The sequence below is a fragment of the Thamnophis sirtalis genome, unplaced genomic scaffold (genome assembly GCF_051295495.1).
Source record: "Thamnophis sirtalis isolate CommonGarterSnake01/CBP01778 unplaced genomic scaffold, rThaSir2_p1.2 scaffold_6, whole genome shotgun sequence".
NCBI lineage: Eukaryota > Metazoa > Chordata > Lepidosauria > Squamata > Natricidae > Thamnophis > Thamnophis sirtalis.
This window is the reverse complement of record NW_028261386.1, coordinates 49,661,222-49,782,938: the sequence shown is the minus strand read 5'-3', so window position 1 is coordinate 49,782,938 and position 121,717 is coordinate 49,661,222. Positions and strand designations below refer to the sequence as shown.

The 121,717-nt window shown below is 38.1% G+C and overlaps 3 protein-coding genes and 1 non-coding gene across 6 annotated transcripts; 2 read left to right on the top strand and 2 right to left on the bottom strand.

Moving 5' to 3' along the window:
* Positions 1-6,912: 6,912 nt before the first annotated feature.
* Positions 6,913-40,945, bottom strand: MIA3 (MIA SH3 domain ER export factor 3). 3 transcript variants are annotated; one of them, XM_014052278.2, is made up of 29 exons: positions 40,736-40,945; positions 38,608-38,741; positions 35,792-35,878; positions 32,223-35,046; positions 30,338-30,592; positions 28,445-28,584; positions 25,663-25,794; positions 24,707-24,728; positions 23,788-23,876; positions 23,461-23,541; positions 23,285-23,374; positions 22,065-22,136; positions 21,801-21,905; positions 21,065-21,187; positions 20,861-20,963; positions 19,928-19,983; positions 19,749-19,839; positions 18,733-18,871; positions 17,762-17,863; positions 17,617-17,677; positions 17,492-17,527; positions 17,256-17,323; positions 17,057-17,154; positions 16,830-16,961; positions 13,289-13,357; positions 13,116-13,195; positions 12,884-12,955; positions 12,177-12,321; positions 6,913-11,696 (listed from the first exon to the last, which is right to left on the bottom strand). In XM_014052278.2, the coding sequence occupies exons 1-29, from the start codon at positions 40,878-40,880 to the stop codon at positions 11,380-11,382; spliced, it is 5,868 nt and encodes a 1,955-aa protein (XP_013907753.2). In that variant the 5' UTR covers positions 40,881-40,945; the 3' UTR covers positions 6,913-11,379. The 3 variants fall into 3 exon arrangements, with proteins under 3 accessions (XP_013907753.2, XP_013907754.2, XP_013907755.2); XM_014052279.2 differs by having other exon boundaries at positions 16,839-16,961; XM_014052280.2 differs by lacking the exon at positions 12,884-12,955.
* Positions 40,946-44,529: 3,584 nt separating this feature from the next.
* Positions 44,530-60,345, top strand: TAF1A (TATA-box binding protein associated factor, RNA polymerase I subunit A). The gene is made up of 11 exons (XM_087717826.1): positions 44,530-44,672; positions 46,719-46,862; positions 48,244-48,413; positions 49,268-49,381; positions 50,118-50,316; positions 51,803-51,933; positions 53,585-53,743; positions 55,498-55,564; positions 56,451-56,574; positions 56,917-57,077; positions 58,718-60,345. Exons 2-11 carry the CDS (start codon positions 46,727-46,729, stop codon positions 58,837-58,839), a joined length of 1,383 nt encoding a protein of 460 aa, XP_087573952.1. The 5' UTR covers positions 44,530-44,672; positions 46,719-46,726; the 3' UTR covers positions 58,840-60,345.
* A 5,304-nt stretch (positions 60,346-65,649) lies between these two features.
* Positions 65,650-82,835, top strand: HHIPL2 (HHIP like 2). The gene is made up of 9 exons (XM_014053226.2): positions 65,650-66,170; positions 70,086-70,738; positions 71,971-72,114; positions 72,943-73,274; positions 74,719-74,845; positions 75,971-76,116; positions 77,413-77,494; positions 80,644-80,726; positions 82,315-82,835. Exons 1-9 carry the CDS (start codon positions 65,799-65,801, stop codon positions 82,719-82,721), a joined length of 2,346 nt encoding a protein of 781 aa, XP_013908701.2. The 5' UTR covers positions 65,650-65,798; the 3' UTR covers positions 82,722-82,835.
* Positions 82,836-85,919: 3,084 nt separating this feature from the next.
* Positions 85,920-85,992, bottom strand: TRNAT-UGU (transfer RNA threonine (anticodon UGU)). The gene has a single exon. It is a non-coding gene; the product is annotated as a tRNA-Thr (tRNA).
* Between the last annotated feature and the right edge of the window lie 35,725 nt (positions 85,993-121,717).

The window sequence follows — 121,717 nt, the reverse complement described above, 5'->3', positions numbered from 1 at the left end:
ACCTCAGGTGACCTTGACTTCCAACTTCCTGCCAGCTTTTCCATTGACTTTGCTTGTGGGAGGTCAGCAAGAAACTTCAGAAATTATGACCCTAGCTCAGTGACTTGCAGTCAGCTTTAGCCCTGGTGAGGCACTTTTTAGACTTGTGGACTTCAACTCCCAGAATTCCACAGCCAGGCATGCTCAGTTCCGATTTAAAGCGACAGCATTTTTCCCCCTTGCAAAATAAGTTTTCCCATTCTTTTTCTTCTCCCTCCCCCTCCTTCCTCCCTCCCTCCCCCCTCTCTCAAACAGACACACACACACAGAGAACTTCGATCCCTCTCTCATTCACTCACTCTCAAACACAAACAGAAGTTGGATTGGATATATTTTCCAAAGGCTTGAAAGCAGCTCCTCTGCCATACCCCACCCTTCCCCTGCTGCCTTCCGATCAAACTTTTTGAATTCCTCCCCCTCCCCACACGCACCTTTTCCAGCTGTTTCAGAGACGATTTCAACGCTGCTTCTCCCTGCCCTGCCCTGCCCTCCCCTCTTGAAAAGCCAGAGCTCTGTCAGACTGAGCTAGTTGCTCCCAGAGAACTCTAAAAAGCCTTTAAAAATGCCCTCTACAGGAGGCGAGAGAATACGTGCCTCATTTGCATAAGGAATTCTTTGCTTGTTAACCCTTGCTTAACTCTTAAAAGGCGAAAAATTCCTTATGCAAAAGAGGCCCCTAGTTCTCTGGCCTCCTAGTTAATACTGAGAGCAGACACCAAGCCACTGTGACTTGAAATCTGATAGCAACTACCCTGGCTTTAATTATTTTTAAAAAATTATTTAAAATTCCTTCCTTTCCCTGAGGAGACTGGTGAGGCCCTGCCTTCCTTGCCTCTAGTGACTGCACGTCCCTGCCATAGCTCACTGTAACATAATCATGAGCAAGAACCTCGATCACAATCATGTGACCAGGGGGGCAATGCAATGGACAGAATACCAAGGATCCATCATATAGTAAGTTTCATTTATTCAGTTCTATCATAATTTTGAACAGTAGCTGAATGAATGGTCATAACCCAAGGACTATCTTTAGACTAGTTCTAGATAATTTCAACTACTATAGAGTTTTATTATTGGGAATAGGCTAAAACTCACGGTTTAATTTTTTTAAGAAAAACTGAGTGATTATAAAAGAAATGAATCCATCCTAAATTGCTCTTAAGAAAAAATGCTGAACTAAGTTCAAGTTTCTAAGTTTATACTGCATTATGTGCATAGAAATGCTATCTACATGAAGGGAATGTACAAATGTCATGAATTATGTATATTACTTCTGGATATTAATATCTGACAAATACATCTTAAACAAGGCTGTACCTTTCATTGTTATAATTAATTCTGTATTGGAATAGAAGACACTGATTATTCTTAATAGTAATATATCATTTACTACAAACCAATGTTTCCTAACATTGGCAAGTTTAATAAGCATAGACTTCACCTCCCAGAATTCCTGAGTCAGCATGCTTGGCAGCAATATTGGAACGTTTAAGATATTCACACATCTTAAACTTGCTGAGGTTGGGAAACACTGATTTAAACTACCAATTTCAAATCTCTATTCCATGCAAGAATTCAAATTAAGGCATCCACAAGTTACACTGCTGATACTTGAACTTACCTACTGAAACCCATCATGTCAGTACCTGATTCTGCCATCAAACAGCTCTATTTGAATTTTTTTTAAACATCCACCAGAAATCAATATTCCCATAAGTTAAATTCATTACTTTTCAAACTTTACAAACTCTGCTCTAGAATATAGAACAGGATATCTATAGAGATTCTCAGTCATCCAGGTCATGGTTGTCCCAAAGGTGCTTTTTTTTCAAGAGGCAACAACTTTCTGGTTTCTCTTTGAAGACATTTCATTTCTCATCCTAGAAGCTTCTTCAGCTCTGATTGGATGACGGATTCTCCTTTGTTTTCATAAAGCTAATCTTTCTCAAAATGAAATAAATGATTCCAAACTCTTTCCTGGAGTACAGATACTAGCTAAGTGTCCTCCATCCTAATGTCTCCATCTGACTGCTTTTTCTCTACTAAACTTTGGTTATTTTCATTTCTTACTGTATCAGGATAATTTTGAATTTTTCCTACAGTCATAGCTATTCCATCCAAATTTGTACTCGTGTACAAATGTGATGAAGATTCTCATCCTGTTCTCATCCAAGTAATTGAAAACATGTTTAAGATTAAAGACTCTGAGTCTGAACCTTGCAAACATCAGAATAATTGTATCTACAAAATGTCCTCATTGTATTAAGGAAGTGAGCTCATTTTTTAAAAAATGAATTGCTCAGTAATCTTATCTTCTGACATTTTTTTCAAGGCAATTGCATGTTAATCACTTTTTTAAATCGTCTACTATAGCTTTTCTGGGTCAAAATGGCAGATTAATCACCCTGTAGCTCCAAGGGCATTTGCCATCCCTATTCTGTGACCTTCACATGTTCTCCAGTATTTCTCAAATACATGATAATTTGGCCAAACTATCAGCAAGTTCTTTGAGTATTCTAAAGTGCAATCTGGACAGATACCAACATTCCAATACCATGTTTCTGAATCTCAAGGTTCCAGTATGTCCCTTCAACCTACATTTTGCATTTGCTTTATGAAATGTGTAGCCTGTGCTTGGGGAAGATTGAGCCAAAATAAAAATTGGTAATAGCGCCTTTGTCATCCCTGTTGACCAAGTGAATCTTTATTTTTAATATTTCTAAAGAAGCCATTTGCCATAATTTTTAATATCCATTCAACCAACATCCGTTCATGTTGCATGTTACTTGCCTAAGGCTGACTACTATTCCAGGCTACATATTCCTCATTGTGACCGCTCCGACATGATTTTTTTTGTACAGCAGCACTGGCTTTTTCTGTTTGTTTTTATTTTCATCTTGTTGGAATTCTTTGGAACTGTTGCTGTTATTACTAACTTCTTAGGAACTTTTTGTGATCATCTAAATGGCAATTGTTTTAATAGTATTACAAAGAAAATAAGCAAACATGGGACATGATGAAAAGGAATGAAAATGCCTTTACACAATGATGCATGTTGGATCACTTCTCTAAAACATGATATATTTGGCCTTTAAAACAACTTTGGACACAGGTCCCTCACAGTCCCACCTTTGCAAACTCAGGAACCATGGAAGAAAATGAGGGGCGCTCCCATAGATTGGCAACTGGTTAAAAAATGAGCAGAAATGGGCAATTCTTGCGTTGATGAGATGCTCAAAGTCAGGTTCCCCAGAAAATAGTTCTGGGATCATTCATTTGTATAGAAAAACCTCATTTGTTTAATTCATTTATTTGATCACCCAGAGGATTGAAGGAGCAGAACACTGTCTTAATTCTGATCTAACCCAACACATTAACTGAGAATTTATATTGCCCTGCTATGAAAACAATGGGTTTACAACCTCTGCTGTTCTCTGTCTTGAATCAAAAGGAGGTAACCCAGAGATGAAAATAAAGTACTTCTAAAAAAAACAAGACATGGTATGCTATGTGTAATCATAGGACAGACTGTCAAAACAACTGAAAATTGACAATCTGCTGGCATCCAAAGCTCACTTTGTTCTCAGAATCGTTTACATTGATTGCCATTAAATAATAGGTATGAGAAATTAACTTTATTAGAAGTCTAGGCTAAATTTAGATGCCAGGGGAGAAAACTATTTCCAGCAACAACCACACATCAGAAACTAAGGCTCAAAGCCAACTCCGAGACAGTATGAATGAGTATAAAGTAACAATTGATTTTTATAGTTAAAACAATACCGTTAGCTGCACAAACTGTACTTTCTATTTTTAAACAACTGGATAAGTTTTATAACAAAAAAATGAAAACAAGTTTTTAATTGGCTTACACATAACTGTTCAGAGGCCACAAAAGGCACAGAATATCGAAGTTAACTAAACTGGCTAAGAAAAAGAATCTGGCTGGCCATATAGAAAGAAAAATGTTCAATTAGACAGTGGATATAATAGAGAAAAGAACAAAATAAATTCAAAAGGAAATGAAGCCCTAGAGAATCTTATTCCGTTCCACTCTTTAAGCAGTAAGAACTGTGAAGTTTCCGCTGGTCGCCCATGAGGCCAATGTTGAGAAAAGACAGGACACGAACTTTCTCGAGATGGAGCGACCCAGATTGGGGGTCTGAGAGCCCCTTTTATTGAGATAGGACAAAGGCAGGAGGAGCAATAACATGTGATAGAAAACAGCCTGTAAAAGTACAATTTCTAATCTACTGCTTCAGGAAAGTTCTCTCTATATATGGTCAAATCCTGGGTGTCAATGGTAGGGCACATCTCAGAATGTTATGTTATTCACTATCAGGATGTTATGGCTTTCTCGGAGCCAGTTGTCTCCTGTCTGATTCAGCGTGACTCTGCAAGCCCTAGTATGAACTAGGCCATGGAGGACACACACCTACACAAGGAACCATATTACAACAAAGAACAAATATTTTTAATAATATTACTAAGTTCTTTGAAAATATAAAATGCAAAAGAAAATTAAAACAGTGGGAAAATGCAGGAGGAAAAATAGAAGGGAAAAATGTGTAGGGGAAAGGGGGAAAAACATTGACTTCCAACTCCTTTTAACACAGTAGAATAATATAGCAACATTATAACCTCGACCTTTTACTTTTACATACTAATATGCACTAGTCATTTTTATTCCAACAAGTTATCTAATCAGCAAAACCCAATGTCAAACAGTAAGAACAAATTTGATGTCAGGGCAACCCAATGCTCTTACAGATTAGAAGCATCAGCTTTAAGAGAAGAAAATGGTGTTCCATAAAATAATTACTAAATTATGTGAGAGCTGATATAATATCAAATATACTATGAAGATATGGGGGCTATAGAATAGTTATCATTTTATTATGCTGGGGATAGAATAATGAATAAATTTACAAAAACCACTTTCCTCTCAATGACATTGCACCTGCAAGAATTGAGAAAATTCCACATAATAACAATTAAGAATCTTTTAGGATATAATTCCTGGAACCTTATCACTTTTTTCTTGAAAGGAGAAGGAATATTTTTGTGATCTAGAAAAAAAACGTAAGTACAACACAGAGATTAGAAAGAGGAACAGAAATCTTCTCAATTCATGAAGTCCTCTTTCCATCAAGGCCAATTTTAAGCAAGCATTCTCTGAGAAGGGAGGGAACTGAATGTCAAAAATCCTGGTGAGGATGAGTGATTGACTCCTTTATCCCGCCCCCTCCAGCAAATAAAGAAGTTACAAACCAGAAACACTAAAAAAAAAACCTCCCTATTACCAATGTTAGTATATCATTGATCTCACTGAGATTAAGTCCAAAGAAGTCAGGTTTGGCGTGAACAATGGCATGGGACAGACCAGCAAGAGGTAGCATACTGGAGTATCAAGGAGAGAAACCTGGCTAGAACTAGGAATGAAGGCTGAAGTGTCCCTGCAATCACATGAACAAAATTGGATGCTTGTCAATTTTCGTACCCTTATGACTGGTCCCCCACCTAATCTCCCTTCCACCCTACCCCGGAAGGGTGGGTGATGCAGCAAGTCAGGAAGCAGACCCAACACCTGTGGGACACCAATGGGGTGGAAAGCAGAGCACAGGGTGGGAGAAGTCCGAGGTGGCATGTAAGCTGGGGATGTGCTGCAGTGCAGGAGTGAGCCTGTGCTAGGCTTCCCACACAACTTATGTTCCGATTAACAACCAAAATGGGGGGAGTAGGACATGTGGTTGTTAAGTGAGGTGATCATGTGGATGCCGCATTCAACAACCATGCCAACTTACGACCATTATGGGCAGGCTCCATTATGATCATAAGTTGAGAAGCTGCATGGAGATTACCATGAAATAACACTCAGGCTTTACGAGCACATGATCCATTTTTACAAAGAGACCATACCAGGTAGTTGTTAACTTCCAATCACAATTGAGCCCAAAATTTCTGGTGCTAAGCAACACAGTTGCTAAGTAACTTGGTCCCATTTTATGACCTTTCTTTCCACAGTTGTTAAGTGAATCTGGCTTCCTCATTGGTTGTGCTTGTCAGAAGGTTGCAAAAGGCGATCACATGACCCAGGAAACTGCAACTGACATAAATACATGCCAGTTGCCAAGCGACCAAATTTAGATCATGTGACCAGAGATGCTGTAAAGGTTATGTGAAAAGACACAGGTGTAAGTCACTTTTTTCACTGCTGTTGTAACTTTGAATCATCACTAAATGAACGGTTGTAAGAAAAGGACAACTGTATTCTCCCCAGATATGGCAATGGTCTAAATAATCAATTTAGATTAAAGCACTGGTTTGATAAATTCTGATCGATACTTAGCAATAATCTGAACAATTAACCATGCTGGAGATAGTTCTCCAGGCGGCCTTTCTTGAATTAGGATTAATGCTGCAATACACGAAGAATTGAAATGCTCATACCACCCAAATTTTGTTGAATGCTCAGCAGCAATCCTTTTTTTTAGAAGGCAGTTGATTAATTCCAACTGTGCTGGGTGTCTGTTACCAGGTAGCTTGAACGAGAAAAACTAATTACTTATGAAAGTTGTTCCAAGTAGCAAAATGTATCCTTAATACAGCCTATAGTTGAAGGCTTCAGACAAAAGGGTGGTTAAGTATTTTCATATACTGGCTAAAGATTGATCTCCATTAACTTAGAATTTTGACATATTGATCTTGCTAGACAACTTTCATTCCACGTGGACAAAGAAAAAGAAATTGGAGACAATTCTGAAACTGGTTTTATGTTAGAGACACTATTGTTGCTGGGACAAGAACAGGCTAAGACTGTCTTTAGACAAAAAAGAGAGTTGCAAGTGGAATAAAGCAAAGCACTACGTGGAACACAGTTGAGGGATAATAAACTTTATTTTCAATCATATTTTCAATTAACATTTTAACCGGATTGTAGTTGAGATACTTTGGTATCCTGCCATCAGCTACACTGAAGGACAACTTTCAGAAAACACAAGGACGTGTCCCTGTCTGTTTGAAAATACTGCATCTGTGGGCCATGTGTTAACCTTGTGAGATATGCATAATGAATTCTTAGTATCTTTCATTATTAGTAATTTCTGGATGAGCAGAATTTGCAATAAATCTCTTTCTGCTAAAGATAAAACAAGCCATTGCTAAATTTGCATTTGCAGTCTTCAAAATGTGTGCTTTACTAATAGCAAATGAATTCTGGATTGATTTGGGGCTATTCTGTAGTTTTGGAGTTCCATACTGCAATAGCAATAACAATAGCACTTAGACTTATATACCGATTTACAGTGTTTTACAGCCCTCTCTAAATAGAGTCTGCATATTGCCCCCAACAATTTGAGTCCTCATTTTACCCACCTCAGAAGAATGGAAGGCTGAGTCAACCTTGAGCCTGGTGACATTTGAACTGCCAAATTGCTGGCAGCTGGCAGTCAGCAAAAGCAGCCTGCAGTACTGAACTCTAACCACTGCACCACCGTGGGCAATCATATTTTCTTACCAGATTTCACGGTATCTTACTTCTGCTCTGTTCATGTTTTTTCTTTTACTGTACTTCATTTTATTGCTTTTATTTTGACATGTTTTGACATGTTCTGTGATATTAAGTATTCAACTTCAATTTGTATATAGATGGAGTTGAGACTTATCAGTAAAGTGGCCACATTTGTTGATGATATCAGCTATTCAGGATGGTGCAATCAAAAAATAGATTGCAAAAAGCGCTAAAAGATTTCCAAATCGGGCAAATGAGCTTTAAAATAGTAAAAGCAAATTTATGTATGTTGGCACAAAACAACCACTTAACCTTCATTTGAAATTATGCACTTGCAAGATCTCAGGTAGCAGAACCTGAATGGGGGAAATTATCCTGGAGTTACAGTGAACAACTAGATGAAAATAGCTATTTAATTAACACCTGCTTTTTAAAAAAATCTATACTTTTCCAAGGGAATTGAAAAGGGAATTAAAAAAAAGTAAAATAAAATTGTAATTCAAACTTGCAAATATGATGCCCTTCCTTAAAAAATGAAGCATACAAAGTAGTTAGGGAACTGTTTGGACCCCCCTGGCCTGTGAATACACCAGAACACAGGCTTGGCTGTTCGCCACTATTTAATTAACGAGATAACAAATCCTTTGGCTGAGGGCCCAGACAACTCACATTCAATATAATAGCTTAGCAGCAACCCAGATAGTTCAAATGAAGCAATGCAGATAATCCAAACGAACAGACACGGCTAGAATACAGACAGATTTCTTCAATACTAGTTCGAGCGGTTGTTTCCTGCAAATGTCCCCTCCCAACGCTTTATAAACCCTCTTGGGAGGGGTCAATCCACAACCACCTGTGTGTAATTATCTTCTATGAGACTGCCTACGGAGTTGCGTCTTCCGTTTCTCAGCCCTTCTCAACCTAGCATCAGGGAGAAACTGATTTTGATCTTCCCCACTGCTCCATGCCTCAGGCACCTCCTGGTGGCCAACCGGCCTCTCTGGTCCTTGCTCTGAGTCTGAACCCTGCACAGGATCCTCCACATCTTCCATGGCAGATTCATATGGTTCCTCGCTATCAGAGTCATCAGCAGCTCAACCGGATCCTGCTGGGCCACAACAGGGAACTATATAACTCCCCACAAAAATAGACTGCAGAATGTAAAGCTCTTTCACTTGGAACAAAGGGAAGATATAAAAAGAGTCAATAGTTCCCAAACCCTGGCAGCTTTAAGATGTGTGAACTTCAACTCCCAGAATTTTTTATCCTTGGCAACTTTGAGATGTTTAGATATTACTGGCTAGGAAAGACCATACATTTTATAGTTACCAAGGTTGAGAAACATTGCATACTGTGGAAACACAAGCATGTTTCTCTTTCTAACAATGTTAAAACTCAAGGATATCAAATGAACTAAATTCAAGGAAATTCAGAAATGCTATAAAACATTTTTCCACTCTGTAAATTGTGATATTCCCTGGTTGTAGTTGTGGAAATGATAGGTAATAATGGTTTTAAAAGGGAATTACACAAACTCATAAAGGCTCATGAGGGCTACCAACACTAATGGCCGTATATTATTTCTTAAACCACAAATGGTATGCTCAATATCCTGATCGGTGGCCAAAATAATAGCAAAAGGCTGATGACCTTCTGTTTGGGCTTGTGAGTTTCTCAAATGTTGTATTAGATGTGCCAATGGCCTTCTCTGGCAGGATTTCATTGATGTTAACTCCCACTCATCTCAAGCTTTTTCCATTGGTTTCTGAGTTAGAGATACACAATTATACACCCAGCATTTTTCTCTTAAAATCAACACATAAACCCCAACTTTATGTGCTCACTTTCTCTTAATATCCTAATATCAATTCAATGATACCGTATCCTATTGTGCCTTCCTCTACGTACAAAAGAAAATATGAAACCATATTTAAAAATAGGAGGAGGGGGAGAAGGTACTATCAGGGAAAAAAAACACTTGTTTCATTCCTCTGATGATACTCCTGATTCAAAGGCATGTGTATGTGAACATTTACAAAGCTATTTCATCACATATTTATTTCCAGTATCTGAAAGTGCCTGTGTTAGTAGTAATGTTTTCCAAAAATAATGCCACCTTACAAAATAATCAAGTCTTTCTATTAAATTAGGAGGTTCTAAGAAATCTTTCAAAAGCCAAAACTTTTAAGTTATAGATCAGAATATTTATGTTCAAGGAACAGAGATGCTCTGTTCTAGGAGGGTCCTTTCATGATTACTATTTATTTGGTTACACTCAATTAACATTTCATTAAAAAGGAAGTGAAAGTTTTGCTTCAAGGTAAATAATGTCTATTGAACTTCTGCTTAAACTTCAAATCATGGATTAATCTTCTTTCGGTTGAAGATCCCAAACTGTAATTCTATAAGGATTAACAATTGGCACTCCTTGGCTTACCCTCTGTAAACCATCACTTGTCCTGCAGTTGCTGGTTGGGACAAAGGCACACATTCTTTGGGCTCTGTTCCAAGCCCCCAACAAAATATAGCTCTTAACATAATTGAACTGTCACCCAAAAATTTCTCCACTGTAGATTTTATCACTGAGTAGGTGGACTTACAATTAATTTTTGAATTGTAGTTAGCTTATCTTTTCTGTTGATACAACCTGGAAATAATATTATGAGTAGATATAAGTAGAATATGTATGCAAGCATATATGTATATGCATCATTATATGTATATGTATGTTTAAATCAAGCATACAAGCATGAAGGGTCAGTTCAGAAGTTCTGTGAAATGAAGATTGTCTTATCTTTCACACTTTATCATTCCACCCACCCACCTACTCTCAAGAAAACCGCATGATTCAATACTACTCCTAGAAAATGCATCTACCCTTATACAACAGGATAGGATTTTTTAAAGACAGATATAATGAAAAATATTCTTATGTTAGAAAACAATTCTCAGCATCAATTCAATAATTATTTTAAATAAATTGCCCAGTTATTTGATATAAAAATAATGACAAAATTCTACCTGAGCCTTTAGCTGGAACAAACCAGCAACAAACTAATTGCTACACTTCACTATAAATGATGCTGAAATTAACAGACTTTGTGTATATTTGATTTAGTATTTTCTAAAGCAGCAGAGGGCTCTCTCATATATTTTTATCTTTGATTCTTTCTTACTACAGTGGAACAACATTTACTCTGGGATACTTACTCTTTATAACTACTTTCAACTTGTTTAACCATTAAAAATAATTTTGTATATAGCAAAAAAGGAATCTTGCTTTATTAGTAATTTGTCCTTCCAATATAGCATGTAGCTTTCTTCTGGTACTTTTACGCAAGATGGTTTAAAAAGTATGAGTTAGAATCTTTCTTTATGTAAACCATTTGTCTACAGTGACTGTAGGCTATATATGAATGGTAGCTTTTCTTACTGAAGCTATTTCCACAGGAAATGTTCAGATTATAATTGTAAATCATTTAACAACATCATTTACATAGGTTACATTATTTAAAAACTAACTATACAGCTATTTCTTATATATTGCACGTTGAGAACTGCGAGTTGGTCACAGCTGTAAAAGCAGGCTTCAGGCTTATCACAGAAACATTCTAAGTACATCCAAAGAGGATGAACAAGTCCAATTTAAAGGTTATCAAAATGTACAGTACTATAGAAATTATTTTTTGCAAAAAAGAAAAAGAAATAAAGAAAAAAAGGAAAGAAAAAGAAAGCTATACTGAAACCAAATCTAGAAGGAAGAGTCCTGCTGAAGCCACTGAAATCCTCAGCACATAAAACGTGATCAAAATCAGTCCAGAAATCTGAAGTCATGGTTTCTGTTCAGGAAGATGTGCCGAGTCTTGTGAGCTAGATGGAGACTGAGAACAGGGAGGGCTTTCTTGGTAGTCATTGGGCCTTGCAGGCGGCAAGTCTCTAACAGGAGGAGAATAATCCCTTAAACCTTGTGGAGGTAGTCGTGGACCTGGAGGATAATCTCTGGGGGGAGGTGGCCGGAAAGGAGGTGGCCCACGGATATATCCTCTCTGTTCAGGAGGCAGGGGAACAGGAGGAAAATCTCGCATTCCAAATGGAGGACCGGGTGGATAATCTCTAGGCATAGGTAGCGGTGGAGGAGCTCCACGAACTGAAAGGGAAAAAAAAAGAAACTGTGTGGTTCAAAATCAAGTTACCATTTGCCATCACTTGCATTTTAGGAAATCACGCTTCAGTCTTTATGCCTGCACATAAATATTCAAAATAGGCTGTAAAAGATTTCTGGATTGTAAGAATAAGGAATTTGTGCTCTTTACAGCCTTTTGACACTTCTAAGCTTTTTCCTTTTTTTATTTGTTTTGCTAAAAATCAACTATGCTTAATACAAGACTGAACATGCCATCAAAGAAGCCTATAACACTCAAATTGGTGTTACTGTTATGACCCAATCCTTGTATATAACACCACTTCATATTCTCTACAAAATAACATTTCTTTCAATACTAACAACAGAATTTCTTTTAAAGTGCATTTTTAGCAAACTGTGATATGTACTAAAAGGCATTTGAAAGATATTTATCAATAAAGCTAAATAATCTGAAAAAAGCACAATGAACAATAAAGTTCATACCTAAAGGGATAGGAAGAGGACGAGGTCCATAGGGCAGGCGGGGTGGCGGTCCGAACCGAATAGGAGGTGGCAAAGGCCCAACTGCTGGGGATGTCATCATGGGGGCTCCCGGGAAAGATGGTGGGCCTTTAGAACCAATGTTAACCTGCAGAAGACTGCAGTGTTAGTTATCTATAAGGGCATTGTTCATGAAATTACAGAACTATAGATTAAAAGTACTTTAAGAAATATTGTTGCTGAAAAGATCTCAAATTTCCAAATTTAGAGCTCACTGTGTTTTATGGAATTTTTCTTTTTCAAGAATAAACTTGTATTTAGGCATCAAAGAAGTATTTTATACAATAAAAGCATTCTCAAAATGACAATCCAAATCTGAACTAGATACTCTTCTAAGTGCATTCCTTTATAATACCAGCCAATCCAAATCCCACACCATCTACAGAAGAAAATGATCAGAGGTCCTCAGGGGTTAGAAAAGCCTTAAGTATCAAGCGCGACCATTTATGAAGCAACTGGATTATATTTTCCTTAGCTAGCCCAACAAGGCATTTAGCTTTAACGAATTGCAAAGCCAAGAGAAAGAACTGCAACCCAGAATGAGTTTTGCACCACATCACTCATGCCGAGTCATGAAGCACACCATGCTTTTTATATCTTTCCCATCAAATGCAGGAGAAAGGCACCATTCCCAGCCTCTTGGTACTCACTGCAGTTGCTTCACCAGAGGAAGGTGGGACAGCAGAAACGTGGGGGACCTCAAGCTCTTTGGTAAGATTTTGCTTTGGTAAGATATTGCACCCCAGCAATATAAAGATGGGGTGAAAGACAAATAGAAATTGATACATAAGTAAGGCATGATATGGCATATATAAGGTAACAAAACAAAGATTCCATACAGTATGTCATTTCACCCAAAGAAATAGAAACCTCCCCACTTACAATTCCATCAAGAACTGTAGTTGAAGGGGAAGATGTTCTTGGCCCACAGTTGATCAGTGTTGTTACAGGAGGACCAAGATCTGGAAGGAGAAAAAATATATAACATATATAATATTGTTTGAAAAAAGATGCTACACTTTCAAAATGTACATGGAATCTCTTGTCATTCTTACCTGGGGCAGACATTCTTCCTGATAGATCAGAATGTCTTTTTTGGAGTGGAGGGCCATCAGTCATAGTATCTGAAAGATTACAATGCAGTTTGGTAAAGAGATTATCATCTTGCCAATTAAAGGCTGTGAAACACAGTGCCCTCCAAATACTTTAGACAACAATCTCCCAATTCTGACTATTGTTCACATTAACTGAGCTGAAAGGAATAACAAAGGGTGTCCAAAAACAACCTGGAAAACACCAGGAGGCCTCTCTGTTTCTTTGTATCTTATATCTTCTTTATAAAAAGAGCTACATCTATTTTTAAACTAGTGTGATTTAGGAAGGAAGTACAGTATTAGTCTAGGACTGAGAAGATTTAGGCTTCAATTCAACATGAGTTCTGAAAATGCAGTGATTTTATGCCACCTTTTTTTCTAAACCATCTTAAAAGATTGCTATATGAAAAAAAGGCAGAGCATTATGCACATTACCTTGAGTTCAAAAAGACAATGTAGAATATGTTTTAAGTAAATATACAATATAATACAATAATACAATACAATAGCAGAGTTGGAAGGGACCTTGGAGGTCTTCTAGTCCAATCCCCTGCCTAGGCAGGAAACCTTATATTTTTTTAGACAAATGGCTATCCAACATCTTCTTAAGGCTTCCAGTGTTGGGGCATTCATAACTTCTGGAGGCAAACTGTGCCACTGATTTAATTGTTCTAACTGTCAGGAAATTTCTCCTCAGTTCTAAGTTGCTTCTCTCCTTGATTAGTTTCCACCCATTGCTTCTTGTTCTACTCTCAGGTGCCTTGGAGAATAGTTTGACTCCCTCTTCTTTGTGGCAACCCCTGAGATATTGGAACACTGCTATCATGTCTCCCCTAGTCCTTCTTTCTATTAAACTAGACATACCCAGTTCCTGCAACCGCTCTTCATGTTTTAGTCTCCAGTCCCCTAATTATCTTTGTTGCTCTTCTCTGCACTCTTTCTAGAGTTTTCACATCTATTCTATATCGTGGCGACCAAAACTGAATGCAGTATTCTAAGTGTGGCCTTACCAAGGCATTATAAAGTGGTATTAACACTTCACGTGATCTTGATTCTATCTCTCTGTTTATGTAGCCTAGAACTGTGTTGGCTTTTTTGGCAGCTGCTGCACACTGCTGGCTCATATTTAAATGGTTGTCCACTAGACTCCAAGATCCCTCTCACAGTCACTACTATTGAGCAAGGTACCACCTATACTGTACCTGTATAAAATATACAACTGTTCTTTTTTCCTTTCATACATGAGATATTCAAATTAAAACATGGAACAGGGATTATAAAAGAAATTCATCACTAGTATATAAGTGCTTGATAAAGTTTAGCAACAAAAAGCAAAAGATCGGAATTAAAAATCTGTAAGTTAATCAACATAGTATAACAGAGAAACAGCTCAAAACTTTGGGGCAGAAACTTCCACACATAGGATTTAGCTAAGTATTCCTATAAAGGTCTTTTATGATTTAGCACTGGAAGACTCCTAGGCAAAGTTCTTTCTCACACAAATTCAAACAGAAAATTATCATGCTCGTTTTTTTTAAAGCTATAGTCATTTTAAGCACAGGTAATCCTCAACTTATGACCACAATTGAGCCCAAAATTTCTGTTGCTAAGCGAGACATTTGTTAAGCAAGTTTGCCATTGTATGACTTTTCTTGCTATAGTTGTTAAGTGAATCTGGCTTCCCCATGGACTTTGTTTGTTAGAAGTTTGCAAAAGGTGATCACAAAACACCGGGACACTGCAGCTGTCATAAATATGAATCAGTTGCCAACCAGTTGTCTGAATTTTGATCACATGACCATGGGGATGCTGTAACTGTTGTGTGAAAAATGGTCATAAGTCACCTTTTTCAATGATGTTGTAACTTTGAATGGTCACTAAATAAACTGCTGTAAGTTGAGGACTACCTATACCTCCCCCCCACCCCCCAGTTCTCCTTATCTTGATTTAGGTTGTGGTAAAAACACAAGAACCACTTGATTTAGTTACTGAATTTAACAATTAAAAAAACCCCATCTGCTACACTTGGGAAGAGCTTTTCGATTACTGGGAGGAATTTGTAATATTTTTCAGGTAAGATAGATGATGATGCAAAATGAATATTGCCAAATGCAGTATTTGGTAACTGAAGTGCAGAAGGTTTTCAAGTCCTATCCAGGTATGAGCTCATCCAAGATACAAAGATGATGTTAACATAATGGAGAGCGACAGTAAGAAATATTTACCAGGTCCATCACAACTGAACAAATATCATTGGCACAACAAGACCTGTTTCTACTAAAATTCCCCCAAATCTACCTCAAATGAGTGGGGATATTCTCAAGAGGAATAAAGAGAGAGAGAAAAGCAAAGCAAATCTCACTGTGCAAGTGACAATCCATTTTCATATTGTAGTCCTCATTTAGTGACTATTCATGGTTATGATGAAAAGTAACTGTGACTAATTTGCAGTATCTCTCTCTGTCATGTGTTCACAGGTATTACAGGCAGTTAGTATGTGTTGCTCTGCGCTTGATCACCCACCAACCTAAAGCAGAGAGATTGCCTAAACAAGCCTTTTCTTCTTAAGTGGGTTTTCTCTGTAGCATGACTCTTCCCTAAAAAGCGCTAATGGTAGATTAACAAGCTCAGCCAGGAGCTTAATTGGCAGATCCTGCCTGAAATTTATAAGACCCTACTCAATCTTTCACTAAAGGCTTTCTTTTGCCCCACCAAGTAGCTGCTTTCTGTTGCCTCCTTGAGGACAGCCTGTGTGCTAAGCAAACTCTTTTCAATGAGTACAGTAGAACCTCTGGTCATGACCATCATTCGTTCCATAATTTTGGTCACAACCCAATTTGGTAGTGACCTGAACCTAATTTTGGAAATTTGGCGCTTACAAAAAAAAATGGCACAGAAGGCAAAATCGGCTGTGAAAAAAAATGCTGTGATTTTTTTGGGTCAGAACTTGATTTGGTCGTGGTCCAAACCATTCGTGTATTCCCATTTGTATGCTGCTTACTTTGTTATAATCCCTTCCTCTCCAATAAATAGAATCAATTTTATTGTGGGTGAGCATTCCAAAGGGCGACAAAGTGGGGAAAAAGAGCTATAAGATTTTCTCATGAGTTGAGTTTTGGAAACCTTCCCTGCCAATTCAGCTCACCCAGATGTTTAGGGTCATATCCTTCTAATGCTGCAAAGCAAAGGAAAGTGGAAATAAAATTGTAAACACAGTTGCAGGCATGTAATTTTTCACTTAGTTACCATTTCACTTAATGACAGAGTTGTCTGTCCTAGTTACAGTTTTAAAATGAGGACTACCTGTGCTAACTCCAGAGTTCTTATTTATTTATTACATTTAAATTCTGCCCATCTCAGTGATAAAGCAACTCTGCACTGCTTACAAATGGTAAAAAGGTAAATATACAAATAGTTAAAATTAAATTATGTATATCTGTTTAGAAGATAAGTATTAGTTGCTTGCTTCAGAATAATTATTTTTTTTAAAATGATTGCTTACTAAATTCACCTCTTGATCCATCCCTTGGATTGGCAGAAGGTGGTCGTCCAGGGGGCTCCATCATTAGTGGTGGGGAAGGAGCTCCACCACTCACAGGCGAGGGCCCAAAAGATCCATCTCGACTTAATGGACCTGTTATGAAGTAGAAATAATACATAGCAAATGTGTCAAAGTATCTATTTGCTCTTCTAAAATGGTAAGTTTAAACACATGGAAAACAACTATACCTCTGCGAGGTAAAGTCTGATGGTCTGGCCGGCCTGCAGTCGGTTTGACAATTATTGGTCTCTGAAGGGAAGCTATTTTCTGATTCACTTCTATGATTCTAATAAGAAAAAGGAACATTCTTAGTGGAATTTCAGCCCCTTTAAAAAAAATGCTAACTTTTCCTTAGTGTTGTCTCTTAGAAACATAAAACATGCTTACTTTTGTCTCAAACCAGCAGATTCCCTTTTTTCTTCAACTAATGCTCTCTCTGCAGAACGTGCTATGAGCTATAAAAAAGATAGAAGTACATAAATCCAAAACTGTTAGTTGAATATCGCTTGAAATCAAAGGATTGAACAGGAATATGAAGAGTAAATAAATAGAGTAAATAAACACAATGTAACAAAATGTTCAAAGCTGAAATGCTGTTCTTAAAACAAAAGGTACAGCCTTACCCAATTGTCATGGGCCTTCTTCTCATGAGCAGCAATCTTAAAATATTAAAAAAAATGTTTTAATTTGCAGAACACCTTATAATCTAAAGTTTTCTTTTTCAGAATGTCTTGAAATAGCTCCAGACCTGATTTTTATATGACCGCTCTGTTTTTTGCAATTCTTCCCCCATTTCCTGAATTCTCTGCCTGTCAAAGAAGATGAAAAGTTATTTCTAACCACAATGCTTTCTCTCAAAACCAAAAGCCAACATATTTACGTATCAGAATTACTTGTAAATTTTCACTTCTTCAATAGCCTGGACTGCCTTTTCATCTGCAACAGAAAGTTTCTGCTCTTTTTCTTGACGTTCATACTCCTCTTGTGTCAATTTCCTAGGACAAAATAAGTAGTGGCATAATGAAATACAATCAAGTTATGTTCCACTTGGCAACATTCAACTGCCGATGGCAAAAAGCAAGTAACCAGAAGAGGCGGTAGGAAAACAGTCAAGGTAATCTCAAAGAAAGAGATACAAGAGCACTACCTCTTGTTAAGTAAGGGGGAAGAGTGTGCTCTTCTGCATTTGGCATTATCAAATATGCTGGCACTTTACTTTCCAGCAAAAGGACAAAAGCATGAGAAAGCAAGAGAGACATTTTAAACGCCAACACATCCCGTAAGAATAGACATCTTACTTTAGAAATCTGAAACGTCTTTAACAAAACTGCCAGAGTTGTGATTGTCACTGAAGAAATTGTAAAAGCACAGTGCTTAAAGAAACCCATTAGCCTAAACAACCCCCCATCCAACCCTGTTTAAATGCAATAAACGTCACAGTATGGACACGTTTTGGATACTATTCTCTTAATGAAACATCTTGAAGGCACACCTAGCAATTCTTTACTATTTCATTAGGTTTCTTTACTTTTGATACTGCTAACTGTCCTTTTGTAATAGGAATATGAAAGCATTCTACTGAATGCATTGATTTTAGAAACAGTTTCTCCTGCAGGATACCAAATATATAGTTTTTCAATAGATAAGTAAATATTTAAATATAGTGACCAGGACTGGAGAGTGTGCTTGCTTTCTTAACAATTGCCATGTGCAGTTTCCTCCATTTTTCCAGGACTGTTAGCAGGTATGTCTTTACATCATCATTTATGCCATCAGTTGAAAATTGCTGTAGTGAAGGCTAGGAGTTGATTGAGGGTAGAATCATATTTTATTATACTCCCTATGGTGATTTAAAAATACTTACTTTTGAAGTGCCATCTCTTTCTGCTGATAAAGTTCATTGAGAATCTCTACTTTCTGTTGGAGCATTTTACACTCATTTTCTAGCTGAGATTTTACTGTCTGTGTGGAACATGAATCATGCTCCAGCTTCTTGATTTGCTCTGCAATAGAATAAATTACATAGTATTACTTCATTCTTTATAGCAATGTTTTTAACACTTATGAGGGCTGATGTAGCAACACAAAACACTACTCAGAGAATGAAGCCATTTAGCAGTGGATTTTTAAAAAAGATAGCAGTCCCCAGAAGTGAAGTATGGACGAGGGAAATAAGGAAGAGAGCAGAGAGGCAACATGATGTATTAGGCAGAATATACATATGCACATCCTAAAAGTACACAAAAAATAAAATAAAATTAGCTTGTGCACACCCCTTCTTTTTACTAGGCTCAAGTTCTTGTTTGAAGAGTCAGTTTGGCATAGTGATTAGAAACAGGTTGAGTTCCAATCCCGCTTTAGGCACAAAGCCAGCTGAGTGACCTTGGGTAAATTACTTTCTCTCAGCCTCAGGAAGGAGGCAATGGCAAGCCACCTCTGAAAAATCTTGCCAAGAAAACTGCAGAAATTAGTCTAGGCAGTTGTCAGGAGTCAAAAACTAAATCAAAGGCACAAAATACATTCTAATTTCAGGATAGGAGCCAGGGCATATTTGAAAACCTGAGAATTTGAAAAAAGAGGATAGAACAATCTGTTGCTCTGTCTATGTTTTGGACTCCCTGTGTGAAATCAAAATACAGGAGCCAAAACAAATAATCAAGGCTCACTCAGAATTGCTCTCCAGTAAGAATTGCATTTTTCCGGGTTTTTAGATATGAAGTCAAGACTAACAGATATCTAACCTAACAGCTATAACTTATGAACTGTTAAGAGGTAAAATCTAAATCTAAAAGCTGGATAGACCTTGTTTGTCTACAAAATTAAGCAAGCATAATACTTCATTTAAAACAATAGTTTTAAACTCTTATTTGCTGAACACACCTTCTAATTCATGTCTTGCTGCTACTTCATCATTTAGTTTGGAACGTAAGTGATCTCTTTCTTCCTCAATGATAGATAATGTTGTTTTAACCTGCAAGAATTTAATGAATAGCAAGTGATGTATATGCTATAATATAAACATGGGTCATATTAATTAGATAAATCAATGTGTTATATACCCTTGAAACATCCATCATTTGTTTAATCTGAGCCTTCATCTTTTCATTCCTGGAATCTAAGAAAAGAAAGACATTTCATTTTGTTTAGCATGGAAATAATATTTTCAAAAGGGAGCTCACAGATAATATCTTATAAAGTTTCACTTTGAGCCAATAACTTATTTTTCTTTATTTATGTTATTTGTTAAATTAAAGTATCAACATACAAATTAAACATTGCTACTAAGACAAGAAAGGAGTATGGCAACAGAAATGCAGCTAGTTATCTTGTGAATTACATTGCAAAGTACAATGTAAGAAGTGCACTTATCTAACAATTCATTATTTTTATTAGTGGTTTTATTATCATTTTGCTTTTATATTTATACTCCCCCCCCCCCTTTTCAGGATAATACAGTATACATTATTACAGATAATAGAGTATAATTAAAAATTAAATATATAATAATTAAGTATATGAAATAATCTGAGTGCTATTGCTATTGCTAATACAAGATGCTCTCTATTTGGGTCCTCATTCTTTTGGGGATGATAGGCAAATCTGGAATTCTGAGAACAAGTCATGCTACTATCTGAGAACAATCAGATCTAGTCATATTTGTCAAAGAGAAAAATAGTTGTTTAACAATTTGCAAACAACATTATTTTGAATCAAAGTTATTTTGCTGTAACAGAGATAACATATAAAGTGGAATGATGACTATCAGAGCCAATTAGTGTAAGGAACCCAAATCAAGGCAGAAATTATATTGTTTTTAGAAATGGAACAAGCTTTTCCCTTTAACTAAAAATCATTATAATCACTATAAGATTTGTTCCTAACTGGTGGGTTCCAGTACTATTTTAACTATTGCTCATTTAACTGCTGTTCAAAATTGGGCTTCATGTTACATAAGTACCATGTAAGAAATCTATTTTCTGAGTTTTAGGTACCTGAGATCTCTCCATTGGCCAATTCATTTCCTTCCTGTTTCTTATCTTCTAACTCAGAATCTGCATCAAGTTGCTTCAGCTGCATAATGCAATTTGTCAAAACCTAAAGCAGCAGCAAAAAACCCAAAAGAAATTGAATACTTGATGCAGCAATATCATGATGCAATCATAGAACAAACTACTGGATAGCTGAACCAAATTTACCTCAGTTTCATTTTCTTTATAGGCCAGTGCTTCTTCAGTGTCTTTCTGAGACTTCTGATATAACTTTATCTGTTCACTGAGTTCAGCATGCCTTTCGCTCCACCCCTCTGCTTCTTGCAGCAGCTAAAAAATAAGTTAAAATGTTATCAAAATGTATCTTTCAAGACAATCCTACAAGGTTCCCATGAAGTGCTCAGTAAACTACTGGAGGCATCTAAATATTCACATAGCTTAAACTGAAAATCATAGATTTTCACTTTGCTTTTCTTTCACTTGTATTTGAGGGGCTGCACACACTCATGTGCACTTGTTTAACATTTGTGAATATAAACAATACACCACAGAATAAACTAACCAGAGGAAAATAATGGCCATTTTGGGTGTTTCGTGTGTTTGATGGCCAAAGCATTCTTAAAAGTATAATTCTGAAGAAATTAAGCTGGCATTAGAAAACAATGTCTTCCTTTAACTGCAATTTTCCACAGTGGCTTACCCCTCAGCTGCAATACCCTTTAATGACTTGGACATTAATGTCTGTACGGCATTCTATAACTATTGCTTGTTTTCCTCAATACTTCTCAATTACAATCCAATTCCCACCTTTTCTTAATTGTCTTATGTTATTACTTGTATCCTCAATGAAATATATTACATTCAAGTCTTCAATAAACCTAACATGCAGGCTAGTATATTCAAAAAGCAATTTATTAGGAATAATTGAGGAAGCACAACTCACTTGCTCTTTACTCTTCTTCAGTCTCATATTTTCTTCTTGCATTCGATGCAGTTCAGACTTCACTTTTTCTTCACTTAATTTAGCTTCATTAAGAGCTATCTGAACCTGTGTCAATAATTCCACATCTGAGTTACAAATCTTGAAAAAAATCATATTCCCAAGCACCCATTATGCAAGAATTTTATCTGTCTAAACCTTAAGTTTATAGATATTATTTTTAATAGTCATAAAAACTACTTTAAGTTGAAGATCCAGATACCTTACCTCAGAGAGCTCTACAGAATGCAAAGTAATGACTTCTTGGAGTTTCTCTAAAGATTTATGTGCTTCCATAATCTATACAAATAGAAATAAAAAACTGTCATGTACATTGTATATAAAATCATTTTCAGTTAATGCAATATAAATTTGTTAAGATTTTTATGCACATATTTTTGGAAAGAGTTAAGCAATATTCAGGTTAATACCAGCAAAATTCCCAATTATTTACTAGTTTAAATCAGAAAATCAAAATGGTTATAAATTCCCAATATGGATCATTTTAGAAAGAGCATCCTTAGTTCCTCAAGGACAGAATTAGAAAGGCTCTTAGAAGAAACTGACTAGTTTCAGTGTAAAAAATGATAACAGATTTTTTATAGAGCATTGGATACAGATAGTCCTTGACGTATGACCACAATTGGACCCAACATTTCTGTTGTTAAGTGTGACGTTTGTTAAGTGAGTTTTGCCTGTTTTTAAAATCTTTCTTGCCATAGTTAAGTGAATCACTGCAGTTGATAAGTTAGTAACCCAGTTATTAAGTGAATTAGCTTTCCCATCAACTTTGTTTATGAGAGTGACAAAAGGTGATCACATGACCTTGGGACACACACATCTCAAAGGTCATAAATATGAACCAGTTGCCAAGCATCTGAATTTTGATCACATAATCATGGGGATGCTGTAAAGATCATAACTGTGAAAAACAGTTATAAGTCATATTTTTCAGGGCTGTTGCAACTTTGAATGGTCACTAAACAAACTGTTGAAAGTCAAGTACTATCTGTATTATTTTTACTGGCAATAGCATCAAACATCAATGGCACTGTTTTCATACTGCTTACATGGCAGACTATTATAATGATTTACATAAATTCCAACAAACACTTTGCATACTAAAATACACTATGCAAACACAATATATATTATGATTTAGCAAAATGTACTGTATATGGTATTCTTATAACAAATCAATAATCTGTAAAGAACAGAAAAGAAACATTTAGAAACTTGTTATCCTCTACAAAGCGTATCAAAAGAATATACTACAGTATAAAAGCAGACTGTAAAATCAGTATAACAATAATACATATGAACTGAGTAAATATCAGAATATTAGATCTCAGGATATAGTAGAAGTAGGAGCAACAGGAGTTGGGACATTGTTCTTCTTAATGAATTCCAAGACTGATTAAACTCTCTGTGGTAAATAAGTTACTTACTTCTTGCTGTTTCTTCAAACTGTGTTTTTTCTCCTCTTCTAGCATGCTGTTCATATTTTTCATTCTGTTATCCAGAATCTTATTTGTGTCCTGTAACATATATGTCATAAACAATTGAACTGAATTGAATTTCAATTCTGTAACTCAAGCACACAAAAATAATCATTCCTACATACCTTAAGCTTTGCAATTTCCTCTGCAAGACTTGTATTTTCTTTCTGGCCTTCCTCCACAGCTTCTTTTACTCTTTCCTTTATCTAATCACAAAGGAGAAATAATATAATAATAATGGCCTATAATCCAAACTTTTCTTTATTACTTGATAGTCTCTACTACTTTTATTTTATTCTTTTAACTTTTAAGGTTTTGAGGACATTTTACTTATACCTGCTCAATATTGATAAATTTTAGATCATTAATCAAAAGTAAATAAATGCACACATTTATCCTTATTTCATGTATTTGTCTCATGTCACAATTCAAATATATGAATGCATATATACCTTTTGATCATATTCTGATAACTTTTCTAATATTTCTGTCTTTTCTTTCAGAAGAGTCTTAATTTTTTCTGCTAGCTGTGCTTCTGTCACTAAGAAAAAAGGACAAATGTAAAACAGTTTGCTGCAGAACTAGAGTACTTGCTATTATACAGCAAAAATTGACCCATACATTTCCTGTGTACTCCTCTCCCACAGCACTAATTTCATCACTGTAAATAACAACAGGCAATTTCCCACTATGGAGCATGTCATTTAAATATACAAATCTGATTAGTATTTTTAACTGAAAAGCGCTGGTGGGGAAAGGGGGAAAACTCTACAAACAAATAATCCACTAATGTTTCAAGATGATAAACATTCCAGTTTATCTTTCAAAGTCAAAAGTAAGGTACTTATCATTGTGTGAACAAATTGGCCAAAATTATAGGTAGAGGTAGAGAAGATGAGATATTTAAAAATTTATTTGGAATAACTGAGGCAGAGAGAAAAAAATGGAATTTTGGCAATAATAAATATTCAGTAGTCAAAAGGTAGAAATCACATTGTTTCTTAGTCACCTATTCAATTAAGCTGCCCAAAAACCTCAGTTAAGCTGCCCCAAAACCACTTGGGGAGAAAAAGAATTCTCCCCAAGTGACATTAATGCAGTGCAGAAACCCAATATAATACAAATAAATGGGACAGTTTTATTTGAGAAATAAGAGAATTGAGTAAGAGTTAAGATGTTTTGAAATCCTAAACTCTGTCTGTCATTGACCCACAACACTGAAACAGAAGTTCATCATGCCTAAATAGCATTAAGTACACATGACAGTACAGCATATTCTATTACATATAAGAGCACATACTTATATTAAGCAAGTAACTCTCCCTCCCCCCTATTAATCACAGTACAATTTTTAAGAGTAAATGTTTTTACCTTGATACATTCTACTCTTAACCTACAAAGAATAAAAATAATACAGAATGTTACAAAAATAGCCATTTTATAAATACAATTTCAACATTAAAAATCAAGTGCTGACCAAATACACTGCTTCCAACACAAGTACAAATAAACTGCTTCCAAGGCAAGCATCAAGTGATATAACATATCTAAGGTGATGCTAATTAAAGTTTCAAGTTCAATATCTTACTGGAAAACCAAGCAATAGGTTTGGTTACTCAATTCTTATATAGGAACAAATTAGTCAACAATTTTTTACATACACTCATAATTTCAAAGCTTAATTAGAGAATTATTCAAATGATATAATAAACAAGATAAATATTAAATGATAGGCCCAAATCTTGCTCTCTCAAGTTAAAGTTTAGTTGCCTATCAAGTCATTTTGTCACTGTCTACATTGTAATTTCAAGCTGAGCACTTTAACAAGAACAGCATGCATATTGGTATCTTCTTTCACATCAATGTTTTATAAACAGCTATGATTTACTGTTATGGTTTTACAAATCTCAGTGTTATTGTTCTCTTCATTACAATTGGTTTCCACAGATAATACATTCACACAAATCACAGTTTATCCTGAAAATTCAGGCCAATGCCCAAATTATCAAAAATGAATAAATTAAATAATATGCCTTTCTAATTACTGTTTTAAACTTAATCATAAAAGCAACACCACCAAAGCTGGCAGACAAATGTCAACAACACATTTTTCAGATGAATAAAAAAGATGACCTGCTAAGTTTTTTTAAATTAATAAAACATTCTGAATATATGTTATGCTTTACATCTAATGATAAAACAGGGCATCAATTGATATACAGAGATTTATTATTCACTCCTGAAGTTAATTATCTGCTCTAAGTATTAGTATACCAGGTTACTTACTTTAGTTTACTTATAAACAGGCAGTTTGAAAATTTACTTACAGATAGACAGGTTCTCCAGAAGAAAATAGCAAGTGTAGCAATTCCAGCAAAGGCAGTGATAATAATGGGCTCCCAAGGAAATCCATGGAAATCAGGGCCAGGCTGCATGTTTTCAGGTAGTGTTGAAACCAGCTTAAAAAAAAAAGTAAGTCTCTACATTTAAAATAATTTAAACATACATATTGAAATAGCAGGCTATAACTCTGAAAATTTCATTTAAGAAGGTTCACTCAAATTAATTTCATAACTTTCCATTATGTTCTTATTCCCAAAAGCCATAAAACCAGAGTCAAGTGTACAGTATTCATAATGCTCTGATGAATGTCACAGGTTTCAACAAGAAATTCAAGTAATTTGTCCTCCTCTGAATTTGTTTAGAACAATTCTAGTTTACATTCTTTATTTTTAATATTCTAATTATAGACAATACCAGAAGCTAATGGTAACAACTTAAGGCCAATTACATTCTACCTAGTTTATTATTCTTGATGATTCACATTTAGAATACAACACTTCATAGATTTTGAATGTCTTGTTTCATCTTTGTATATAATACATTAACTTTTAAAAATGTGCATAGTCTAGTAATTTGATTTGTTGTAATATTTTCCTTTTGCACCATAAGTTGCTACTAAAAAGTACCCTTCACTTTTACCACTGTTTTAAGACTAAAGCAGCCAAACAAAATTTAAGTAATGTTAATACTATACCTAACAACATCTAATTTAAGAAGCACAGATGGAATTAATTTAAAGTACTTTCTCCTGAACTTCCCATTCTTGCATTTTATGATTTCAGATGGATATGTGTACTTTTAAATGATGCAATCTCTGACAGCTTCCAATACTGTATACTTCAAACATTTTACAATCCAGGTGGTTACACATTTACAGTTTCATTATCAGAAGACAACCTACAGTTTGCATGAGAAATTAGAACTAAATTTTCACCACAGAAACAAACTCATACATTAATCATTTTCCTCCCATTATTGTAACTAACAACGTTTACTTCCTTCAGTATTTGGAAAAAAAGCCAATAAGGATACAAATTCCTCTCCCCACCCCCCAAATCCCACCTTTGCTCTATTTCCTTAGCACCTCTATTTACACAGGGCCACCTAGAGCCACAAATCCAATCCTAAAGTATGAAGGACATCTAGATACACAGAACCGGAAAACGACTTGATGGCACAATCTATCAAAGTACAAAGCCAGCATTTAGTTCTGTCAGGTTTTTTTTATAAAATAAAAAACCCATTATTTCTTTTTGCAGTTTTTTTTAAATTACTATTTATTTCGAAGACAAGAACTCTCTCTCTTTCCCAACAGCCCGATTCGACTTTCGCTGATTTCTTCGCCGAAAGAGCGGCTTTTTCAACCCCCCTCCCGTGACAACAGCTGTCTTCGCCAGGCCCCGCCGCCCTGTCAATACGTCCCCCTCGTCTTTCCCCGTCCGCAAGCCGAGGATATTTGGCAGGCACGGATTCCGCTCCTTTCCAGAGCAAGGACCCTTCGATCCCTCCTCCTCCTTTTCCTCACCCACAAAAGACGGTCCCTAAAGGAAGCATAGCCCCGGGAGAGCGGGCCCTGGAGCAGAGCAGCGCTGCTGTTGCTGGAAGGGACAACGGATTCCATAGAGAAACCGGCCTGCGATCAACCCCTCGCTCTCTTCCTCACCCGTTGATGGAAGATTCTTCCCCGCCCCCGCCCCCCCGGCCTTCCCGGCTTCTGTTTCCACAGGGACACGTCACCTCACCGTGACCCCACCGCGACCCCTGACGTCATCGGCCCGTGCCTGCAAGTCACGGTTTTAGATTCCGGAAGCGGAGAAGCTCAGTCGGCTTCTGACCGGAAGAAAGGTGCAGGAAGACCGCTTACGTTCCCTAATTAAACTGGTTTTCGCTAAAGAGTTGGAGGTGGGTGGAGGATTTTTTTGTTGGTGGTGTAAACCGCGATGACAGAGAGGATCTCTTTTATAGGAGGGAGCCATAGTACGTTACATGGACTCTTCTGAGCTCCTGAAAAGCACGTATTTTCCTTATTACTGGAAAAATAAGGAAATGGAACTTACAATGCAGATTCTAGGGTCCAGATAATCTCTGGGTTCCAATACAGGTAGTTTTTTGTTCTATTCTAATTCATTTAGTGACTGTTCACTGAAAAAAGTGACTTAGGACTTTTTTCATACTTAACAACCATTGCAGAATTCCCATGGTCAAGTGATCAAAATTCGGATGTTTGGCAAGTGGTTTGTATTTATGACTGTTCTGGAGTCTTGTGATAATCTTGTGTGACCTTCTGACAAGCCAGATTCACTTAACCATGTTAATTAACTTAACAAATGCAGTGAGTCACTGATAATATTTGAACAGTACAGACTACAGATTAGGCTGCAAATACCGTGTGCATTTTAATTTTGCAATACTCTCTAGAAAAGGCTCTGATGCTAGAAAAGCTGGAAGAAAACAGTAGAGGATGACCACATACCATCCCCCCCCTTTGCTCATTTTTTTAAAATTCTTGGGGACTAGACAAGTTCCTTAAGTTTTCTTGGCAAGGTATTTCAGAAATGGTTTGCCATTGCATCCTTCCTATAGGGCTTAGAGAAAGTGACTGGCCCAAGAATCACCCAGCTGGCTTTGTGCCTAAGGTGGGAATAGAATTCATGAGTCCCCTGGTTTTTACCCTGATGTCTTAACCATGGAAACAAATTCTATTGAAGCATATGGGGAATTGTGGCTTTTAAAGCTACTATATGTCAAATAAGATAAAATACTTACAATGTTTGTGATGGGTTGCATATTTTCTTTGGCAGACAGGACTACATCATCAACGATAGAACGAATGTATGGAGCAGCAGAATTTCCTTCTGATAGATTACTATCTTCTTGCATTGTATCATCCTTAGCATTAATTTGACCTTAGATTAAAACAAAGATTTTGAACCTTTTAATGAAATTTATATCAAACTATAGTTTTGGAGTATCTCAACACAGCTTATAATATAATAGTAATCATGTTAGTACATAGAAGCCAACCAAAATATTCTGGTTTATAAATGTTTTCATAAAATAACTTTAGTTCATCAGACACATAAAATATAAAAAATAGGTTACCTCTTTTGAAGTTGTTTTTTCACTGCTTGTATTTTGAAGCTTGCATAGTTTTTAACTGTATCCTGAACTGTACATTTCAGTTTTACAATTTAATCAGAATGGATGGTAAATTCTAGAAATTGTAATTTACTAAGACTAAAAGAAAATGATTGCCCATCTCTCATTGAACTATTTTTTGAATAGATTTGAGTGACTCATTAAATCATCTTACAAAGAGAAGCTATGGAACAGGCTTTGAAGTTGGGAAAGCTGCAAGGAAAGAGAAGTGGTTAACCACCAGTAGGGCTATCATTGCAGCACTAGAAGACCAGGTCAGGGAGACATTATGAAAAAAAAAAATCTAACTGTATGGTTGGTAGGAGTTGACCGCAAGTTGATGGCACATAATCAGTCAATTAACTTGGAAATAAAGGTTTTTTTGTTCTATGTGTACTATAGACACCTAGCACTATTAAGAGAAAACGGTGCTTTGATTCCACTGCTGATTTTGTACTAGTCCCTAGCTATTGTTGATTTAATTATGATATGACTATGCTATAGTCATTAGATCATTAGGTTTGTACCATATCCTAAGCCATAACACATGGTTTAAAAACCACACTTGACTAGGTCAGTGATGGCGAACCTTTTTTGGCTCACGTGCCATAAGTGGGGGGAAGCACAGGGGGGGGGTTGTGTGGGTGCGTGCTGCACCCATAATGCAATGTGCAACCGCCCCAATACGCATGCGCACACTACAGGCGCTCCCCACATTTTTTGCATGCTTTTTTCACCCTCCCCAGGCTCCAGAGGGTTTGTAGGAGCCTGGGAAGGGCGAAAACAGCCTCCCCCGCCTGCTCCCGGAAACCCTCCGGAGGCTTCAGGACCTTCAGGAGGCTTCCCTGAAGCCTCCGGAGCAGTCAAAACGACCCTCCAAGCAAAGCGGAAGTTACTTCTGGTTTGCTCAGAGGGTCGTTTTGAGCGCTCCGAAGGTTTCAGGGACCTTCAGGAGGCTTCCCTGAAGCCTTCAGAGCAGTCAAAATGACCCTCCGAGCAAACCGGAAGTCTGTTCCCGAATTTCCAGTTTGCCCATAGGGCTGGTTTTTAGCGTTCTGGGGGCTTCAGGGAAGCTCATGAAGCGTCCGGAGGGCCTCCTGGGGGGTAGGGGAGACTCTTTTCACCCTCCCCAGGCTCCTATAAAGCCTCTGGAGCCTGGGGAGGGTGAAAAATGGCTTTAAAAAAGGGTGAATGCAGCTGGCCAGTGCGCACATGTGCACTGGCCAGCTAACAGGGCAGCATCTCACGTACTCTGACAAATGGCTCTGTGTGCCACCTGTGGCACGTGTGCCATGGGTTCGCCATCACTGGACTAGGTTGTCATGATCTGCTAAACTGAAAACAAACAGCTCTATGACTTTGATATAACCTGATTCATAATAGCAACTTTTATCCGTCTAAGCATCTGTCTCTTTAAAAATGTACATGCAGAAGAGGCTATCTCTCTCATAATAAATATAATCTTGCATCTATTTTTATATTCTGTTTTTGTATAAAAGAACAAACTATCCTGAAAGTTACCTGTAATGAAATCTTTTTCTGAATCTACTGATCCAAAGGCAACATCCACGTTTGGCAAGTTTCTGTCATTCTTGTTTTCCATATTAACCACCATTATAGTGTCTGTTAAACTGTTCTCTTCCTCTTTTGTTTGATCCACGTGAATAATTTCTTCTTTTTCAAACATCTGTTCTGTGTCTTGCGCAGACTTTTGATCTGTGCCCCCCACCAGGGTTTCTACAGAATGTCGGTCATATTCTGTTTGTTTTTCATTAGCTATAGTAAGTAAAGATTTGTATGTTAGTTAAAAGCTCTCACGGTTTATTTACCGCTTGCATTCTGTTTATTTCATTATATTTTGCTTGCAAATTTATTTTAGTCATCTCTAACTTAGAATTTGAAGTTAAGCAGAATACACACATAGATATTAAAAGCACTTTTTTTCCTGCAAGAATCCTGCAGAAATTGTGGGTTCTTTTTATTGTTTACATTTTCTGTTTCTCCTGGCTTTCTTCAGCTTAGAACTCATGGCAACAAATTTCTAGCTAGTCTTTCTAGCAGGCATGACCAAACTTTATTCAGCTATAAACCTTCCTTATACTTTTTAATAAGGTTATATTCCAGATTACTAAAATATTAGTTTTGAAACTTTGGTAACAAAATAAAATAAATAACAGAATCACAATGTAATGTCTCAGGACATTAATCTTTTACCAGGATTTATCCACGGTATTGCTGTTGTTGTTTTCAATATTCTCAAACAACTGGTACAATTTTTTTATCATTTACACACTAATAATTTAAAAATATTATACAAGATATATTGATACATATAGAGTATCATTTATATTGGGGTTAATCAAATTTCTAGCCTTATTTTACTGTCTTAGTAAAGCAGATTCCATTATGATAGTCTACCGTACAAATGTCAATTTGCTTGCACATTCATTTTTAGGAAAATATAATACTGAGTTCTAGAGTAATGCACAATTTATTGCTAAGAGTGTTGTTTCCTGTGTAAAAGTATATAATAGATCCTCCAACTTACATAAGCTTAAAGTAGCCCTCAGGGCCATTGCAGTCCAGGTGCAAACTGTGCACCACACAAGGTTGCCACATGAGGGAAGGGACCAGCAGGCAACTGCATATGCATGGAGCTGGAAGCAAGTGCAATATTTAATACATTTTGCATATTTATTTTTAAAAAAGATGGGGAGTTTAGTGGAATTCCGCACATTGGCATCTTTTATGCTAGCAGCAGTCCTGGTAGTCCTACTGAAATAATTGGAATTAATGTGTTCCATTAATTTAAACTCTGAGAATGATTATGTTGGGATATTACCTAACGTAACCAATTACAGAGATATGCTTAAAGATAAGTACTCCAAAAATAGTTTCACCTGACCAACTGAATATATTAATTTGAGTAGCAAAATATGTGTCCTTCCTTCAGGTATGAAAATAGACAGTCACCTAAAAGTATAATAATGGAAAGTATCTGTTTATCTTACTAGGATTTTGCACTGAAATAAAGACATTTGCACCAAGCCCGCAAAATAAAATAAAAAAACTTTTTTTTTTTTTTACAATGAGCTAATTTTCTGTTTTTTAAATCTGGAACAAATTGATTTGTCATACCATTGTCAAGTTATTTAATCAGATGTGAAACCCAACAACTTTATTAAAATCTATCCTTAACATTTAGTCTAATCAAAGGATCTAGAAATAGTTAACATTTATTCTGAGATTACTATTAAATGCGTTTATAGCACAAGGGAATCTGGCTTTCTTTTCAACTCTTTCACCAAATCATAAAGCCCAATCCAAAATATATTAAAAATATGCTATAAAGGGAATGGAATTTATTTCCAACTAAGTGGTATGGAATTGCAACCTTAAGTCTTACCTTTAATTGGATCGGGGACATCTATCCTTGGTTTTGGAAGGGATGCAAGTGGAACACTCTCACTAACTGGAGAGTATTTTTGCCTTAATAAATACATTAGCTCTTGAATATCATCCATTAAAGCAGCTTCTTCATCAAACAAATCTGTGTATTTAATCTCCTCTTTATTTTCCAACTCCCTTGAATCTAAAACTTTGTTCAGAATGTCCAGAATATTAGATTCTGATAATTGAAGGATCTGATCCAAAGCTTTTTCAGTGTCCTCTTGATTACCACTGTGTTTTTGAGCAAGCATCAACTCTAATTCCATGTCATGAAACAAATGCTCTATTTTGAAAAGATGCTGTTGTCCAACATACTTTTGTAAACGTGCAATACGCTTTTCATCAAGAAATTCTTTTATTATAAGCAGCTGGGTCACAGACTCACTGTATTCTGGCTCTCTGTGTTCATTTGGGTTTTCCATCATATCTCTGGAATCATGTGAGTTCTGGAACTGGTTTTCTGAGGTTTGTGGAAGACCTTTTTCTGAAAAATCTGTAGGGAAGTCTTCATTTCTTTGACTGAAATCATAATCCTTGTTTTCTGGTTCAGAAGTGTTTAAATTGCTTGGCATTATTTTCTCATGTATAGTTTTTTTCTCACGTGGAGATGTTTTAATTTCAGACAGTAATGTCAACTTTGTCTTCTCATTGTCTTCATTTGCTTTCATTTTACTCTGCTGGGAATTATAATTTAGTTGCATTGCCTCATCACTGGCCTCATTAATTTCTTCTCCCACAACTTCTTCCTTAGCCTGATCAAGTGTCATTGCTTCTTCTCCTGTTTCATCAACAGGATTAGCAGTTTTTAAAATAGCACTATTTGGCATTTGCAGCTGAGGACTTGGAATATCAGTATCTAATTTGAAACTCTGGTCATCTATCAGTTGCTCCTTGGATAATTTTGCACTTTGAGCATTTTCATCTTGTAGTAACTCCTCTTCTATGTCTTCTATGAAATCATCTTCAGCTTCTAGGTCTATAGGCAAGAATTCTTCTGTGAATGATTTTTCTGTATTTAAATAATCAGCTTCAATGTAATCAACCTTATGTTGAGTAAGGTTACTATGTTGGGTAGTTGTCTTAGATTTTTCTAGAACAGTTTTGTTCTCAGATGTTTTGTTGGTGCTGGTAACATCATTCTTTTCACTATTTAAATCTTGCATTGCAGTTCCTTGTTGAGGCTGTTCAATAGGCACTTCCAAATTTTTTTCACTGGAAATATTTCCCATTGCAGAGACATTTGACTGCTTTTTACTACTGAAAATCTTTCTTAATTCAAAATCATCTTTATGTTCCTTTGTGTCATACTGTGTTTTTCCATCATCCAAATCACTTAGTGACTTATTCATTACGTTCTCTGACAGGTCTAGTACTATGTTCACTTGCTGATTATCTTTCTCATCTGTTTTCCCCATTTTCTCCAAGCTATTGCCATTTTTTTCTTCTCCTCTTTCATTATCTTTTATTATTTTATTTACAGAAAGGCCTTCAGGATCAACTTTGATGTCTAGAGGTGGACTTAATACTTCTTCTGTTGTTTTTACAGATGATTGCTGGTCTTCCATGTGAGGAAATGTACCCAAACTATGTGTAGAAGTGCTTGGCAGTTCTTCTCTTGTCAGCTCTTCATTTTTTGCTTTCTCATCTGCGTTGTACTGACTTGTATCTGTTTCTCCTGCAAGGTCTCTGATATTTATATCATGCATCGGTTCTTTAATAGAATTGTGTTCTGGTATTAAAGGGTCATCTTCAGTTGAAGTATCTGAATGGGTTAACACGGGCTCAACATTTTGCTGTTTTCTAAATAAAGCTGCTTCTTTTCCTTTTTCTTCTCCTGTTTGATCACCATCATTTTTATCAACTATTCTTTCATCCTCACTGACATCTGCAAGAAGATTATCCCCTAAATGTGCAGAATCATCTTTTGCTTCATGCTGCAGTTTTGCAACAGCTTCCTCAGTATCATCATCATCATCATCATCATCATCATCATCATTATTACCATCATCTTCATCATCCTTATCACCCTCACTATCATTGCTTGCTTCTGATTGAAATACATCATCGGATGACAGCTTTTCGGCTTCTGGGTCTTTTGACAATGTGATTTCTTCTACTACAAATGATAATGAAGTAATTTCTTCTGACTGTGCTTCTGGTTCTTGTTGCTTCTCTACATCATAAGAATCAACGTCCAGTTGTTCCCTGAAGTTGTCATCATCCCATGATGTAACAAGGCTTGTTGTCTCATCATCAGACACAAAGGCATCTGCAGTTGAGCCAAATGTTGTTTTCAAATCTTCCATTTCTTCCTGGTGCAAAAGTGTATGAGCAGCATCATTTTTATCTACATAATCTGATTGTTCAGTTTCACCCTGAGAGTTATTATGATTTTTGGCACTTTCATGTTTTGGCACTTTTAATGTTTCCTGCAGCATTTCTTCTGAAGGCTGATGTGCATTTTTGTCTCCCTGAGAAATGTCTGCTTCATGACTTACACCAAGGTTCTCCTCCTTGGACTCAAGAGCTGCTTCTACATTCTTATTCTTTTTATGGAGAAAAGTGCTGTGTTCACCATAATCCTCATTGCCTTTTAAATCTGCTTTTAAACCACGATCAATCTCTGGATTAGCAGAAACTGTCCAATCAATCACTTCTTGCTTTATTGTTTCTGATTCTGGTTCTTTCATTTCCATGTTCTTTGATAGTTTTAAAAGTTCATTCACATCATAATTGTCAAAATCATCTTTGCCTTCAGCAAAGCAAACAAAATCTGTTTCCTGAAAGGAAAAAAAAATCCTCAATTTTAACTACTTTTTAAAAAATATACAGTACATTTACATGAACTGTTCCTAGTGTCTAAATAACCACACTAGCAGTCAAACTCTTTAAAACATAAACAAGATCTGGGCTGCAATCATATTTAACTATGAGTAAGACCTATCAATTCTATTTGGCATTTCATAACTGCATTATATTGAACAGGTTGCACCGAACCTGAGATATGGTATATTAAATTGGACTATATCACAACTTATTTATCTTTAAACTACAGCTGCAATCCTATATTCACAATGGAACTGGACTGCAGTGGATTATAGTGAAGCAGGCAATGACACCATTTAACATAAATACAAATACAAATCACAATGTCTGATAATCGGATATAATAGGAGCCTGACAATACCCTTCTTTTCTGCTTGACTAGCAGGAAAATAAAAGTTTACTGAATCTGCTCTATATTTTCATACATATTTAGTGAAAAAAGAAAAAGGACTGATGAATCAGAGGGTTGCATTTTGTACAAGATTGATAAATTAGTAGAATTTTCTTTACCCTCCTCTCTAATATTTGAAAACAACTAATTGCATCTAGTTAATAATTAGCCTAAACACAGATAAATGCTTGATGAGCAGGTTCCTATTTTTCCAATCTATCTTTTTTCTCTGCATTCTGAATTTACTGTCTGCATATAATTCTATTATAGCATGTAGCTGGAAAACAACAAACATTTAAATAACTTACATCTGTTGGTAATTCTAGCTCATCATGAGTATAAATATGATTTATTTCAAGTAAATCCTTGGGGAAATATCCAAATTTATTTCCAACCTGTTTACAAAAACAAAATAGAGTGTAAGAAGGAAACATCATAGGGACTCTATTTCTACCCCTGTTTAAGTCCAGCTGTGCCGAATAGTCCATGGCCCATGCAGAAGCACAAGCTTTAACAAAGTAGGCTCCAATCCATAGGTTCAGCAAGTAAGACCAACATCTTCCACAAAACGTTTAAATATTATTTAAAAATAACCATACTGCACCATGATATTTATTTATGGCACTCAGATTTCTTTTCAGTGATTTCATTTCCCAATTTTAAAATTATTTAAATTAGAACCACAGAATAAAATAAAATTTGATCCATTTTATAAACAAAATTAAATGAAAGCTACCATTAGAATCCTTGACAACAACTACAATTGTGGTTGTAAGTTGTCACAATTGTAAAGTAGGTCAGCATTTGACTTTGCCCTTTTTTTCAGTCGTAAATGAACACAGTCAATAAGTGAGCCCATTGTTCACTATGGGTCAGATTCTTCCAGAAATTGGAAGTAAATTATGGTCATGTGACTGGAGTGCTGCAGACACCATAAATGTTGGCTGGTTGCCAAGCACTCAAAATGCTGTCATGTGACAATGGGGGATATAGATGTTGAACCTCAAATCTGGGTTTCCAGATTTCGGGCTCCATTGTAACTTTGAATGGTTGTTAGCAACCAGTACACAAGTTGAGGACTATCTGTGATCCTAAATTCATCTCTTAGAGAGCTACAGAATAAGTTTTTTTTCACAATAAATTTATAAAAGGTTTATGCTATCTAATGCATTCATATTATATTCTCTAGGTCAGTGTTCTCAAATTTGGCCATTTAAGACCTGTGAATTTCAACTCCCAAAATTCCCTAGCCACCATGGTGACTCAGAAATTCTGGGAGTTTTAAGTTCACATGTCTTAAAATGGTTAGAGTTGGGAAATACTGCCGTACATTAATACAACTGTTATCAGGAAGCCCATATTAACAGTGGAGAATTGCCACTGAGATTAGATAAACTTGGCAATTAGATCCTGGCAGACACATTAAAAGTAAACATACTGTCTACAGATACTATGTGTAGTTAGAGTGTGCTTCCTGAGCATTGTCCTTTTCTGGTAATAGCTTTTATTATGGGAAGACTCAAACATCAACAATTATGAGATGTCATAAAATTCTATATGATAATTTTTATGTCATAAAATATTTTACAAAATTTGCCAAATTTTAATTCCACTGGAGTTTCAGATCCTGGATTTTGGATGAATTCTGTAAATTAGTCAATTTGAAGTACCTTGGTTGAAAAATTGTTTCCCTACAATGTCCCGGTGAAAAGTTACAGAAAAAAGAATTTTAATAGTAGATAGATAGCATTCAGAACAGTATGACTTATTTTGCACAGGAAAATAATTTTTAGAGGTACAGTGAGCCCCATCATGTAACATAGCCACCTCTGGGGATCTACTCACAAGTGACTTATTAGTAAAGAAAAAGTAGCTTACTAATATTTCCCTGACCCCCACTTGCAAAAAAAGAGCACTTAATAAATCACTTTGAACTAAAATAGCATCTCTGAAAGAAATTCCAGCACCAACCTAAGATAACAGCTTATCATGCTAATCCAGAAACAAACAAAATCAACCATATTTGAGTTAAAAAGTATGTGTACTGAGGAAAATCCACAGATACCATAGCAATTTCACTTAACTAGTATTATTTTAAATGTCTCTTAGGCTATTACTATATCATGTTTACAACAGAGAATGGTGTCCAATAACACAGTCATTCTTAACAGGTGGCATGCATGCCACAGGTGAGACTCAGGTAGTCTATATGAGTCACAGAGTAAGCTTTTAAAAGTCTTTAACATTTGATCTGGATAATAATGCTTTTAAGAAATTGTTGGGGAAAAGAAGCTTATCATTACAGCTAATACACATTCTCCTGCTTATTTCAGGAATATTTGAAATGTTGCTATATTCAATTTTTTCAACTGAAATAAAGTACAGATGCTTGAATTGTTAAAAATAAACATGTTCTTGAATGTCACAACAGATTAATGATATTTAAGAATTCTCTCTCATTAATATAGTTTGCCATGCCAGACCATGTTATTATTACACTTATTATTTTAAATAACTCACAGAAATATAATTATTTAAATAGGATGAACTGGCAATGGCATTTTCATTTTCCTATGAGATGTTTCTTCAGATGATATTTTGTCACAGGGGTTATTAGAGATATTTTCCTGAAAGGGAAATTTAATCCATGCAGACTCAGATTCAAGACTATTGAACTGCTTGGGTGAAGGAAAACTAAACTGTTAACCAGTTATCTAACTTAGGAAATGCCACTGAGACTATGCTTGGATAATCATATTCATTCCAGAAATCAAGACATAAATCAGACATCTGTCTGTATCTTTTCCTCAAATACCTCTAATCAAGTATTTACCATTTTATCTTAACTTTAAAATCCCAATTCAAAATTTGTATCAAGCCTTAATTATTTTGAAATATTCATAACATGCCTTAATAGGCAGAGAAATTAAGGAATAGGTGCTTACAATACTAACAAACAAAGCCTTGAATTAGTCACAATTCTCCAAAAATTTCTCAGCAATTTTAGGAAACTTTTGTATTATAAGATATTTTTTTTAAAGTTGGTGAACACATAAAATTCTAATCAAAACATTAATTAAAATATCAGGTTCTCCCAATATTTGTAAAAACAAAGAAAACTTACACTTCCGGCCCAAAGCTCATTTGTTCTTCCAATTAATTTATAATAAACATATATCGATTCACCTTCTTTAAAACCTATAAAACGACAATCTGGACCTTTAAAATCCTTTACTGCTTTTCCTCGACACATTAACACTGTTGAAAGAAAGAGAGACAAAAATAAGAGACAGTAAAAGAACTCTGACATATATGTCAGTAACATATAGTCCATCTTGTTCACAAAAAGATGCCATGTAGCCCAGGAATGACAAGCACTATAATAATATAGTGAAATTATGTTTTCATTATTTCCTAGCACAATGAAACCCAGTCAATAATTTGCTGAAATTTATGACAAAATCTCGATTTAAGTCAATGAGCTGCAGCTGCAACTTAATCCACAATTAAGTTCCATCTAGACTAAAAGGAACTTGAAATATTAGATATGTTATTAGTTAACATCAGATCAAATGAATAATCTCTGACAACAGATTCAGCTGTGCAATTAAAGAACCACCCACTTTCCCCCCAAAGAACATATTTTATGTACTTGTTACTTTTAGTAATTTTATGCCAGGCATGGAAAAGGAATACAGAAATGAGAATTAGATACTGAAATTGCTTCTCATTAAAATCACTTGCAGAAATTGCAGGATTGTTTACAAAAAAGGCACACAATATTCATATTTACTAAATATACATACAACCCATTGAAGCAATGCTGGGGGGAGCCTTAAGGCAAACAGGTTATATTAGAAGTTTGCACCCCTATCCAATATTAAAATTGCACATTCATGCCCTGAGGTCTATGTAGGGTAGTGCTAATACAATTGGCTTGCTGCCAATCAGCATCCTGGTGCAATTCAGGATGTAAGCCTTACACAGGCATGACTATCTCCAAGACTACCTGCTTCAAGGTGAACCTGCATATTCTATAAATTCTAGGAAAGTAGCCCTGATGTGGGTCCCATTTCTGGAAAAAAAATTCTGCTTGCAGGAATACTGGTCTGCTAGACATCCTTGGGGAAAATATACAGGAACCATTCATTACCTGGTCACAAAAAGGAGCTAAACATGTTTTAAATCAAGAGAACAAGACAGCATTCGGAAGCCATTCAAGCAGATGCCTTCCTAATTCACTGCATGAGGAGAAGGTTCTGCACAATCAGACTTGCAAGATTCTGATATTGTAACCACTTTCCATAATAGTTATAACCTTTCTATGGAGTTGATTTCCTGGTTTGGTCTACTTAGAGAAAGTGACCTCTGCAGCAACATCTGATTAATTAATGGTGGTCTTCCTGCTCTCAACAGCTTGCTTGCTTCCACATGTAATAATTGTGTATTCCGGAGTTTAAAAAAATGAAAATGAAAATTTGTCTCTGGAAAAAAAGCATTTAGAAATGTAATATTTTCTCTTACACTCTTTCCCTGCAGGTTAGTACTAGTACAATATACTGTATATGGTGTCACTGTTTCAATGCTTTTATTTTTTATTTCTGTTGAATGCCACACTGAACCATCCTGAGTAGTGGCATAAAAATAGTGTTAATTAAATGGTAATGGAACCTCAACATTTGGGTAACAGAAATCTTTTTCTGTCACAGCACAGTATCTCAGATGGTAACCCCTCATGGATCCAGCCAATCTCTCAAAAGTAATACAGTACACAGATGCGGAGAACGTTGCTCAGATTTTAATTCCAAGCTGTTTTTAAAAAATTCTCCATAAATCCAATAGTTATCAAAAAACCCTAACTGCCGTAAGTTTTACAGCGGCCCAGACAAGACTCGATTGCTTTCATCATCGCCTCCAATAAGCAGCACCGGAAAAGCCAGGAATGCTCAGCAAAAGGCGCCTCTCGCTCTTCTCAAGGAGGCAAAGCGAGAGGAGGGATGCCCGCCGCTACGCCTCCCTCCCCGGCTCCCCCGTCGCCCCAACTTAGGAGAGAAACTGTGGCTGTACGAAAGGAAGCAGAGGCTACAGTCCACCCCTCTCCCCTCCCCCAGCGCCCGCGAGGAAGGAAACAGCCCATCGCGGCGCGGCTTGACGTGGCCTTGGGGATGCCACAGGTCCAGCCTGTGGTTCAGATCTGCTGTGGGCTTGGCAGTCGCAGGGACCCGGCGGATGCCGTCCTCCATTCCACTTACTGCTACATTCGGGATCGGCGCAGCGTTTGAATTCGGCGAACCGGCGGTCCGGGCCTCGACTGGCATGACTGGGGGCCGCCGGGATGCAAAGCAGCAATGTGAAGAGCGGGAGCGCTCGGGAAAGCCGCCGCCGCGCCGCAGCCATGTTTTAGTTGACGAGGGCTGCCGAGCTGCCGAAGGGGGGAAGTAAAGCAGACACGTCAGCAGAGCCGCCCGGGAGAAGGATATGGAGAAGAGGAGGAGCAGCAGAAGCTGGAGCCGACTCTCTCTCTCCCAAAGGCGGAGGGGATGGAGTCGCACCACGCCCTGGCTTCGCTCTCCGAGCATCCTGAGCCGCCCACCAAAGCCCAGAGGAAGAAACGCCGCACCTTGCTTGCTAAGAATCATTCAACTCTTCATCCCCAAATCCCATTATCTTGGGTATCTGAGATAGCTAAACACACGCATATACACATACTATATATATCCCATATAAATGAGATGCTTCCTCTGATATGGCTTGGAAGGAAATATTTTTTTCATCCTCTATTATTAAAATTTATACCATTGACTTTCATCACACATTTATAGGAGGAGAGCTGTGCTACAGTCCCCCAAAATTGGAAGTCTGGTAATTTGTTAACTGACTAACAAATTTTGTTAAAAGGCAAGCTTTTGTGAATTGCACATTATTTTATCAGCTGCGTAAAAGTGCTAGACTGATGTTTAATATGTTGCAATTATGATTTATAGAGTTATAATGTGTCACATGTAAGATGCATCTGCCAACCTGGGTTTCCATTTCTCTCCCCCTCTCTCCTCCCCAACATTTCAAATCCTGTTATCAGTTTAGCCCAGAAGTGTCAAACTCAAGGCCTGCAGACCGGATCCACCCCACAGGGTGCTTAGATCTGGCATTGGCCCCGCCCTGGAAACAGCAAAGGACTGGCCCATGGTGCCTCTGCCAGTGAAAACGGAGCTTGGAAGGGCCATGCCGCCTAAGACAGTTTACAAGACAAATAAATCTGCCTCCTCTGGCTTACTATCTTTTATTAGTTTCTTGAAAGGATTAGGCAGGTGAAAGATGTTATCTCTGAAGATATGGTTGAATGTGAAAGTACACAAAAATTAGTATTGTACAAGAAAATATAATCATCCAAGAATCTGAATAAGAAAGCTAAGGTTTGTTGGATCTTGTGTCCTCCCATGAAAGAAGCAGAGAACCTGTTCTCTATGAAATGTAATTGTGTTCATCTTTGGATAGTTGTCAGAAGAGCCTTTTAAAATAATGAAATGTGTAAAGTAGACAGAGTTTCTGGCCCCAAGCACACACTTTACGACTGTGTGCAATTCACTGTATTTGTCCAATCATTGCTATTTCCTTATCTGCAATTACTATAAATAATCTTATCAGCTTTGGCAATGGTGCAAATATATTAAAACATCACATTTATTATTTTGTTTTTGTTATTCCATGCTATTCTTTAGAATCCTCAATGTTAACCTAAACATTCTGAATATTGCCTACTATTCCATTCCTTAAATGTAATGTCTAAATACAGTATAAAAGTAAATTTCTTTGTTTCGCCCATACAAAGTGGAATATTTACCGTATATCAGGTTCTTCATCTGTATAAATGGTACAGAGGAAGAAACATGATGATACAGAACACTAATCCACAGTGTCAGTAAATTACATAACAAGGCCTCTGGAGTGCTTTAAAATCCAGAGATATCATTGCTGGCTCTTGATTAGACAAAGAATTATTTGCAAAGTTTCTGGTTCTCAGTCCCAAATCTATTATACTTTGTAAGTATACTGAAAAGTCCCTGGTATGCAAGTTCCTTTGCAAACTTTGGCACACATCCATGAAATTCCTCTATGGCCACTTTTATTGTTTATAGTTCACCAAGTTATCAAAAAATAAGTTTTACTATACAGCTGTAAACTATGATGACCTTCATTGTGGATAATGTTTAGAATTTTGCCATAAGACTAACAATGAAGGACTAAGACAACAACTCACTGAACTATTTTGGATCACAAAATAAAGTTAAGTTTGTAAGCTGTAGGGAAACCATATTCAAGAATATATACAATACAATACAGAGTTGGAAGGGACCTTGGAGGTCTTCTAGTCCAACCCCCTGCCTAGGCAGGAAACCTTATACCATTTCAGACAAATGGGTATCCAACATCTTCTTAAAGACTTCCAGTGTTGGGGCATTCACAACTTCTGGAGGCAAGCTGTTCCACTGATTAATTGTTCTAATTGTCAGGAAATTTCTCCTCAGTTCTAAGTTGCTTCTCTCCTTGATTAGTTTCCACCCATTGCTTCTTGTTCTACACTCAGATGCCTTGGAGAATAGTTTGACTCCCTCTTTTTGTGGCAACCCCTGAGATATTGAACTGCTATCATGTCTCCCCTAGTCCTTCTTTTCATTAAACTAGACATACCCAGTTCCTGCAACCGTTCTTCATGTTTTAGTCTCCAGTGCCCTAAACATCGTTGTTGCTCTTTTCTGCACTCTTTCTAGAGTCTCCACATCTTTTCTACATTGTGGTGACCAAAACTGAATGCAGTATTCCAAGTGTAGCCTTACCAAGGCATTATAAAGTGGTATTAACACTTCACGTGATCTTGATTCTATATACAATCATACAATCTCATTTCCCCCAAGTGCATTTAAAGCTAGAATAGTCTGAGAGAAAAAACAGTAAATTAGCACTTAACCTGCTGAGCCAATTAGTATTTAACCATAGATGGAAGAAATTTCCTCCTGAACACTGTTTAGAGTCTACATATGAATGGACAGATACCAGTAGAAAGGTCTAATTAATATACTAGTCCCAAAGGAACTGGAGACACTGGATTTTCAAAGATGATCACAGTTGAAGGGAAAGATTAATTCTCTCTGTATTACAGTATATTTAAAAAAGGATAAGGACTCCTTGAAACAAATTTAGTTTCACAAATTTTTTTTGACACCAGCATAGAAGTACTTAACCATTGCTTTCTTTGTCCCAAAGGTGTATTTTTAGGAGGCAACTGGATTTTCTTGTTTTTTCGCTTTTCATCCAAGCAGCTTTTTCAGGATAGTGGGGAATGGAAGGAGTTATATTCCTTGCGGACAGCTGTCATTTATATGCTTTTAGAGGGCCATTGAAGAGTTTGGAGATTTAACAAAGAAAAAAACAAGAAAGTCCAGTTGCCTCATGAAAAAGCACATTTGGGCTAATCATGACCTGGATGACTGAGAATCTCTATAGTCATTGCCTTTCAAAATATTCCTAGTCTAGCCTTCATCCCTGGGATTTTTGGGTGATGCCCTGACCTGCTTCACTAGGCTCTAAAAAGGATCCTTTACAAGAAGCATTTTCTGGAAATGACTCTGAAATGGTGCGCTTATATTAGCCTAGATGTAAATATTTTAATGCAACATTGCACAACTACAATTCATAATATAAAATAAGACAGTACTGCACACCAGTGAAAGACAGATTAAGGAAAAACTGGGAAAAGAGCAAACTATCTGTCCAACTATTAGACCTTGCTCTTTCTTCAATTTATCTAGATTCCAATTGTTATGTACCGAGAGACCATCAGAACCACTTAAAATACGTAAACAGTGAACTGGTATTATCTTCAACGAGGCTCAGTTTACGAGCACAGACACGCGCTCAGGGACTCCAAGGGGAGGAAGAAACGTAGGTTAATAAAGCAATTAGGGACGAAAGGGAAAGGATTCAGGCATGCGCAGACGAATTCGATATTTCTTTGAAAGGCAGGGAGTATCACGTGGGCCAAGCGGTCTCGTGGTGCCCACAGAAAAGATGGCGTTCGCCGCGGCAAAGCATCGGAAGTGAAAGAAAAAAGCGGCGTCGTGTGGATTATAGCGCGCATATTTTCGGAACCGGAATGAAGGCAGGTGGGAAGGAAAGAAACTTCCTATCCCGGTAGGTAGCGCCAATCTCAGACTTCTCAGGTGTTGTGCCCTCATCGGCTATTAGCAATAAAAAAGAAAGTAGCAACCTTAACCAAGTGTGTATATGTGTATGTGGTTGTGGCTGTAGCATTCTGGGAGTTGAAGTCCACAAGTCTTAAAGTTGCCAAGTTTGGCGACCCCTGATTTAAACCAACGAATTCATTGATCGTTAGGCAAGCGATGTTGTAAAACACACTCTTCACGGTCTTTATAAAACAGTTGCTTAGAAAACTGTCCTGTTAAGGCCAGTGAAGTCCTGCTTTGCATCTCTGGGTTAATATTGAAATTTATGCCTTTCGAATTGCAGGTTCCGTGAAGCCAGGTGGGCTCTTGACTCCTTTCAGTCACATTACCTTCTATTTGGGAAGCATTCTCTGGTCAATGGCAGCCTTTTCTGTAATTTTGTAATTATTTAGACATTTTAAATGCCATCTACTTTCTTAAGAACTGTGGAAGTGTTACAAGATATAAGAAAAGGTACATAAAATTATTTACACACACATACTCAGTGATCTCCATAGGATCAATGCTTTGATCAAAATGATAAAATGACAAAATAATAATAGCACACAAAAGTGAATACTGTAATATTGAAAGCTCAGGGGAAACAAATATTTTGAAGTTCTTGAATTGTTACAAGGAGAGAGATTGTTTCAATCCCAATTTCAATTTATTCCACAATATGGTTCCTACCACAAAGAAAGTCAGATTGGTTGCTTATGTCCAATTCATCCATAAACGTTGTTCATTGATTATCTGAGAACACAGAGTAGTCTATCCATTAATTAATGGTCTCGCAGGTAGCTTGCATCTAATCTACATAAAACTTTTTACACCATAATGACTACCCTCAATTGTGTTTGAATGATTTCTGATAGCTAATGAAACTCATTTAACATGAATAATGGAGGATCTTGAACAGGCTGACATGCTAATATATTGTACTGGGTATAATCTGGATGTTTTCAAGGCCATTGTAATGTTCAAGCTTCAAGGTCAGTACTACATGAATCACTGAGAGCAGGTTTGTCTTCTGTTTATATTGTAAATCTATTTCCAAAAGGAACAAATCAAGAATAAACATATCCTATACATTAAGGAAATCAGTAGCAGGTCTCTCTTTTTGATCCACCCTTTAAGGGATATTGAAACTTCAAAAGACTTATTGAGAATGGTCCAAGATTTCAGACCCAGGCATTTGCTGGAGTTTGTTGCTCATTTACTGCAGTTGGGGTCCCCAACTTCCAGGCTGCGGCTCACTGTCAGGCCGTGATCTATTCAGAATTGGGCTGTGCGATTGGGTGGTGAGTGCATGCAGTTCCACTTGCGTGAATGGCAGACACTCACACAACCATCCCCTTGCTCCCTGCTGGGCTGCTGCAGCCTGGTTGAAACTGGCTGTGCAAACAGCAGGCAAGTGGGCGAACGCGCAATTGTGGATGTGTTGGGCATCATGTGCGAAGCTCCTCTTGTGTGAGCAGCAAGCACTTGCACACAAAGCTCTATTTGCACTTGCCTGCCATATATAGTATATTATATTATAACCATCCCCTCTCCGCTCCCCATTGGGCTGCCACGTTGAAAAGGTTGGGGACTGCTGATTTACTGATTTTTTTTTAAATAAAGTCATCACTACTGACTGTTCCACTAATATAATCCAACTATTGTCCTACATAGTTTTGGTTATAGTCATCTTAATTAATTAGGTTTCCTAATATTGCTTTATTTGAAATATGTGGTATTTTTCTTGATGTTTAATTGCTAGTGTATATTTCATGTGTATATTTCATGAAAAAAACTATTCCTGGGAGCCAGTTTAGGGATACAACTAGTGTGGCTGTTAAACACATTTAAAATGTGTGTTTTTCCTCTTTCCTGTTTTTGCAGATAATTAGATTTTGAATGTTTTGTTTGTACGTTTTACACTACTTTACAGTTGATGGATTTTCTTCTACTTTACTTTAAAGCTGATTATAACAATGTTTTTTCTCTCTGTTTTATTTCTTTAAAAATATAGTTATAGAAATGGATAACTTTGTTGAAGAACTGCGACAAGAAACAAGGTGGCTACCCACAGAAGAAACAGAGGATGAGTCTGTGACCAATGCTGTGGTTCCAGGAATTTATTTGCCTTTACTGCCAAAACATTTTAACCACCCAAGTAAGTTTTTATTGACGTGATGGAAATTGCGATGAAGGAAAGTAGCAAAATCCTAGGGTCATTCTTTTCCCTTCCCCCATATAGGCCTTCATCACCTTGCAGTACATTGTAGTGTTGTTACCTTTACCTTGTAAAGTCTATAAGCTTGTTATAACCAATTATTTTCTTCTAGAAAATTGCATAATATATCTTTTGGGTGCCATTTTGAAATGCAGTTGAGGAATGGTATATTGAACATTAGCAGAACACAGAATCTTCATTTCTGGAAAAACTAGCAATTAAAAAGATGGGTTCAAACCTAGCTGTTGCCCTGATACTTTTCCCCCCTTTTTGCAAAGCAAATTTAATTGGGTAACCCTTACCAGCATGCTCTGCTATAGTACATATTATTTTTATTTATTCATTTGTTGAATTTGAGTGATACACAATTGCTAGTTACTATTACTGTTATTAATGTGATGATGATTTAGGGTACTTAGCAGGTTACAGATTGGTAACTGAAAAGCATGTGTTGGAAATGTATAGTTTCTTCCTGTAATTCTGTACCCAGACTTAGGATATATTTTTTAAAAATTTATCTATTTATTTATTTATCTCATCTTTATTATTTTTACAAATAACTCAATACAGCAAACATATCCAACATACTTTCCTTCCCGTATTTTCCCACAACAACAACAACAACTCTTATGAGGAAGGTTGAGCAGAGAGAGAGTGATTGGCCCAGAGTCCCACAGCTGGCTTTCATGGATAGGGTGGGACTAGAAGTCACATAATGATTTGGAGCCCATCAAATGATTTGTCTGAATGTTGTTGCCAGGAAGGTAGAAATGTATTGTGTTTTGCATTTGGGGTCTTAGCTTTGTAAGTCTCCTAAAGTCAAAGCGACTGAGTTGGGTGTTCATATAATTTTTTAAAATAAATAAATAAAATGATCAGGAGCTTTAAAGATAATAACCAGCACCTTGAATTGTACTAAAAAAACCACCTGGGAGTCAGGGCACGTCTTCCAGATGTTCTTAATGTTCTTCCAATAAGAAATATTACTTTTTATTTTATTTCCTTTGTAGGAAGAATTGTTTATGTTGATGATTATGCAGTCATGAGAAAAAAAAGTTCATTTCTTAATGATTTTCAGTTGATGTGATACATAATAATGTATGCCAGGATAATCCATGAATTTGATACTTCAGGATACTGATATGATTTCTGAGATAAGATAATGCCAAATTAATGCAAAATATATTCTTGGGAGTTCACATTCCAGATATGAATATAATATTCACATTTTTTCTGTGAATGGCTAACTTAGTTCCATAAATGCTTTACGTATGCATTATTTGTAAAATAAATAACCAACATTTTCTTATGTTGGTTGAAGCAAATATGGCTGTGAAATCTTCAGAATTCCAAAAGGTGAAAGAGGATTGTTTATGCTGTATCCAAGATGCTCTCTTACAAAGTCAGTGGCAGAGGGCTGCAGAATTAATGATAAGCTACTTGGAAATACTGGAAAATACATCTTCAGAAAAAAGGGTGCCATCTCAAGAGGTAGGTAAATTAATTAACACAATAACTTTGAAATGAATGGAAATATAGCATTTCTCTAGCAGGTGTCTCTTTATAATATAATTAAGAACAGGATAAAAATGTCCCATTTATGCATTGTGTCATGCATTTAGATGTATGACATGGGGCATTTTTTTCATAAATTTGGGGAATAAACCTTTAGTTCATGGGAAGCTTTGAAAATTTGAATGGACATAGTGATTGCTCCCACAAAATGAGTAAGAGTAAGTTAAAATGGGATTGTCTGTTCACAAAAGAAGTTGACAAAAATGCAGCCAATCATGAAATACTTACTTAGTTGACATAAGGCAACCTGTTGGCTGGCCTTCCCCTCCTGTTAGCCCTTCACGAGGCTTGCAATTCTCTATTTTACCTTTCACATTTTTCTGGACATTTAAGCAAATTGCTTAATACTACCTACCTTACACTTACCTATCCTTTTTATTTTATGTAATATGTGTTGGATCTAAACGAGGTCCTGTATTCTGTGTAAATAAAGTTAATATGGAATGGTGTTTTGATTTGTAGAATGCCAGATCTTTGTTTGCTTACCTGATGGCACAGCTTATGGGAAACTGAATATGGAAACTATAATGTTCACAGGCAAATGTGTTGGGACATTGGTCAAGAAAATCAAGATGACAACCTTAGCCACACCATTGAGTCTGCCATTTTGACTTTCTTGATTTCTCCCTTTTGGATGTCTCTGCTCATGGGCATCATGTTAGTGATTTTGTTGGAAATAATTGTATAAATTAAAGGTGCATTAGTATTTCATGCATTTGCTTTTAGTACTATGGCTTGACTTGCTTGGATTGTATTTTCTTCCTGAATAGGAGATCTGGAGAATAGGAACTGAAATCTTGCAGCAGCATCCCAGGAGTAATATAGATGAGATCAACTATTTTGCAGATCGGATGAAAAGTTTAGGTGTCAAAAGATATTTAAAGGTAAGGAAAAAACTTTCAGGGTAAAAATAATTTTAATTCAACATTTTAATATTGAAAACATGTTTTATTATGAGACTTCTTACTGATTCCTTTAAGAATATGATGTAATCTTAAAGAGGTCAAATATAAATACATTTATAACCACTATAAAAATGGTCAGAAGTCACATCTTTATATTCCTTCCTTATCCTTCCTCCCTCCCTCCCTATTCTGTTTTCTTATTTTATTTTCTCACATTTATATTATTCTACCTTGCTAAAATTTCTTTTATAAAATTATATTTAAAATTAAAATATAATGTTATTTGTAAAACTTCAATATAGATTTTTAAATTGCACTCCATGTTTGATATTTCTAATAAAACATATGGCTTCAAATTTTAATGATACAGAACTGTGTTTTAATTATGGCTTTGGAACTTTTTAAAAACAGTTGTTCCATAATGGATTCTAACTGAATACCATAAATATATTGTTTCACAACCTGGAAAAAATCACTCTTATATATGAAAAAGTGTGATTATTTCTATAATAAACATTTCTTATACAGCTCACCATCTAGCATACCCATATGCAACGCCAGTTGAAAGTGGTCCATTGTTATTAATAAAGAATAGTTCTGAAGATACAACTCTTATCTGAAATTATTGGGAAAATTTACTGCTGCTTTGTTTATGCATATTTGCATCCAAAATTGCTTCTTCTGTTCAACTTAATAAACAAAGCTCAAATTACAGATTTCTTTAGAGCATGCCTTCCACCTTTTGTGCAGCGGATTTGTGGACGAAGCCTATCAGAACTTGATCTTGACTGAAAGTTGGCGATATGGAGAAGAAACTGTTGCCCAGGAAAAAGAGCTGAAGCTTGTTCAAGCTTATAAAGGGTTGATAGACTATTATATGTGGTTAAAAAAGAAGACGGACCTTTTGGAGCTGGGTGAGTATGTGCCTGTAGATGCTACAGTGGTAACATGCAGCAGTAACTCCTGCAGTTGTCCATGCATTTTTCAATCCCATTCATGAAATATGAAATGTGAGACAAATCTATGGCTGAGTTCTCCGGCATGCTTACTAGGAAGGAAGTTCCAGAGAATTCCATGGAATTAGTGCATGCAGAAATTTTGAATTCATTTGATATCTTCCTCAGCAACGGGAAAGCTAAAGATTACTCTATATGTTGTTCCTGTACTGCATTTTTTTAAAAATGATCTGGAGGACTCAAAGCAAATGACTTTCCCAATTGTCTACTATTATCTTACTCTGCTGATAAGCTCTATCAGATTTATTGGCCTTGGATAATCATACTATTTAACTATGATTTGTGGTCATAATCAAGACTGTCAGAAACACAATGATGACATAATTTCGTTGTCAAGCTAAAATTTTACAAAGAAAAATGTAAGGAAAAATCATAATCTGTTAGTGATCTTGCAAAGACACAAAATGGAAACGTAGGGAAATTCTGGTTGCTCAGTTCACCCATAATATTTTAACACACTAAGTTGAGAACTGGGAAACTGTGAGCGTCCTAGACCAAATTTAAGTCTAAAAATGCTAGTGAATTCCTAGAAGCTTAGTACTCGGACAAATCAGCCATCAGTGGATACAGAGAGATAAACCACAGTTACACATCCAGAAGAAACAATAAAAAGCCAAGGAAATCAAAAGACTAGAACAAATTCTTTCCCACAGCCAATATTCAGATTTGTAGGAATCAGCATCAGGCAAAAGATCAAGCAGAAAAAAATTCTCTGATAAAGGAACTACCAAAAGGAAAATAACTCCCACATTGCATTGCATTGGCAATGCAAGCTACTCTATATAAACAAAGAGCAACTCCCTCCCCATACTAGCATTATGATGTTACCTAGTTAGGTAATAAAATGTCTGTAAGCAAACAACAAAGCTCAGAGGGAACTAAGGACTCTACATTGTCGCATATAATAGTAGTGGGAGAAGGTAAACACATCTGAGTTATATATTTCAAAGAAACATCCTGCCATCTCCAAATGATGAATAGATATATTTGGCTCTGAACTTGAGATGCAACTTTTGGGTTTCATGAAAGAGATACTGATCATAACTTAACCATATATATATATTTGTGGAGAAGCATTGATGGAATATTTGCCAGCTATGAAATGGATTTTAAATCATTCTCCCTCACCATTCATTTAATTGTTTGGCTTCTTTAGTATAACAAATATTCAGGAGATCTGAAATGACAGCTTTGTATTATAAATATGACATTTTCCTTTGTGTGTTCAATTTAAGTTACTATATTCCTTGACTATAGCATCTCTTTTTAAAGCTTTTTTTTCCTGGAGGATTTTTAAAAAAATTGATTTGAAAACCAAGGATGAATATCATGATGTTATCTGTTTCAAATTAGATTTATGAGATGGATGTCTTGTCTTTCACAGATGAAGACAGTTGTACACAAACTTCTCTTCAGCAGGAAATGCAACGCTTGTACCAGCAGGCTAAAGTCAGCCTCAGGGAAATAATCAGAATCCCTGGAGTTTGGGATCCTTTCGTGATTTGTTATGTGGATGTAAGAACACCCTTTGTACAATAGACTTTTTAAGATATAAACTAGATGACTGTCAGGTGGGGCAGCTTTAGTGAGTCATTAGATAACTCAGTGGTAAAGGCTTTTGTGGTTTGTAGATTCAGAAATTTGTGAAAGTGCTATAAGCTTTACCATCATACAGTTACCTGTATAGTTAGTCATAAAATGGTTATTGGATGGCTGGTATTATCTTATACTTCGTTTTATGGGCATGTCAAATATTCAAAATTGTATATTTAGTTCCATGGAAAAACACACACAAAACAACCCTGATAGGTATTCATGTATTTGTTTTATATCCTACCTTTTGTTCAGGAGCTTAAGGTGGGATATATAGTGCTCCCTTCTTTCACTCATACACACAACAGCCACCCTGTGATATAGGTTGAACTAAAAGGAAGTGATTGGTTTAAAATTACTCCACGAGCTTCTATGGCCTGAGTCTTCCAATGGGAGTTCCAATGGGAGGTAATATGTGTGACTCACTGTAACAGTTCTCCTTCATTGGAGGCTGTTGTCTGCTGGTAGTCTTTGGAGGTGACAGCAGAGTGGGACAGCGAGGAGGTTGGGGAGGAACATGGGCCAGTCCTGGAGTCTGGGGAAGGCTCAGACGAGGGCTCTGCATCGGAGGCAGAGAGGGGGCCAGGACCATCTGTGAGTTATGTGCTGCCTCCGATGCCTCCAGAATTGGACAGCAGTGAGGCAGAGGAACAGGCTCCCCCTGTTCCCAGTGCGCGCATGTGCAAAGCTGCCAGAAGGCAAGAACAGTTAAGACAGAAGTGATGACTTGGGAGTAAGGCTTAGAGGTGATTGGCCCCTCTCATAGGACATAAAAGAGGAGCAAAGGCACATGAGCCTTTGCAGGAAGTTCATGCTGGTCAGTTTACCTTCTGAAACTCTGTTTTGACTCTGTTCCATGTGGCCTTGCCAAGCTGATTGTCAATTAAGTCTTTGGCAGTGTGTCAAGGAAGATAAAGATGGGTGCAAACTAAGTGTGCTTTTTACTGTATCAGGAAGCCTAGGTCAGAACAGAGGCCTCCAAACAAAGGCAGGAGATTTATCTGTCCAAAATACTTATTACATAATATGTGCTATGATCACACCTACACAGATCCCTTTCTCATATTTATTATTGTAGCAAAATCTCCCTTGGTGCTGCAATTCATATAGCTGACAATAGATGGCCTAGGGCACTGATTTTCATTGGTAAGATAAAAACTGAAAAAAGAAACAACTGAAGGAAGCAGAAGAAAAAGGAAAGAGAAGTGGGAAAGCCTGTTGGATAATGAAAAAGCAGAAAAATTAAATAGGACAGGGGAGAGAAATGCAGGGAGGTTTAGTGGCCAGGAAATTGGAAAAGTATTGGGGAGGCAGCAAGTGGGGACTTCTAGGAGAGCAGTCAGGAGTTGGAAGGGACCTCAGAGATCATCATGTCCAACTCCCTGTGCAAAAGGCAGACACACATCTGCCTCCGCCCCCCAGGCTGCACCTGGAGCCATATGTTTTTGTTTAAAAATAATTGCACTGTTAAATTGCTATTATTTTAATTCCATTTTGTTGCAAAACAGTTTGGTACTACTTTGTAACATGGTGTCAGTTTGAAATGAACAGCTGAACATTTATGTTCTTTTAGTTGCTGGAACATTACGAGGAGTATGAAGAAGCACGAGAAGTGTTAAGTGACTATGCATATAATTCCAAGTTCCCTTCCAACCCTAATGCTCATGTCTACTACCACCAGTTCCTAAAGAGAAGGAGGGAATCAAGGAAAGCACAGATCTCTGCACTGCAGGCAAGAATTCTGGAGTTTTACTGTTCTGTTTGTTTATGATTCTGTTCTTAACATCCTTTTATCTATGAATAACGAAGAACACAAATCAGCTAAACAAAGTTGAATGTTTTCTTGGGAGTTGAATGTTTCTAATAGTTGTACAAAATAGCTTGCTGAAATCAACAGAAATTAACAACTATAAGTAATCTTCAATTTACTCCTGATCATTTTACAATCATGTGGAGTTACAATAGCCTTGGAATAATGCTTTATGACCCATAAAGCATTTCTGGCTGTTATAAAATCTCTCTCTCCCTCTCCCTCTCCCTCCCTCCCTCTCTCTCTCTCTCTCTCTCTCTCCCTCCCTCTCCTTCCCTCTCCCCCTCTCCCCTTCCCCCCCTCTCTCCCTCTCCCCCTCTCCCCCTCTCTCCCCCCCTCTCTCTCCCCCTCCCCCCCTCTCCCCCCCCCACACAATGTAATCACATTTCTGGTGCTTGGCAGTCAACTATCATGTATGACCAGTTGCAGAAACCTGTGATCATGGGAGTATGATTTGTGACTTTCACAATTTCCAGTGTGGTTTTTTGGGGGGTGATTTCTGTCAACAAAAACCCGCTCGTTGGAAGAATAAATACACTTAATGATTGTACTATTCGTTTAAGGGCTGTGTGATTCACTTAACAACTACTGGGAAAAATGAGGTGGAGTCTGCCACCTCAATCCAGCAGTTACTTCCAGTGTGAAACTTCCGCATTTGGATCCCAGACCAGCCAGGAGAGCCAGGTTTTCAGGCTCTTGCAGAAAGATAGGAGGGTGGAGGCAGACCTTGTTTGTAGGGTAAGATGTTCTAAAAGGTAGGAGCTGCAGCAGAGAAAAAGGCAGGGTTGCTTTAAGAAGTTGCAAACAGATACTCATGTGGTGTCCAAACCACCTTTTATATTTGTTATTGAAATATTGGACAATCTTTTATAGGTAGATAATTATGGCCTGTGCTTTTGTACTGTGTTTTCCAAGTGCAAAATACTCAGACAAGTACTTTTTAGAACACAAATTAAATGCAATAATTGCACCACAATCCTAAAATATTTGTCTTATGAATCTGTCACTATTATAATAAGAGTGCAGTGCCAGTGATCTCTGCAATAACTGGAATATATTAATGGGCTAACTTCAGTTTGTATACACCATATTTGCTTAATAAAATACAATTTTTTGATGGCAGAATATTTCAAACTCTAGGGTGCTATGTACTTCACATCTGATATACAAGTAGTCCTCGATTTACAGCCACAATGAAGCCTGGGATTTCGGTCACAAGTTGTTGCAGCTGTAAGTTGAGGCCCTATGTGAACAGACTCAATTTTATGACCCTTTTTAAGATGGTCATTAAGGGAATCAGATCGTTTTCTGTTGGAAAATGGCAAAATATGTTACAGATCACAATCACACAACCGGGAGATGCTGCACCAGTCATAAATACAATTTCATCATCTCACCATGTCCCCAAAATGAAATAATTTGACTTGAGTGTGTGTTTGGCCATCATAACTTTGAGGATGGGGTGTAAATAGAATTTTTGAAGTCTTCAAACAGTTGTTAAGAACTGGTGGTAAGTTGAGGACTACCTGTAAAACGCCTCGACTCTGAGGTGAAACTGGCAGTCCAATCCTGTCCTCTGGTATAAACTTCTGAGGGTATCTTCTTTAAAACCATTGAGATGTAAAAGTGCCTGATTTCACTTTCCAAAATTCACCCATTTCCCTTTTTTTTCCTAGATCCTGCATGAGCTTGTTCCTTCCCATGAACTAATGCTGGAATTTTACAACCTGCTTAAAAAATCGAGTGAGTCCTTTAAAGGTTATCCCAATATTACACAAGGATTAGTTGCTCCATTCCTCCCTTGAGCCATAATTAACAGAAAAAGTGTCAAGCAAATCCTAATGCAAATAAAAGTTTACAACCAAGAGTGCTTTTTGCTATCTTGGACTTATCACCCAAAGGAAAGCAGAACAACCTTGTTCTACCTGCACTGGTTAAAGCCTGACTAAACTATCGTAAGGCTTTTTGTGTTTTTGCTTTGAAGACATCACTATAGATGATAGTGCCTAGATGCTCGGGAAAGCGAAGCACACTGATTACATTATTTTGATACTGTGTTAATTACTTTGTCCTTTCTTTCCTGGCTCAATTTATTTTACTGGTTTTCATATTTAAAGGCTTGTTATATTATTTTTTTTAATCCCCTGTACTCCTGTGAATCTGCCCATATCTTGTGATGGGCCCCTCTGTTTCTGGCCCACTATTAATATCCAGCAAAGGACAGGGCTTGTTTTAGCTGTGGCTTGCTATCTTTGAATAATATATATCGTGGGCTTTTTAAGCTAATTTAAAAAAAATAGTTTTTATCACATAATTTTTAATTCACTTTATATTGAGTTCTTTTCAGTCTCCTATAATTTCCAACTAGCATAGTTAAAAGCTATGAATTAATGGCTGACTTCAGCATGGTGTTTGGTTGGGGAAGGTTCATGTATAGTATCTTATCATTGCAAATTGAGGAGATTATATCCACTACAATTGGTTGCTACTACTGCAGCTGTTACTGAATTTTGTCTTTGGTTTCAGAAATTAAAAAAAAGAAAATCCTCACCAACTAATAATGAGAACTTTTGCCTCTTTTGCATATGTTAGACAACTATAAAAATAATGGGATCTATTCTAATTTCAGAAAAAAGAAAAAAACATAAATTACAGCTGAAAGTTATTTTTGCAGTCCTGGATTTTGCTGTATGGAAGGAAAATGTAAAAGCTTGGAGTTATTTGGCAAAACAGACTGTAGAAATTCTGCAAAAGTAAGTCTATCAGGTCTTGCAATGTGATTACATCTATATAAATATGTGTGCAATATGTATTGTAAAAATCTAATGTGCTTTAATTTTCTTAGGGAAAGATTCTAGTCCTCTGCATGAAAGGGGATCATTTCATATGGAAATAAGACATTCTTAAAAAAAAAATAGAATCTGGAACCCAGAATTGAAAATGTTCAAGAAAATTTAGCAATCTTCTTAGTATGCATTAGTTAATTAGGACTACCTATAATAAAGTATAAAATTCCCCTACCAATTTTTGAGGTATGTCTATTCGGATTTAGACCTAATTCAGATATTCCTGGGTTTTCTTTGAATGTTTTTCAGCTCTGATAAGCAATTTCACTGGCTCAAAAAGGAGTGGGATATTCGAAAGCACTGGTGGCCAGCTTTTCATTTCAGTCTTTACTTGGCAAAAAGAAACTGGCAGGAAAACAAAAAACTCACTTGTGAAAAAGTTCTGATAGCTGGCATACTATTGGGAAAAGGTAAGGTTTTCTATCCCTATATGTTGATGATGATTTCAAATACTATTTAAATAGTATTTAAAAAAAAACATTTCCTCTTTCTCCATAAAGTGTGCATAGTCCATGACTATGTCACAATGAGCTTTATAGGTGATTATCAGTGCACTGAGTTACATCCAGATGAGAAGTAGCAGCGGTACACGGGCATCATAACTACCTGGGCCACTGTATTCCAACCAGTTGTGCTTCTGAGTAGTCTTCAAGGGAAACCTCATATAAAACATATTGCAGCAATCTAACTGGGATGTGGCTAAGGAGTCACTGACCATAAGCTAGGTTATCACAAGTACAATTGACACACAAGATGGAGTCTGCACCAGTGCTGCTACTTGCTGTTCAAGCAAGAACCAAAACTCCAAAAATCTTGGCAAATTTCACACTAATTCTGGTGTCTGATAATTCATATCCCTCCAGAGCTTTGTGAAGCTGCATCCCAACAAACACCTCAATAGCTTTCCCTAAAAGGAAAAGTTGGAGGCAGAATGAAACTCAGGTTGATTTAATGGAGAGATGACCATGCTTAAATAGCTCTTGGTAATGTCTCAGGACCATCAGGTGCAAGTTGTCCCCAGAGAATTGAGCCAAAAACTATGCTTCAGTCCACTTCAGAGGACCTACCCAACTGGATCTAGCTCAGAGCAGATCCAAATGACTTTATATGAAAGACGCCTCAAGTGGTCCTCAAGGTGGCCTTGCAGATATTTCTCTGGTCTTTCCCTCCCCAGGAGGGATCAGGTCACTTTGAATAGGGTTGCAGAGGCAGTATGAACAGAAAAATATTTACATTTGGCTGCTTTTCTTGTCACAAACAAAACCTGTGTTTTGGGATTTGCTGTGCATCTCCAAGTATCTCTTCTGATGTTTCATCTCCTGGAGTTCCTAAAATCAGGACACTTCCCTTGGTCCATGGGAGGCCACATAGGTAGAATCAATGATAGGAAATAATTTCCCTGAATCACAATTACTATCGTGTACTTGTGCAAATCAGTTCCCTCAAAGACTCAACCAGGTTATATTTCAGTTAATGAAATAAAATCTAAAATATAGTCTGAAACCAGTGTATATACTCTTTGTATAAAGCTAAGAAAATGTGTCCTGTTTAATTGACTTACCATATTTTTTGGACTATAAGACGCACCAAGATTTTGAAGACGTAAGTAAGAAAATTTTTTTTTGTCCTCCCTGGCCCCCAGGTGCATTCTGCAGGGTTTAGCAGGGCTGGGGAAAGGCAAAAAAGCCCCTGTTTTTCATTGAAACGGGCATTTTTCCCTTCCCTCAGCCGTGCTGAAGCCTGCAGAGTGCTTCTGGGGGGGGGGTGGGGAAAGGAAAAAAACCCTGTTTTGGTGAAAAACGGCCCTTTTTTGCCCGTTTTTTGCAAAAATGGGAAGCAGGGGCAGAGCTTTAGGAGGCCAAAAATGGCTGTATTCAGTGTATAAGACACATCAACATATTCTTGCTCTTTTAAGGGGGAAAAAGGTATGTCTTATACTCCAAAAATACAGTATTATGTTTAGAAGAGCCCTACTTGGGTCACAAGTTAGTTTAATACCATTGTTGTGTCACATTTGTTCTAATGCCATTTCATTTTTGTATACTTTTAGACTGCAAGTACTTTAAATATGTCTCCAAAGAAGGTTGTAAAGTTCAGAAGAAGAAATTCCGACAATTGAAGAAATTTGTGAAAGAACACAGCTGGGTCAGTTTAAGATTGGCTGATACGTGACTGCTTAGTATCAAATCTCTTGATTTTTCAAGGGTGTTAGATGATTTTGATGTCCTGTATAAAACAAGTCATCCTGACAAACAATTGTAAAATTCAGGTAGTTCTTGAGATCTGACTGGTCACCTAATGGCTGTTTGATGTTACAACTCCCCCCCCCCCCAAGCTACTTATGATCCAATTTTGAAATATGGCTGCTGCAGCATGCCTTACAACTGGCCACAGGGATGCTCCCCCTTTGGCCTGCCCCACTGGCACCCCATGCCTCCTGGAAGCACCTGCCATTTTCCATATACTGACAGTTCCTTGTGGAAATGGCAGCTGCTTTCAGAGCATTCTGTCCTGATCAGCTGATTGTTGGGATACTGCAAAGCTCTTCTGGCTCTTGCTAAGCTTTGGCGATGCCAGCTGCCTGAATGCAAAAGTGGAAGCTTTAGGATTATCTTCCCAAAACTGTTCCCTTGCTTAATTCCCTCCGTCCCTCCAGAAACCCACATTTGTTCAATAAAACAAAGAAAGCAAGAGAGACAGACTTGTTATATTTCTTCCCCCTTCCATTAGGTGCTGAAACTAAAATCTCTGCCTCTGCATTTCAATCTTGATCTTTTAACCCATTTCATTTGCTAAATTTACTGCCACCTTACCTTGATGAGTGATTGCCGGGCTGAAGAACAGAGTTAAGGAAGGAAGCGAGCAAAGAAAATCTGGAGCTCAGCTCAAAAGGTTCAGGCATTTAGAGCACAACAGGTGTAACAAATGGCCAGCCACAGCAGAAGCTGGGTCATTGGAAAGCTTTTTTGCTGCATTTCTGACTTCCTTTCCAGGAGTCCTAGCTGGAAATCGGACTAGCAGGGAAAATCTTGGAAACCTTTTGGAAAGCTGTTGCTATTTGTCTGATTCTAGGTTCATCACCTAATTGGGGGAAGGCCTTTTAAAACTCACTTTTTTCTGTTTTATTTTAAAAAAATTGAAGAAATGTGGGCTTCAGAGGAAAGGGAGAGAGTTAAGCAAGGGAAAGATTTGTGGAAGATCATCCGGAAGCTGCCTCCAATGTATGCAGGTGGATGGCTTCCTCAAAGCCTAGCAACAGCCAGGAGAGGTTTGCAGTATCCCACGGCCAGCTGATTGGAGTAGAGGCTTAGCCCACCAGTATGGCTTTATCATCCATGCACAGAGGCTTGTATGGAAGCTTCTCTGGCATTAGAATGTGGTGTTGGGCCCTAATCTAGCTGGACTGTTCCCCCCTGCTGAGCTGTTTTGGCTTTGCAAAACTTTTTGCTGCTGGTCTGCTCCACTTAACAACGCACACATACATTTAACAGCATCAGAGAGAGCAGGGATGGGGGGTTGTTAAGCAAGGTTGTTTAGTTTAAGGGCCATCCCCATTTGTGACCATAATGGGCAGGCTCCATTACGGACATAGTTTGAAGACGGCTTGTATGTCTATTGTATGTATAAGAATTGTATTTTTTTTACAAAGTTTCTATAAGAAATCTTTTTGTATCAATATACTTTTTTATTTGTTTATTTATGTTTATCTACATATATAAAAACATGTGTGTGTGTTCTAGCACAACTCTGGAATGCCTCGAGCAATTTCAACCAAACTTGGTACACAGATGATTTACCCTCTGGAGAAAAATACTGTGAGGTTAAGACATCTCTAAAATCTCTCGGGGTGTGTGTTCTATTAAGATACAACTTCAAAATGGCTTCTACTGTACAGCACTGTGGAGCTGTCATGGTAACGGCTTCACTGTGCTCCACAAGGGGGCTCCCTCTGGTAAGGGGAAAAATACAACATTAGAAATTACATTTGGTCCGGACATTTCCCCCCTATAAATAAATACCCATGCAACGCTGGGTTATTGGCTAGTGTTAAAATGAAAATAGAGAAAATAAACATTTCCAAAGTTGCATATACAGTAGAACACTTGACACTTTTTATTCAGTTAAAATGTTTATATGCCTACCCATCTTGTGGCACACAACTCAAAATAGGTAAAATATGGATGTGGTTAAGTGGCCATATATAATATTTGAACAGGCACAAGGTATTATTGGATGCATCCTGAAAGCATATATTTCTGAAGGCTTCCTGGTTCATGGCTAGCTTGTTCTGGTATATGAGGGACCGAGCTCAAGAGGTGGGCAGGGCTAGACTTCTTGGAAAGTGGTGACGTTAGTTCCTTAAATAACTACACAGGTAAGTCACTCATATTTTTGTTTTAAAAATCATGTTCTGTATCAACTGTAATTAGAAAAACTAAAAAAGTTCCCAATTGTTGGCCTGATCCACCTCTTTATAGCCTACAGAACTTTGTCACTTAGTAAAATTTATAGAGTGACAAATGGGATAGGCTACCTCTGCCCATTTTATGGTATGAATGACTTATGTTTTCAAAGTTATCTGCACTTTAATGCATAAGAATGCAAAAATAAATGAACTGGAAAATAACTAAGGTTAAAATTTAAAAGTATAGTTAATAAGTTAAGAGTAATTAGACCATGGAAATAAAGTTTCTTCAACAAGAAATTAAACCTTGATCACATGGAAAATTGTTCAGTTTTCTCATGGTGATAGAAAAAAATCAGTTGGTAGCTGCTATTCCATCTAGTATTTTAACTCAAGTATCAGTTTTCCCATTGAAGTAAAAAAAAAACTTAGCTGCTCTCATGTAGGATAAGTCCAACATTGCGCTTTGGGAAGTTCCAAATTTTAGCAACGTTAGTCACCTTTTTATTGATATCTTTGACTTATTTATTTTCTGAATATCCTATCTTAAAACCATAGGAATAACACTTAATTTAATTTTATTATTATTGGCTGCCAAATGGCTTTGGGTAGCTTACAAGTAAAGATCAACTTATTAAAAGAAAAATATAACACATCAGAACAGCAAAGTTCAAAACAAAAGAAAACCAAAGCAAAACAAAACCAGAAAGCGGGTCTAAAATCACCTTGTCCCCAAAGCCTGGAAAAATGATCAGACCCAGAATCATTCAGGGGTTGGGAGAGGGATAGTGACCACATTCCAGAGGAAAGGAATTTCAAAAGACTAGGCACGTATCTTGGGTCCCACAAGTTGATACTCTTTAATGAGATCTGGAGCTCACCCACCCTGTTGGATCAAAGCCAATGGGCAAAGATAACAAGAGATAAGAAATCCTTCAGATAGCAAGGCCCTTAAGTATGAAAGTCATTAAAGGTGATAACCGACATCTGGAATTGCAACTGGAAGCTGAATGGCAACACTACTTACAAAGCAGCTTGATAAAGTAGATTAATAACAGCCCCCATTGCTGCCTATGCTACAACATTCTGGACTAGCTGCAGCCCATGTGCAGCACATTACAGTAATCCAATTGTGAGGTAACTAGAACATGAATGATAGAAAGACCTCCTTGTTCTGGAAAGGTGCACTTTTGCACAAACTTATGTAAAGGGCCTCTTGGTTACAGCTTCCACCTGCTCTATGAACAGGAATTGATAAGCCAAGATGATTTCCCGATTGCCCACATCTCTTGCAGGGAGAAGTATAACTCTATTGAGAATCACTAATGGGATATCTTGAGATTTGGAGGACCAAAATAGACCAGAGAAGATCTCAGAGCAATCCCATATACTTTCTAGCTATCTAGTGTACCTAGTTCCTCAAATTTCAGTAGGCTGTCCCCTCAAGGCTCCTATCAAATCTCAATAAGACTAACGGTGTGTTTGAAGATAAATTTTGCAGAAATCTGAATTTTGCATTCAGTTTGATTTACAACCCCAAGATACTGTATGCACTATCTTTGTTTTAGTAAAGAGCTTGTAAATTGAAAATTAATGAAGGTGTCTTGATTATCAATCCATACATTTATTTATATTTTAGAGAATTGAAACTAAGCTGGTTTGAAACAATAAAGAACAGGTTTTAAAAAAACATTCTGCATAAGGATAGCCTGAAAGGAAGGAACATCATGGATATGTATCTATGTTATGTTTTAAAATAGTATTAATCCATCCAGCCCAACCTCTAGAAGTCCTTGGAACCGTATATTTGATGTGTGACTAGACAAGGAACTCACAAAGACATCCAGCAGAGAATGTCTAGACTCGGACAAGGCAGTTTCTCCTGCCCTTCAGTGAGTGATGAAAAACATAAAAATGAACAAGACAGCTGCTACAGAAGGATGACATCAGCCTTCATTGCTATTGGCCAATGTATATTTCTTCTATTATAGCTTTGTGGATGAATCCACATCAGTTATAATTCTCACAACAAACCTATTGGGTAATGGTAGAACTGACCTGCCTTCAGCCACTTCCAGTAACTTCAGCCCATTTCCAGTAACTCCCATCATTTTTAAACAAGCTGCAAAGTTCTTTCCCTTTTCTGCAGCTTACTTGATATCTGCATTGGATGCTGAAGAGGTTGGAGAAGCCTAACTTTGCCAGATTGCTTCTTGACTGTACATGACTCCTGTTGTCTTGTGGCCATCAGGCAAGGGCATTATTACAATATTGCTTTAGTGTATTGGAAAAATGTAATGGACACAAAGAATAACTTTGACCAGCGTTTTTCATAATGGTGGTGCTTGGGATTCCATTTCTGTAGCTTGCAGACTATGGTAGCTAGATTTTTAAATTATTGTTCCTCACATCTATGAAGTTCCATTGAAGGACTGACTTGGTAGAACTTGAATATTGCCATATGATTGAGTGGCGTTTTGGGTTCACAGAAGGCTAATAAGGAAGGGTAGTTTGATTCACAATTAGCCTATACAGTTTTGAGTTACAGCTGGCTCTTTCTTGACCTGTCTACTGGATTCACAAAGCACATGGAGTTTATAATGTGTAAATCCAATCAAAAGTAACAAAAAAATAGCCCCGAGAATAAAAAACCTAAAGTAAAATATAGCAAATATAACAGTCCAATAAAGCAGAATAAAAAGTTGATGAAATAAAAATGACCGAAGATTTATAACTGATGTAAATTTGGGGGAGAAAAGTAATTAGCTTCCAGTTAATTATTAATTTGAGATCATGCTCAGTCTTGCACCTTCTCACAGCGATCACAATTAGATAACATTTCAGTCTGCATGTACAGAATTGTTGAACTGCTAATTTAGCCAGGATCAGAGCTCAGTAGCAGAGCATGCACTTTATATACAGAAGATATAGTACAACCAGTATTTCCAAAGACAACAATTTTCTAAAATCAGACAAAAACCAGATACTGCTAGGTCAGTAGGGACAACATGACCTTCTGTTCTGGCCGTTAAGAACTGGATGAGCGCTAACAAACTGGTACTCAACCCGGACAAGACCGAGTGGCTGTTGTGTTTCCCTCCCAACAATTTGGCTAATGTACCAACACTTAGGCTGGGGGGTCAAATTCTATACCCCTCAGATAGGGTCCGCAACTTAGGTGTCCTCCTGGACCCACAGCTGACTTTTGACCACCAGTTGTCAGCTGTGACCAGGGGGGCATTTGCCCAGGTTCGCCTGGTCCGCCAGTTGCGGCCCTACCTAAACCGGGAGGCTCTCGCAACAGTCACTCGAGCCCTTGTGATCTCTAGGCTGGAATACTGCAATGGGCTCTACATGGGGTTGCCCTTGAAGTGCATCCGGCGACTGCAGTTAGTCCAGAATGCAGCCGCGCGAGTGATAGTGGGCGCACCGCGGTTTGCCCACATTACACCCGTCCTCCGCGAGCTGCACTGGCTACCTGTCGGTCTCCGGGTGCGCTTCAGGGTACTGATGACCACCTTTAAAGCACTCCATGGTAGTGGATCTGGGTACTTGAGAGACCGCCTTCTGCCGATTACCTCCCTTCGACCAATTAGATCACACAGACTGGGCCTCCTCCGAATCCCATCCGCCAGTCAATGTCGACTGGCGACTACACGGAGGAGAGCCTTTTCTGTTGCAGCTCCGACCCTGTGGAACGATCTCCCCGTCGAGATCCGTACCCTCACCACCATCCAGACCTTCCGCGCAGCCCTCAAGATCTGGCTCTCCCAGCAGGCCTGGGGATAGGTTCCCAATTTACCCGCCCGAGTGTTGATTGCTGAACGAAAGTTGTGTTTTATTATTTTTCCTTTGTTCACATTTTGTTTTGTCTTTTGATACTGCACCCCCCTCCCTTGTGATTGTAAGCCGCCCTGAGTCCCCTCAGGGAAAAGGGCGGCCTATAAATCTTAATAAAATGCAAATAAAATGCAAAAAAAAAAATTCTGTTCATGTGATGCCATAGCTCAGGAGAAAAAAATCCTGTGGTTCCCTTGGTTGGCGAGCATCTCTAGCATACAAAGTGTGTACACTGTGTGTGTGTGTGTGTGTGTATGGAATCTGTTCCTCTCAACCATTTAAAATATATTATTGTGAGGTTGAAATATATTGAAGTAGTGTTATTCCAAAAGTGTTGCAGTGAGAAGCAATTCCTTTAAATTACCTATGATTAAAAATCCTATTTTTGTTTCAATATGCTTAGGGTCAGATGTGGAGGGGGAATTGTGTTTCTTTAGAATTCAGTATGGCTAAGCTGAAATAAATTGGAATGGGAACGTAACTGATGAACATGATTCATCTTCCTTCTGAGCTATTTGGCTGAAGTTTGGGAATCATTTGGAACTGGAAAAAACAGATCCTTTCTCTCCCCTGTAACCGTAGACCAGATATTCCCATAAGGCTGCAGCAGCTGTCATTCTTCACTCTGTCTGCCTATTTGCCTCTTATCGATCTCTATTTGGATGTGTTCTTGGATGAAATCTATGGTGTTCAAGGGAACAGATAACTTTGTGAAAAAGGAAGGAGGGAGGCGTGGAACTGCAAGGAGGCGGACTGGAAAGTTGCTTCTCAGCTCACTATTAGCAAACTTAATGAGACAGGGAGGGGTTAGGGTATATGCCTGCATGCCTGGAAAACAAACCTAAGCAAACATTGGGCTCTATGCTGATGAATCACAGCTTAGAAGATGAATAAACCCCATTTTCCAGATGGACACATATCAGATTCAAATGACCCCAGGAAACCTCCAAGGGAGAAAACTACTTTAAGCCTCCACAGTTCCAGGATTTCTCTTTGTGCAACTTATTTCCTCATTTGCATCTCCATACTACTTTTGCACCATGCTGCAGTTGTCCTGGGCCATCCCCAGTGCCTGGATTATGGTCCTCCTTTCCAGCCTCCATTCCATCTGGAGTTTTGCTCTGCCTATGAAACATTTGGCTGTTGTGAGCAAGAGAAGGACAACCACATTGCTGCCAAATACTGGGACATCATGGATTACATTGATCCCCAAGCCCAAAAACTATGTGGAGGATTCATCAAAGATATCTTGTGCCAGGTAAGATAGTGATGAGTAGCCTCATCTTCCTCATATGCCTTTGTGATGGAGATGATTGTTAGCAGTTTTGGCCTTTCTGAGAAATGATGGAAATGGTAATTTAATAATTTGCATTTGAGGTTCCCAGGAGAACTTTTCTGCTGGTAAGTAAGTTGAGCTATTGAATGAGCATAAATTCTTCAAATTTGCTTTGCATGCAAATTGTTGTTTTAGTTATATCTCCCAGAATCATTTGCTTATGAGATGGACAATGATATAATTTAAATAGGTAGGTAGGTAGGTAGGTAGGTAGGTAGGTAGGTAGATAGATAGATAGATAGATAGATAGATAGATAGATAGATAGATAGATAGATAGATAGATAGATGCTAACCATATTATAATGGAAAGATTCTGTTAAACTAAACCAATAATTCAAGGATGAATCAAGAGTAGAAGTTTGCCTTCTGATGAATTCACAGTTCCAAGTAAGTATGAAGCTGCAGCTGGAGAGAGTAATGTTCATTTGCTCTTCTCTTCTCTGCAAAAATGTAAAGACAGCTTGAAAAGAAAATAAGTGCTTATGACTAACACCATTTTAGTCCCTGCTAAGCAGATTTTTCAAATTTCATACAGTATTGATTTGGTATAAGTCTGTTAGACAGTAGCAGCAGTATAATAAATTACATATCTCTATCTATATAAAGCACGCTACAAGAATAAAAAATGTTCTCAAATCATTTTATAGAAGAATGATAATCTTCTTCTTGAATTAGCTTGTCTGTCAAGCTAAGCCTCCCCTGCAAGACAGTTGTGAGCTCAGGAAGGAGATTATGGAATGGTATATCCTGGTGCAACAAAAAATAATCCACAGTGTTCCATTTGATGAAATAAAAAAAAGTTGCATTCTGTCAAAGGATCATGCTGATTATCTCATGTTCCAGGCTAAAACCAAATGCCTTTTTTTTTGTGTCTTTTCAAATGCGGACTAAGGTAGAAACTCAGCAAATGAATCAAATCAACCCGCAGACCTTGGTATTTTTGTTTTTGGTTGTTATAAATAAGGCATTTAGATTGCATTCTTAATGACCTGCAATAGCCATGCTCCTGAAGACAGTCTTAGATCAGACAGCTGGATTCATAGAACTGTTGGAACAGCCACCCTCCACCCTCCTCACCTTTCTCTGTCTCCTAGCCTGCTCCCTTCCTTGCCAAACCAGCCATCCCACTGGTGTGCAGGAGAACAATGAATGATTTTCTGGTGGAGCCCTTCCTAGACTCCTGTATTCATTGAATTAAGGGTAGAATGGGGTTTCCTTCTGAATAGAAGCCAAGTTGTTGTGGTTTACCATATGCCAGCACTGAGCAGCAAAACAAAGAAACAAACCCCCAAAACAAACAAAAAAACAAAACAATCAACATTCTTCCAGCTTGCCATGCCTTCATCAATGACCTATATTACTGTATAGGGTATGTCCTGATATTGTTAAGTCAACATAGAACTGTTTTCAGGATTCCATTGTGAAAATAATTGTACAGCTGTTGAACCCTAAGTTATTGTGAGGTTCAATGCAGTTTTGCAATTCATGTATAGACTTTATTATTTATTTATTAAATTTATGCCATCTATCTCATTTTGAAGCAACTCTACGTAGCTTATGGCATAACAACATTAAAACAATCAGAGCTAAAATGAAGATGCAAACAAAATAAAATCACAGTTACAAGATGGAGAAGAGGAGGAATTGGGGGGGGGGAGAAGGTGGGATTGGCTCTTAATCAACCACCTCCAGTGTGATACTCCCCCGGCCCCCACCGGGGCCCCAGGCCATCTGAAACAGCCAGATATAACCTTGTGGAAGGTCAGAAGTATGGGAGCCGATCTCACTTCAGGGGGTAAGATATTCCAGAGGGCAGGAGCCACTTTTTTTTTTAACAAAACAGAAAAAAATGGATTATGTAGTAGATTTCACCTCAGTGCAAAGACAAACTTCAGAAGGTAAATTTTCTAAATAGCCACAGCTGGAGAGAAAAGGATTAACCTAATTCTTATTGCCCCTCTGTACCAAGTTTCATTATTACCATCTTATAGCTGATGAGTTTGCATTATGAATCTGCACTTTAAATAAAATACATTTTAATTACATCACTGTTGGAATCCCATATTCATTTTCCTAATACAAAAACTCTTGACGTCAGTAGTCTAAGCAGACTTATTCAGGGTTGTGCTGTGAATCATGTCTATTTGGATCTTTTATCATGCTTGTTATGTCTTGGCACACTGACCCTTTCTAATTAGGCAGCTCCAAATATGTTGGATTTCAGCTCCCTAAATTTCCAGCCATTCACTGTAGTTGCTGAAAGCTGTGGACTAATGCATTTTGAAGGTTTACATAAATTAATAAACAAAATTGTTATTAACTTCTACAAGAAAAAAAGATGTTTAATCTTTTCTCTCTCAAATAGAAACCCCAAAGATCATAATATTCTGTTTTTAAATCCTTCGTGGACCTTTTCTCATTAGGGGCAAAACAGTTGAGTGAATGAAAGTAAAATGGAAGACGATCCACCAGTAACTTTTGAGTCTTTGAAATTCCACCCGATTCCTGAATTCAAGAATAGAAAATTAACTGGGGTCAGCTTCAGACTGGGATACTTGGAGGGTCCAATCCAAGGATCCTCCAAGGATAAAGAATTCAAGGATTTATCTGATCTAATTTGGTATATCCCTGAAAATCCCTGGTTGGGGTTCTACTGGCAGAAACATCACCACCAACAGATCAACATGTATAAACGCAATTCTCCTGGCCTTCCAGCAGAACATTTCGGCATAAGCAAAGGGAGAATATTTTTGTCCATTCTGAATTTCAATCCGCAGATTAGGATTGTTCTCTAAAGCTTTGATTGATTAAAAAGGTCTGCAGCTGTATGGGAATTTGATTTCAAGACATTATTTTGTAGGAAAGGAATATGATGCAGTATACTTAAACAACATCTGGATAATCTAATATTAGGGGCTCTCAGGAAGAAAGAAAGGAAGAAAGATAGAGAGATAGAGAGATTCTTACACAAGCAGAGAATGTTTTACAGTGGCTATCTAGAATATAGCATTTACACACTGCTAACCACAAATTCTATGTAGATTAAATTAAACCCTATGTAGTGGAAGGAAATTTTTCAAATGAGCAAATGGAATCCTTAAACAGTGTACACTGTGGGAATGAAATTTTTATATGTTCAATTCTTGTTTAGAGAGAATAAGAATAGCAAACAGAACACCCCTTAAATTGCCACCTCACATGGAAAAATGAAAAGCAGCAGGAGTGATGTTTTTTTAAAAATTATTAAGGCAATTTAATACTTATGTCAACCCAAAGGAATGTCTTAACTTTAGCCATGCTTAGTCACAATGGATGTTATTTGTATTCTTGGATATAGAAACATAGCACAAGACAAGATTTGGACTTTAAGCAATAGATCACAAACCTAAGGAAATGGTGGGAAAATGGGTATTGATTTATTCAGTTATTTTTTTTAAATAAGTAGCACCTTTGTAGGTTTCACTTGTTTTAGATTTTCAAATGGTGTATTCTCCTACAGGTAACATGATTTAAAAGAACATGGAAGACCCATATGGACTCAAACAAAACATTCTTAATCTGTATGCACAACAGAGAAGTCCAGGTTTAATCTTCCACATTGCATTCAATGGGTTAATGACTATGTTGGATCCAATGTATTATTTATTCCTCCATTCTGCAGGAAAAAAATAGAAATATTTTTAGATTATTGTATTACTTAAAAACATGAAGTCCTGCCGATATGAAATGTCTTTATAACTATTTATTCACATTTGAGTTAAACAGATGCAAATAGTCACAGTCCACCCCATAATGTTTCAGAGAATAACAAAGTGTATTACCGTAATCTTGAACAGGAATGCTCGCCCTATGCGGCCCATCTCTACGATGCCGAGAACCCCCAGACACCCCTTCGAAACCTCCCTGGCCTTTGTTTTGACTACTGCTCAGAATTCCACCTCTACTGCCATTCTGCAATCACACTGCTTACAAATGACAGGCACATTCAAGAATGGTGTGAGAAGAACAGGACCCAATTCTGCAACATCATAAACATTCAGGATAAAGACTATTGTTTTCCTGATGTACTGAGGAACACTGACCTTAACAATAATCTGGGTGTTGTGGTGGCAGACAAGAAAGGCTGCCTTCAACTGTGCCTCAAAGAAGTGGCCAATGGGCTGAGGAATCCGGTGCTCATGGTGCATGCCAATGACAATACCCATCGGATGTTTGTAGCTGAACAAATGGGCCTTGTGTGGGTTTACCTCCCAGATGGAAGTAGATTAGAAGAACCTTTTCTAGACATTAAGCAATTGGTGCTGACTACCCCTTGGGTTGGGGATGAGAGGGGCTTCCTTGGGATGGCTTTCCATCCCCAATACAAAGAAAACGGGAAATTCTACATCTATTACTCCTACCAGGACAAGAAAAAGGTGGAAAAAATCAGGATTAGTGAACTGATGGTTTCCACAGCTGATGTCAACAAGGCCGATATAACCACAGAAAGGTAATAACTCCTTTTCTTACTTACTTTCTTCCAAGGTTGAGGACATATTTTCTCATTTCATTTATATAAAACGTTATATGACAGGATAGACCAAAATAGAATACTAAGACCATGGATAACCCATTTCAAAAATAAATAAATCAAATTAAGAACCACTTATACAAATCCTACAAATACATGCAATTTATTTTTCTGCTGCTAAGCAAGACGAGCAACATTGTGGTGTTAAGCCAAGAATACATCTATCTATGGTGCGCATCACTCTTTAGTCTACATCATTTTAGAGCCGTGTTCTTAAACTGTTTGTGACCCTGAATCTGACTAAAACAGGGTTTTCTGTTATTTTTACTGAATTATGGCATGACTGATATTTTAGGGTCCTGATTTACAAGCTGATCAACCAATGTCTGATTCAGAACTAGGATTATTCATGAAGGTACAGAGAAGTCCGAGGTGGCACAGTGGTTAAATGCAGCACTGCAGGCTACTTCAGCTGACTGCAGTTCTGCAGTTCGGCTGTTCAAATCTCACTGGCTCAGGGTTGAGTCAGCCTTCCATCCTTCCGAGGTGGGTAAAATGAGGACCCGGATTGTTGTTGGGGGCAATATGCTGACTCTGTAAACCGCTTAGAGAGGGCTGAAAGCCCTATGAAGCGGTATATAAGTCTAATTGCTATTGCTATTGCTAAGTCCTAAAAAAAAAAGCTTCATGAGATCATGTTCTTTTTAATCCTGCAACCATGCTTGAATATTCCCATTTCAAAAGGCAGGTAGAGTCATGAGTCCATTCTGAGTCGACAATGGCCTATGCAGAAGACCATTCAGAGCTTCAATCATACTCCAGAAGCAGCAGCAATTCAGAGTTATGCTGACTAGCAGTTTGGATTCAAAAATAATAGAAGAGCCGTTAAACTTTGCCCGAAAATTAGTGGCTCTATCCTACTATCAGGGAAGTATAGATGCTGATGGACATTGTGTCCTGACCCAGATTTTATCATGTGCCTATGATCAGCTTCAGTAGAAACATAGAAATAGAAAAAAAAGCTAATGTCCTTTCTTTGTTTAGTGTAAGAAAAGTTAAACAAAAGCACTAAGTTGATAAGGTGTTATGATTAATGCTTGAATAAATAATCTGTTTGCAGGAAATCCTTGAAAGCCATCCAAGGCACCCAACTTTATCTATGTTTGTTTCTTCTTCTTCCCCTTGCACATTGTTTCTCATTTCTTCTTTAGGAATCTCTTAGAGATTAAACAACCAGCTGCAAATCATAATGGTGGAGCGATCCTGTTTGGACTAGACGGTTACTTGTATCTGTTTACTGGAGATGGAGGGAAAGCTGGGGACCCTTTTGGTAAATTCGGAAATGCTCAAAACAAGTAAATATATCTGCCTTTCATTGCATTTAAATAGGAATGGTTATATGGGAAGTTTGTTGATATAAACAGTTTAATAAAGCTAGTTATTGTAACTATTGCAAATTAAATTTTATTATACTTTAATTTCTATATTGTGAGCCAGTTTGATATAGTGGTTAAGCCATCAGGTTAAAAACTGGAAGACTGAATTCTAGTCCTGCCACAAAGCCAGCTGGGTGACCTTGGACCAGTCACATTCCCTCAGTCCTAGGAAGGAGGCAACAGCAAAACACTTCTGAAAAACCTTACCAAGAAAACTTCAGGGATTTGTCCAGACAGTCTCCAAAAATCTGATTGAACCGAAGGAGAAAAATCTTTCTATCATTAAAAAAAACTATTTAATAAAACTGTTTTAAATAATATTGATAAAATGGCAGGTGTGCACTTTTCAAATAATGCTGCAATCTATTAATATAATCTATTAAATGAAGTTATTAACTGCATATGTCAATAGTGCCTTGAAACAATGGAAAACATTTATCAGAACATAATATATTTTCAACGCACCGAAAACAAACAGACAAACAAACCAATTAGATTTCTTAAAATACTGCTCACATTTGAGTATGTTATTGTAAATATTAGTATTCTGAATGTGGAAATCCAGCTTTGGCTTAAAATTTCATTCAGGAGATTAGTTCCAGGATGGAAAAAAAATAATGAACCAAGATTTCCTCTGCTTCCCAAACCAGGCTAAATCTCTATTGAGGTTACTTCACAACTACTAAATTATTTGATGAGTTGTCCATGCCTTTAACAGTGCCTTCTTATGTCTTGCTTTTTTCTTAGGAGTAGCTTGTTAGGGAAAGTTTTACGGATTGATGTGGAAGGAAAAGGTCCCCAGGGGAGGCCCTACCGCATTCCCCATGACAATCCATTTTCCTCGGATCCCAAAGCTCGCCCTGAAGTCTATGCTTACGGTGTAAGGAACATGTGGCGCTGCTCTGTGGATCGTGGAGATCCACTCAGTCACAGGGGAAAGGGACGAATCTTCTGTGGAGATGTCGGACAGAACAGGTTTGAAGAAGTGGATATAATTATTAAAGGCGGGAACTATGGTTGGAGAGCCAAGGAAGGGTTTGAGTGCTATGATACAAAACTGTGTCAAAACTCCTCATTAGGTAAGTATTATAACATCCCAGAACTGCTAATAAGATGAACGCCAATGTGTAGGCATCTTATAGAAGCTTATTACTTTCATTAAATCAATAAAAACAGTGTTATGGCATGGAAACACCTTTCATGTAACTTCACAATACACATACCTACATCCTTAGAAGTAAGTGAAGGCCCCACAGCAAGGGTCAACCTATTGCTGAAAACAATCAAAGGAATTAACTAATCAAAAGTAGACATACATAACTCCACCCCAACAGTCATGGAACCACCTACATTTAATCAATTGAGCCATTTTGCATACTTAAGGAAAATTGTTGGTGAGAAACTGTTGCAGAAAAGGCTAACTCTCATCAATATGTGGCCCTGTTTTGGTCTGCCTGCTCCCTAGAACAGGTAATGATATAACAAAGCCTTGCCAGTACTCCCTGCCTGGGCACAAAGACTCGGAGGATATGAGATACAGCACTAAAATATTAGGAAGTGGGTGGGATTATGTGTTCTCCAAATCATGTTTTTTTTTTTAAAGAAAACTAGTTAGCATCTTTATGTGCTTGTAAAAAACTGGAGTGGAGCATATGAGAACAGGGTCTGTCAAATCACAAGTCTACATTAAGCTATCCATTTCCTAAGAGATGCAGGCATCCTCAGGATCTGGCTGTTTTATTTCAAAATGGCAAAATGTGCTGTGGAGTTGTGCCACAAATTGCACCTCTCTATCAAAAGGTGGTTCATGCAGCTTGTAACCATATGTTGATTTAGGGATTTGGCCTTCCCTGGATTTACTCTACAAACACTGCAGCTAAGACCTTTCCTGAGTTTCTAAATAAGTATGTTACTTCTACATATGTCAATCAAGTAGAAAGCCTTGCCTGTAAACATTTAACATTTTGTTTACCTCTCAAAACAAACAAACAAACAAATAATCTTTAAATAGATACTTGGGCAGGCCTCTTACTGTTAAGACTGTTTACATAGTATGCTGCAGTCATCATTGGGTCAAATGACAAATACCTTAAGAACACTTAGTGTACTTAATCAAGAATAATATCATGCAAATAAATTTTATGTGGGTAACACATAGTAGAAAACAATACTTGCATGCATGCTTATTGCTCATAGATTAAGGAAGTAGTGTTCACAGAAAGGGTTCTCTATACTACTATTAAGTGAATGCCCTGAAATGGGCACTGTCCTGTTTCTGAGATACTATTGGGGAACCCAATAAACTTTTCTTAACGTGAGTTTGTTTTGTATAGTTGTAAATCCTGAGGTTCCTCCTCCTCTGCCGGTTTGATTATTTAAGGATTGAAATCCTGGAAATGTAGATTCTTATTAGTAAATAATAATCAGAAGTTAACACTGGCATTGCTCTCGATCAGGAGATTTTTGCCTCTTTTTAGATAATCCAATAATTTCAGTTGGGTAACTTCTTTTCCTTTGTAACAGAGGATGTACTTCCAATATTTGCTTATGGACGTTCTGTAGGAAAATCAGTCACTGGTGGATATGTTTATCGAGGGTGTGAATCTCCAAACCTCAATGGTCTTTACATTTTTGGCGACTTTATGAATGGGTAAGGGGCAGTTATTTCCATTTACTTTTAAATACACTAAAGTGTGTAACTTATGATCAGATAAGATTCTGTTTATGTTGCCTGAGTATGTAAAACATTTGTTTCTTTTTGACTATTCTAAGTGTTATCCATTATGATTATTTATTTATTAATTAAATTTATACACTACATTGAGGTGAGATAATTATGCTTATTCAATTCTACAATTCCCACCAAATGTAAGAGGTTCTTTATCAGCTTTTCCTTCAAGCTATAGCTGCCCAAACTACAGGTCTTTAGCACATTCAGCCCAAATGTGTATCTGGGATTATATATTTGAAAATAGTGTGACCCCATTAGGTTAAGACCAGTGGCTAGCAAAATATGAAAATACATGAAGTGACCATGGTAGAGAAGTTCAACCCATCTTTCTAAAGGCCTTGTTCCTTTTTTAATTGCTGTGACTGTGTATATATAGTTTTATCACATAGTTTTTGACAGTTCTCATCAGGCATTACTATGCCTCAGTTGCAAATATTCAGGTAACCATTCCTTTAAGACAATCATCTGAAAATGAGTGAATTTCCCATGGGTACAAGATCATGAATCTACATCTAAAATTACTCATGGAACCAGTTCTGATAGCAAAATATATATGCAAATTATTTAAATGGAATAGAGCAATAGATGGCTATTGCCCTTCACATCTAATTCCCATCACATCTAATTAGTATGTTCAGTAGCCAAGGATGATGAGAATATACTCTAATTAACAGTATCTGAAGGGTCACAAATTCCCTATTTCTGGGTAATAGAGAAATATAGGAAGTGTCTTATGTATATTGGATCACAATATTGATCTTTGTTTTGTTATATTGAAGTTCTAGTCTAAGTTTTCAAGTGAAAATTCTGAAGACCATTTTTTAGAGAGGCTGGTGGGTTGAACCTAGAATCTTTTGCATGGAGGCAGATGTTCCAACATGGACCTGTGTCCTTTCGTAAGTGAATGCAGCAGGCTCAGGATAACCAAGGTTTAATTTCATTTTTGCATAAATTAACTGTGTGTACTACCATTATTTTTTAAAACTTTGAACTATAGTGGAATTGCAAAATAAAAATAAGATTTCATTTTCTTTCTCCTTTCAGTCGACTTATGGCTTTGCAGGAAGATGAGAGAACAAATACATGGAAAAAACAAGATATTTGCATTGGTAGCATAAAAGCCTGTGCTTTTCCAGGGCTTGTGAGTTCGTACAGCAAATTTATCATCTCTTTTGCAGAGGATGAAGCAGGTAACCTGTTTCTTATTTCCAATATCTTAAAAATGGGGTGTTTGGAGGACCTAATTCAAAAAAAGTATATGATTAGTACAGGGTTACCTAAATCATTGCCTTGGCAAAATTGAATCTGCCATTTGGTTTGAAACCATAGAGATGATCTGCTGGAAATCCTACCCTTCATGACAGGTTTATAGGTAGAAGCTAGACGATAGGTCTTTTAATAATCACCTCCACATCTGGAGCAAGCTTCCCTAGAGAGATTTCACAAAGGAGTTAAAACAGTATTATTCTACTAAACATTTGGCTTGAATTTATTGGGTATGCATGCATCTTTTATTTAATTTTGTTTACTGTGTTTTCTGTTTTATTCTTGGTTTAAGATGTTTTAATTGTTTGGGACAGTCTACACATATTGTGTACACTGTATGTGTAATTAACTAATTAAACTGGTATGCCTTTATGCTAACTTTCCAAAGCATGCCTTTGGTCACAGACAACATTTTTGAATAAGTAGGCATGCTCAAAATGTTTAGAGCTTGCTGTGGATGCTTTTACAAAATGAATACTACTAGAATATTTGGAAAATTTCTATCATGGCCAGTTCAGAAAGCAACTTGCTCCTGCCAAGATTGTGGGACTCACAGAGCTCTCTTTAATATGCTAATTTTCCTATGTCTTGTTTTCCATCAAATAGACATAATCCAAAAGTCCTGAGCTTCAGCTCCACCTACTTTACATCCTAAGGATGCCTGTGGACTAATGTGAGACACACAGATCAACCTAGAACCAAAAATTATGCTTGAGGCTGACACTATATGCCACTTTCCCATTAAAATGTGCTTTCAAAATTAAAAACTTTAAATTTAAAAAATTTAAAGAGGAGCAGATGCCAAGAGAAATGTCTGCTCATTCATGCTGCATTGTTCTATACCAGATAGAGTAGGCAGGGGTGTCAAAGTGGTGGCATCACATGCAGCTCCACAAAGGGGAAAAACATTGCAATATGTCATGTGACCCATAAGATAGAGCATTGTTCTTGCTTATATTAGAGGTAGGCAGGCTGATTAGCAGTCAATAAAGCCAAATCAACTATATTTATTATCCTACCAATAGCTGAAAACTTTCCAGCTTTATATCTGCCAGAAATTGCAAGGGCAAGAATGGGAAAGAAAGACAGACTGGATGGTTATAGTACTTAGCTGCCTTCAGCCTGATGGGACTTATAACACAAGCCATCCAAAGGAGAACTAAGAACTAAATCAGTCTTGTCCTGTTTCTAATACACATCCTTTCTTTTGTTGTCTCCAGGTGAACTTTATTTTATGGCTACATCTTATCCAAGTGCCTATGCTCCAAGTGGCTCTATTTACAAATTTGTGGATCCAGCAAGGTTAGTACCTCTTCCAAGATCTCGAAAGTTCTTTCTTGAGCTATTTTAAAAGAAAAGAGAAGAAAGATGTCTGTACCGGTAATTGCCAAGACACCCTCATGAATCAATCTGACTTCAGTTTCATGAATGACAACTGAGGATGGATTTACTTTATTGAGAAGTTGCTCTTTCTTAATGCAGGAGAGCACAACTTTTATTTGTATTTTTCCCCTTTGCAGCTGGGAAAGCTTTTTCCCCCCTCAGGGATTAGGGAAAGGAAGAGATTAAAGTCATATTTCCCAGTCTTTGCCATTTAAAGATGTGTGGACTTCAGCTGGCTGGGGAATTCTGGGAGTTGGAGTCCACACATCTTAAAATGGCCAAGGTGGAGAAAGTTTGGATTAGAGAGCACAGCCTGTATGAGTCCCGTATTGAAGCTTCCTGTTATGCAGCTGCTTCTCAGTAAAACAAAGTCTGTCAGAAAAAACTGTCCAAGAACTAAAAATATGGAAACAGATGAAATGCATTTAGTTATAAACGCTAATTTATGCTCTAACAACCTGAAAGACTGTTTTAATGATTTCAGAAACAGCTTCTTTACAGGGCTTGAACAAAAATTTGAATTCTTTTGCCCCACAACAAAACCTTTATTTTCTCTGCTCAGAAGTCAAATGAGCATCAGTTCATGTGTGTGAGGGTACTGTACGTGGTGAAATCTATCAAATTTTAAAAAGCACCCCTATTTAAAAATTATTGGTCACATCAATATATGTTCAATGTTCTGCTTTTTAATCATCCTGGTCTATTCATCATTTTAACCCCAAGGCAAATAAATTATATTAGTGTGACATACGTATGAGCCATCCCATACTCTTGATGTTGGTTAGTCGTCACTAAGAAGCACTTAATTTATTGACTCTGCATCTCTCCTCCCACCAATCCCAATCCAGAAGAGAGTTTATATTATCACCAACACTACAACAACAGCAACAATAATGGTCCAAGTAATCAGTGTTTTAAAAGAGGCAAGGGGATAAACCTGGGCTTGTCTTCCAAAATCTGTTTAGTCCACCTCTCTGTGCATCTTGTTTTCATCAATGGAAGCTATCATGTTCTTCCTGTTCTGTCTTGTTCTTATTTTAGAGGATAGTTTTATCCAGCCAATGCCCTCCAGATATGTTGGACTCTAATTCTCATCTGAAGCAGGTTGTAGTCCAACGTATCTCACCAAGTGCCAGTTTAGGGAAGGCTGTGGTAAGCAAAACTCAAGGAAAGTTGGCCTGTAGGAGGCTCTGCGGGACTGACAGCATGGAAAGCAGACAAAAATATATCTTTCCATTCCATCTAAATTTGGTGTATTTATTTTAAAATGGAGGATTACCATAGAATTTGTCTGCAACTGAGGAACGAGTCTAGGACAAACATGAAAACTCCATTGATAGACCTGAAGTGAAAGCATTGGATATTCTATACAAGAGAAAGCCACATTAAGAAAAACAGCAGCAGCAAAAAAAGTAGAAAAAAATTGCTGCTGCTTTTTTTAAAATGAAAGGATAGAAAAATGAATGTAGGAAATATAATTTAAACTTTTAAAAAGGGAAGTATTTACATAAGAAATTTCAGGATTGGTGTTTGAGCTATTGATTTCAGATGATTACATGTAGTTCTTTTTAATGAACATTTGCGGTTGCAATGGTAACTTTACCACCAATCCTCACGTATACAGCTTTTGTGGATCTGTACAGCAAAGAAAAACTGAAGTAAAATAATAAACACGGACACAATTTCACTTAGTGACTGCTTTGCTTAATGAGGTCACTAAATGAGGACTATTTGTACATACAAAGCAAAACTGGCATGCCGAGCCTATAGTTTGCAGCTACTGGTTTAGCTTTTAAATATGCCATAATTTTGAGTTGTTGGAATAGGAATTGTATGTATGCAGACATATGTTTTAGGAAATGTGAAATCCTTTTGACTAAAACATTTGAAAGGAGAAGAGATCAACATTGTTCATTCTATGCAATTGGCATCTGTTGCAGATATCTATACATTTAATAGATATTAAGAATATTCTCTTGTTTTCTCAGTAAAGTTAGGACATAAAATGGTGACAGGTATGGACTACTATAATGTTGAGGAGGCCAAATGTAGGATTTAAACATGGGTGAGAAAGATGTGACCCTTCAGAAGTTGGTTTATCCCTTTCCTCATCCCAGGGAGGCCAAGGGTTAGAATTTAATACCTCAAGGACCACATTCCTTTAAGACATGTGGGCCAACCATGATTGTCAAGAAGTACTATGCAGTGTTACTATGGAAACCAACTCTTTGATGTTGAGATTCATATGACAGCTCTTTTCTAGCCACTTCTGGGGGTACCCCCCCCCACAAATAGGCAGATGTCAAGGGAGGTTTATTTACTCAGGAACTCTTTCAGTCACGTTAATATGGTATATCAGCCACAGGTCTGCCTTCCCTTTTTTCCTATAACTACAGGTATTTTTTTTCTGACAAAATGTTCTTAGTAATCCCCCAATTTTCAAAGTCTTAATACATTTTGTGTTAGACTAATAAAGTTACTGCTGTAATATGGGTTGTCTTCCCTCTGGCCAACATATCTGCCTGTGTTTAAAGTCACAGTTAATTAGCAGAGCATGAAAAATATACAAACACAACTATGATCTCATTGGCAGGTTATGTAAATTAGGAGTAATGTCCATTTTAATTAGAAAATATATTAACAACTTCCTTAATTAAAGACATTATTCTGTCAAGGAAAGGATTAACACCAGGATTCAAAACAGGGTATCTAGAAAAGGGTCAAAATGGCGATTGCACTATTGACACCTATCCTTTTTTAGGCATGTCCTGACTTTTTGGATTCTGTCCTTTGGTCCCTTTATTCAAAAGGAATAATTATAGCTTATAGTAAAAATGCCAAAATGTCTTTTTTTGCATTGAAATCAAATTCTCTGAGTACCGTTATCACCTGCTTTGTATTTAATGATTTCCCTGTTTGGAAAGACCCATAAGGTCTGCATCCCTCAGACTGCACACTTTTCAATTACTCAAAAATTAGATAACTTCCTTCAGCCCTTAGGGCAAAAAACCCGAAATTCACATTGAGTTGCCCAGATATATTTTTTTGTGATCCAATTTGTGTTTTAGGAGAGCTCCACCAGGAAAATGTAAACAGAAGCCAGTTCCAGTGAAAACAAAGAGCAAGCGGATTCCATTTGTTCCAACTGCAAGTAAGTCAATAAGGGTTTGCTCTGCTGTTTATTTTCACTATGTAATAGTACAAATATTCAGACATACTGAAAGGAAAGATTTGTTCAGCTTTCAGTACTTTCTTCCAGATCACAAGAAGTCATTTCTTCCGCAAGAAATTGTGCGTTGTTTCTCATCTATTCCCACCTCTCACACATAGTCCCTTGTCCAGATAATATAGTTGGTCAATGATTTCTGTGGTCATTTACTGATAACATTATAGCATGATTTGGTAGTGCTTCTTAATTTGTGGTAGAAATACCATTGGAAGTAAGGAAAAATAGTTCTGGATGGATGCAGCTTTTCTTCCCAAATGGGGGAAAAAAACCTCTGGAAAGGACAGAGAAGAGCCAAGCTAATAAAAGCAATCAAAGCAAAGGGAACAGAGCATCTTAGCAAGTAATTCCTGGAAACCAAGACTGGGGTAACTTCTGTAACGATTGGGTTTGAGAATCTAAATAATTAAATACATTTCCCCCAACTCTAAAGAGAAATTTTATGAAAGTGAGAACAATTAATCAGTGGGGTGACTTTCCTCCAGAAGCTGTCTGTGCTCCAACACTGAAGTTTTAGAAGAGATTGCACAACCATTTGTCTGGAATGGTGTAAGGTCTCCCGCTTAAGCAGGGAGTTGAACTAGAAGACCTCCAAGGTCTCTGCCAACCCTCGTATTCTAGGTTATTCTTTCCTTAGGTTTTGTTCATTATTTAGTTGTAGGTTTTGATTTTGGTACAACTGCTCTCAGAGAGACAAACACTTTCTGTCAAATTAGCTATCATTTAAAAAAAATAATGATAACATTGTCAATAGTGGTGCTACATTTTAATGTGCTTAAGTCTTACCTTAACTGATAAATATAATAAAGAACTGCATCTAGATACCCTTCCTTCCTTCCTTCCTTCCTTCCTTCCTTGAAAAAGTAGCATCCAGGTTCTCTGATAGTGTGACTAATATACACATAAGGTATACAGAATTAAAAACTATTGGAATAGAAAATTAGCAGTGAGTAACTTTTGGCAATTTAATATTGTTGGGAGGAGGAAGGAAGGAGGGGTGTCCTGGTAATGCAAATATCTGTGGTCACACCACATGTTGGTATAATTGGTATGTTTTCTTTCCTTTCTAGACTTTTGTTTTAACTATATAAAACCTATGTTGGAGCTTAAACTGCAGTGTAAGTTGATTTCCAGCAACTGTACTGCTAAATTTGAGTTTAGTCACAGGAAACCATGGCTTTGTAGGCTATTTCTGTACGTTAAATGCTTGATTTAGGCAATATTGTCTGCTGATTCCCTCTTGTATAGTTGTACTTTTAAACCCAAATAGCTACAGATATGGGCATGGCATTTAAAAGATGTGTATATGTTCATATTTTTTTCTTTAATCTGCTACCCAGATCAACCTTTCAAATGTAATGCCCGTGGTTGAATGAAAATGTGATCTTGCCTTCCACTAGATTTGCAAGTAAGGCAAAAATATGGGAAAAGGCCATTGCTTGCTCTAAGGCAGCATTTGTAAGTTGTCAATCTGCTAATGTGAATTATGAACTTTTAAACCATGTTTTCTCAGAGACTGTGCCTGAACTGATCAAAGAGCGCCTTACAACCCAGTCTTCCAAAACAATTGTCCGTTCTAAAGAACGTCTCCCTGCTTCTTCTGGCCAGAAACGGAAGAAGCCTGCATCTGACAGAAAACATGGCTCAGCAGATCCTACACGTTCTGGTAAAAAGCTGCCAACAGCACAGCGTCCCAAAGGCCGGGATGCCCAAGCCAAATCTGATGGGCGAACACAAAAAGAGAAAGCACCATTCATCTCTGGAGCAAGAACTTCGCCCCCCCAGAAGAGAAGATCACAATTACCTGGAGCCCTGAAGAAACTTTCACAGTCTCCAAAGGTGAAATCAGCAGCTAAGGAGAAAACATCAAAGAAGGGAAAGAAGAAGAAAGAAAGGGTCAGTGCAAGAAGTTCTGTTTGAACATCCAAAATGCTCCCAAGAATCAAGTGAAGGGAATCTGGATGGGATTGCCAAGTGACTCATTTTACTTCCAAGAAAGTGAATCAGAATGGCATAAAGATATTATACACAATTTTTAAAACTTGAATCTACGCTGCTTTTCAGCCACACCAGATGTGGTACATTCATTTAAATGTTTAATTGTTTAAATGTTTACAACTGGGAGTTTAACCAGTTGTTTTCCAGTTAACTGCTCTGCTCAGGTCTTTCTCTGAGAATTGCTTAGTGAATCTAACCAGACACTAGTGCAGGGGTCTCCAACCTCGGCCACTTCAAGACTTGTGGACTTCAACTTCCAGAGTTCCTCTGCCAGCTTTGAAGCATTTTGCTGGCTGAGGAACTCTGGGAGCTGAAGTCCACAAGGGGCCAAGGTTGGAGACCCCTGCTCTAGTGGGCACTTACTACAGTCCACCAAAAATACAACTGTCTCATGTGAGAATGGATTTGCTCCCTTTTTCTGAAAGACCAGTCCCTTCATGACTTCCTTAGAAAAAGCATCACTGAGATTCAGAGAGCTGCACTTTAATCACTCATTTTTGGCAGAGGAAGAAGGGCTGAGCAAATGAGGAAAGCTGGTTGTATCCCGAGAATGGAATCTTCTAATTTTTATTTTAAAATGTTTGCATTTTCACAACAGAAATCAAAATGACCAAATGTTACTCAATCTTTATATTTCAATGATGCCAACCCAAAAGTTGAATTTTTAAAATGAGTTATAGCATACAGTGCAAGAGTTTTAAAAAATTCTCATTCCTTCTCTCTCTCTCTCTCTCTTCTATAAATATAGAATGAAAGAAAAAAAGAAAGTGTTTGTGGTTTCTGGGAGACTCTTGAAAAAATATAGATGTTAATCAGAGGAAATTTTATACATCAAAGTCTTCTCCATCTCTAAAATGCATGTCCCTGTGGACTGCGCTCTGGATTTCATCTATCTCACCTTCTCCATGCTGGTGCCTCCCAGATGTGTTACTGTATAGTAAAACTCCCCCAACCCCGGGTGCATTGCTACTATACAGTATGTGCTGGCTGAGACTTATGGGAATCACAACATAACATGCATGGAGGAGACTTTGCTTTGAGAAGGCAGATTGCCCCTATATGCTAATAGAGAAATCCCTGTTCAGGTATTGAGCCTTATTAACCAGCCTAGGGTTCCTCAGACTATCTGCTAATTTGTGAAAGGGGATGTTGTTGTTTTTTTTTTTGGTGTTGCAACCTCAAATAAAGAAATGCAGCCAGTGAAATAAAGAGAGCACAGATTTTCTGTCAGTCTGAACTGAAGCACCTCTTGTCTCCCATGTTATCACAGTCCTTGTGCGATCATTCTGCTTTCAAATGGTTCAGATACTGGATGGGGAGCAGGAAGTAATCTATACACATATAGACTGGGTGAAAACAGACTTAATAGCAGTAGCTGTGAGAGGGATCTTGGAGTCTTAGTGGACGACCAATTAAATATGAACCAACAGTGTGCAGTAACCGTGGCACGACAAAACCGCGAAGCCCTTATCTGCGGAGACATAAGCGCGTCGCTAAAGCCGCGATGTCATCATTGCGCGTCATCACCACCGTGACAACAGCGCGGCAACAGAAGGGCGCTTTAAAACGGCGCCGCGGCAGAAAGCCGATTTCCATTAAGGTAAGGGTTAGGATTAGGTTTAGGGTTTGTTTTAGGGTTAGGTTTAGGGTTAGGTTTAGGGTACTGAGTGCTTGGGAATGCGTGGATTTGCCCTCCGCGATTATGTTATCGCGGTAGGGTCGCGTTTTTCCTTAGCGCTTTGAACGGCGCGAATTAGTCTTCGCGCTTATGTCTCCACGGATAAAGGCTTCGCGGATTTGTGGTGGAACCTGCAGTAACAGACAAGAAAGCCAGTGGAATCCTAAATTGCATTAACAGAGGGTTACAATCAAGCTCAAATGATGTACTAATACCACTCTATAAAGCCTTAGTAAGACCACACCTAAAATACTGCATCCAGCTTTGGTCACCACACTATAAAAAGTATGTTGAGACTCTAGAAAGAGTGCAGAGAAGAGCAACCAGGATGATTAGGGGACTGGAGACTAAAACATATGATGAACGGTTACAGGAACTGGGCATGGCTAGTCTAGTGAAGAGAAGGGCCAGGGGAGACATGATAGCAGTGTTCCAATATTTGAGGGGCTGCCACAGAGAGGAGAGGGTCAAGCTATTTCCCAAAGAACCTGAAGGCCAGAAAAGGAATAATGGATGGAAACTGATCAAGGAGAGATTCAACCTGGAAATAAGGAGAAATTTTCTGACAGCGAGAGCAATTAACCAATGGAACAGCTTGCCTTCAGAAATTGTGGAAGCTTCATCACTGGAAGCTTTCAAGAAGAGAATGGACTGCTAGGTGTCAGAAATAGTGTAAGGTCTCCTGTGGTGGCAGGTTTGGACTAGATGACCTACAAGGTCCCTTCCAACTTTTAAAATCTGTAATAAATCCATCACGCCCGGACCAGTGACTTCACACTAGCTGCTCTCTGAGCCTATCCTACTTCACTTTTCCCATAACAACCCTGTAAGAGAAGCTGGGCTCAGGGATTCGGGCAGAATATAAATCTGACTAATGAATAGACATCCAAACACTGTCTGGGCGTCATGGGAACAGAGGACGGTAGGCTAAGCATTTCAATAGTGTGCTCAGGAGGGTGATTTTTTTTTTCTTGTTCGAAATAAATCTTGCTCCGCTGCCACTGCCCTTTCCCCCATATTCCTTGATTAGCAGCCCCACCTGCTGGTCTTGCCGTGGAACGACAACACACGCTACAGATTTTATACTACTCGCTCGCTTCTTTTTGTCTTTCGGACCTAAAATTCATTTGGGATCCTAACTGACAAAGAATCATTTTTTTTTGCGCACGAAGCAGTGGTTCGAGGCAAGCACCCGATTTCAAGGTATAGATAAATGAAAATGTTTTGATTTCATCTGCACCAATCTAAGCTATAATGAATGAAAAAGAATTCTTCGCTTGTCAGCATTTCGCAATCAGTAATTGTGTTTGCTTGTGGACAATAGAGCTGTCATTGACCTTAAATTTCGATATCGAACGTGTTGTGTGAAGTTGCACGCAGAACACTTAAAAAAAACAAAAAAAACCATCAAATGACTGTTTTTTTAAAAGAAAAAAATCGCTAGGCCCCAGCGAGGATCGAACTCACGACCCCTGGTTTACAAGACCAGTGCTCTAACCACTGAGCTATGGAGCCACCTATCATCTTGGCTTATCTAGATGAATGGTACAGTACTGTTCTTCGAAAATATTCGCTCATTCCATCGATTTCTCTAGATCGATGTTATTGTGAAGAATGAATTAACTCCGCTTTTCAGTCAGAGATTTGAGACCGCGCTGACTAATACAGGTAACAGAGACAAGTCGACTTCCGGCCTATTATGTGCTGTAACATAAAAACCATTTCATTAAAAATAGGAATAAATACTCAGCAAGCAACCAAGAACGTCTAGGTCTGTAGTTCTGGAAAATAAAAAGACAGAAGTACATCATAGCCTACCTGTTTACACCACTTTATATTATATGTGGGCAATCTACAGTCAGATTCATAGCGTAAGACTGTTGGAAACTTAAAATTCAAGTCCTAACCAAGGCCCTAAGGATTACTAAGGCAATGTCTAAGAATATAGGCAGTTCTGAGCAGGGTTTTTTGGTGGTAAAATTAGTGTTCAGGTGTGATAAATTCAATATTTCCACATATTGAGAAGTCCTTTAAGTATCACTGAGGACTCCGATCACTATTGGTATAACAATGGATTTCTTTTTCATAAATGTTCAAGTTGAATCTGCAACTCCCAATGTTTTTTTAATTTTTCCCAATTGTTTTCCCCCTGAATCTTAGCATCACCTGGTATAGCAACATCAATAAACCAGACTTTTTTCTTGTCATAACTGTTATGCGAGGCATATTACAATCAGAATGCCTCTCTAATAGATCTTAAAGTCCCACAAAAGGTCTTAACCAGATCATTTCCCAAAACTTTAGGGGACAATGGGGGGAATTTAGATGGGAAATATCATCTTCTGCCCATTTATTTCCTCTTACAGGTGAATACAGTGTATGACTGCAACTCACTTCTGATATTCCTAGAATAGTGTTTCCCAACCTTAGTATGGTTTCTTAACTTTAAGATGTTGGACTTCAACTTCTCTTGGCTAAGGAATTCTGATATTTGAAGTCCGCCCATCTTAAAATGGCTGAGATTGGGAAACATTGCTTTACAAAATGGGTCAGAAACACAGTATTGCAACTTTCATAGAGCTTTTCTGACCCCTGTCCTATTAGATTACTATCCCTTGTATCCTAATGATTAACAGGGATTGCAGTTGGGAAGTATGCATTGTTGAGGATACTGTACAGACAAGAGGGATGTGATCTGTTCGTGTTCTTGAGGGGACCGTGCCCTCCCCAGGACTTTCTGTTCCATGCACTGCAATGTCTAAAACTGCTCTGCAACTTTTTATCCAGTTAGGAAAAACTTGCCTTTCTGCCTGAGGCTACAGTGGATGTAGTATTGACACAGCAAAGGCATTAACAGGGAGGGGGCATAAGATATGCTTATTTAGAAAGAATTATTTTATAAAAGTGGGAAATCATCCCTATTAAGTATGTTAACAGGGGAAGCTGCAGAAAGTGGTAAAGGAAAAAAAAAAGATGGTGTCCACCATGGTGCAATCAAGCATCATTGTGGTTATCTTGGTTGATTAGTGCTCAACTTTATCAACATGAAAGGGAGAGATCTGGTTGTGGATGCTTTGGTTTCTCCTAGAGCTGGGCATCACTTGAGGCCTGTAAGCCACAGGTTGCTCACTCCTAGGCTTTAAGTACTAACTAAGCTGTAATAATCAGAATAACTAGTCAATATTAATTCTCTCTGAGAAACATTGACTACCCCACTCAAAACCACTAGGTGGAGCCAAAAGGTCATAGTACACCAGAGCAAATTAGAACATTAAATCGGCTAAGAAATCAGCAAGGAAACCCTCTAATATTTCATAAACCCCATAAATGTTTCATCTGATTTATTGGAGGATTTAACTGATTTGCATTGTTCAGTACTTCTGGTTTTTATTTTGCTCTTCTGAGTTATATACCTCTCGTGTAATTTCCCCAAAGTTAATTGTTTTGAACACTTTGGAATGCATTTTAAAGCTTTTCGTGTTTCAATCATAACAATGTATCAAGAGTAGTGCAAGTACACCTAGCCTTCTATCTCTAGCATTGGGCTAGGGGTAACGTTTCAGTAGGGTGTAAACTGCCTAGGGTCACCGAGGTGAGATGAATGAGGTAGAAATACGATGGATGGATGGATAGATGGATAATATAATCATGGAATTATAGAACTGTGGAGCTGAAATTGTGGGAGCCCCAAGGATCATTCCATACACTTATACCAATTCTCTGCAATATTTAAGAAAATTAAGTAAGTCATCCTTGAGATGTCATCGTCCATCTTCGTCTTTAACCTCTAGAAATAAAGACTCACAGTCTCCATAGACAGACTGTCCCAGTGTTGGACAGATCTTAGTATCAGAAAAATGCCCTATTAAATGGAATGCATTTAGGTCCATTGTTTCTAGGTTCTGTGGCATGGAAAGTATTCCTGATCATCTTCCCCTGCAGCACCCTTTTGTGTGACTGATTGAAGTTGACTCAGTTTCCAAAATATGATAATTTGAGCTTCATTATTTGAGCCTGAATTGATAATTCTGGGTTCATTTGTTAGATGGTCCTTTTTATTCGTGACCCGTCAAAACCGCGTTCCACAAAAGCGCGGTCGACGAAATCGCGTATGTGATGTCATCACAACGCGACGAAAAAGATCGAAAAATTGAAATAAAAATTAAATTACAGCAAGCCGATTCACATAAAGGTAAGGGCTAGGTTAAGAGTTAGGGTTAGGTTTAGAGAGTTAGCGTTACATTTAGCGTTAGGTTAAGGGTTAGCTTTAGGTTTTTCGTTAGGTTAAGGGTTAGGTTTAGGGTTAGGTTTAGGGTTAGGTTAAGGGTTAGGTTTAGGGTTAGGTTTAGGGTTAGGTTTGGGGGGGTTAGGGTAAGGTTTTCGCTTTATTTTTACATTTTTCGATCTTTTTCGTTGCGCTGTGATGACATCACATACGCGCTTTCGTTGACCGCGATTTTGTCGTCCGCGGTTTTGTGGTGGAACCCTTTTTATTTTCTCAGCTGTCTGTCCATGGTATTCTCGGGAGTCTTTTTCAACACCAATGTTCAAAAGCATCAATCTCGCTTCATCAGAATCTACTATTTAATTCTACACAGAATGATTTGTTTTTTTTGATCATCCTAAATCTCCCACCATTCAAATATTAAGAGGAGATTATATGTCATTCTCTGCAGATGATAGTCTATACAAATATTGTCACCAACAATAGTACTGCTCAATCATTTCTCCCCTTACAATACTTAGGCTACAACTGATTAATTCTTAGGAATGTTTTCTAATAATGGTATCTAATAATACAGTAAATACCATTATTTTGTTTCCCCATGTATAGGACTAACTCGCTGTCTCCTTTATCAATCTCTATTTATTTCTGTAAAATTGCCAATCACAAATCACTTTCTTTCCACTACACAGAGGGTATGATTTTACACTTTTCTGGGTGGATAAACCTAACAAATGATACATGCTTTGCATTACCACTGTTGTATTTCCTGTAAATGAATCTCCTTCTATTATAGTTATAAAGCCAGTTTCACCAATCTTTAATTAGGTTACAATTGCCTCTCTGAGTAACTCTTATATGCACACTTGAAACATGTCAAAGAGCACAAAGAACTTTATGCCACATGATTCTGCTTGTGAAGAGGGAAAAGGAGATGTGATTGGATGAGCCATTTTGCATCGTTTTGCATGCCTTAGCCAGCACTTGCTAAAGCTAGAGGAGCCTTCTGTACCTCACATACCTCATGTACACGGAAACCTGTTTTGGTTGTTGCAAATTCTGGATGAATCATAAGAAAAAAAGCAAAAAGACCATTCACTTTGCTCTTAGAAACAAGGGGGTCAAATTGCCTGGCAAACAAAGTTCAAAGCACTTACTTTGAACTAACTACCCAGCCCTGAAAAACATGGTGGGGAACAAAGCTACTGTATGCAGGGACAATTTATGGGGACAACCTCAAGCGTGTAATCATATGTAAGTTCTGTGAGATATCATAGAAGTAGCAAAGTCAGTCATTCTGATATTCTGCCCAGGCTCCTTGGTATGTGTTGTGCAGGAGACAAGAGAGAAAAATTGGTTTGGTTTACAATTGAATCCAAATGTATCCAATATTGCATTTTTGAGCCAATACACAAATTGCCTTGTGTATTGGCTCAATACACATGTAGAGAACATGTCAAATTCCAGCTGAAATGCATACATTTAAAGAAAGAATGTATCAAAATACATACAAATGTCTGGTGGGACCAATATATTGCAGGATGATCTTAGCAGTAAAGAATGAGTCAGAGATATGGAACATGCTTTTTAAAGCAATCTTTACTAGGACTTATCAGGAGGCAAAAGGATAACATAGTATGGATTTTTATATTTTTCCTGATCCCCTACTTAAAAATATTACTTTTACCCTTTGTCCTTAAAAGGAACTCTCCCAGGAAATTAGTGGACCATTAGTGGACCCTTCCAAGTTTCTTTTTAAAAATTTATGGGGACAACCTCTTTTGCATGGCTCTTCTTTCATACATTTGGAGGGAAGCTGTTGGAGAAGACCCTTCTAAGTGACACAATTTTACACTTTCTAGATATATATTTTTTATTGCTATAGTATTTTGTGAAATACTATTGCTATAGTATTTCTGCTGGTGTGAATCAATATTTGTTGTCTTTTAGATCATGTGTTTATTATTATTTTTTTGAGTGTGTGATTCTACAGAATATGATAAGCCTTTCATATTCATTGATTCATTCAACCTACATTAGAACCTGCTCCAATTTTGATGGTTTGCAAGTGGTGAAAACAGACAAAAAAAATCTCCTCAAAAATCTACGGCCTAAAAACAAAAATTCACAATCAACTGACCCTAAAGACATTTGGAAAAGAATGGTTTTGGTTGCTTGGATAATATAAAGCAAAATCAGTAAGAAATAATTGAAATAAAATATGGATGGACATTTCAGGAGAAATGCATAAACAAGCAAGTACGAAAGCATAAGGAATAACTATAATTTTCAGGGTCAACTCTTGCATACTATTTCTAAGGTCTGAAATGAGCAGAAATATTTGCTTTACTGTATGTGTTTTACAGCAGTTTATATTTAAGTGCAGATTGATTACACAAGAATTCCCAGTTGTCATATTTTAAAACATACAATTCCCTATTATCATATTTTAAAACATACAAAATATGTTAAACACAGGAAATAAGTCTAGGAAATGTCAGACGTGTGTGAAAATTATGGCTAGTTATAATCTCTTGCCATAAATGAAAACAGATCCATGACTTGGTGAGATTTTTCCATATAACTCTCTTAATCAGAAAGAAATTTAAGAAATATTTAGGTAATTCTTGTTAAGACATTTTAGTACTATTGTCACAGTTTTGAAAAACATAGAAGATTGAAAATAAGTCTTGGTTAGTTTTAACGATATTCATTATAATGATCAACGTATATCTAATTATTTTCAGTGGGCTTAATTAATTCTAAAGTTGACAGAATTACTCAGATTGATACATATGTATAAATCTTCACAAGTGGTCCTTGACTTACAACAGTTCATTTAGTGACTGTTACAATGGCACTGAAAAAAATGACTTATGACTTTTTTTTTATGACCTTTATAGTATCCCCATGATCATGTGAACAAAATTCAGATGCTTGGCAACTGGTTCATACTTACGACCATTGCTGTGTCCCAAGGTCATGTGATCACTTTTGCAACCTTCTGACAAGCAAAGTCAACGGGAAAGCCAGATTCACTAGGTTAACTGTAGCGATTTTAGAATAGAACAGAATAACTTTATTATCATTTTGAATGTACACTAATCGGCATACATTAAAATGAAATTTTATTGCATACAGATCTCAAAGGGTCACTTCCTCCAAGATACACTACATAAACATGACAAAATAAATAAATAAACAAATGCATATATGTGGGTATATGCATAAATAAAAAATATACATATACCCGCATATATTATATTACACAGTTTGCTTAACAACAGTGGCAAGATTCATTTAACAAATTTCTCATTTAGCAATAGAAATTTCGGGCTCATTGTCAAGGACTACCTGTACTTATCATAACACTTCCTTTTTTGAATAAACAATGTCAATTTTCAAATCCATATGCCTGTGCATGGAGGTTATCAGGGAAAAGCAAAATATCAATTAATTAATAATTAATCAAACTCCAAGACTTTTCTAACAGTGTAGGTGAAAAGTGGATGTAATGCCAGTCAGTCTTTAATTGGGTACTGATGAAATTCTCTTTAGATGCCCAGAAGAGGGAGTAGCTGCTCTATTGTGTTCTTTTCAAGGTAGGGCTGCCCACATTCTTCCCCAACCAAAATCCCATTCATACTAACGACAGCCACAAAATCCTCTGAAACTGATTTCAGAACCACTTTATGCCCAGTTTAGAAACAGGAAAGTAACAGAATGGTCTCTGGGGTTCTACCATAACAAATTATTTGACAAATTATTATTTTGGGATTATTCATGCTGAATGGAGAAGATAGGTGTTTTTGAACAATGTACTATGGGGGATATAGACTAATTCAGAATTGGTCTAGAACTAGTCCAGAATGCCCGTTGTATATGCTACTACATCAGTGCTTGTGTGTGAGAGAGAGGGAGATGGGAGGGAGGGAAAGAGAGAGAGAGAGAGAGGGAGGGAGGGAGGGAAGGAGGGAGAGAGAGAGGCAGAGACAGAGACAGAGGGAGAAGGAAGAGAGGGAGGAAGGAAGAGAGGGAGAATTATTTTTTAATTTTAGAGAATATAAATAACTCAAAAATGGAAGGCTCGTGCTGCATTTATACTAATATATATGTGAATATTATGGCTGTTAGTACTTTAACTGTCTGGTTATGTTTTTAACTCTCCAGGCAATAAAACACCATTCTGGAGAAAAAAAAATGCTGAAGGACACTGTTTATTTTGATGGATCACCATAAAACGTATCAATAAGGACAAAGAGATAAGAATGTCTTTTTTAGACAAAAGCCAATGTTTTTCTTGCTCCATTTACAGAACTAATAATAGAGCCATTAGTACTGAGAGTTGACTATTAAAATGCTGGATTGGGTTACCAGTTCTCAGTGTGGTGAGGGATGCTAGAAAGCATGGGGACATTTCTCAGCAACTCAGCACAATTTAAAAAAAAACAGCCAACTGCAAAATTTGCTTTGCCAGATCTTCTTTTGGCCTATGAATGGCTATGGAGATTCTTAGTCATCCAGATCATGGTTGTTCCAAAGGTACTTTTTCAAGAGGCAACTGGACTTTCTGATTTTTCTTCTTTGAAGATGTTTTGTTTCTCATTCAAGAAGCTTCTCCAGCTTTGACTGGATGGTCCTTCCGTTCCCCATCACCCAGTCAGAGCTGAAGAAGCTTCTTGGATGAGAAGCAAAATGTCTTCAAAGAAGTTGCCTCTTGAAAAAGCACCTTTGAGTTTGGCCTATGAAACTGAATTGTCCATTTAATATAAATATTACTAATTGTGACAAATTTCTTTTCCTTTTTAAATTTTTAAACCTTTATTGAAAATTAAAATTTTTAAAATACAAATATCTTTAAAAATAGTTTTATATAAGTTACATCTTTTTTGACAGTACTAAAATAACCATTTGTTATTCAAATACATTTTTATACATTCCTAATTATTCCTATATCTATACACCTATGTTTCATGTTCCTATTATTTATCCATTGATACCAGTTTTAACAAACTGTATAATATTCTGAGTTTGGGCAGGCAAAAAAGCACAAATAAAATTAACCACATTGCAGAACAGCAGGAGTAGAGGTGGCTTTGGACACCCAGTATGGGAAACCTATTATAAAGCAGCAAGTTTAGTATGGATTAGAAAATGGGTAAACCTAAAAAACAGGAGAATTTTAACCTTGGAAGGATAAGACCTATAGATGGGGTGGCATGTCTTTATGTAGAATACCAGAAGCAAGCTACACACATATTTTTACAGACACATACTGAGGGGTTTGTTGATACGAACATGGGAGGACATTAAAAATAAACACTGTATGAAAACCCCGGGCTTAATTAATTACAGCAGTGAGAATAGCGCTTGCACAATGTTGGAAAAGTGATACGATTCCAACAGACTGTTTGATAATTCAATATTTTTTTTATTGTGCAGAGATGGATAAACTCACATTGGAGTTAAGGGACAAGAAAGACTCAGAATTGTGACAAATTTCATAGCTGTCCTCTATATGTACTTGGAAATCACTGGCTTTTATTGTAAGAAGAGAGCTCTGAGTACTTTCAGGTTACTAAGTGATAATGGGGTGTTAAACTCTTTTTTGGAAGAATGTGACCTTAAGGGATTGGATTTGGGTAATATATACATTTTCGTTATAAAAATCTAGATCAGCCTTCTGGAGCTTGAGAGTTGCTAGTCAGCATGTTTCATTTCAGAGGTTATTGATCAATATGTATGAATAATAGCAATAGTAGCAATAGCAGTAGACTTATATACCGCTTCATAGGCCTTTCAGGCCTCTCTAAGCGGTTTACAGAGAGTCAGCATATTGCCCCCAACAATCTGGGTCCTCATTTTACCCACCGGAAGGATGGAAGGCTGAGTCAACCCTGAGCCGGTGAGATTTGAACCGCTGAACTGCTGATCTAGCAGAAGCCTGCAGTGCTGCATTTAACCACTGCGCCACCTTGGCTCTTACATGAAGGACTAGGAAGTTCAGAAGGCTGATCTAATAGATGAGTATGTCCCTGCAGGTGTATTCACTATCTGTGGAAGACATTATCTTGCATGTCAATGTTGCCTTTCCTTGTTTCTTATAATCAGAGTTGCGAATGGCTACAGGACTGGTCCATATAATTTGATAAAAACTCATTGCAAATCCATGGTTTGTTGTGGAACAAACTGCCATTGGAGTTGACATAACCACATTCCTTTTTATAATTTAGGAGACAGTTTACATATCTCTCTTTTACTCAGAGCTTTGATACATTTTAGATGTTTTGATAAACAAACAATGGGTAGCAAATGAATTTTTTAGGTTATTATAAATAAACCATGCTGCCTGGACCCATTTTGGAGTGGGCAACAGATACATTTGTAAATAAAATGAAGTAAATTAAAATTAAATAAAATTAAAGTATTTTAATATATTAAAATAAGTTACTAAATATGAAAACCATGTTTATATCTTCTTCAATTTGGATCAGATCAGTGGTGGGTTGCAGGCGGTACGCCCTGGTATGGGCGTACCGGAGCCTGCCCGGAGAACCGGGTACCACCCGCCTGCCCGATCTCCTTACCTGTCCTTTAAAGTCTTCCGCACTTCCATGCACGTGCATGGCATTTACAGTGCCTGTGCGATGCTCTGCCGAGCAGACGGAGCGTCGTTTCGCCGATCAGCTGGAGTGTCGCTCCGCCAAGCAGCTGGAGTGTCGCTCTGCCGAGCAGCTGGAGCGTCGCTCCGCCGAGCAGCTGGACCGTTGCGGAGGTTTGCGGAGGCGTTCCTGAAAGGTACAATGCATGCTTGCACCATGCACATGTGCGTGCAGTGGTGTGTGCTGCAGGGGTGGGTTCCTCCCGGTTCGCACCGGTTCTTGCGATCCGGTTCGTTAGTGAACCCGGAAGTAATTAACTTCCGGGTTCCTAGCTCCTAGCCCCTGAAAAGGATTTGGAGAGATGAACAGCTGGTCTTTTTTTGGGGGGGGAATCCCCAGAACCAGGAGCGCAGCCCATTCCCCCTCCCAAGAAGACCTTTCCCACTTCGGTGGCTGCAGGGACCACCCCGCTGCTTTATCTTCCTCCTCCTCCTCCTCTCCTTCCGCCCTGAGCAGCAGCAGCAGCAGCCGAGCCGGGAAAGGGGCGCTTTGGCAGGGCTGTGGAAGCCCTGTCAAAGCGCACCTTTCCCGCCTTGGCGGCTGCAGGGACCGCCGCGCCGCTTTATCTTCCTCCTCCTCCTCCCCTTCTGCCCTGAGCAGCAGCAGCGGCAGCCGAGGCGGGAAAGGGGCGCTTTGGCAGGGCTGTGGAAGCCCTGTCAAAGCGCACCTTTCCCGCCTCGGCGGCTGCAGGGACCGCACCACCACTTTATCTTCCTCCTCCTCCTCCTCCCCTTCCGCCCTCAGCAGCAGCAACGGCAGCCGAGGCGGGAAAGGGGCGCTTTGGCAGGGCTTCCACAGCGCTGTGGAAGCCCTGTCAAAGCGCACCTTTCCCGCCTCAGCGGCTGCAGGACCACCCCACCGCTTCATCTTCCTCCTCCTCCTCCTCCTCCCCTTCTGCCCTCAGCAGCAGCAACGGCAGCCGAGCCGGGAAAGGGGCGCTTTGGCAGGGCTTCCGCCGCGCCCCCAAGGACCGCTGACCTCGCGCCGCTGCTTCTTCTTCTTCCCCGGCCTTCCCAGTTAGCTTGCTTGAAGCTCGGAGGAGGTGGGAGGAGGGTCGCAGGAGTGGAAGTGGGGGGAGGTCTCCCCGGACGGGAAGAGCTGAGAGGCTGCCGGCCCCTTTCGCAGGAAAGTTAACTTTTCTTGGCGAAATCCTGCCCCCCCCGCGTGGGTGAGTGGTTGGCTGTCCTCTTCCCGTAAGCCGCCCGGAGTTACCTGTGTGTGAGGTGGGCTGCCCTATGCATTTGCGTGTGTGCGCTGGAGAGAGAGTGAAAAAGAGAGGGAGAAATAATTATATTAATTAGATAGATCAGTCTTTCTCCACCTTGGAGACTTGAAAGTGTGTGGACTTCAACTCCCAGAAAGGGAGTTGGGAGAAAGGGAGAAAGGAGGAGAGAATGAAAGGAAGATGGGGGAAAGAAGAAAGAGGTAAGGAGAGGAGGATGGAAAAGAGAGAAAGAGGAGGAGAGAGGGTAGGAAGGGGATGAGGAAGAGCAGGAGTAGGAGAAAGGTACAGGAAGAAGGAAGGAAAAGGAGAGCAGGAAGGAAGAAAGTAGAGAAGGGAGGAAGGGAGAAAAGAAAGGGAAAATAAGGTGGTGTTATAACAGGAGGAAGGGATGGTAAACAAAGCAACCCAAACTGTATATTATAACCTATTAAATGAAATAATAAATGTATAAGAATGATAAATGTTAAAACACTTGTAACCAAACGACATGCTATATGTGATGATGGGTTTTTTTTCTTTTTGTTTTGTTTTGTTTTGATTGTTGTGGGTATGTGTCGTCTATGTAACAAAAAAAAATATTTTTATAAAAATGTGGAGAAACACTGAGATAGATGATAATGAGATGAGGGAGGGAGAGGAAGAGAGAGAGAGAGAGACCATAACTAGATAGACAGATAGGCAGGCAGATAGACGGATGGATAGAGAGAAAGAGAGAGAGATAGGTAGGCAAGCAGATAGATGGATGGAGAAAGAGGGGGAAAGAGGGAGAGGGATACCATAACTAGATAGGCAGGCAGATAGACAGACAGACGGATGGATGGATAGAGAGAGAGAGGATGTTTATAATTAAGGTGACCAGACGTCCCTAGCGAGGTCGCGGGCTGGCAGTAACCTAGCTGGCCTAGCTCCCCCCCCCCGGTCAATGGTGTCCCTCTTTACCAATCTGAAAATCTGGTCACCTTACTTGTTTAGGTAATTCTGAGGTGGTTGATGGTTCTGTGAGTGCCTGTCCTTTATAATTTTCCACATTGCCTTGATGGTTTTTATTCCAGTGACTTTGTCTTTCCTGTTCTTAGGCTTAGGGAAAAAAAAACTGGTTTCATTGGCAGTCTTTTTTGGGGGGGCGGGGGGATTTTTATTTTTTTGGTGTTTTCCTAGCACTGTCATAGTTTGTGGGTGTGGGTGGGTGTGTAATGTCCCACAGTTATCTATGCATTAATAATGATCTAGTAATATTAATAATATCTAGTAATTAGTAATATCTAGTAATACATCATCTTGGCCACTCCCACCAGGTCACATGGGTGGCAGGCCACTCCCATCCGGTCACATGGGTGGCAAGCCACTCCCATCCGGTCACATGGGCAGCAAGCCACTCCCACAAAGGAGGCCACGCCCACAGAGTAGGTTCGAACAATTTTTGAAACCCACCCCTGGTGTGCTGCCATGCGCGTTCATCAGGGGTGGGTTTCAACCGGTTCGCGGCGGTCCCCGCGATCCGGTTGGTCACCGAACCTGGAAGTAAGTAACTTCCGGGAACGGCGAAGCCCCCCCCGCGCCCGCGCACCCGCGCGCGCCCGCACCCGCTCCTTACCTGGTTTTGCTGAATTCTGCGCTTCCACGCATGCGCAGGACGCATACAGCGCCTGCACGATCCTCCAGGAGCAGCTGGAGCATCGCACAGACGCTAGTACGCGTGCGCTGCGCGCATGCGCGAGGACGCCGCCGGCCTCGTTCCAACCGAACCGGTTGGAACGAGGCGAGAAACCCACCCCTGGCGTTCATGTGGAGGATGCCGGGCCCCGTTGCAACTGATCTGGAACCCATTATTGGATCAGATCTTATTTTTATACATATCTCAGTATTAGGGACTATATGTTAGTGAATAGTAGAGAGTATATTAGATTTCTAACAGTTGCAATCTTGGAATAAAGCAGAGGAAACTTAGGTTCTTTGGATTCTGATAACACATTTTGATATCTTAGCCTTTCCTAACTGTGCATTGAGAAATACTTTTCTTTACATACAACAGGACATGGCAAGGGGCATTTGAGTAAGAATATTGTCTAGCCCCGTGATGGTGAACCTATGGCACGAATGCCACAGGTGGCATGCCGCGCCCTCTTATGGGCATGTGAGCTGTTGCCCTAGTTCAGTTCCACTGCGCATGGGTATATGCCTCCCACCGGCCGACTGGTCGTTGGGTCTGTGCCATGCACGTGCAGGGGGCAGGACACATGCGGGGGTGCATATGCACATGTGCAGGGAGTGCATGCGGAGGGCCGTGCACGCATTGCCTTTTGGGGGTTTGGCCGCATACTTTGGACACTCGGTCCAGAAAAAGTTAGCCATCACTAGTCTAGCCTCTACTTAAAGGGAATCCCAACACTTCCCTGAGTTGGCTTTAATGGTGAATCACTCTAATTAGTTTTTTTGTTTATCATTTTATAAGACTCTGCTGTCCTATGAATCACTTTTCCTATGTTCTGCACATGAGAGGAGATATTTTGATCTCCTTCCTCACCTACATCTAATTGCAGCTCAACGTGCCCTTGCAGCTTCTTTTTTCTGCTGTGTCTTCATGATGGTGCCTTCATGGGCCTTCCAATTCATACTCTAATGGTCTTAGTTCTAATCAGGTTGCTGCCGGTGTTATTGCCAGTTCGCTTTGCATGCACTGCTCGCTTCGCTGACGTGCGCCCGCCTCACGTTGCTTGTGCATGCAAATTATTCTGTGCATGCGCAGAACATTATAAAATGACTAAAAAACATGCTGGCAACAGCATGGGCAACCAAGAAACTGGTTCAGGGGCATGGTCAGCCTGCCGTCCCTACCTGTTCAGCAACCCAGTCCCAATTTCCACTACTGGTTCGCCTAAACCGGTGCAAACTGGTAGCAACCCATCTCTGGTTCTAATGATTTAAAATGTTTCTCCTCTTGTCCCAATGCACATTTTCAAGTGACTTTAGAAGGTGGAATCAGTGTGATATCTACCACCACTATAAGGCGGTAGGGGTATATTCCCTCCTCTTCCCTCCCTAAGGAGGCTCTACTATTGAATTCATCAATTTTCCAAGCCAATCTCTGCCACAGAGACCTGAATCAGTCAGAACAGTAGCTGATTCACTGTGGCATCAGAAGAGAGTTCTACATGACAGGTATGTCTCTAGATCTGTCACCTTTTTATTTGAGCTCCTTAGGAAAATGCTTGTGCTTTTCTAAATAGTAGGGATAATACTAAAATGGCCTAACTTATCAATTGATGTCCTATGATGCTGCCTTTAACAGGTCCTGTATGGTATGAATAAGTATGGTATTATTTGCCAGCATCATATCTCTAGCAGGAAAAGGATTGCTCAGGGGGAGGAAATGTTTTGTCAGTATAGTTTTCTGTTATCTCGTGGACTAGTGAATAACACTAACAGCTATGGGGAAGAGTCCCTTGTGATATTTAATAATGCTATCATATATCTCCATCATCTTTTTCCAAGGCCAATTATAACTCTGTCATTCTCTCCTCATAGGTCTTCAACTTTACTGCTTTTCTCTGAACCTCTTCCAATTTCTCTGAATCGGTTTAAAACTGTGGGTGATCAAATCCTATGTGTTTTAATCTTCTCATCCCAACTACAAACAAAATAGAAAGAAAATAAATTGCTAATCTGCTTTCCCTCTCCATGTTACTAGTTTAGGATGTATGCATGTATCAGGTGGTATAATAAAATATAAAGAGAGAATAAAAAAGACAATTTCAATGATGGGACAGTGCAGCGCTGGTAGTTCAGCATTCTCCTTAATAGATCTGTGAAATCATAGCATGGATCTCCACAAGGATCTTGAGTACAAGGAAAGCAAGATTTTCCACAGGGGTAGAATGAAAAAAGGGAGGGAGGGAGAGAGGAAGAAAGGAAAGTTCTTTGATTTAGTATACATATTTGTGTACAGATTCTTTGATCTGGTATACAGCCAGATATTAATTGACTCAGCTTTTGCTAAAGTTAACATCATAGGATTATACACATTTGGAAGAGTATTTAAACATCTTCAAAGATGCAGTAATGTCTATTGTGCCTGTACAAAGTGAAACTGATGCAAAGGCAGATGGATCCTGCAAGCTTAATGCAGAAATGTTGTTGGAAGAAATGTAAATATTGGTGGTTTAAAAAATGTAACTAATATTTGTATGGACATTTAAAGAGAATCACATTACTATTTTGTATATTTTGGAAAAAAAATCTTTATCTTTATTACACGAAGTACAGAAGAGTCTTCTTATCTGGGAAAAAGCTCCCTTATACTTATACTGTGCTGAATACAAAATTGATAATTCCTTATCCAAGATAAAATGCTACACAATATGGATTGCATTTATAGTAAGAATAGAATGGAATAGAATTTTTTATTGGCCAAGTGTGATTGGACACACAAGAAATTTGTCTCCGGTGCCTAAGCTCACAGTGGAGATATAAACAGCAATAGGTCATCGGTCATAATAATAGTTACAATCATTAAGCATAAGTTACAAACAACAATTGATAAATCATAAAAAACCAATAGAAGAACATAATAGGAAAGAAGAGAAAATGAAAAAAGATGCAAAATGAGACAGCGCTGTTGGAATTCAGTGTTCAGCAGAGTGATGGCATGGGCAAAAAACTATTTTTATGTCTGATAGTTTTGGCATGCAATTCTCTCTAGCGGCATCCCGAGGGGACAAGTTAAAACAGTTTATGTCTAGGATGTGAGGGGTCTGTAGATATTTTCTCAGTCCTCTTTCTGGTTTGGCAGTATACAGATTCTCAATGGAAGGCAGGTTGGTTGTGATTGTTTTTTCTGCAGTCCTAGCTATCTGTTGAAATCTGTACCTGTCCTGTTTTGTTGCTGTGCCAAACCAGACAGTTATTGAGGTACAAATGACAGACTCAATAATTCCTCTGTAGAACTGTATCAGCAGATCCTTGGGCAATCTGATCTTTCTGAGTTGATGCAGGAAGAACATTCTTCGTTGTGCCTGGTTCTAATGTTCAAATCCTTGTAGATAATAGAACTTAGAAACTTGAGGGGGTTTACTATTGATATTATTGATGATAAAATGGCCATTATAGGTCAAAGGTCCTTCTCAGAAGTAGTTTTGTGACTCTTTTTAAAATATGCCCAACTTTTTTTAAAAAAAAGGAAAACAGCAAAAAGAAACATATACTTATGCCACTAAAAAGGAAAAGAACAAAAAAAAGATAAAAACGAAGAAACTGCCTGAAACATGATGAGATTCATCTTGTTGGGATTCCTGCCTGTCACATAAAATGAAAAGACATAAGAAGCATTTATACGTTCTATATAATTTTCTGGTTATGAAAATATACCATCACATCACATACAAATAGAAACAATCTAATATATATCCAAATTTCTCCCCAGAGTTTTGAATTCTGCTTTTCATTTATCAAATCACTTATTTATGTTTTATTTTGGGGCTTTCGTCAGATGATTGTCCTTTATGCTGCTGTATTCAGAATGCACCTTTTTTTTCTACTTAGAGATTACTAAATAATACATTCCTAAGCATTTGTGCATTGATTGCCATAATACACAAATAAATACAGTAATAAGGTTTCTGATGCTCATTTGATCAAGAGGCATTATTGTATAAGCCTGTAAATGGAACTGAATGGGACAGAGAGAGATGAACTGAAATCTGCAGCAAAGATGCACCATTTATGAAATTAGTTCTAAATAAACTTTTAAGGTTAAATTATTGGGGAGGAACAGAGCATTTAGTGAACCCCTTGAATAGTCACAGATTAGAATAGTGAAATCTGGTTACTCTATTTATCTAGAAGATTGATTTATACTAAAATTATTTCAAGTCAACTTATTCTCCAGATAGCTTATAACCAATACCTAAACACCATTTCCCTCTACCTCATTTGCGTGTGAGAGAGAGGGGGGGAGAGGGAGGAAGGGGGAGAGAATATTGTGTCTTTACTCCTCTGGCAAAGTGATAGGAACCAATTCCTGAGTAATTACAAATGAAACTGAGCACTGCTTCAGATGGTATAAAGCAGTAGTGCCCAACATTTTGGGTATCAGACCTGTTCCATGGAGAAATATTTTTCTGTGAAGGGGAGCAGGATGTGGTTTTGCAGATGGGGCTTCGCTTGTTTGCATAGCTCAGTTGCTGTTATACTGTGGAACCCTGGTGTAAAGACTAAGGAAGATGGCCTTGACAAAGATAAGTAGGAGCTGCTGTCCAGGCAAAAGCAGCTAAAGCACGGGTCTCAAACTCAATTTCATTCAGGGCTGCATCAGGGTTGTAATTGTAATTGCTTTATTTGTAATTGCTTTATTTGTAATTGCTTTATTTGTATGCCGCCCTTTTCCCTGGGGGGACTCAGGGCAACTCACAATTCAGGGGGAGGGAGGACAAACAAGTTACAAACATAAAAAAACAATACATCATTAAACAAATGCAACAATCATACTATTCGAGTGGGGTTGAGGTCTCTAGCCCAAGGCCTGTCGGAACAGCCAGGTTTTAAGGGCTACGCGGAAGGTCTGGAGGGTGGTGAGGGTACGAATCTCCACGGGGAGTTCATTCCAGAGGGTCGGAGCAGCCACTGAGAAGGCTCTCCTCCGGGTAGTTGCCAGCCGACATTGGCTGGCTGATGGAATTCGGAGGAGGCCTAATCTATGGGATCTTATTGGCCTAGTGGAGGTAATTGGCAGTAGGCGGTCTCTCAAGTACCCAGATCCAATACCATGAAGGGTTGTGTTTGACCTCAAGGGGCTGGGATGGGCATGGCCTGGATGGGCGTGGACAGCTTGACATCACTCATGTCAGAGGCACCTGTGGTGGCCTGAGCGCTCTGCCAGCAAAAACAGGCTCCCAAGGTCCATTTTCAGCTGTGACAACAATTCTGCCAGTGAAAATGGAATTCCATTTTCACTGGCAGAGGTGCCACGGGGCAGGATCCACCCTTCGGGCCTTGCATTTGACACCCTTGAGTTAAAGCCTTTTTAAAAGCAGAATAGTCAGATAACATTCAGAAGCAACTCAGACAGATGCCTCCGTAATTCACTAAACTATAAAAAAGAGGAGGAAAAGGAAGAGACTTGCAAGCCTGTTTATTATTATAGCCCATCTCAATAAAAGTGGTATTAGCCTTCTTGGGGAGTTGATTTCCTAGTCTAGTCAATCTAGTAGGACTGACAGTAGGGAGAGAAACAGATATCACACTGTAAATATTCATGTTCCAGCTCAGGGGGACAATGATTATTGATGAAAATAGCAGGCAAACAGATGGAAATGGTTCTCACTCCTCACAGTAAATTGATAGGCCCCCAAATAGGCTCTTCTGAATGTCTATTTCTCACTGCCCTTGACGGAAGTAGTACATGGAGGATGAACCTTAGAAATATATTATTGTACTAGTCAAACGCTATAATGTACTATGTTCCATACATATTATGGAAAACAGTAAACAGCACATCACCATCTTTATAGGGTTTAAGAAATAAAAAATGCACTGTTGTGTTGATTATATTGGTTTAATATATCGTTTTTCACATAGCAATTAAACATTTTGTGTTAGTGTTGTTTTGATCAGCCTCATCTTTGTAATTACTCAGCAGATATATAATGTTATAATGTTATAACAAACTTTTGATTCAGACCAGGTTTTTACCCGAATTGTGAATGGCTTCTTCCCATTATTTTAAATGTTTTTCAAGAGGCACAGGTTGCCACTCAGAGTTAACAGCTTGAACTAGGAACTGAAGCCCAAAGGAACAGAAATAGATTAACCTGACTTTTATTACTACAAGATTGGGGCAGTTGGGAGATGCCAATAGCAAGGGAAGGCCTCTATTTCTGTATCTAAAGATACTTTGATGGCAACATTGTAAGCAGTTCATTTTTGCAGTCTCAAGCAACTGTATGTTTTTCTCCAGGATATAGTCCCACGCAGTGAAACTTAGATTCTGGAAAACTGATTTTCTGTGCCATTCCCATCAATCTCACATGACTTCACAAAGGCAACATTCATAAGAAATATTCATTGCATAAGAGTAAGGGGGATGTCACATTCTGATGAATTCAGCAAGTAAAGAAAAAAAAATCCCATGAACTCTGGGTTTTAGGCTTCTGTTATTCTCATCTTTGGTTTGGCATTGGCTTCTTTTTCCTTTCTTCTTCTTTTCCCTGGCAAATTATGGCCAGAAGTAGAGGTACAGGGGCTGTGCAACTGCAAAACAAACAAATGCTTAAACAGACTGGCACTGTTACTTAAAGAGTTATAATGATTTTACTTCTTCCATGCTACAGAACTAATGCAGTAGTATTGTATTATTATGGATTGGAAAGCATATTTTATAGAAGAAAAGATATACAGTGCAGGGTTGGACTGTAGAGTCCTTGCGACCCAACATTTAGCTGTATGATGATGTTACTTAATTGGGTATTGGGTAATGAAATATCTGGAACTAAGCAACCAAGCTCAGATAACACTATGACAGGTTTTATGTCCTGACCCTAGACAACAAGAGAATGAGTACTAGCAAAATTCCTGGATAGAGTTCTATTATAGAATTAAGTTCAGGGATGGGTTGTGAAAAGATGTTTAGTGTGAAATTGACATTCCTCATTCGTGGATTGTTTTGCATGAGGTCTAAACACCATACATAGAATTTACCCACAATTTCTTTCAAAGAATCATAGACCTAGTAATGGATATTTAACTTATTGGGTCTAATCTCCTGAACTGGGATCTACTGTGGTTAAAATGTGTGGAAATAGTTTGGTTCCCTTTTCTTATGGCATCCCAGTAGAGAGGGTTTATAGACATCCAGTTAAGGAGAGCTCATGGACTTTCTGTCTAACTGTTTCCTTGGTTAAATTGCTCTTAATGTTAGGATGTGTTTTCTTAGCATTCAGTGGAAGCTGCCTTTTTCTCCCACAAAACAAAAATAAAGACAAAGACAAAGCATTAATAATAACAAGTTGGAATTGCTACATTGTGTCTTCTGAATGGACTCTTCTGCTGAAAAGCTTCTGAATCCTGATTTAGAAACCAGATTCCATCCAGCAACAGTCTATTTCCCACTTGCCTGGGAATAAGCATCACTGATATTAAAAAGGGGTTTACTTTTGACTAAGTAAAGATTTCATTTAGTCCCTTTTTGTTTCAAAGGCTATCAATGTTGTAAGAAGGAACTGTAGAGGGAGAAAGAGAAATATTTTGAAATGCTGTGGGAAACAGAATGTTAATGTTGTGCTGTGGAAATCAAGTGAGAGGAACCTGCCTATTAACCAAATGTCAAAAAAAATATATGAGGTTCTTAATACACCAGGACAAATTCTGCAGAAGTTGATCTGGCACATGAAAGATAGTCATCTTGCATTTTCTTCTGTAAATCTGGCTCAGTATGCCAGTTGTTGAAATATTCCTGCTACTAGGATAGCATCATATTTTTTTAAAATATCACCGCTGTTGTCTTGTCTGTCATTAGTCTATATAAATAAATGTATTGCACTATCCTAGTTGTATTCTATTTAATTAAAGAGGCCATGATAAGAGCCTTACTGTTTCTCCAGCATAGAAAATACAACACCCCAAGAAAAAAAATTAGATTGTACCAAATATACTTGACAAATGAAGCCCATGAAGAACTGAAATGAAGTCTTATACTTCAATCTCCTGACTTTTACCAGAACATGGAGCTTTCCTTGTCTAATGTTTACACTCTGTCCTTGTTTCAGTGACCTCAAAAGTAAAAGAGACTCTTTTAACGGTTGCGATTATTACAGCATATTTCACAAAGTTACATTCATGCACTACTTTCCTGTTTTATAAAAGGCACAGTCCCAGTAGTGGAGTGAGATGAGGTTCTGCTGATCACATGATGTTTTAACTGAATTCTTCTACCTGTAAGCAATGTGGATATATCTCTATGCCAATAACATTTTATCTGGGGACAGGGAAATGCTGTTTTAAGGCATCCAAAGCACTGTGGGAGAAACCTAGATATAGCACTTAGAGCTTCTAGGGGGAAAGTTGGAAATAAAAATAAATGTAATTCATAATCTACTTTTAGAAAGTGGCAATATATACTTATATATAAGTTGCATAACATGTTAATATGAAAAAAGCATACATATTCAATCAGATACTTAGTATCTTCCCAAAATAGAATTTGCCTTTTCATTAGGGACAACTTAAAAAGCTTGTTAAGGTTACCTCTACTTGTGAGCTATATGGAGTGTGGATCTGGTGACAGATCTTCTTGATAGCAACTCTCATTCTTTGGAAGATCTTTCCCATGGAAATATGGGTAGCCTCAAACCTCTTTGCTTTCTGGGCAAAAGTTAAATCAGTGCTACTCTAGAAGCTTTCAGCCATCAGTAGTCATCCTACTAGGTACTTTCTTATTAGTAATGTTATTGCTTGTTTTGATTTTATTGCCTATTGAATTGTTCATTAGAGTCTGTACAGAAAGATAGGAGTACTACTATTATTTCAATTTTCTTAGCCATAAATAAATTTCTGAACAGGTAAATAAAATAGCACCAAGACTACAAGGCTAAATTTGCCCTTAAATGACCTATGAACACCTATGTGATAAATTATAATCTATGGTAGCTAACAGAGAAGCTAAGTAATATTTTCAGACTTATAAGACCCTAATATGATAATGACTTTTAGTGTTTTTTTCCTAATATTGTAACAGATTTACTATGAGAAAGTAACTCTTATTTATTATATTTTAAATTTATCTTATAATCTCTTTCCTTTGCAGATGTAAAAAAATTGAAAACTCATTTACCTGCTTTTTATTCCTTGGTTTACAGAGCTGTTAGTAATCAAAATATATTGTCTTCAAATCTGTCAATTTCCAAAATCTCTGTCCTTTTCCTACCCTCAAAGCCCATTACTCCCCCTTGCCTCAGAAATGGATGAAACTTAGTCTCCAAGCAATTCATCACATCTTTGTTGGTATCTTCTCTTCCTAGGAAAAACTCTTACATGCAATTTTATTAGCATGTGTTTTAATAGAGGTTGATAGCAATAGCACTTAGATTTATATACCACTTCACTGTGCTTTACTGCCCACTTTAAGCAATTTACAGAATCAGCATATTTCACCCCAACAATCTAGGTTCTTATTTTACCAACCTTGGAAGGATGGAAGGTTCAAGGTTGAGTCAACCTTGAGCTGTTGAGAATCAAACAGCTGAACTGCTGGCAACTGGCAGTCAGCAGAAATAGCCTGCAATACTGCATTCTAATCACTGTGCCACCATGACTTGATGGTGTACAACAGGGGTGTCAAAACTGGCAGCCCATGGGCTGGATGTGTCATGCGCCCACCCCAGCTCGGTGAATGGGAAAAACATCATGAAATGTCACGTTATGGCAACGTGACATGGCAAGTTTGAAACCCTGCTGTACAACATTTTCAGGATTTGTTGGGAGCTCTTCAGAACTCAAAAGAATGTCAGTTTGTGGACAAATGCACAATTTGTGTGAATGTGTGTGTAACACTAGAAGCTTATTTGTTCTTTTTTTTGTGAATGAAGCAAAGCTGTTTGTTGCTGTACTAAAAACTTTAAGAGTAACAAACTCAGAAATTGTCTAGGTTGATAATGAAAGAAAGAGCATTGGCTGGCTAGCTTATCTTTCTTTGGCTGTTGGCTGAATGGTGCTCTCTGCAAATTCTAGAACCTCATAGCAGTATCTTTGGGATGAAAGCATTTGAAATTTGCAGATGGTGAGGACAATGTGGAGAAGCCACATTGGCTTTAATGTGCAAAGGAAATTATTCTCAAATGGAAAGTTTGGCAGTGTGGTAGTCCTCTAGGATTAGATCAGAAGGAAACAGTGTTAAAAGCCTATCAAAATGCTGTTAAAAATCCAGCTGTCCTTGTCTATTCATGGAAGGCTATTTGACTGAGTGGAATGGAAAAAAGGAGATGGATTTCCCCCAGTGGTTTTCTATTCCTTAGAATAGTAACCTATTAATTGTCCCCTCTTCCCAAGAGAATGTGTGAAAACCAGAGCGTTAGCAAAATGGCAGAAGAAGCAGGAGAAAGCAGGAATTAATAAATAAATAATTTCCCTATCTGTTCTGTTCAGTGAAGTCTGATACATGAAAAAACTTTCCCTGAACCAAAGGTCAGTTCTGGCTGTGATGAGTCAATGATGTTATGGAAATTAAGTCCATTGACATTTTAAAGACATTATTTGGTGACTCTGGACCCCCCCCCCTCTGAAAGTTCTGTTTAAAGATATTTAACTTTATTTTTCTGATTTCTAATCAATGCCAATTGTGGTCCCCTATTATTCAAAAGGTCCATAGTTCTTTTAATGAATTTGTTACCTAAGAATCTGTCTTCTTCCTAGGAATTCAAAATGGACTATGCAGACGTCTTCCATTTCATCCTCAACGTCTTCTATGGATTATGCAAGGACATTCATGATCATGCACTAACTTTATGACTAAGAAGGGACTTGATTTCTTGCTGCTTCATTATCCAAACTCTTATTAGTAAGAAGATTTGAGGTGGGATTTCAATCTATTTTTATTTAATAGCCCATGTATGATTTATGGTACCTAATAAATATTTAGATAAATAAATAAATTATCTCAGGAGTTATTTGAAGGTGACGGAGGAGCCAGTTTGGTGTAGAGGTTAAGGCATCAGGCTAGAAACCAGGTGACTGTGATTTCTAGCCTGCCTTGGACATGAAGCCAACTGGGTGATCTTGGGCCAGTCATTTTCTTTCAGCCATAGGAAGGAGGCAATGGCTAACCACTTCTGAAAAACCTTGCTAAGAAAAACTTCAGGCAGCCTTCCAGAATTGGACACAATTGAATGGAAGAGGATATAAAATATGTATGATTTATAGTATCTAATAAATACTTAAAGCAAAGTTCTGCTTCCATTTTGCCACAATTCTGCTAAGTGTATTTATTTCACATTTGCTATACTACCTTTAATTTATTTCATATTTGCTGTGCACACACATGGTGAATGGGAATCCTGTTGTGAGCAGATGGTGATGTTTGGCAGATGTAGGGCTGCATCACAGAAGAGAAGGTTCATAGAGAGAGAGTGGCCAGCTGTGCAATTGATTATGATGTCAGTAGCCTAGTTCTACATCAGGAAGCTTTCATGTACTAATAGCTGAAGGTGAACTCTCTCTCTCTCTTGAATTACTTCTACTGGTACTAAGAGCCATGTTCCTCAGAAGGCACAAAGCTTCTATTCTGTAGAAACCCCCAATAGCATACAGTTAGTGATTCCACATTTATAAATAACAGAGTTTCCATTTTCTTTTCATTATCAAATATTTGGTTAACAGCTGTAGATACTGATAGGCAAAAGAAGGTAAAAGTCTTCATGTCCTAAACAAAACAAAAGAAAGCAAACCCTCTCTTATCTCGGCACAATTTCTAAAGCTGTGAAGACGTTGTTGTGTGCCCAGACCTGACCCCCTTGTGCGTTAAGGGCCCATTTCTTGGCTGTGTTACCATCCTTGAGAACGGTTCTACTACCGTATATATAATACACATACACACACAAACACATATACACAACAATCTCTTTTAATTGCTTTTAATTTTTTGTATTCTATGATGTACTGTGCCCAGTTATTCCTTGAGAAGAGGTATCTATAGAAAGGTATGTCTTTGTACCTAAGGCAGGAGTAGTACTCATGTTCTCCTGTTTTTTATCCTGGTGTCTTATCCACTTTTTAACCCCCTTACTGCTTATAGGGCTGTGAGAAAGTGTCTGGCCCAAGGTCACCCAATTGGCTTCATGCCCAAGGCAAGACTAGAGCTCAAAGTCTCTAGCTCGATGCCTTAACTACTACACCAAACAGACTCCTAAGTCCCTCTCAAATTGTTTCAGAGAATTTGGAGAATAAAAATGCTGGAAATGTCCTGGCTACCATCATGAAAAGACCTACTTAATTGCCTTATTGATCCTATTAAGGGATTTATGATTGATCGTGTTCTACCATTTGAATGTTGTATATAAGATTGATGTAATAGATTTTTTTTTGTTCTCTTTCCGAGTGGCTTCCCAGAACAGTATCATGAAACGTCTGCTATTTAAATCAATATTTTTAGTGAAAGCTTGCTGTAGCACATTGTATAATCAATCAAACATTTCTTTTACAACTGACTCCCTTAAATATCTAATTATTATATGTTTCCAGTTTTTGCAACAATGTCGTTATGTTATACATGTCCCCCTTAATTCATTAACCAATTGTTTAAATAAGATTGGTTGGGTACAGTCTGTGGCATAAGATTCAAATGTATCTGGATCTCATTGAAATCAAAGAACTGCAAAGCAGAGACTGTTGAACATTGAATATCTATATACTGCACAGGTCAGAAAGAGGGCTGAGAAAATATCTATAGACCTCTCACACTTCCTGGACATAAACTGTTTAACTCCTCCCTCAGAACACTGATATAGGGCATTGCATGCCAAAACAACTAGACATAGAGATAGTCTTTTTGCTTCATGCCATCACTCTGCTAAATACCTAATTACCACAATACTGTATTACATACTATATAAAGATATTTACCAATGTAGTAGCCGATATAGTAGGGCTGTCCTATCCTCATCTTTTTTACTACCTTCTCTTATTCATATCTTATGACTATATTATTTTGTTGTTTCCATTTTTTTCTACCGGTTTGCTTGTCACTCGTGCGCTTCTGCAATGCTTCTGCACATGTGCAGAAGCCTCTGGGTGGGTAGGCGGAGCCTCCCAATGTCGCCACTACCAGTTCACCAGATCCGGGCTGAACCAGCAGAAACCCACCTCTGGTATGTAAGTAGACTGAGAGCTTATGCACCAGAGACAAATTCCTTAGGTATCCAATCACATTTGGCCAAAAAAGAATATTCTATTTTAAAAAGAAAAATCCATTAACATCCAAAAGTCATGTTTGAGGAAACTGTATTCAGTTCAGGGATATACTAATGACCAGCTGAATATTTAAAAATCATGTAGTAGAAAAAAAATTCAGTTTAAAAGCATTTCATTTTGGAAAATTGCATTAAAAATGTGTGAGAAAATTGCTTCCAATAACAAAAACTAATTTGGTTAAAAGCAAATGGAAATTGAAATATTGAAAGACTGTATCAATACCTCTGACACAAATAATATGAATGTATTTAGATTGATACAAATGTCTATACCTTGTTTAATGACTTGTCTAATTATGATTGTTTCTCCCATACAAACCTGTCAACTTATTGAGATATTGACTGGAGGACCATCTTTTGGTATGACTTGAATTAAAATAGTCTATTGAAAGTAAATCTAAATAAGAGTGTTTCTGTATTCCCTGATCTTCGGAGAGCAGCATCCCAGCTCACAGACACAGTTAATTCATGCAATTGTGAATGTAGTTCTTTCTCAATCTTTCCTCAATGGACTTTGTGAAGGTCATAGAGAGCAAGAATCAATGCAGGGCAGATGTGTATAGGTAGGTGTGGGGCAATAGTGGGATTCAATTTTTTTTACTACCGGTTCTGTGGGCGTGGCTTGCTGAGTGTGGTTTGGTGGTCATGGCAGGGGAAGGATACTGTAAAATTTCCATTCCCTCCCCACTCCAGGAGAATGTTACTGCAAAATCCCCATTTCCTCCCGATCAGCTGGGACACGGGAGGCAGAGAATAGATGGGGGTGGGGCCAGTCAGAGGTGGTATTTACTGGTTCTCCGAACTACTCGCTATTGGTTCTCCAGAACTGGTCAGAACATGCTGAATACCAACTCTGGTGTGGGGAAGCTTAATCCTGTTCATGATTCAAGTCTTCATGTATCTTGATTCAAGAACATACCTGCTTAGGGCTGCAGATTTATGTTAGTTCTCTGCATATGTTATCTAGTAGCTCATGAATCACTTCTTTTTACAATGCTGCTGTGATAACAAAAATAGGGAGATGAAATCAGCCACATGGGTGATGACCATCAGATAAAAATATTTGCATGTAGCACTGAAAGTAGCATATAGTAGAAAAAAGACAGTTGCCGTGACATTAAGGCAGCCTTTTTCAACTTTATACCCTCCATGCATGTTGGGATGTATCTCCAGAATTCTCACCTAGCATGGTCTTTAGAATTTGCTGCTCAGAAATTCTGTATCCCAATATCTCCGGAGAGTACAAAATTGGAGAACTGCAATCTGAATAGTGCTGGAGTAGGAAAAACTGCTGTATAAGCTGTCATGGGAATCCCTTGTTTGAAGAACTGCTCTGCTGGGTCAAAGGGCAGGACTCTTGAACAACTCAAGAGGATTCCCAGCAGGCAGAGTGTGAAGACATTTGCATGCTGAATGCAATTGTGAGCAATTGGGGATCAGACCCTTCATGGTATGGATATGCTGAAAACTTCAGAAACTTTTCTTTGGGTCTCACTGCTATACTTGATGACTGCCTTCTCTAGTTGTGTTTCTCGGCAAGACTGGCTTGGGTGTGAGTTTATTAGTTCTGTTTTTGATTAGAGATCTTGTTTTCCAACACCGGAGAGTTTTGTTCTTCATTTGGATGTTTTAGATGCTTCTTTTCTCCTGGCTAATTTATTGCTGCTCTGTTACATGAGTTGCTAGTTATTGTTGATATATTTTCTTCTCTGTTCTGTGAACAGTGGTATTGAACAGCAGGGTATTGAATGCTTAATTAAAAGCCAATGCATTTGGCATGTCACCAATACTCACTTGTGCTTGAAAACCAAACATAAATTACATAGAGAAATAAGAGATAAATGGTAAGTATATGGAAGGTCATTTTACCTGCCACCTTCCCACTGATCATCATTTTCAGAATGATTACGGTAGTTATTTGTTGAAAGGGGGTGTACTTTGAATGAAGTACAGGGATTCACTGCAGCACAGTGGTTAGTACTGCAAGCTACTTCTGATGCCTGCCAGTTGCCTGCATTTTGGCAGTTCAAATCTCACCAGGATTAAGATTGACTCAGCTTTTCATCCTTCTGAGGTGAAGTTCAAGGTTGACTCAGCTTTCCATCCTTCTAAGGTGGGTAAAATGAGGTCTCAGATTGTTAGGGGCAATATGCTGATTCTGTAAGCCGATTAGAAAGGGTTGTAAAGCACTGTAAAGCAATATATAAGTCTAAGTATTATTGCTATTCTATTATTAATTTCAAAATGTTTACAGTTCTGAAGACAGTAAAAGACTGTATACGTTTATGATTCAAACATACATCTACGGTTATGAGTTTTCTGATATCATGCTCTTTGTAAAATGAAGTGTTGCCCTCACTTTATGTAAGCAGGAAATCCTGGGGCGGTTAAGAGTATTTCATTATCAATCAAGGATGTAACATCTCTTATTTTATGAACATGGCCCTGATACTGGAAGTTGCCACAATGAAGGATCATATACATTGGATACAACTGAAACCAACAAATCAGATTTTCTATTTTTTTCTAGGTAAAATGATGTTTTTCCCTTAACAGAATAACAGAAGACCTTGAAGGTCTTCTAGTCCAATCCACTGTTCAAATAGGAAACCCTATAATATTTCAGACAAATGGTTGTTCAATCTCTTTTTAAAAACCTTCAGTGTCTCAGGGCCTCAGTAGAGGAAAGTTGTTGCATTGATCAATTGTTCCAACTGTCAGGAAATTTCTCCTTAATTCTAGACTTTGTTTTCTCCTTGACTGGTTTCCATTCTTGACTGTTTCTTGTTCTGCCTTCAGGTGCTTTGGAGAATAGGTTGACTCCCTTCTCTTCTTTGCAACCCCTGAGATATTGTAACACTGTTATTGTGATACCCCTAGGACATGCATTTTAATTAAACTAGACATACCCAATTCCTGCAATCATTTTTCACATGTTTTTGCCTCCAATTCCCTAATAATTTTTGTTGGTCTTTTCTGTATTCTTTCTAGACACTCAATATATTTTTAATATCATAGCAACCAAAACTGGAGACAATATTCCAAGTGTGATGTTACCAGGGTGTTGTAAAATGGTACTAATACTTCATATAATCTTCATTTTATCCCTCTCTTAATGCAGCCTAGGACTAGATTGGCTTTTTTGGCAGCTGCAGCACATTCCTGGTTCATATTTAAATGATTATCCACTAGTACTCCAAGATCCCACTCACACTTACTAATATTGAACCAGTCCTTGTTTATTACCAAAATAGAAACCTGAAAGCAAAGGATGCTTCTCTTCAACACCTCTCTTTGTTCAATGATTTAGCCTTGAATAAGCATTATTGCTAATTCCACCATGGAAAAGTACATGGAAATTGTGCCAGTTAAATTTGTAGATGTTAGTAACTTCGGAAATATTCTGTTTAGAAGGTACATTTATAGCGTTCTGATTTTACACTACTTTTTTCACTGTATTTTGAAACAATTTAAATAGCTGAGCCTAGCCACTGATATGGTAGAAAATCCAGACTTACAGAGCCCAGAAGGAAAGGAACAAGTTGAAATTAGATTCCTGCAAGATGGAACTGCTATTTGGAGTAATGAGCTTTCTTCTTACATTCCATGTTTCCTACTTCTTATATTCCATATTTTCTGTTTTTGTAGCTTCAGATTCCCCCCTCCCTGACAGCACCAACAACTAGATGTTCCAAAGGCTTTAATCTAGCCACATCATAAACACTAGTATTATGTAGCTTGTTCAGTGCCATCTGACCTGAGGGTCCATCATCTCTACCCATTGTCTCTACAGACTGTATTGCTTATACTATATTATCAAACCTTTTATCTCATCTATGTATTTCTGAGGGCTTGGGATAAAATACAGGGATCTTTTATCATTGCATTCTCCCATGCAGCATGAAACAATACCTTTATTTTGTCAGTAAGGTGAACAATGGCACCCAACATCTTCCTCCATTGCTGCAGCCCAGTAAAGATGCCTGCTTATTTTAGCTGAACAGCTGGGATGACCTCCATGGTGACCTTCCTGGGAATATATATATTCCTCACATTCTTTGTTCTTTTCTCCCAGAAGCACCCCCATCTCTACCACCATGCTTAGCAGCTTGTGGGGAGGAATTGCACGAAATACAATCCTAATTATTGGAAATATAAAATATCAACTTCTAGAACCAACACTTTTTTAAAAAGAGGAAATTATGGAGAGCCTTTTGTAAAATTTTAGAAGAAATTAAAAACAAATTAACGATCATGTAATTTAAGAAGAATGTAGATACAGGTTATGTGAGAGTGCTGTGTCAAGGTAATTACAACATTAGTTTTACCAGATATAACTGAATGTATCACAAGTCAAAGCAATTTATTTTTATCTTGAGTGCCAGAAATTAAGTTAATCAATTCCTATTTCAAATCACTTTACATGTGAAAATGCAGCAAGGACATTGTGAAGGGGATTTTATTTTGGTAAATTGACTGTATTATTTAACTCAGCAATAAATAATCAGGATATAAAAAAAAACCTCAAAAGGCCAGCTGCTTATGTTGTCATTCCCTGTTGACCTGCATCCAAAGCATTAAATAGTAACATTTTAAGAAACATTTTCAATGTTGCTGAAAAAGAATGTCTGGTGATGTAGAATTGTAATCTAATCAATGCTAATGAATACATTCATACTTTACTCAAATGACTAATCAGATATTTTGGAGTTTCTTAGCCTTCAATTACAGTGACATGCGGTGAGGTTTATGGCCAGTGAGGCAAGCGGGCAAAAGGCGACCTATGTCTGCCACCCTATGTCTGCCAGCGCCAGGGCTTCGGCGGGGCTATGGCGGACGCGGCGGCAGGGCTTTAAAGTCCCAGTGTGGCTTTCCGCCATATGGCATGTGCGGCAGACGGCTTTAAAGTCCAGGCGCCACGTCCCGCTCTATGGTGGGCGCAGCGGCATGGCTTTAAAAAATAAAAAAATAAAAAGTGGATTGGATTGGATTGGATTTATTAAATTTATAGGCCGCCCAATCCCGAAGGACTCCAGCCCGCGCGCCAGCAGAGGCAGGTAAACACACACACACACACACCCACACACACACCCCACACAGAGTTTCTCTGTCTGGATTCTCAGCAAAAGTCACATGCATCTGCACTCTTTTGGGGATTCCATTTTTTCAGCAATGCAAGACCCAGAACTAGTGGCGATTCTATGCCAGGTGCCACTATAAATGTAAGCATTTCGTCATGGTTTCCGATGCCTATCTGTAGAAGCTCAGTGGCAAATGAAGCTGGCTCCCCCCGCTATTGACCCATCTAGTTGGCAAAAAGCTATGGGGCTTTTCAGTTTCCTTACATTAATCCTCAACTTCCTTACCAGGGTTGGGCTGATCAAACAGCAGGTGCACCCTGAATCCACTAAAGCTGAGATTTTCATCTCCCTCTCCCAGTTGGGGATAAATAGTCTCAGGGGCAAGGTAAGCGGTTTAATGGGTTTGCTTACCAGTGGTTCATCCTCTGGATCGCTTCCAGATGAGTAATGTTCCTCCTGCTGCGAAGCCGGGGTTTCCTCCTCAAAGAAGGCCATCTCCTTTCCGCGCTGATCAGGTTTTGTAGGTTTTCCCCCCAATGGGCAATCTGGTTTCTTAGCTAGTGCCTGAAAATGGCATTCTGCAGCTCAGTGCCCCTCTTTTCCACCATTAAAACAGACTAAGGATTTCGGAGAAGGTGTCTTTTGTGGTTTAAAAGGTTCTTGTTTCCATTGGGGTGGGGATTTCTTCCACATTCGTCCTGCCCGATACTGATTTCTGGCCATGTCGATCTCTGCCTCTTCAGCAATAAGATACCACTCATGTAGATGGGTTGGGGCACCTTGGGCCACACAAGCATTGTAGAGTTCATCACTCAGCCCATCCTTGAACCAGCTTACCAGGATATCGTCTGGCCAGTTCACATGACATGCCAGGTATACTCTGCCACTGGCCGGTGTCCCTGCTTCACAACTTTAATGTGGTCGCGTGCTTTGCAGTCTGTGAGGGGGTCCTCGAACCATGATCGCAGGGCCATCATGAACCGATCAAAATCCTGCAGTTCTGGTGCATCGGCATCATGTAAAGTTGGCATCATGTAAAGTCATCATCCATCTGGCAGCGGCTCCTTCCAGGGCTAGGGTGACCACTCTCACTTGGGCTCCTTGGGTTCGAAAATCACACCCATATTCTTGCATGTAGGTGAGCACGTGTGCCACAAAGAATCCCATTTTTTTCAGGTTCCCATCAAATTTTACCCCCAGGGAAGGAGTTTTCCTTTCCAACTGCAGGTTTCGGGGTTGGTTTGGAGTGGCCCCCAACCCATGTGCCAACTGGGGGGAGAGTTTTCTGGGTTCCTAGCTGTTGCTGCTGTGCCGTCAGCTTGATCAGCAGGGACCAGAGGGGGGTTAGTTCCCCTGGCATCACCCCCATTTGCTTCTCGGTTGCAGGTCTGGCTCGCCCTGGATGTTGAGATTTTCCAAAATTTCCATCACCAACTGGGTTACATGCCTCTTCAGAGGATCCTCTCTCAGTGCGGCTTCATTTAGCTCCTTCTTGTCAGAAGGGGCTTCTAACTCCAATTTCCACCCTGGTTTTTGGCTCCCTTGGGTAAGAGTGGCTCCCCTGGTCTTCCCTTCCCAGCCGTCTTTCGTCCTGATTCCGATTGACCAACGGGGCTTTTTGGGGTCCTCCAAGCTCACTCTGTTCTCTCTGCCAGGATACAAGGAGCAGGTCTCTGGTTGTGAAGTGGTTTCCATCTCCCTCCAGCAGTCAGTTTTCCCGTGTTCACTGTTATGCTCAGGCATGGTTTGCTGGGTCCCCTCGGTAGAGTAAAAACGTTTCTCTCCTGGTTGACCACTTTGCAGAGAGATGCTGCTTTATGTAATGGCTCCTCTCCTAACTTGAGAAAGTAAAGACTCTTGAAATGGATTATTTCAAAAGGAACCTTTAATCAAGTAGGATGGAAACCATTAGAAGGAAAGCAGCATCTGAAAACCTTTAGGTCATGTAAATGGGATTAAGATGATAATGATCCCTCCCCTTTGTCCGAATGCAGATTCTGACCAATACACAAGTGTGAAGATGCTTCCTTAACTCTTTTGCCCTGGGAGTCAATAAGGTACATGTTCCCATGGCGATCTCTAGTTAGACATCAAAGTTATATATCCCACATGGCTACCATAAACATCCCTCCAGAGATGTTGGGATCTTCAGTCTCCTGGTGACAGGAAACCAGTTGTAAAGTTGTAAAACTCAGTTGTTTCAGATGTAGCAAATGATTTAACTCCGAGGCTCCCGTCCTCCCAATTGAATGGCAGTATCACTGAGCTTTGGTCCAGGACTTGTAGTAAATGAGGGGACATTTGGGGGAAAGGTTGGAGCAATAAAGGGGAGTTAGACCTGTTCTCTGGCTGTGTTGCTTTCATGCCATGCCCCTGGTCATCACAGGTAACCTCAGGATAAGGTTATTATAACATGCTATATGGTGCTGCTCTTGAATTGGTTTAAAATTACATAAAACATAGAATACAATTACTAGGTTATGAACTGGAGGGGGGAGATACGTATAGACATGGGGTACAAACCTGACTGCTATGCTGAATTGGATGTCACTCTCTTATGTTTGGATTTAAAATAATGTAAAATATATTACCAAGTATAAAAACTTCTGAGCAACATTTATGATCAAAGCTGCCAGAACCACGTTGCATCATCCTCCAGGCACTTAGAATCTCTAGGGGAGGTTCTGCAAGCAACAGCTTGCAATTGCCTTTTGGCAGACTCCCATGATGATCTTTCTGATTTTGGATTACTTTTCTTCTGACATCTTTTAGGGACTTTTAAAGACCCACCTGCTTATACTGGATTTCCCCAATTACTAACTTCTCCTGAAAGTTCTATTATTAACAACCTTCTAAACATTATTTTATTTAAGTAGCTTGTTTACTTAACATTCTTTATTTTAGATTTGTTTTAAATAAACCACTTCACTTGGGTTTTTTAGATTTTTAGCCTGCATTTGTTATTTTATTATATATTTAAAAACCTTCTTTTTTATGACCCTGTAATCCCTTAATTCAATATAGAGTCAGGGTGACTGAATGAGCATTACTGGCTGGATGCTCTTCCTGACATCACACAGAGTTTGCAACAGATATTTTTTCTTTGCAGCCTGAGAAAGATCTGCCACCTCCTAGGATTGAACACTCAACATTCCTAGTGGGAGGTGAGTGCCTTCACCACTAGGCCACCATACCATTCTATTTTCTTATATATGTATTATATTATATGTAATTCAATATATTATTTATATGAATACAATATATGTATTATATATTATATGTAATTCAAGGCAGAAAATATACAGTACCTAATATTCCTTCTACCTCCCATTTTCCCAACAACAATAATCCTGTGAGGTGAAGTTTGGCTGAGAGAGAATGACCATTTCTTTGGCTAAGGCAGAACTAGAAACATTACAAAAATACTATTAACAAACAAATAAAAAAATTATCAGGTGACTAGAACCAACTTTCCAAAAAATCAGGGCAAGGAGATACTCAAAAATGTTTGGCTTTTGGATCCTGCTGACCTCTTACAGAAGCTCCCCTTATAACCTTTGTCCTTCTGATGGAATTTCTACCTTCACCTTTGAGCATTTTTTCTATTCTTTTGTTATTCCAGTGGTTTCCATGGCATGCTCTTTGTCTTCCCTTGGGTTTGCACATGCCCACTGATTCCTTCCCTCAAGTGATTTCTTCCAGTGTGGTTTGCTAACTAACACTGTTTCTGTGATGAAGAGTCTCAGGAAACCCCCAGGCTAAATGCTGTTTGGTGTACCTCTTCCCTTGAGGACTGACCTGCCAGCAGTGTAGAGAGCAAGTAACAGCAGCATTTCAAAAAATAGCAAGTGTCTGAAAAAATCCTATTTCATTTCCCACAATAACGAAGGGGGATGTCCCATTAGAGGTATTTCAAGTAATCAAACTGATAGCAAGAGATGCTGCTCTGAATTCTGAGCCTGAAAGTTGCTGCAGGAATTTGTAGGGGATCTTCATAATGTCCTGAAGTTTTGAACAGAGCCCTAAAAATGCTTGGTGCTGATGTGGGGCCTGCATCTTACAATAATAATTGGTGGTTTATATTTTTATGTTAACTTTACAGTTTTGCAACAGGGAACAAGAAAAGCTTTTCATATGGTAGACTTTTACGGTCTTCAGGATAAAGAATAAAAGGACTGTATGTTCTTTAATCATTTATTTTTTTAATAAATTTGTAGCCACCATGGCAGCAAATGTACCAAATTATACAATATAGTTACAGGCAGCCTATAGGCAAAAACTTAGCTGAATGGAAGCATCATTCTTACAGAAAAAAAGTCATAATATATGAAGTGAGTTGTGCTTTGGAATAGGTCTTAAGTTAGTTACTTTTTCAGAGTCTACTGAATCTGGACAAATATACTTCCCCCTTTCACTAGAATAGGTGCTCTTAACCTGAGGTCTGTGGATAATTTTCAGAGGGTTCATGAATTTGAATTGATTTTTGCTAACTTCTAACTGGAATGTAACTTTTCATTCAATAATGAATGTAGGCAAAGTGATTTATGGTCTATAGCCGTGATGGCATGAGCGCCCAAAGTGGCATGCGGAGCCATGTCACCTGGCATGCGTGGCGTCACTCATTCCTTTTCTGTGTTTCTGGCGTGCATGCGCATGCAAAGATCAGCTGACCTTTGTGCATGCGGCAGTGATGGAGACCGGAAGAGCTGGTCTTCCATTTTCCAGTGTGAGCATGTGTGCCAGCCAGCTGATCGGTGCTTGCGCATGCGTGGCAGTAAGTGGAAGATTTGCATGCACACCAGAAACTGTAAGTTCATTTTCCTGCATGCGCATGGCCCCTGGGCAGCTCCTCTTCCTGGTTGCAGCGTGGATGAGCGTACGCGAAGTGATCCCTTTTTGGTTTGCCATCACTGGTCTATAGACTCAATTTTTTTAAAATTCCATTTACAACAACATCTATTTGTAAATCAAGATTTTTAACACTTGTCTCCATCAAAACAAAAAAATGAAATTGATTTGATATCATCCATGACATGTGCATTGCTTTTCTTAATCAAGCTAAACAACAACCATCACAGTGACGATTGTATAATTTT

Coding starts and splice junctions, on each gene's coding strand:
- HHIPL2 (XM_014053226.2), top strand. CDS start 65,799: ATGAATAAACCCCATTTTCCAGATGGACACATATCAGATTCAAATGAC. Junction 76,117..77,412: donor TTTTGCAGAGGATGAAGCAG/GTAACCTGTTTC, acceptor TGTTGTCTCCAG/GTGAACTTTATTTTATGGCT. Junction 77,495..80,643: donor AAATTTGTGGATCCAGCAAG/GTTAGTACCTCT, acceptor TTTGTGTTTTAG/GAGAGCTCCACCAGGAAAAT.
- TAF1A (XM_087717826.1), top strand. CDS start 46,727: ATGGATAACTTTGTTGAAGAACTGCGACAAGAAACAAGGTGGCTACCC. Junction 48,414..49,267: donor AAAGGGTGCCATCTCAAGAG/GTAGGTAAATTA, acceptor CTTCCTGAATAG/GAGATCTGGAGAATAGGAAC. Junction 56,575..56,916: donor ACTGTAGAAATTCTGCAAAA/GTAAGTCTATCA, acceptor AATGTTTTTCAG/CTCTGATAAGCAATTTCACT.
- MIA3 (XM_014052278.2), bottom strand. CDS start 40,880: ATGGCTGCGGCGCGGCGGCGGCTTTCCCGAGCGCTCCCGCTCTTCACA. Junction 35,879..38,607: donor ATGAGCTTTGGGCCGGAAGT/GTAAGTTTTCTT, acceptor TTTTGTAAACAG/GTTGGAAATAAATTTGGATA. Junction 16,962..17,056: donor TCAGACTTTACCTCGCAGAG/GTATAGTTGTTT, acceptor ACTTCATAACAG/GTCCATTAAGTCGAGATGGA.